The 120,750-nt window shown below is 41.8% G+C and overlaps 1 protein-coding gene across 2 annotated transcripts; it reads right to left on the bottom strand.

Moving 5' to 3' along the window:
• Positions 1-42,929: 42,929 nt before the first annotated feature.
• Positions 42,930-106,470, bottom strand: IFT81 (intraflagellar transport 81; the record flags this gene model as incomplete). Of its 2 annotated transcripts, XM_084253076.1 has the most annotated exons (19): positions 42,930-42,980; positions 43,387-43,530; positions 48,563-48,601; positions 51,987-52,076; positions 52,163-52,234; positions 53,164-53,250; positions 64,252-64,341; positions 64,775-64,903; positions 72,663-72,812; positions 88,344-88,490; positions 92,381-92,476; positions 94,051-94,214; positions 98,018-98,102; positions 99,070-99,180; positions 99,488-99,553; positions 102,064-102,153; positions 104,761-104,941; positions 105,716-105,819; positions 106,327-106,470. In XM_084253076.1, the coding sequence occupies 19 exons, from the start codon at positions 106,468-106,470 to the stop codon at positions 42,930-42,932; spliced, it is 2,040 nt and encodes a 679-aa protein (XP_084109202.1). The 2 variants fall into 2 exon arrangements, with proteins under 2 accessions (XP_084109202.1, XP_084109203.1); XM_084253077.1 differs by lacking the exons at positions 42,930-42,980; positions 94,051-94,214; positions 99,070-99,180; ... (3 more) ...; positions 105,716-105,819; positions 106,327-106,470 and having other exon boundaries at positions 43,348-43,530; positions 98,018-98,032.
• Between the last annotated feature and the right edge of the window lie 14,280 nt (positions 106,471-120,750).

Below are 120,750 nucleotides of genomic sequence, written 5' to 3'. Positions count from 1 at the left end.
ACTGCGAAGATTAGTCAGGTTTAAAACACACGAATCAATGCTAGGCTGCCTAAGAAGTTTCTCAGATCTGAGGAATGTGGAGGCTCACGTTGCTACCACATTGTCATCACCCTTCCTGACAGTTCTTTGCAAGTCTTCTATTTGTTGGAGGTTGGACTACTCCCTTAAACTGTAAGTGTGATTTTTAGCCTCAGTTGGCCCCTTCTATGTCACATACCAATTACGCCCTTGGTGCCTCAACCTGTTACTGTCTCTGAAACCTGTCGTTTATAGAATGCCAAAATTTAGTATCTTCCCAACCTCCCAAAAGCAGAAAGATCTAATTTCTCTCCTCCCTTAGAAGTAAACCATCCTCAATTTACTTCATGCATCGAACAATGCAAACTTTATAAGATTATAAAAAGTAAGAATGACCTTAGAACTACTCCTTCACCCAGGATTGCAGCTATATTCAACTGAGGACAGGGAGAGGAAAAAATGACAGCAACTGTGATTCAGAAAGTGGATGCTTCCATCAAAGAACGTCAAAGGAATTAACAAAGGAGGACATTAGTTAGTTGGTAACAGGCAGTCTAGTTTAAAAAAGCAAGGCAGAAAGAAAAGGCCCAGTAGAAAGGGGAGACCTGCATAAGAGGCCCCTGCCAGATTCCCAACCTTCTAAAGCCCTCCTGTAAAGCGCTCAGATTGTAAGCGGCCGCCTGCTCCATATTTGGACAGCTCTGATCACAAGCAGGCTCATTCTGGGCTGCATCCACCTCCCAGGAACTGACTTCTCCTATATATCGGCTTGTTTAGCCCTCTGGAACAACCCTGAATAAAAGCTTTAATCCCTCCTCTGTGTGAGATCCCTTTGAGTATTTCAAGATATCTATTGTGCTTTATAAAAGTCCCTTTTCTCAACTAAAAAGAACAGCTCTGTGCCCAATCTGTTTCTCCTAGCGCATGAGCCTGCAATCCCTCAGCATGCTTGCCCAGTGCTGGAGACACTCAATACGAACACAAAAGTCTGGGCACAGTCCTGGAATGGAGTGATCACCATCCACCTTTATTCTAGAAACTTCCCCAGCACACTGTCGGTTTGTGTTGTCAACTCAAAAACTGAGCCCTGTAAATGTAACCTTCAGTCATGTTAAATCTTCCCATTGCGTACTTACACTGTTGATTCTTTTTTTAACCCAGGCACTGAACTCTGACTATAATGGAATGTTCTCGTGTTCATTTTGGCCCATGTTTGCAGTCTGTTGAGGTCTTTGGGAGTCTTGACTTTCAAGCAGAGTTGTGGCTGCATGTCCTAGCTGGAGCTTCACATAAATTTGATAAGCATGAATTACAACTTCTATGTCTTTATCTCTTTATTCAATAGAACATTCATTCTGGATTAGAAAATTGCCAAACCACTGGATTTAACCACTTAACTGCTTTGTCGACTGGACTCCAGGTTCTGAAATTAGTAAAGTGAACATCTTACAGTGCACCCCCTGCCCCTTGTCTCCATAAAGCTTCCTATTCCAGCACTGAAACATCATCCTTTTAGTTTAATACCTGACATAGTCGGCATACGAGACTCAGAAACGGAAGTGAGATGTTTACCCAGAGCAGCAGTTACTCAATTTAGTCTCACCTGCCTTGCCTGACTGACACTGGGGCGCACACATGTTTGTTGAGTGGGATAATCAGTAGAACTTGCTGCATTATTTAAATTCCCTGTCTGTGCAAATCAGTCACTGAAGTGATGGTGGGATCTGCAATCCCACAAGTTCACCGCACTGTTAGCGAGCCCACAGCTCTCTACCTGTCCATAAGAATTTAAGTAGAGGGCCTCCCTGGTGGCGCAAGGGGTTGCGATGCAACCTATGAAGCTGTCCACAGCCTCTGCAGCATGAGTTCTATCCCCGGCTGGCCAGGGAGCTACCCACTTGGCACAGCAGACCTCTCCTGTCTCTCCCACTGCTCCCCTTGTTAGGGGGAAATGATGTCCTGAGATAATCCCATGCAGGCTTTGTGGACCCCACCCCCACTCCAGACTAAAGCCAGCAAAACATTGGGAAAGACAAATCCCATCACCACCAAGGGGAAGGTGGCTGGGACCTGAGGGTGGAGTTGGGCAGCCAGGTTGCATATAAAAACCAAACACGTGGCCCTTGGGGTCTCTCTGGCTTGCGATCGCTCGCCTCCTGGCTTCATCGCTCCTGGCTGGCAGCCAACTCTGAGAGTGCCATTTTGGGATTCCTGATCGGCGGATCGGGTAGGACTCATTTAAAACTTTGTCTCCCACTTTTCTCCCAGAGCTGTACATTTCCTCATTTCCCCTTCCCTTGTAAATAAACCTTTTATGAACCTTTCACGTGTGCCTGCAGTAGAGCATTGATAAGTCCTTTTAAGCGCGCGGGTGAGGACCCACAGTCAGGCACCCCGTTTTGTATCGGGGTTGCTCTACAATATCCTCAGCAGTGTATTTCAATAGATCTGCCTGTTCTGCTCCCTAATCCGTCTCTGGTGAATCCTCTCACCCCCGCCACCTCTGGCCTGTACCCCAGTTCTTCTATACTTTTTAAAAAAAAATAGATTTATTTATTCATGCATATAAGAACAGGGGTAGAGGCCAGAGGTGCAGGGGTGAGAGGATTCACCAGAGACAGAGTCGGGAGCAGAACAGGCAGACGGATTGAAATCCACTGCTGAGGGGAGCAGTGGGTGAAATAGGAGAGGTCTGCTGTGCCATGTGGGTCAGCTCCCTGGTTGGGGATCGAACTCATGTTTCAGTGGCTGAAGAAAAGCTTCAAAGTGTTGAGACTTAACCACTTGGGCCACCAGGGAGGCCCCTCATGTGCCCACCCTTAAAAGCAGGACCCCTGCTTCAGAATTTCAGGGAAGGAAAGTGGTTGGAGAGCGGTATCCTAAAGCTATGGGTTTCCAGTTTGAGCTTGCTGCCACATCACCTGGAGGCCCTCCCTTCAGAGTGCTCACCCAGTAGATCTGGGAGGAAGTCCAAGAATCTACATTTCTATTAAGTTCCCAGGTGATGTTGATCCTTTGAGTTCAGGACCCACACCCTGGAAAACAATACCCCTAGGGAAGGTCCCAGGAATGAGCCCTGGGCTGGCAAAACAAAAGACGACCTCTTCTCTGAGGAAACTCAAAGATCTAACTGGTTTGAGAAGGAAGCAGGAAATGCTGGGATGGAAACCTTGTTGGCTGAAGCCCTGGATTCTTCCACTGCAGTTTTCAGTTTCATCAGCCGCATATCCACCATGGCCTCCCCGCCACATCTCGGCTCCTGCCACTAGGAGCCATTCTCTATTCCTCTGCACCTTTGCTCAAGTTGTTCCTTCTACTTCCATGTGCTTGGTGAAACCTCTAATCATCCTTCAAGGGGAAGGTCTGAATCCCCGTGCATCCTGAAAGCCTTCCCTGAAGACAGTCCGTTCCATCAGGCCCATCCTCACCACCCCGGAAATGAGTTGTTCCTCTGTGTCCCACACAGACCTCATCACTCTGCTATAGTGCAGCAGCTCGGTTTTCCTCCTACTTCTCTGGCTGATCCTTTTCAGCCTTCTTTTCATACGCCTCCCACCTTCTGCTCAAATTGACATGTGGAGTGAGTGTCCTGGGGCTCAGGACTTGGCATTCTTCCCTCTACCATCTTTCTTAGGGAACCATGGCTTTAAATGCTACCTCTACATTGATAACACATTTGTATATCTAGACCCTGGTCCCAGCTGTCTCCCTGACCTTGACAGGGTCATGGACTCATATCTGTGATTGACAAGTGGGAAGGACAACCGTAGTAGGTAGTAGAATGGTAGAATGGCCGCCTCTCTCTGAGAATTGAGCCATGACTAATACACAGCCATTTGCATATTCAGGGCTGAGGGGAACAGCATTTGGACCAAAGGAACAGCAAACCAGTAAATACATTATGAAATGTACTCTTTATAGCACTTACCATGCTAAGTTGCTTGTTTGTTTTATCTAAGGGGGAACAGGGATTGTACGTACTTGGAAGGTGCACAATCAAGTATGAATGGAGAATAATTATGAGCTTTGAGAGCTCCGAGTGACCCTGGGGCCGGACATCCAGCACAGTGCCGGACATCCAGCAGGAGGTCAGTACCCACCTACCAAATTGACTAAGGGGGCTCTTCATGTCCTCTGCAATTATTACTCTGGAAAAAAAATATTGCCATAAAAAAAAAAACAAAACTCCTACAGCAGAGCCAACCAAAGTGTGTGGCAAGGTTTCCAAAGCCATAGCTCCCTGATGGGATAATGTCATTTAAATATAGCAGCTATTTTCCCTTCCAGTCATTTGTTCTTTGATTGTTGTGGAAAGATTTCAAAAGTTCTCCTCCACTACTCTCCTCCCTTATCCCCTCCACACACACACACACCATCTCCCCCCCCCACCCCCCCCACCCCGTCCCCCCAAGGAGCTCAGACCTTAAACAGTGAAATATTTAAAATGCAGAGATGACATGGCCTCCTGTGCCTGGTAGAAAAATGAGCAGTGATTAAATGTGGCTTTAGATTTAAATGAGGAGTTCCTCAGTCTTCTCCCCTGCTGGTGCCAGGGTGCTGCCCAGCAGTGAGTGCTAGCACTGCGGGCAGGGCAAGTCAGTTTCCCTGGGGCAGGGATCCAAGGACCATGAATACAGTGGACAGGTTTGCAGTGGACACATTCCTAGAATAGGATCTTTGTTCCCAAGCTGACCAGCTCACTCCCCTCATGTCCCACAACAGGAGAAGGGGGTGGGGGGTGCGTGGAGGCTGGTTGAGGTTCCCCACAGCCATCCTGCTGCGGAGGCTGGCTGCCCGCCCAAGTCACCTTGTGATGCTCTCTCGATTTGGGAGAGGAAGAAGGAGGGGGACACTGTGTATCCTAAGGGAAGTGCGTCTGACGAGCCTGATCTGCTCCATCTGGGAGGACGCATCATGAGCCCCATCTGGCTCCCCAAGTTTCCCCAGGCTGGGCTGAGCGATGGTCCTCACCCAGCACAGCCCCCACCTGCTCATGTCCCTCTTCAGCCTGCTCAGCCTTCATCTCTCCAGGAAAGACTCTCCAAGTCTTCAGTGGCAAGACTCCCCTCCTCCCCTGCCCTTGGATTCCTCACCCTTTGGGCCACCTCTGCTTCTCTGGCTCTCTCACCCTCAGCAGAAGTGAGGCTGCTGCAAATGCTCTCATTCCCCCGGCCCTTGGGACAGCCCTGCTCTCTCACTTGGTCTCTTAGAACCACCGGCTCATGCCCTGACTTGGAGGCAGATGCACTGTGAGGTCCTGTCCTGTGTCTCAAAAGAAACAACTGCTTCTGCTGTCCATCTCGAAGGTGGTAAAGCTCCCGGCCTTGCTTTGGCTGATTTCAGGTTTAACATTCGCCTTCTCAGGTGGGTCCGGCACAGATGGAGGATGGGCGGCACACCAGACTGCTGAGGCTTGGCTGGAGATGTTTGCAAACATTCGAAGTTTCTCTTCCATGACTCATCGGAGGAGAGCAGAGTCCTCCCTCTTCCTGGAATGCAGCAAACCCGAGGCCAACTCCTACCCCCACACCACCCCCAAAATAAAACAACCCACACATGGAGCTTTGTCCTCAAAAATCAGATCTCCCCTTAAGAGCTGACATGGCCACTTGGGGAGGGGAGCACTGTGAGGCCATGGAAGAATAGCTCCTAAGAGGATTCTCTGATCAGGAGAGAGGGGGCTGCAGGAAGGTGGGGTTATTGGAGAGCCACGCACATGTGTGATGAGGGTGGGCTTTTCAAGGTAAGCGCCTTCACCCCCTGCCTTCTCCTTTCTACTTAGCTTCCTAATGGAAACCTGGAGTAGAAGACCTTTGGATCATCACAGATAGGCTTAAATGAATGCACTGATACATAAGAGGGTTCTGGGGGGTGGGTGGGAAAGGCCAATGCAGATAAAAAGGAAGGAAAGGAGACAAAAAGGAAGACATCACTTATTAAGCACCGATTTACCAGGCATGCCATGTGCTAGGAACTTCTCACAGGCTATGGCTCCATCTTTGGGACAAGACTGTCTGGTAGGTAGCACTATCACCCCCATTTTTCCAGAGACTGATTCTCAGTGCGGGCGGTTAAGACATTGCTGGAGGCACCCTGTGAGAAATCACTGTTCATTAAATACTGCTCATAAAACACTTCCATGGAGAAGGATTACATTGGCTGCATTCTTCACACCATGAAATGCAATAAATTTCAGATGAGAGTTAAACATTAGGAAAAAATCTGTAAAACTGGGCCTCCCTGGTGGCGCAAGGGGTTAAGTCTCAGCACTACGAAGTTATGGGCAGCCACTACAGCACAAGTTCAATCCCTGGCCAGGGAGCTGATCCACTGGGCGCAGCAGACCTCTCCTGTCTCTCCGCTGCTCCCCTCTGCAGTGTATTTCAGTAGATCCACCTGTTCTGCTCCCTACTCTGTTTCTGGTGAATCCTCTCACCCCTGCACCTCTGGCCTCTAGCCTAGTTCTTACATGCATAAATAAATCTTTTTAAAAAATCTGTAAAACAAATAAAATAAGCAACAAAAACATAAATGTGTGGGAGCTAAATTTCTAAGGACTTCAGATAAAGAAACATTTTAAATTTGTATAACAAAATGTTACAAAACAAAGGAAGGGCATCTATATGCATAGAGTTGTGGGAAGGAACTGAGTGAGTGGTTCTTACAAAGCCTCTCAATGCTAAGGGTCAGCTATTCTAGGAGAGAGACAGATGCATCGCCCATGTCTCCTGTCTCCTGGTCCCAGATCACTCCTGCTTCCTCCCGTGGCAAGGGCAGGGGAGCCTTCGGAAGCCCCTTGAACTGCAGGCCCCCTGCGGTAGGGAGGGACAGCAGCTGAATTCACTGCCCTGAGAGCTGAGAAAGGAGACTTAAGCAGAAAGTCTGATCCATTGAAAACTGCAGCCAGCAGAATGCAGTGACCTGAGCTGGAATTCTGCCAGGACAGTGGGATTAACTTCCCCAGCGCTGGCCAAAATGGGCCCTGGGATTTTTTTTTTTTAAATTCATTTTCCATTACAAGTGCGCGGCAACGCAAACAAGCCCCAAAACAATGTGAGCCGCTGAGAGTCATTTTCCTTTACGGGGTGCCATCTCAGTACCACGCACCTCGATGACCTCATCTCATTGAAGTTTAAGATCGGTTTACAATCGAGGTGGATTATTCACTTCCCCTCCAACCACGATGGCAGCGAGGCCTTGTGATGGCTGAGTTAAAGCTGTATGCACAAAAAGGGAAATAAAACAAGATGTGCACGTAGAGTCAGTGGAACCAGGAGTGATAACTTGAGCAGCGGAAAGCTAAAAAGGAGAGGTCTCATTCTCCCAGCGCCCCGAGACCAGGACTGTAGGCACTGGGATTGAGAGAGGTGTGACCACAGGCCACTGAATGTCAATTAAAGAGAGCCTGGGGTGGGAGAGAGGAGCGGCTTAGCACTTTAGGGCCAGACTGCAGGCCAATGATACTCTCAGAGGGTAGTTTCTACAATGTAGACAACACCGGGAATCTGTTCTTTAGATGCTTCAGTGTGACACGCTTCAGTGTGATCACAGGTCTTCAAAATATCGCCTTTTGGAAATTGCAGGGAAACCAACTCAGAGAATTGCCCCCACCCGGTAAAGGCCCTGTTCTTGAGCAAACTCCTTAGTTTGCTTTCTTAGTTCTTAGTTCCTTTCTCTTTAATCAGAGGGGTGTGAAAGAGCCTTTCCTGAGGGGTAGATGAGAACTAGAAGGCACAGGAAGTGCCTGGGAGAGCATCAGGGAGATAAGCCTTTATCTTAGACTCATAATGAAGAGTAAAAGCCGGATGCAAAACATGCCCAAATTGGGGATGTTTAAATGCAATTGGAAAGTTGCAAAACAGTAGAGCTTGCAAAAAATGGTTTCTGAATCTATCTGTAGCAAAAGTATAAAAATATGCTTGAGAATGATAACCCCCAGCCCTCTTAAAACTCCTTAAAACTTGGTGGTTTATCTCCTAACAACAAGCACATTATTAACATTAAGGAGAATATAGAACTGGGGGGGGGGGGGCGGTCACGGTGCTTAGTGTTAGCTCCTGCACCTGCCATGCAGCCCAGCCCCGCAGATTTTCCATCTTGAGAAGCTAAGACTCAACACCCTCTGACAGCTCCCTTCTCCCCCGCCCCCCCCAGCCCAGGCAGCCAGCAGCCACCGTTCCACTTTCTGTTTCTAAAGGTTTGACTACTTTAGATCCCTCACAGAAGTGGGATCATGCAATATTTGTCTTTTCATGACTGGCTTATTTCTCTTCGCGGAATGTCCTCAGGTTCATCCACGTAGCAGTGGGACAGGATTTCCTTATTTTTTTAAGGCTAAATAATATCCCATTGTACGTATGGGCTGTATTTTCTTTATCCACCTTTCTGTTGATAGACATTTAGGTGGCTCCCACGTCTTGGCTCTAGTGAATGATGCAGCGTGAACATGGGGGTGCCGATATCTCTTGGAGATCCCCTTTTCAGTTCTTTTGCATGAACCCCCAGAAGTGGACTGCTGGATCCCATGTAGGTCTATTTTTAATCTTTTGAGGAACTGCCATGCTGTTCTCCATAGGGCTGCCTGCTCCCTCTAGCAGCAGTGCCCGCCTGGTTCTGATGCCTGCTACTTTGTCCTGCTCTGCTCCTGAGCCTGCCCCCGCCCCACCCCCATTGTGACGAGCCCACCTATTCCCATGCTCTCCATTCTGCTCTTCCTGCTCTGGCAGCTCTGCTCCGTTTAGCACCCTTGGGTGGGCATCCAGGAGGGACATGGGACAGAGCAGGCCTCAGGCCCTGGACCTGAGTCCATAGTGACCACACCATATCAGAGCCCACACAGATCTGGCTAGTTTTTACTTTCTAAGTCTGGGGTGTGTTGTTACTTGCTTCTTATTCTCTCTTCTAGGAAGGGAGATGCAATCGTCACAAGGAATTTGTTGGCCTCCTCCTGTCATTTCTCAATTCTTGAGGCCACTGAAGCGGATGACACAGGCTCGCCGATGCCCACATGCACAGAATTGAGACCTTTAGTAGAACTTTCCTCCTAGTTCTCTCACTCCTCAGGGTCGCCTGTTGCTCTAAGGGCTGCTGATATCACACTCTTAGAGGAAAAGGCCCAGAGTCAGCTTGATTCAATTCCCAAGTAATAGGAGGGTGGAATCCTCACTCCGATCTTCCCGTTAATCTCCATGTCAAACCAGAAAGCTACAATCTATTCCATTTCTGTGCAACCATCCCACCAGCAGGCAAGCTGACTCAGTGCTAGCCCTGGTCCGGGGAGTCCTGGCTCATCTTCTAACTGCGGTCAGTCTAGCAATGGCGATTTCCTACCTGGGCCTCATTTATTTGGCTTCAGCTGTAAATTTGACCTGATAGTGTTTCGAGGCCCACTTTATACTTGTGGGAAGGATGGCTGGTGTGGAAGGAGACACACGACCTTGAAACATTAGTCTTGCCTTCTGGCCTCTTATCTTCTGTGATGGATAGAGTTGGAGAAGAAAATCGCTCAAAATAGTCTTACTCCTCAGGCCTTGGACTGAATACTCACTGATGCCACATCTGCTGGAACAAGGGGTGAGTGGAAGGAGTGCCAATTCATTGGTCCAACTGACACAGCCTTGGGGAATTGAGGCTTCATCTCTAACAGGGGTTTATGATGAATCAGACTTCCTTTCTGCATCTAAAGGTCTACTAAAGAGATGTCCATTTGGAGAATTTGGAAGTAGGGAAAAATAATGGGAATCTGACTCCATGGGGTAACAGATTTAATAATAAATTTACTAATAATAGATGTAATAGGAAATTTACTCACCTACGTGAGTCTTATGCTTTGAAACCATGTTGACCCAGTTCCCCCTTTCCATTCTCATTTCTGATTGGTGCCTGTAGACTACAGCCCCCAGTCACTCAATCAAATATTAATATATTTGTTGTTGTGAAGGTATTTTGTAAATGTTGCTAGCATTCACAATCAGCTGACTTTACTGGAGGCATCACAAGTCCTGATTTTAGACTACATTACAAAGCTATCATAATCAAAAAAGTATAATTCTGGCATAAAAACAGACACATAGATCGATAGAACAGAATAGAGTCCAAAAATAAATTCATGCATACATGGTCAATTAATTTGTGACAAAGGAGCCAAAAATGTACAAGAGAGATAGGAAAGTATTTTCAGCAAATGATCCTGAGAAAACTAGGCAGCCACATGCAAAAGAACTGAAACTGGACCCCCATCTTATGCGATATGCAAAAATCAACTAAAATTATTTGGAAGACTTAAACTTAAGGCCTGAAACCATAAAACTACTAGAATAAAGCTCATTGACATTTGCTTAAAAATGACTTTTGGATCTGACACCAAAGCAAAGGCAGGCAACAAAACCAAAATTAAACCAATGAGGCTATAGCAATCTAAAAAATGTCTGGACAGTAAAGGAAACCATCACAAAATGAAAAGGCAACCTACAAAATGGGAGGAAATATTTGCTCATCATGATCTGATAATATCCAAAATACATAAATAATCCACATAACGCAATGTAAAAATGTGATTTTAAAAGAGGGATGAGGAACAAAATAAACATTTTTTCTAAAGAAGACATACAAATCGTCAACAGATACATAAAAAGTTGCTCAAGATTACTCATTATCAGGGAAATGCAAATAAAAACCACAAAGACATATAACCTCACACCGGTCAGAACAGCTGTCATCAAAAAGACAAGAAGGGTCTTTTTGACAAGCGCTGGTGAGGATGTAGAGAAAAAGGAACCCTTGTGTACTGCTGGTGAGAATGTAAATCGGTGCAGCCACTACGGAAAACAGTATGGAGGTACCTTAAAAAATTAAAAATACAGGGCCTCCCTGGTGGCGCAGGGGTTAAAGACAGCACTATGAAGATATCGCCAGTCACTGCAGCACGAGTTCGATTCCTCACTGGCCAAGAGCAACCCACATGGTGCAGCAGACCTCTCCTGGCTCACCTGCTGCTCCCCTCAACAGTGTATTTCAGTAGATCTGCCTGTTCTGCTCCCCACTCTGTCTCTGGTGAATCCTATCATCACCCGCACCTCTGGTCTGCACCCCAGTTCTTGTATGCATAAATAAGTGAATCTTTAAAAAAAATTTAAAATACAAATATCATATGCTCTAGCAATCCCACTTCTGGGTATAAATCCAAAGGAAATGAAAACAAATTATCAAAGAGATAGATGACTCCCATGTTCACAACAGCATTCTTCACAATAGCCAAGCCATGAAAACAACCTAAATGTCCATTGATGGATAAAGAAAATGTGTCCATGTACAGTGGAATAAAAACTCAGTCATGAGGAAGAAAGTAATCCTGCCATTTGAAACAACGCGGATGGATCTTGCGGTCATTATGGTAAGTGAAATAAGGCTTAGAGATACAAATACTGCATGATATCAGTTATATGTGGAATCTAAAAATAAAAAAAGTCAAACTCAAAGAAACAGAGTTAGAAACACAGTTGCCAGAGGCTGGGGAGATAGGAGAAATGGGGAGAGGTTGACAAAAGGATACAAACGTTCAGCTATAATATCTAAAGATCTATTGTAAAACATGGTGACTATAGTCACATCTTGTATAACTGAAATTTGCTAAGAGTTGAACTTAAATGTTTTCATTAAACCCCCCCCCAAAACCCAAATATATAGTGATGGATATATTAATTAACTAGATGTAAACAAATCAAGTCATCATGATACACACTTCAAATATTTTACAATTTTATTTGCCAATTATACCTCAATAAAATGGAAGTTGAGGAAAAAATCCAGTTGACTTTAAGTAAATGAATTTGCACTGGAAAATCTGGGTGGGCCTGGTCCAATCAGTTGAAAGACCTCAAGAACAGAGCAATTCTGCCTGTGAACAGCACCTTTAGTTCCTGCCTGCGACTTTCCTTCCAGTCTGCCCTTCCTCATGGCCAGCCTCTGGACTGTATTTTCCTAGCCAGCCCCCACAACCACAGAGGCCAATTCTTGGCAATAACTCTCCCCCGGCTCTGTTTCTCTGGGAGAGCCCTCATTGGTACAGTAACCACCAGTCGCACACTCCGCAGCAGCTAGAAAGCCAAGGTGCCCACGGCACTTCCACCCTGTGTTCCAGCTCGTCCCTTGCCCCCTGTGGAGTGTCCTCTCCCATGGGGCCGCTTTTCAAGTCCTACTCTGGCTTTGCAGGTCCAGCTGGGCAAGCTGTCTCAAAGACACCTCCCTGGCTCCCATCTCTGATTTCCGACTGCATCCTGGGAGACCACTGTGTGATCTGTGGGCCAACTTTTCCTTCTTGTGCCCCCTTCGAGGGTCAGGAGCTGGACTTCTCCATCTGGCTTCCCTTATCCTAGCATCATGTTGGAAACTGCTGTTGCATGGGCCACAGCTGCGTGCCAGCTCCAGCTTTCAGGTGCATTTCAGAATTCTCATCCTTCACAGGTGCCGACATTTCATGGTGTGGAGCATCCAGCCCAGCTTCTGGGACCGAGAAAGGCTAGAGTAACAGGAAGCAGTCTTCCAAAACAGGGCTCAAAATAGGGGACCAAGTCAAAGACATGATTTTGAAGTAAAAATACAGAAGGGTGATGTCAAAAGGCTAGGAAAAGGTCATGTCCTGTCTTTGGGCCAGATTTCCAGTTTCAACTTTCCAGGTCTGCAGGGGTTTGAAGTTCGATCTGGCCTCATTCAGGGAACTGAATGTCCAACAACTTGAGCCAAAGATCCTTGGTGGAGGTGTGGAGGGAGAACTGTGGCTTGGTGCTACAAGGGGGGATGCTCAGGTTTTCCAATGAGAGTGACAGGAAGCTGCAGGTGGTCCTGGAGAAGCAGGCAGGACAGGGCCTCAGTGCAGGAGGCCCACCCAAAGGAACACCCACCATTCTCATAGGCATTTCAGGCCAGAGCCTGATGAGGGACTGGAAGCAAGTCCCTCAGGACTGCGAGGCTGCAGGTGCCTGGCTGGCTGGTACCTGGCTCTCCTCACTGCAGGCTGCACCTTCCCTCTGTCTGAGGCTCCAGGCAGAAAGGGATTACACAACCTCCCGGAAATGACACTGCATTCCTGCCTGGCTCAAAGGGTTGCAGGGCTCCTCAGAGACTGGGAGGTCCCTTGCAAAAAGCACAACGTGGGCACTCAGGCAGTCTGGGGATGGGGCTCATGAAAGAGAGGTTCCTCTTCTGTCCCCCCCCCCCCCACACCAAACCCTTCTCACCTCCCCTTAAGGACAAAAGGAATTGAAGTTTTCTTGGGAAAAGAAAGCAGAGTGCACGGACTTTCTGGCTCTAGCTGTTACCTTCTTTTTGAAGGTAACAATTCTTTCTCCAGAATGACCTGAGACTGCAGTGGGAGCTTTGTTTTGACTGAAGGGAAATCTTGAACTTGGCCTTTCCTTGGGGGTGGGTCAATTCTGAGGGAGGTGAGATGAGAGGAGGCAGAGGAGGAGTCCCCTGGACATGAGGACTCATTGAGGTCAAAGTTCCATTGGCTATGTTGAATAGGAAACAGGGTTTCCTCTCTGATGCACTCCTAAGCTATCCGAGTCTAGCAGGAAACTCAAAATCACCAGAGAAAGTGAGAGAGATTGAGAAAAGCACCAGCAGGAAAGACTCACCCGTTCACAACTGACTAATAAATGCCTGGAGGAGAAGTTCAGCCTCATTGTAACCAAGGAAATGTCAATTAAACCAGAGACACAATCCCCACCTACCGAAGGGACCTGCTTTCAAAGAGGAGAGGGTCTTGGCTTCCACATGAGGCGGGGAGTGCTTCCTGGCTTTCTGGAAAGTCACTTGGTAATCAGTAACAAGACTTTCAAAGGATGACTCAACCTCACTTCTAGGAAAAGATTCTAAAGAAATAACCAGAACCACAGCACAGATGACTTTATGCTTCAGTACAATAGCAAAAAGGAAAAAAGGGAAAGTTTATTTTTTATTTATTTATTTATTATTTTTATTTATTATTAGTTATTTATTTATTATTTTTATTTATTTATTTATTTATTTTAAATATTTATTTATTTATTTATACAAGCACTGGGCACAGTCAGAAGCGCGGGAGGGTGAGAGAATTCACCAGAGCCAGAGCGGGGAACAGAACAGCCAGACTGATGAAATACACTGCTGAGGGGAGCAGCGGGCGCGGCAGGAGAGGTCTGTCGCGCCATGTGGGATCCTTGCCTGTGGCCCGGGATGTAACCGGCACTGCAGAGGCTGTGGGCAGCTTCGCAGTCCAGCGCTCAAACGCTGCGCCACCAGGGGAGGCCCTTTCTTTCTTTCTTTTTTTTTTTTTAAAGATTTATTTACGGGAAACAGTTTAAATGTTCAACAAAAGATGGTTAATCATGAAAAAACCATACTGGAGAACATTAGGTTTTCATTAAATGTGGTCATTGGTTTAGGTCATCATTTGCTTTAAAATGTGTGTGAAGCCCAGTGGAGGTTCTGTCTTTGTTAGCTAGGAGTCTTATGCCCCCCTAAGGTCTCACTTCATTATCTATAAAGCAAGTTTATCAGTAGCTACCTGGAGAGTTGCTGTGAGAATTTGATGTGATAATGTTATCTAAAGTGTGAACAGTGTTGCCGACTTTATTGTAAGACTCAAACTGTGTGGACAAAGATTATTTCATAATTGATAGGTATAATTTTTAAAAAAACACTCCTAATTCATGTTCTTTTGAAATAATATTTCAGAACAATTTAGATGACATGAAACACAAAAACAGCACAACAAATATAATAGCAAAATAAAATGTGTGTGTGTGTGTATATATATATATAAAAGAATACAAATGGTTTGTGCAGATCTGTGTCAATACACACACATGCACAAATGCACGCATTTCAAAGACATTTGAAGGAGCTACCTCAAAAGATTAGCGACAAAGCTGTGGATTAAGGGTGACTCTTTTTCCTTTTCTATGCATGTGTATTTTCAAAGGTTTCTACAATAAGCACTTGATAGCTTTTATTTGTATATTTATATTTCATTTTTAAAGATTTATTTATTTTTAAAGATTTATTTATTTATGCATACAAGAGCTGGAGTGCAGGCCAGAGATGCTGGGGTGGGGTGAGAGGATTCACCAGAGTGGGGAGTAGAACAGGCAGATCTGCTGAAGTATACACTGAGGGGAGCAGCGGGGAGACAGGAGAGGCCAGCTGCGCCCTGTGCGTCAGCTGGGGCGGCGAATCTGACAACTCGGGCTGTTGAGGCGGGTTGTCCTGTGGTAGTGCTGACTTAACTCGTAGGCCACAAGGGAGGCCCCTTGATAGTTTTTAAAAGGTAAAAAATTTCAAAAGATTCCAATCTGGTGTGGGGGGGAACCTACAGGGGAAAACTGTGACCTGCAGCTGCGAGCGGCCCCTCCGCTGCCATCACGCTCCACAGAAGGCCAAGTCACCTGGGGAGTGGGCAGGGTGTCCTGTGAAATATATAGACCAGGGTCAGGCCAGCTCGTGAGGCGTGATGGCCTCGGCAGACCTCTCCGGGGAGCAGGCACTCTGCCCCCGGCCGTATCGTGAGGAGATAACGTTTGTGAAAGCACTTCGCCAAAGAGAAAAGTCTATCCAGAGAGGTGATCCAGGGCCTTATTCTAGAGAAAGAGGCTCTTGGAGCATGTTCCATTAAGGAATTTCACACCCTGACTCCTCCTCCCAACTCTCCTCCTTTGCTCCCTCCCCTGCACAGATATATATTTAGTAACTCTATCTGAATCCTCTTCTTTCCCTTAATTTGATTAAGGAGCTAGGGATGAAGTGGGAGGTGACGAGAGGGGGAGACTGAGTTGCGGAGAAAGATTAGAGGAGCTGAGTGGCTATCTCAGGCCGGTGAGGCCTGAGTGTGGACAGGACAAGGGCCTGCAGGTACTTAGTACAGGAGCACGGAGCCCAGAGGGAGGGAACAGTCGACCACGGCGCTCGAGGGCCACATCTGCGCAGGTCCACCCTGAAGGAGGAACCAAAATGGCGTCCTTTCCTGGAGGCGGCGCTGGCATCTTTCTCTGTGGCTTCCTGGAGCTTTGGGGTCTGGCACGTGTGGAGCTCTTGTTCTGGGTTAGGTACTTTCACATACATCCACTGATGCACCCTAATTCAGTCTACCACCCACGAAGCCGATGCTCAGAGAGGTCAGTGTGCAGTCTAGCGGGTGTGGAAACAGGGAGAAAACAATAACAGCCACTACTCATTTAGCCCTACATGTGGAGCACTATTTAATGCTCACAGTGCTCCTACGGGGTAGACACTGCTAGTAATCCCATTTTACGGATGAGGAGCCTGAGGTTCAGAGCAGACGGGTAAGCAGAAGTTACGGAGCTGGCGAATGGTGAGGGGAAAGGGAAGGCATGCTGGACGGGGCCTCCGGGGAGAGGAGAGCCAGCTGTCCCTGTATCCACCAACAGACTGGCTGTTCAAGGACAGGGAATTACCTTGCTTAGCCTGTTTTCCCAGCCCCCAACACAATGGTGGAACAAAGGGAACATTTGCTCTAAGAACTAGTGGTACTTGATAAATCTGGCCAAGCGAGAGTCTGCTGGGGGCCGGCCTGGTGAGGATTAAGTGAGACATATTTGTCTAGGGATTTCCAAGTCCAAAATGTCACGGGTGCTGGGCTGCAGAAAGGCTTGTTGGCAATGGGATCCCTGCAGGAGTCTTTAAAGGTGGCCAGGCCTCGCCAACGGGCAGGGAGAGGGCCCCAGCTCCCCTGGCAGCTTGGATTCTGCCCCAAGTGACAAGGAGGTGGGGGGCGTCTGGCACTCTCTCTCCACTGGTTCCTTCTGCAGGGACATCTCAAGGACGTCTCCAGCTCAGGTGGCAGCACAGTCCGGGGAGGTGAGGGTGGGTGTGGGGGGAGGTGTGCCGCCTGGGCATCCCAGAAAGAGGGGAGAGGGAAGGAGGGGGATCAGCGCTTTAATTAACAGGAATGTGCAACATTTCTAGAAAAAGGTTTGAAAGAATAAAGGCCAGAAATGTGGTCTCTTGTAGAGCTCCATGAAAGGGAGCTCAGGCTTCGGCTTGTGTCTCTCATTGATGAAGAAATACCCAGGGCCTTCTGGTCTGCTGCAGATTAGGCTAAGCTCACTGGCCTGACTGCAATACACAGCGAAGAAGTCTACCCAAAGGCAGAGAGCAGAAACGGCCATCGAGTTCCTGGGCCAAGTCCAGGGCTTCCTGGCCTGTATTCAGAGTGCCTCGGTCTTTCTCCCCCTGTTGCAACAGTTCTGAGTGTCTTTATGTGAGCTGCTTATTAACCAGAGGCCTTCAGGACACCCGAGGGGAGAGCCAGTGCCAGCTGCCCACGAGTGTGACTGAGAACCGTGGCGTGGGGCAGAGCTCATGTGTGTGGTCTCTGGGGTAGAGGGAGCCGGCAGGCTGCAGCCAGCCTGGGTGCCACACGGGAGCATCAGATGGGAGGGTCCTGTGACCTACCGGGGCAGCCAGGAGAGCCAGGGGTTCAAGACCAACTTGGCCTGCCCTATGCCCCGAGGAAGGCATAGGGCTGGTGCTGTGGCAGCAAGGCGTTCCCAGTGGGAGGAGTCCTCGCAGGGGTGGAGCCAGACGTGGCAGGATGCTGGATGGAGAGAGTTCCTTTGACTCTGTGGCAACTTCCCTGAGTCCCCAAAGAGACCATTTTTCAAGAAGAGGGCCCTAAAACGAGATACTGAATCCTGTGCACCCTCTCCCCTCTCTTCCAGTGAGCCACTGCTGACGGTGCCTGTCCCCAGAAGGACTACAGCGGCTTCCTTAGCCAGCTGACCCCGGGGCGGTCAGACCCAGGAAGCTGAGCCCTGGTAGGCCCTGGGCTAGTTCTTAACACTAGACCACAGAATGGCTTCCTGCTGTGTGGAAAGCAGCAGCTTAGCCAGGCCACAGTGTCACAAGTCTTAGGTTTCAAGCTGGTACCAGCTGCACTGAGGGGAAACAGTTGGGGCAATTCTCCCATTTGGCTTCTCTCCATGTGGAGGGTGACTAGAGGAAGAGTGTGCTTAGAGCTGCTGGTCTGGTGCTGGTGCCTCAAAAATAATGATACAAACACAGTCCCAGAAGTCAGCCCGCGGAGTTCCTGACGGGGACCAGAAGAGAGATGTCCTGACTTTCCCTGCAACCGCGCGCTGCAAACAGAAGTGACCCAGCCCTCATCTATCACCTCGGAAGCTAAACAACTTCCTCAGATGGCCCCATGGAATATAAATCAAGAGGCCTGAGCGTCTCAGAAACCTGCACACAACCGCAGGCCTCAGCGCACTTGTCCTCGGTTCTTCCCCTCTCCGTCAGGAGAGGCAGCAAGACACAATTGCAGATGTAGGTTGCTCAATACCTCACTGTCGGTCCTGCCCTATAAACTAGGCGCATGCCTACCTCTTGCGTTTGAGGTGAAAATCATATGAGATAACTCGAGTAGAGTGCTTAGTATTGTACCTTGACGAATGTCAGCTGCTGTATTATCATCACTGCAGTGACCGAAGGTCGTTTCCAGGAACAAAGAAAGCAAGCAAGCACACGCACACCAGCACTTCTGGGTCTAATCCCAACCAAGCAGGCTGCGGGCCAGGGCCTCAGTGATTTCACAAGGTGTAGCGCTTCTTGCCCCTGCCCGCTCGCACACCGCGTCTGTGCCAGCCCTGGTTAGACCTGGCAACCTCCGTGGCCTCCGATTTTTTAAATTCTCACAGAGAATCTCAACAGATACCCAGAAATACTGGAGTAGAGACAAATTCAAACACACTCAGGGGCAGCCATGAAATGGAGACTCAGAAATCACCACAAAGAAGTTTGTTCAGATTCTGAGAGTGCCCAAGGAGCTGTGGTTTACAGAGCACCCCACTTTCTCAGCAAGCTTACACATTCTTTCCTCTCATACATACTTCCACGATAGCATCATAACATGAGTAACAAACTCACATTTGGCTCCCAACTGAACAGGTAAAGACACGACGGCATTTCTGTTTGAAAGCTATTGAATGCCAGAGCCTTTGCTTCGGCTCGGGTGTCTTAACCTCTCCTGCCCGGGAACTGGATCTGGGGCAGTGGATGACCCGGCAGGCCCAGAGCTGACAGGCTCCTGCATTATGTAGCAACGCAGCAACCTGGGGCATCTGGCCTGGCAGGCGGCGGGCTGGCCGGGAGAGGTGTTTGTAAGTACACCGACCTTTGTCCCTGTTTGCTCTTGGAGGACAGGCCCTGCCAGTGTGGCTCCCGTCTCTTCGCAGTGTCTGTCTGGGGCTCCTGCTGGCCTAGTGTTCTCAGGGACCTGAGGAGGCCCGACTCTGGAGGGTGGCCAACAGAGTCCTCTTTAGGCAGCGGAGGTGGTCTGAAACTCGTTAGGCTGAGGGATTATAGGCGGGTGGATGCCCCTATGCCCCCCCAAACGAACGAAATCTCTTCCCTTCTGCTCTTTTCCCAGCTAGAAGGCTGATCATTAACTAGCCATGTGCCCTCTAGAAGACTCTGATCTACTCGGGGCACTCCTTCCTTCAAACCACCAAGGGGTTCAAAGGCACATAGGAAAGGACAGTCCCCTTGGAGCGCCACAGGGCCGCCTCCCTCTCTGGGAGTGGTTGGCTGAGGAACCCCACCTTCTTTCCCCCTGCCACCCCGAGGTTTTCCTGTCCTTTTCCTGGTTGTACGCAAATAGGGTGAATGTCTGGGGGAGGTGGGGACTACTCTCTGGCTCTTTCATGGCAAATCCTCCTGCACTGCCCCGCCCCCCACCCCGCTTCCTTAATTTTTCTGAATGATGCTACTGTGGCTTGAGGAAGATTGAGCCAGAAAAGCAACTTTCCTTGAGTAAAGTCTGACCGCTTTCTCTGTTGGGTAGGAGTCAGACCCTGGTTCCCAATACCCTCCATTTATGCAGGGCGCTGTGCCTGCCAGACCCCTTCCAGCTGGCACGGGAGCCCTGGTCAGGGAGAAGCACCCTCCTCCCTCACAAATAGACAGAGCCAGTCTCTGCGCTGGAGGACTTAGGGTATATTAATAGTCAGATATTTTGTTTTCCTATTCTGGCGCTTACCCCCTTCTACTAGTATCAAAGATAAGAGAACACAAATGTTCTCCACCAACCACCCCCTCGCTCCCCCAGGGAGAAGCGAGCCAGGGGGCATGAGCCCTCCTTGATGTAGGAACCCTGAGAAAATAGACTTAAAAGTTTATATTAGGTCTCTCTTGGCTACAGTTGCTGCTCAGCAAAGAAACTCTATATTGTTTAAATCCTCCAGGCAAACGGGTTGCAAGGCAACCTTCAAACAATAGAAAATACCCCAAACTAAAAATAAAGGCATTAGAGGATGGAGCTCCTGCTGGTGCTTTGATGAAGTGATTCTAAAATCCAGGCAAGGAGAATGTCGCCAGCCAGGCTGTTCTCCCGGGCGTCAGCCCCTCGCCTGCCTTTACCTCGTTAGCCGAGTCTCTTATGCTCAGGGCATGATGGGTCCCTCCTGAATCCTGGACTTGGTTCTTTCCATGGTCCCCGACGCCTTTACTGGGGTGAGGGGACTCAAAAGGCCCGTGATGCCAGCTTGCCTCCTGTCCCAAGCCAAGTTCCAAAGATTCTAATCAATGTACTTTCCTCCTGGCTCCCAGCCCTGAAATGGTGGGAGTGCCTGTTCTGAGACAGCCTTAGAAATCCATGGAAGGAGAGGGCTGCGGCTCAACTTAATCACAACAGTCCTTGTATCAGGAAGGCAGGAAGGTCGCAGGAAGGTCAGCGTTAGAGGAACGTGACAACGCAAACTGAGGTCCCGTGAGGAGCTGGAAGTGAAAGGGTCATGAGCCACGGCAGGCAGGAGGTCTCTGGAGCTGGAAGGCAAGGAGAGGATTCCCTTCTAGCGCCTCTAGGAGGAACCCAGCCTTGCTGACACCTTGGCTTGAGTTTCACGAGACTTCTGACCTCCAGAGAGGTGAGGAAATACACTTGTGTTGTTTCAAGTGCAGGGAGTCTGTGACAGCAGCAACAGAAGCGCAACACGGCAAGGAGCATAGAGTCTGAGGAACAGAAGAGGGAACCCAGGTAGTTCCCGAGCACCTGAGGGCAGCTGCCGGGAGAGCCAGGCACGTTCTGCTGATGTACTTAACTATGGGCGTCCAGAGTGCTGGAGGACCCTGAGTCAGCTGGCCTGATTCACTGTTACAGATCTTGGCTTTAAACAAACCATCGATAAACACAAATCAATAAAGAGGTTTATCTTTTTTTTCCCCGACCGACAGGACAGGCTGATGAGTGTGTTGTCCGCCAGGCACCTGAGCAGCTGGCGATGTTTTCTCCCATGATTTGTGCCCCACCCCAATTGGTGTCACTCAAAGATCAGACCGGAAAGGGAAACTAAAGAAAGAAAAACAAGTCACTTCTCTCCCACTGCAGGTTGCTGCCAGGCACTATTGAAGAATCCCTTGCACTTCTATCTGGAAGGGGACATTTAGGAAAAACTTCAAGGTTTGCCTCTTTTGTAGCAGGCTTGTTTATTTCCAGACTATTCTCTGATTAAATGTCTTATAAGAGCTTGCCTAAAGGAGCTCAGGTAACCTTATCTCAACAAAAAAAAGGGACAAACCACAGAATTTCTCTAGTTCCTTGCCTCCTGGGAGCACAAGCATTTGAAAATCATGATTCATTCTGTTCTTCTGACATTTCTAGTGACAAGAACCATTAGCTCCATCCTATAACCTGTATCCCTGGATTACAGAGAGGACAAGCAGCACAGATGCAGTCACACAGCAAGTCAGAGAATTCTTCCCAATCGGAAGGCAGTTCTCTGCCTTCTAGGCCAACATGGCCTGTGTTCTCATGCTTAGCCTCAGGCCCTGGCTAAACATGTCACAGGGTGTGGCCTCTGGGTAGGTGGTCTCAGAGGAATGCAGAGATATAAAACCATCAGGCCTATCATCAACGAGGCCACTGGTGGCCCAGGGGAAAGACTTTCCAGACCAGAGGTTTGAATTGCTGTGTCTGGTGTGTGTGTCTGTTGTCTGTGTGTCCGGTGTGTGTGTCCTGTGTGTGTGTCTGGAGTGTGTGTGTGTGTATTTGGAAAGTAACCAGGGTTGAGAAACAACTTCCAGGACAAGGTATTTGCACTCTACCTTGCACAAGTACACCCATGAAGAGCTTTCATTTTTTTTCTAGCATTAATGCAAATCTTTTTTAGTTTCTCTCTCACCCATTCCTCCAATTCCCCCCACCCTCTCCCATTCTTCTCGGAGAGCCTGGGATCTAACTTAAGGAGCAAAGCTGACAGATTTCCCAAATTCACTGCAAGGGGACTGAGCTGCCTATTTAGTATACTAAATAGCTGCTGAGGCTTCAGGCCTGGAACTACCACCACACCCGGCGCTACATGAATTCAAGAACTCCGCACATCATCTACCATTTCTTTTCCATGTGCCTCCTTATCGTTTAAATCTTGGCTTACATGACACATTTTCAGAGAAACTCTCCTTGCACATCTCAGCTAAAGTGGACATGAGGCAGTTTATTATTATGCGATATGACTGTGATTTCTTGGGCTTATTTAATATTTTAGTGTTTTACCTCACTAGGAGCTGTAAGCCTCACTAGAGGAGAGGATGTTATTTTTTCAATAAGAAACCCCCAGGGGCCTCTCTGCTGGCACAAGGGTTAAAATCTCAGCGCTATCAAGCTCTTGCCAGCCACTGCTGCTGAGTTTGATCCTGGCAAGGGAGCTGACCAACATGGCACAGCAGACCTCTCCTGTCTACCCACTGCTCCCCTCAGCAGTATATTTCAGTCAGTCTGTCTGTTCTGTTCCCCACTCTGTCTCTGGTGGATCCTCTCACCCCCCGCACCTCTCTCCTATACCCCAGTTCTTACATAAATAAATAAAATCTTTTTTTTTTGAAAGAAACCCCCAGTGCTTAAAAAAGTGTCTGATGCAGAAGAGATATTCAACAAAAAGAGTTGAATGAAGAATCAAAAAATATAACCATTCCATGGAACAAATGTTGAAAAGGAACATAAGAAGGACCAAAAGTAAGCTGGGAAAACAGACAAAGACATCACGAGAAAAGAAAATTGCAGATCAATATCTCTTCTGAATACCAAAGCAGAAAATTTTCAACAAAAATACTAGCAAACTGAATCTAGCAATGTATAAATGATTAAACACCATAACCAAATAGGATTTAGCATAGAAACAAAAGATTGATTTAACATATGAAAACCAATTAATATAGACATCATAATAACAGAATGAAAGAGCAAACCCACATGATGTTCTCAGTAGATTCAGAAAATCAAAGGAAAGTCCAATATATGTTCATGATAAAAGGAATAGATGGGACCAGAAGAGAACTTCCTTAATCTGATAAATTAAATCTAACAAAGGGTATTTACTAAAACCCCACAATTAACATCACACATTATGGCGAAATACTGAAAGGTCTCTTCCTAAGATCAGGAACCTGGTATTTCTGGGCCTAAACATTTAACACTGTCCTAAAAATTCTATTCCAGGCAATTAGACAAAAAAAAAGAAAAAAAAAAAAGACATCCATACTGGAATTCATTCACAGATGACATGGTCTTGTAGATAGGAGACCCTAAGGAATCCATTAAAAAACTACTGGAGGGCCTCCCAGTGGCACAGCAGGTTGAGCACAGCTCTATGAAGCTGTCCGCAGCCTCTGCAGTGTGGGTTCGATTCCTGGCCAGCCAGGGAGATACCCACATGGCATGGCAGACCTCTCCTGTCTCGCCTGCTGCTCCCCTCAGCAGTGTTTTCTGCCTGTTCTGCTCCCCACTTTGTCTCTGGTGAATTCTCTCTCACTCCGGCGCCTCTGGCCTGTACCCCAGTTTTTTTTTTTTTTTTTAAAAGATTTATTTATTTATTTATATAAGCACTGGGTACAGTCAGAAGCACGGGAGGGTGAGAGAATTCACCAGAGCCAGAGTGGAGAACAGAACAAGCAGAATGACAAAATACACTGCTGAGGGGAGCAGTGGGCGGCAGGGGAGGTCTGCGCACCATGTGGGACCCTCGCCTGTGGCCGGGGATCGAACCGGCGCTGCAGAGGCTGCGGGCAGCTTCGCAGCCCAGCGCTCAACTGCTGCGCCACCAGGGGAGGCCCTGTACCCCAGTTCTTGTATAATAAATAAATCTTTTTTTTAAGATTTATTTCTTTAAAAGATTTATTTATTTATTTATATAAGAACTGGGGTACAGGCCAGATTCGCAGGAGGGTGAGAGGATTCACCAGAGACAGAATTGGGAACAGAACAGGCAGATCTACTGAAATACACTGCTGAGGGGAGCAGTGGGCGAGACAGGAGAGGTCTGCCACGCCATGTGGGACCCTCGCCAGCCCGCCGGGATCGAACCGGCGCTGCAGAGGCTGCGGACAGCTTCACAGCTCTGTGCTCAACCACCTGCGCCACCAGGGGAGGCCCAATAAATAAATCTTAAAAAAAAAAAAAAACAACCATTGGAACTAATAAGTGAATACATCGAGGTTGCAGGGAAAAAGATCAATACACAAACACCACTTTTTTTTCCTTGTTAGCAACAATGTAAAACAAAATTAAGAAAATGATTCAATTCGTAGTAGCTTCAGAAGGAAAAAAAATTGAAATAAATTTAATAAAAGCCTTATAAAACGTGAGCACTAAAAAACTACAAAAATTGTTGAAAACAATGAAAAAAGACCAATGTAAACAGAAAGACATCCCACAGAGATGGACAGGAAGATTCAATTTTGTTAAGATGGCAACATTCCCCATGCTGATCTACAAATTGAACACAGTCCCTGTCATTGTGCAGAAATCTGACAAGCTGATCTTAAATTACACATTAAAACACCTGGGACCCAGAATGGCCAAAGCAATCTTGAAAAGGTAGAATGAAGGAAGAAGACTCAAACTTCCTGGTTTCAAAACTTCCTCTCAAGCCACAGTAATCAAAAGAGTGTGATAGTGACATAAAGACATACACAGAAGATAGACAGATGGGATAGAGCTGAAAGTCCAGTAATAAACCATCACAATTACAGTCAATTCATTTTTGTACAAAGATACAAAGATAATTCAACAAATGGTGCTGGGAAAAATGGAAATCCACATGCAAAAGAATAAAGTTGGATCTCCTGCTTATACCATACACAAAAATGAACAAAGCATCACAGACTTAAACATGGGAGCTAAGACAACCAAAAGCTCTTAGAAGAAAACAGGAATAGATGTTTGTGCCCTTTGGTTAGGCAAAACCTTAAATACATCACCAAAAGCAGGAGTGATGAAAGGAAAAACAGGTAAATTGGACTTCATCAAAATTAAACACATTTGTGGGCCTCCCTGGTGGCGCAGCGGTTGAGCGCTGGGTTGAGAAGCTGCCTGCAGCCTCTGCTGCGCCGGTTCGATCCCGGCTGCTCCCCGGCCACCAGAGGAGGGTCCCGCATGGCGCGCAGACATCTCCTGCCGCCCGCTGCTCCCCTCAGCAGTGTCCTTCGGTCCTTCTGCCTGCTCTGCTCCCCGCTCTGGCTCTGGTGGATTCTCTCACCCTCCCGCGCTTCTGACTGTACCCAGTGCTTGCATAAATAAATAAATAAATCCTTAAAAAAAAAAAAAAAAAAAAAAGAATGGCGGTTGCCAGGGCTGGGAGAATGGAGAATTGTAAAATGGGAGTAGTTTCAGGTTTATGAGATGGAAAGAGCTTGAGAGATCGGTGGCATAATAATGTGAATGTACTTAACACTATTGAAACGTTCACTTAAAGTGTTTATGATGGTAAATTGTCCTATGTGCACTTTCCCACAATTAAAAAAAATGAGAATGAAGTAATGATACATGCTACAACATACATGACCTCGGAAACTTTATGATAAGTGGAAGAAGCCAGACACAAAAGACTATAAAATGCATAGTCCCATTTATATGAAATGTCAGAAAGGCAAATCTAGGAAGAGAGTAAGTAGCTTAGTGGTTAACTAAGCTGGAGGTTTGGGGGAAATGAGGAGTGACTGCTAATAGTTAGTGTTTCTTTTAGGGATTGTGAAATTTTCTCAAAATGAATGTAGGGATAGTTGCCCAATTCTGTAAATAAACTAAAAAAAGTTGAATTTTTAAATGGGTGGTATGTGAATTACATTTCAAAAAAGCTGTTACAAAATTAAGGTAAGACTGAAAATGAATGAGCTCTGCTTCTTTTTAAAAATTACTATTGTTAGGTTCTGTGACCTAACAATATCTACAGCAGGCAACTGCATTCTCTTAATGAACTGTGGAACTGGGGCTGTTGCTATGACAAAATAGGGGGGGAGTGCTATTCACAGACAGAAATAGAGTTAACGCCATGGGAAGAAGTTATAAAGTCTGCAGACGGGAAGGAATAATGAACCAGCAGCAGAGATATATTAGAAGGTACTTTAAAAGAAGTTGTAGTAAGTCAAATACATTTCTAGAAAAACACTAAACAACTAACACCCCCAAATACAAGGGGCTTGTGCAAAAGGCCTTTAAGGCCTGCTTGATAATTGAGCACATCAAATAGTTTTTCTTACACTGAGGAAGTCCTACATTGTTTAGTCACTTTGGTTTCTTGACAGATTTTGGAAGGTCAAGTGTGCATTTCAAAGTTGTTTTTCATCATTTTTGTATCTGATCACGCTCTAGGACATTAAAATAGATAATACCTGCAAAGATGTTTAAGAGTAGAATAGTCTGTACCATAGAATGACATTAACAAGGACAGAGTTGGCCGTAAGAAGGAAGGAAAACCTGTCACACGCTGCAGTGTGGACGACCTTGAGGACATTATGCTGAGGGAGATAATTCAGTTCCCAAAGACAAGTACTGGATGATTCCACATATCTGAGGCTCCTAGAGCAGCAAATTCATAGAGACAGAAGGTTGAGCAGTGGTGGCCAGGGGCTTTTGGCTTTTGGTGGGTAGAATGGGAGTTGTTTAATAGGAATAGAGGTTCAGTTTTTTTTTTTAAAGTTTTTTTTTTTTTAATAGAGGCATGTTTTATTTATTTATTTGTTTGTTTGTTTGTTTGTTTTGTTTATACAAGCACTGGGTACAGTCAGAAGCGCGGGAGGGTGAGAGAATTCACCAGAGCCAGAGCAGGGAGCAGAGCAGGCAGAAGGACCGAAGTACACTGCTGAGGGGAGCAGCGGGCGGCAGGAGAGGTCTGCGCGCCATGTGGGACCCTCCTCTGGTGGCCGGGGAGCAGCCGGGGATCGAACTGGCGCCGCAGAGGCCGCGGGCAGCTTCGCAACCCAGCGCTCAACCGCTGTGCCACCGGGGAGGCCCCTAGAGTTTCAGTTTTGCCAGATGAAAAAGTTCTGGAGATCTACTGCACAGCATTGTGAAAATACTTAACACTATTGAACTCTACCATTAGAAATGGGCAAGACAGAGGTCTCCTTGGTGGCACAAGGGGTTAAGCACAGCACTGTGAAGCTGTCCACAGCCTCTGTAGCACGAGTTCAATCCCTGGCCAGCAAGGAGCTACCCACATGGTGCAGCAGACCTCTCCTGTCTTGCCCGTAGCTTCCCTCAGCAGTGTATTTCAGTCAGTCCATCTGTTCTGTTCCTCACTCTGTCTCTAGTGAATCCTCTCACCCTCTCCCCTGCTCCATACCTCTGGCCTGTACCCCAGTTCTTGTTTGCATAAATAAATAAATCTTTGGGGAAAAAAAAAGAAATGAGCAAGACAGCAATTTTGTTAGGTATTTTTTTTCACAAGAAAAAGTTAAAAAAATTTAAAGGACACTGTTAAGAGCCTTAACAAACGCTTCATTTTTATTCTGCTAGTAAGGTATGAGTGACATGAAAAAAAATTTCCAAATTTGATAATGAAATTGCTGACTGTTTTTATCTTTTTATGCCTTCTGGGATAACAAAAACAGACTGCTTAGCTTAATTTTGTGATTATTTTTACTTCCTGGTTTCTGTCTGATTAGGCAATACTTTGGTTATGAATAGCAAAAAAGGAGCGTTTATGTACAAGTCTATTATTTTTATGGCATCACATTAAAGGGGACTGGACTGAGGAATGTTTTTACTTAAATCAAGTTTTTGCAAAAACTTAATTATAATTAAATTGGAATTCCAGGGCCTGGGCCACTAACTAGGTAAAGTACGTAGGTAACCAGGTAAAGTATCTTCCTGAACATCTTTGAGCTGAGGCTATTTTAAATTTCCAAATGCATTCTTATTTTAAGTGATTTTACAACACACCAGCTTCCTCTTTCAAAGAACTTAAAAAGTCATAAAACCTATCTTGAATGGTACACAATATCTTTCATAAATTTAAAAATTTCCATCACATTTACTTCAAAATGTAATCTTGTTGGCTGTCTCTGACAATTTTTTTTAAAGATTTATTTATTTATGCATACAAGAACTGGGGTGTAGGCCAGAGGTGCAGGGGGTGAAAGGACTCACCAGAGACAGCGTGGGGAGCAGAACAGGTGGATCTATCTACTGAAATACACTGCTGAGGAGAGCAGTGGGAGACAGGAGAGGTCTGCTCTGCCCTGTGGGTCAGGTTCCCTGGCCGGGGATTGAGCTGGTCATAGTGCTGAGACGTAACCTCTTGGCGCCACAAGGGGGGCCCCCCCGGCATCTGACAATTTGAAACAAGAGGAGCCAATGAGGATCATCATTGAGAAGAGCGACCAAGTGGCACCCACATGCCACAGGTTGTCCTGTCACCTCTGGGTTTAAACTAGAGTCCTACAGGTGCACTTCTGAGCATGTGAAAGGCAAGACGACCTATTTTCTATGATAATTAACTTGTTTCTAGGATAGAGTGGTAGCTGTTCTAGTGTTGGGCTTATATAACTCTTGAATCCTGAGAATGAGGCAGTGACTCCAGGCCATACTATGAATATCAACTTTTCTCATTGCAACCAGGAGGTCTTAAATCACTTTCTAGTAAATTCTGACCATATCTCTGGCTGCCTATGTCTGTATAAGAGGACAACCATGTGTTTCCAACAGGACATACTATATAAAGACTGGTGATTATTTCTAATTATAAGGCTGTATTATATTTCCTTTGTTTTCCATGTGGCTAACCAAGTAGGGCCTCCTTGATTAGGCTTCTGGACCTAGAGCTGTAAAAATAATGAGGAGATGATCTTCCGGGAGAGAGTTTCTAGTTTCACCACCATCTTCATACATTATCTCACTTAATCTTTTCAAAAATTCTTTTAACTTGTCAGAGAAACTAAGGTCCAAAGCCATAAAATGATTACTCAAGGTCACATTCTTTCTCTTTCATTCATTCATTATTCATTTAACTAGTACTTATGGATCAAAGTTACCTATGTGCCCAAGTAGGCACAACCATGAACAGAAACCAACCCTGCATTTCATGCTCTTATGAGTCCAAAAGGAGAATCAGATAAGGGAGCACAGGTCCTGTACCAGAGGGGCTGTCCTCTGTTAATCGCTTCACTGATCAGTGGTGTCTGTCACATTTTCTGCAGGTTCCTATCCCGATTCACTAATCATGTCTGTGCTGTGTGTGTTAATGATGATTATCTAGACACACACACATAAACATTATTACACACATTAAAAGAAATGTACAGTACAGGATTCTTCTCTCTTCTCTGGCATTACGGTATCATAGAGCTCTATCTCCTCCACAGAGTGACCTATCGGCTCCTAGGAAATCTCATCCAGCCTGAGCCCTGGTAGTGACAGAACAGTGTCAAGGAAAGAATGCTAATGATTTTTCCACTAGCTGATTCCAAATGCTTGGCAGAGGGGAGCTCAGTTCACTGCCATTTAAATAGCACCCTGATTAAAAGAGCTCAAAGCAATGGTCTAAGTAGCTGAATATAACCTCATTTTGTAAACTGCATATTTTAAACACAATAATAAGCTCCTTTACTAACTTTCATTATTTGCTTTTTTAAAATATTTATTTTATTTATTTATGCATACAAGAGCGGGGATATAGGCCAGAGGTGTGGGGTGGTGAGAGGATTTACCAGAGACAGAGTGAGCAGCAGAACAGGCAGATCTACTGAAATACACTGCTGAGGGGGAGCACTGGGGAGACAGGAGAGGTCGGCTGTTCCGTGTGGGTTAGCTCCCTGGCCTGGGATCAAACTCTCGCTGCAATGGCTGTGGATAGCTTCATAGTGCTGAGACAACCCCTTGGGCCACCAGGGAGGTCCCTAATTCTCACTATTTGTTAAAAATAATCACAAGATAAATTTCACACAAAGAAGACTAGAAGTAAAACTGTAAATGGTGATAACCTCTGGGTGTTGGGATTATAGGTGATTTTAATTATCTTCTTTATTCATTCAAAATTTCCACAATTAATATTACAGACTTTTTGATTAGAAAAAATATTACATAAGGTCTTTTAAAGTAGATCTAAAAAGCTCAACCTCACTCAAAATTTTAAAAATATGAAGTACAAATGAAAATAATTCTTTAGACCTATCACATTGTCAAAGTTGTTACAAATGTAGCTTGGTAAGAGGACAATACATTAGACTCTGCCATACACAACCAATGGGAATCATATATACGAATGGGATTACAAATCGCAGCTAGCTTTTGGGAGGGCACTTAGGCAATATCTATCAAGAGTTTAAATGTACACCCTTTTGAATCCAACAATCCTACTTCCAAGATTTTCTCTTACAGCTCTACTTACATAAGGTGCAAAGATAGGGAACTTGTTAATTAATTTGTACTAACTCTACATAGTGGAATACTTGCACTGAAGAAAACTATGTAATAAGAGTCTAATTTACTCTTTAGTTAAAAAGCAAGTTACAGGGGCCTCCCCAGTGGCGCAGCGGTTGAGCGCTGGGCTGCAAAGCTGCCTGCAGCCTCTGCAGTGCTGGTTCGATCCCCAGCCGCTGGCGTCAGTCTGCCTGCTCTGCTCCCTGCTCTGGCTCTGGTGAATCTTCTCACCCTCCCGGCATCTGGCCTGTACCCCGGTTCTTGTATAAATAAATAAATCTTTAAAAAAAAATAAAAGCAAGTTGGCCCAGGAGTTAAAGTCTCAGCACTATGAAGCTATTGGCAGCCACTGCAGCATGAGTTCAATTCCCAGCCAGGTTGCTGACCCACAGGGTAAAGAGACCTCTCCTGTCTTGCCTGCTGCTCCCCTCAGCAGTGTATTTCAGTAGATCTGCCTGTTCTGCTCCCCACTCTGTCTCTGGCAAATCCTCTCACCCCTCACCCCCCACACCTCTGGCCTGTATCCCAGTTCTTGTATGTATAAATAAATATTAAAAAAAAAATACTTTTGAAAGCTGCTCCAAAAGTGAACTTACTCTAAAGCAAGGTTATGTGTGTGTGGGGGGACATTATCAGAAAAGATTTGATTGTAAGGGAATGCACCTAAACAGGGAGGAAGAAATATATGAGAACAAAAAAATATGGAGCGGGTTGGAGACAGAAAACAAAGAAAGATGTTAAAATGAGCTTAATTAAGAACATTAGATCTGCCTTCATTAAATTAACACATCTGGATTTTGTATAAAAAGATCAAGGTGGGGCTTCCCCGGTGGCGCAGCGGTTGAGCGCTGGGTTGGGAAGCTGCCCGTGGCCTCTGCGGTGCCGGTTCGATCCCCGGCTGCTCCCCGGCCACCGGAGGAGGGTCCCGCATGGCGCGCAGACCTCTCCTGCCACCCGCTGCTCCCCTCAGCAGTGTACTTCGGTCCTTCTGCCTGCTCTGCTCCCCGCTCTGGCTCTGGTGAATTCTCTCACCCTCCCGCGCTTCTGACTGTACCCAGTGCATGTATAAACAAAACAAATAAATAAATAACCATGCCTCTAAAAAAAAATAAATAAAAAAATAAAAAGATCAAGGTAAGATATCTGGGCTTAAGATAAAGAAACTCTTGATTTGATGGCAAGTGTCTGGATAAGTCAGATTGTACATTAATGTACAGACAATTGGATATGAATTCCATCTATGGAAAACACAGAGAAAGAGAGTTTAGAGAAATATGTTTACTTTGTAGTTGCTAGAAATCACTCCTGTTTTAGGAAGGTTGACAGCGAGATACTAATAGTCCAGCAATGAGTACTCATTGAACATCAATAAAGATGTGATTTGGTTAAGAGTGTCTGAGACACGAGGGGAGGTGGACAGAGAGAAAAGGGCCCCGAAGCACTGCTGCAAATGTAATTGGCACACACCACCCAGGAATACTCTGCTCTACAGCTCAAAGCTTTGTATGTTTTTAGGACAATGAGAAAACACACATTTAAAAATGTTTTATAACAACATTCAGTGAAACTCACATGTGTTGTCTGTATTATTTAAAACTTACTTTTCTCTGAGATTTTCCCTCATTAAAATCACTATCAGATTTTAGACCTTAGGAACATTTTGCAGAATATCATCTTATTTTCCTTTCTCATGGCTTCAAAGAGGACAGTTCAAAGTGGTGCAGTTGGAGGAGTCCCTGGTACCAGGAAAAGCAAACTTTGTGGCTTATCCTATAAAATCAATTAGCTTGGGTACTAGGAGCTCTTATTTACTTAATTAGGGCAGTGTGGTGACTAGCAATTGCTCTAGTTCAACATCAATAAAATAATGGAAATGTACACAGGGTGGCTACGCCCAGGTAAAACCTGTTTTTATAAAGGAGTAAATGTCAGATTAAAAATAGTCACCAGTTTTTGAGCAAAGAAACTCTAAAGTAATGTTGCTGCAATAATTTATAACAACTAAAAATTTAAGATTAATCTGTTACTTGATGGGAGAGACTATCTTTAAAAGTATCTTCAATGGTAATAGTGTTAAAATCTGTCAGCTATTTTTCAAAGTCACTGGTCTGGGGCTAACAGTTGACAAAATATTTGATTCCAAATCAAGCAACGAGGAAGGCTGGTGAACAAGCTATCCTTTGAAGTATTATATGATGTGTTTTTCTATTTCTACATGTATGTGTGCACACACATGCAACAACATTTTATGGGAAATTAACAGATTGAACATACTGGAGATGGTTGCTAACCCTCTCCATCTTTAAATGCTCTGACTGACTCTAAGACCTTAGGGAACCACATTAAAATAGAAAATGTTATTACCCACAGTAGTGTGCCATGTATGATTGGTCTACAATTCTTAGTGACTTGTTTGCTTAAAATAAAATTGCTTTATCAGAAAGGTTCACCTACGTCTTGTCCTGGGGCTGTGATGACAAATTAAATATTGAACTGCTTAAACTTCCAAAATATGCAAAGTGATAACTGAAAAAATGTAACATTAATGACAGCTGAGGCCATCCGTTTCCATGGGCTAAATGTAGACACAGCTGGAAGCTAAGCTTGGGGTTCAGGCTCAAGGCTGGACTAGCAGGACTTGTACTGTCATCTGGACAGGTGGCAATAACCTTAGCTGGGGATGGCAGAGCCTCCGAAGTCTTCTTTAGATCTTGTATCAAACTACAATGAGCCCTGGCTTCAAAACAAACTTTGAATGCCAGAAACAAAGGTGGGGGGTTAATTGCTTATTATTTTTTTCTTAGATGCTAAAATATTTTAAAAAGCAGCTCAGTTTAGATTACAAAAAGGCACTGTGATGAAAAGCAAATGTGTTCCAAATGTATTTTGAAGTAGATGGTTAGAAAGCTAATATAGAGTTTGTGTTCTAAATATATCATTCCTTTAGAGGCAGAACATATTGCTGGGGGGTGGGGAGTAAAGGGGATCCTCCATAATAGGACTTATGGCATAGAGTAACCAAAATGTTTTTCCTTTCATTGAAGTTTCACTGTTGGGGAATATTATTCAGTAGACCCGGGGAGAAGTCCTAAATTGGAAAAGCAGCTGAGTCCAAGGTCATCTCTCTTGTTTCCAAATATATCTTGAAACAAATGCAAGAAGGGCACTTTGCTGAGTGTTATCTGGACATATATAGTTTCAATCAAATTCTTCAAGAAGTGTCAGAATAAAAGTTGAACACTTGTTTGACACTGCCAAGTCACTAGCAAGTGGGTTTATTCAAGGGCCAAGTCCCTCCTTAGTGAGTTAGCAATTATTATAACAAAAAGGAGTTCTTTCTCCTCTTCTGAGGGAAGAAGACATCAAGCACAGTTAAAAGCCAGCCCTGAATTTCACCTTGATCCACAGGAAATCATACAAACTTACTAAAACATCTCCTAACAAAAATATAACTTTGAAATGTTGGTTCTCAGCTAAATTCCTTGTAATTATCAGATCTTTTCACATATCTGAAAATGCTACATGTAACAAAAAAGTGGTGATATAGATGACAGAGTTGTAAACTGTATCAAAGAGTAAAATTCTTAATCTCTGAATGAGTGTAAAAAATGTCCCCAAGATACAACGAAACAGTCACTGGCTCGCTGCCTGCACTGATCTCCTTTGCCGTCCTAGTACATGACAGCAGTTTTCTTGGCCGCTTGTCATTCTCTACCACGTAGTGACTCTCATTTCATCCACGGCCCAAAAGGAAGCAGGTATGTTAAGAACAACTTCAGCTGCTATAGACCAAACAGACAATAAGTCACGGCCACACCAACTCAAAGCCTTCACAATTTGGTTTCCAACTCCCTCTCCAGCCTCAGTTCCCCTGTTCCCTCCACCTGTCTGGTGCGTGCCTCAGGGCAACCACTCCTCAGGGCTCCCCTTCCCACACATGCTCTTGTTTCCACTCAGAGCCAAATCCCACCCAGGCTTCCAGGGGTTTTTCACCTGCATCACCCCCTTATCCAGCCCAAAGTGGTCTTTTCCCTTTGAATTCCTTTAAGAATTAATCCCATTTCAAAGGCTGAATCAAAACTTTTAGAGACCCTAAACATTTAAAAGATTACAGGGGCCTCCCCGGTGGCATAGTCTCAACACTCTCGTGCTTATCATGCCATCACTGCTGCGGCCTGAGTTCCATCCCCGGCCAGGGAGCTACTCATAGGGAGCAGCAGACCTTCTCTTGTCTCGCCCGCTGCTCCCCCTAGCAGTAGATTTCAGTAAAACCACCTGTTCTGCTCCCCACTCTGTTTCTGCTGAATCCTCTCACCCCCCTCCACCTGTGGCCTGCACCCCAGTTGTTGCATGCATAAGTAAAAATAAATCTTCAAAAAAAATTACAGGGGGCCTACCCTGGTGGCGCAGCAGTTGGGCGCTGGGTTGCAGAGCTGCCCACAGCCTCTGCAGCACCGGTTTGATCCCCGGCCACCGGCGAGGGTCCCACATGGCGCGACAGACCTTTCCTGCCGCGCCTGCTGCTTGCCTCAGCAGTGTATTTTGTCAGTCTGCCTGCTCTGTTCCCCGCTCTGGCTCTGGTGAATTCTCTCACCCTCCCGTGCTTCTGACTGTACCCAGTGCTTGTATAAATAAATAAATAAATCTATTAAAAAAAAATTACAGGGGTCCTTTATTCTATATGTAATGAAAGAAAACAAAAAGTAAATCATAAAATAAGTGCAAGGAAGCCTAACAGAGTTTTGAGAAAACTGGTATCTGAAATATCAGATACTTTAAGCAAACTCAGGGTGTGTCCTTTTGCCTACTGGATGATCCAGCACTAATTCAATTATTGCTTCAGTGTCTCTTCTTTTTTTTTCTTTTAAATTTTTTTTTATAGAGGCATGTTTTATTTATTTATTTATTTGTTTGTTTTGTTTATACAAGCACTGGGTACAGTCAGAAGCGCGGGAGGGTGAGAGAATTCACCAGAGCCAGAGCAGGGAGCAGAGCAGGCAGAAGGACCGAAGTACACTGCTGAGGGGAGCAGCGGGCGGCAGGAGAGGTCTGCGCGCCATGTGGGACCCTCCTCCGGTGGCTGGGGAGCAGCTGGGGATCGAACTGGTGCCGCAGAGGCCGTGGGCAGCTTCGCAACCCAGCGCTCAAACGCTGCGCCACCAGGGAGGCCCCTCAGTGTCTCTTCTTGATAGCTTGACTAAGTTCACTGAAAGGAGGAGCAGGGCATTTTCTTGCTTGATATGCTAAATACACATAGAGGGTCCAGGACACAGAAGAGGGTCCAGGATACATGCAATTTTCATTCCTGCCATCCTCTCCCGCTCTCCCATCCATCTATCCAACTCTCATCCACCTTGCCAGGCCCAGATCAATTCCTCCCTTTTTGATGTAGTCTCCTGGATGCTCCTTTGACTCTTCCGTCTTCCCTAGATCTCCATTTTGATTGAACTTTGACAAAACCACAAAATTTAGCACTATTAGGTTTTGCTATGTTTGCTGTTGCTTAATGTATTATTTTTTTTTTTATTTTAAAGATTTGTTTTTATTTTTTTTTATTTATTTATACAAGCACTGGGTACAGTCAGAAGCGAGGGAGGGTGAGAGAATTCACCAGAGCCAGAGCAGGGAGCAGAGCAGGCAGAAGGACCGAAGTACACTGCTGAGGGGAGCAGCGGGCGGCAGGAGAGGTCTGTGCGCCATGTGGGACCCTCCTCCAGTGGCCGGGGAGCAGCCGGGAATCGAACTGGCGCTGCAGAGGCTGCAGGCAGCTTCGCAACCCAGCGCTCAACCACTGCGCCACACAGGGGAGGCCCTGCTTAATGTATTATTAATCCTGCTAACGACAGGAGCTGTGTATTATACTTCAACTCTACGTTTTCATGGAGGCAGAGTGCCCAGCACGTTAAATTACAGAGCACGAGAGCTGGCATGTAAGAGGAACTCCTTCCCTCCCATGCAGCTGTGTCACTGACTGAGTCACACTTGCTGCCTGTCATTTCTTGAACATGCCATATCCTTAAATGCCTCTGTGTCCCACCTTCCCCATGCCTATCCTGACTCAGCTTTACAGATCCAGCACGAGTCCTGCATCTTTGAATAAACTTTACTCAGTTGTCCATGTTAGAATTAATTGCTTTTTTCTCTGAGCTCCTTTTTGTACAAAGCATTTTTTAATTTTTGCTGCAAAATATTACAGTCCTCTATACTCTGAGTTCTTTGAAAGCAAAAATAGGGTCATGTTCATTCTACATCTTAGTACTTAGCGCAGTCAGGCCCACAGAAGATAATGAATATTTACATATGAAGAAATGAATGGGGGCCTCCCTGGTGGCGCAGCCGGTTGAGCACAGCCCTGTGAAGCTGTCCGCAGCCTCTGCAGTGCGGGTTCAATTCCTGGCCGGCCAGGGAGATTCCCACATGGCGCAGCAGACCTCTCCTGTCGCACCCACTACTCCCTTCAGCAGTGTATTTCGGTCCTTCTGCCTGTTATGCTCTCTGTTCTGTCTCTGGTGAATCCTCTCACCCTCCCATGCCTCTGGCCTGTACCCCAGCTCTTGTATAAAAATAAAGTGTCCAGATGAATACTATGTGTATAGAAATACTGGTCAAACTGAATTTGTACAAAGATCCAAGCATACTTGCTAATTCTCATTAAAATGTATTCTTGGGCCTCCGCGGTGGCACAGCGGGTTGAGCGCAGCGCTGTGAAGCTGTCCGCAGCCTCTGCAGCGCGGGTTCGATTCCCAGCCAGCCAGGAAGATTCCCACATGGCGCGGCAGACCTCTCCTGTCTCGCCGCTGCTCCCCTCAGTAGTGCCTTCAGTCTGCCTGTTCTGTTCCCTGCTCTATCTCTGGTGAATTCTCTCACCCTCTCACCCTCCTGTGCCTCTGTGCTCTTGTATAAATATAAATAAATCTTTAAAAACAAAAACCACAGGTAATCTCTCTGTACAGCCAAAGTGCCTTGTACACAAAGCACTAAAGCAGCATAGCATTGAAGATAAATAAGCCTTAAAAAAAAAAAAAAAGAAATGAATGGACTTACAATTTCACTCTCCAATCAATCGAGTAATATCTTTGGTTTAATTCTGCCATTTTTATGGAGGAAGGCAAGAAATGTTGACAAAATAATGCAGTGAATTATGGATTTGGCCAAATTAACTAAATTTGGTGTATCTGTTTACTACTTTATTGTATTCTCTGCTCCCCGCTCTGGCTCTGGTGAATTCTCTCACCCTCCTGCGCTTCTGACTGTACCCAGTGCTTGTATGAATAAATAAATAAATCTTTAAAAAAAATAAAGATTTATTTATTTATGCATACAAGAGCTGGGGTACAGGCCAGCAGTGCAGGGGGTGAGAGGATTCTCCAGAGACAAAGTGGGGAACAGAACAGGCAGACTGACTGAAGTACACTGCTGAGTGGAGCAGCGGGCGAGTCAGGAAAGGTCTGCTGCGCCATGTGGGTTGCTCCGTGGCCAGCCGGGGATGGAACTTGTGCTGCAGAGGCTGGGGACAGCTTCATAGGTGTGTCTTAATGCCCTGCGCCTCCAGGAAGGCCCTGTATTTCAATCTTTATTGAGGTTTTATTTTTTATTTTTATTTTATTTTATTTTTTTAGAGGCATGCTTTATTTATTTGTTTGCTGGTTTGTTTGTTTGTTTTGTTTATACATGCACTGGGTACAGTCAGAAGTGCGGGAGGGTGAGAGAATTCACCAGAGCCAGAGCGGGGAGCAGAGCAGGCAGAAGGACCGAAGTACACTGCTGAGGGGAGCAGCGGGCGGCAGGAGAGGTCTGCACGCCATGCGGGACCCTCCTCCGGTGGCCGGGGAGCAGCCGTGGATTGAACCGGCGCTGCAGAGGCCGCGCGCAGTTTCGCAACCCAGCGCTCAACCGCTGCGCCACCGGGGAGGCCCTTCTATTGAGGTTTTATAGTAGCATTGTTTACTAAATAAAAAACTGAAATGGATTTAAATGTCCAACAACAGGAGACATATGTGATTTTCACACTTTCACTGAGAAAGAGTAAAATTAAAACTCATTTATAATTATATATTCTGTTTGCTCTGTATCTAAAACTATCAGTCATATCTTTTATGCATTTATTTGACATCCACTTTTAGTATAAGTCCCTTATCTGGTTGGTAAAGCTTATTTTTAATCATTTAGCAAAGTTTTTTCTTAAGGCACAGTAAGTAAACACATTTTAGAAAAGAGTTATAAGAAACATCAAACATAGTTTCTGCATCTATGCAGTTTCAGCACAGCAGTCAAGAGCACAGGTCTTGAACTCTGGCTCTGCTACAGCAACTAGCTGCGTGACACTATGAGTCTCCATGCCTCAGTTTCCTCATCAATAAATGGGGAGAACAGCACCCACCTCATAGCGATATTGGGGGAGTTACATTAGAGCGTACACATACAGCACTGAGGACTACTGAGTATCCAGTGCAACAGTCAGCTGCCACTACCACCACCACCTGAAGTCATAACGACAGAGCTTCCAGGAATCAAGTCTGCTTAGTCTCCTTTCGCCTGACTGCTATTTTAAAAAATGTTCTCCCTCCGTAAGCTCACTTTGCTTTCAGAGCCAACACAGTGATCAGGCTGTGCCCTTTGCTGCACTGGACACGCTGGACAAGCTCCCTCGCAAGGCTTGGCCACAGTGGCTCTCCTACTTAGGCTGAGGGGGTTGTGGCCCCAGCACTAGTGCTACTCTGTGGGGAGTGAGGAACCCTCGGAGGTCCTGGTCTAATAAGTGATACAGGAATTGTTCTGAGATTCCTCTCAGGCTCATTCTGAGGTTCCCAGGCTCTATGATTATTTACCAGGTCATGGCGTGCAGCCTGCAGTAGCAGTCTTGCCAGGTACCTGCTGTTACACTCTGAACTGAGGTGGACACGAATACCTTCACTGAAGAGCAGAAGTCTTTCATTTCTTCCTGGGCTCTGAACAGTGAATTTCCATAGCAATAAAGCAAGTCTGGTGACTCAACTCTCTCAGCAATTCTAGAAAGGAAATTGTGAAATGATTGGGGTCTGCTGAGAAAAGTACATCCAGTTTGCCAAAAGGGGGAGCATGGGAGCAGAAAGCAGATGTTTGCCCACGTCTTTAAAAAAAAAAAAAAACCAAAAACCACCACCAACCTTGTTTGGATTCCCCAGTGTTTTAGTTTTTAATTTCTTTCGCAAGAACAAGGGGGACATAGTCAACTTTCTCTTTTTAAGACTGTCTTAAGACAGAAGGATTGAAGACTAATGATATACAGTGAACTTTGAACGATTCCTTTCTATCCTTCCCTAGTCTCCAGCCTGCCTGCCACACACAGAACAGCTCTCATTAAGTTGCTCTCATTAAAAGGAAAGGGGGAGGAGCCAAGCTAGTAGCTTCTCCAGAGGTGAGGATAATTACATACTTAAGAGTAGTACATCTTTATTTCTCTCCTGGCTGCCAAAGATTGTTTAAAAAAGAAGGATCCGAATATTTAATCTAGATCTCACCTTCACTAAAACAATGGAGAAGTTAGTGATATAACCAAGTTTATTGAAAGTTAATCATCTCCGTGCTAACTTCCCCAGTCCCTAGGGCTGAACACTCCTTCATGCCAAGCAAGAGGAATGATGTCAGTGCCTGGAGTCCTTTGTAGAAGCAAGTCTTAGAATCACACTCATTAGTCACGACCATGGGGAGCCTGGTAACACAAAAAGGTTTCCACAAGACACACATCAACAAGGAGAGAAGTTCTCCATGCAGCTCTGCTTCTGCTTCTGCTTCTGTAAAGGCAGCTTTGGCAAGTGCATATTTTCAAATACCCACGTGTGTATTTTCAAATTCAATTCAGAAGAATTCTGTAAATTTAAGTATTTTTCGTATGAGCAACACATTCAGTCTCTTATTTTACTCACATTATCCAAAAGTGCTCTGTATCATGTTAGCCTAAAAACTTAAGAAACCAAAATCCTTGGAAAATGCACAAGGCTTACAATTTCCCCATAAATCTATCTATATTATATAAACAAAGTAGGTAGAATATACATTTTGATTTGTTTGATAATTTAACGACCTCTATTGTTATTGTTGCCCCCTGAATTAAAGCAAAATGACTTGATTTAAAAAGTATTAATCTAAAGAAGAAAGTGAAATGTTCTGTAATTTCCTGAGATCTCGTTTGATTCTCACTTGCCTTTGAACAATGTTCTAAGACCCTTCTGGTATACTCTGGGAATACATGATCTGGGAATACATGATCTGGGATTCAGTTGTTAATAGATGTATAACAGAAAAGACATCATCCTATTGTAAGATTTCCTCTTAAAGAACAACCTTTAAAGTTGGATTATTTCCTGAACTAACACAGAACGCAAGATAAGCAGTGGCCTTTTGAAATTTACAGTTTACAAAGTCAGTCCCATGCAGCAGTTGGCAATACCCAGACCCAGGAGGAGGAAATCTGTGAACACAGAAACATATTTCACAGGCTACATTTTTCTCCTTTATTTGGGCCATCAATTGGACAACAGATTACTTTCTAAAATGATTACGTACTCTCATCAATTAGCTAGGTAGAGTATCAATCCCGAAGGAAAAATGTAATAAGCTCTTCTTTTGTAAGTGCCAGCTGTCAAAAACTGTCAGTTAGTCAAGCTTTTTAATGTTCCAATCAAATCACACGATGAGTGGAAAGTCACTGCTCAAAACCCATTAAGCTGCTTTGCTAAATGTCCAATGTTACATAAAAACTATAAATAACTTAGTACTTTCAGGTTTTTTTTTTTTCCCAATTTGCTTTTCTCAAAGTAATAATGATGTTCTGCTTCAGTTAATAAAGTCATTTTGGAACTGCCTTAGTGTTTAATCTACATTCTCTTTCTGTGGGGAACAAAGATGGCAAGCAGTAATCAAATCAGAATCAGAATATTCCTTAGAGTATCTGTCATTAACAATTTTTAAAATTAAGAGCACCAGAGATAGTAAAGACTAAAAATTTTGATCACAAAGCTTTTTAATAATCTTGCAAGTTGACTTTACTTTGGGGAATAAAATGCTGTTTCTAAATGGCATCTAGTCTTTTTCAAATATTTGCAAAGGAATTCATATGCTGATTAAAGGAACATCACTTACTTCTGGCTTAAAAATAACATGCCAAATAGCCAACACCAAATACATATTTTTATTGCAATGTTCAAAAACTGATTATTGAATTAAAGAGGTTTGTTTCTACACGCTGAAGAAGTAATTCTTGGTCAGTGTATGGTTGCTCTGAGGGTGACCTAAAGGCACAAATAAGGATGCTGGTAGCAGACTCTTGCTTAAGTGAGACGCCAAAGTCAGTTGAGACCAGGTTTAAACCACTTAATAACAATGGAATGCTCCTTTCTCTTAAAATTTGTTAAGAGCAGTTTTTCCTACACTTTCTGGTGAGTCCAGTTCCTCCTTGACCTGCGGACTCCATCTCTTCCCATGGCAGCTCCTGGATTAACAATGATCTGTAGCAACACTTTCAAACAAAATTTGAACACACTTGGGAACAAAGAAATATAAAGCTATAATAGAGTTTGCATATTTTGCATAGAGTAGGAGCAACTCTCTTCATTAAAAACGTATTGTTTTTTGTTTTCTTTTTTTCAGGATAGTTAAAAAAGAACACACCCAAGCTGGATATGCTGACAATTTGAAATTTGAGTTTTCAAAACCTATAGGCAAGATATTTTGAAAAATATATTGAAATTGAAATGAAATAAAGTATTACATATTAAATCAGTTATCTTTCTTTAAAGAAAAGTAAAAGAACTCTTCAAGTACCTCGTCCAGATGAAGCAGATGTTGGAAGCACTTTGAAATCTTGAATTTCACTTGAATTCTTGACTTTCGCTTGAAATCTTGAATTTCACCTGTAATACTTGTACACAGGATATCGCCTATACTCTATGACAATTTTTTATTTTTAAAATAAATACTCCCCAGACCTAAATATTATATTAGATTTTTGGTGAAAGTAAGTAAAAATCCTTATAACTGTAATACTATAACAGGAATATTTACTCAAAAAAGAACTTATCTTGACACAACTATATACTTCAAAAAGAAGTAGCCATTATATGCACATCATTTTATTTGCTTTTAAATTTACAAATAGAACAGATATGTTATTCAAGATATTAAAATTTCTTGAATTTTACAGAAGAAAAAGAAACTGAAGTGAAACTGTAGGAATTGCTGAGCTTCAGATAAATGTTTCTTCAAAACAAGAGATATTAGTTCCTAAAAGATTCCTCTAAAGTTAAAAAAAATTAAAAAAAACATTAAGCCATTGGGTTATTATTTTTTTTTAAACTACACATTTCTTAATGGACATATGTTTACATTCACAGATAGTAAACTTAGTCTTCTGTCTCATAAAACTCAGAACACACCACTGATGTCTAAATTAAACAAAACAATGAAAGCCTCGTTTTCATATTAAAAAAAAAACCCTTTAAAACCTAAATCTACCTTAACATTATTTTCCAAGAAAGCTTAATAAGGAATGTCTATTCTGCAAGTAAAATGTCATACAAGTCATTTTCAAGGAAAGAAATACATGGTGAGGTGATAACTTGTGCTAGCAGGACCGACTAAAGCCCGCGTCCTGACACCTGAATTCAAAGTATCAGCCGGTCCTCGCCTCCCTCCTGAATTACCTGACCAATGGATGTTTGGCTTTGTTGTTTCAGAAAGCACTGTTTCTTACATTCCATCAATTGTTCGAAATCACGCCACATTTTAACTTGTTTCATATTTGGACCATGACTTTCTCGAACAGCTTTTTGTTTCTCTTGGAGTTTCTATCACAAACAACAAGAATAATTAAATTTCAGTTATAGGGATTTACTGGTACTGCTATAATGGTATGCATTGTAAACTTGATGAATAATAGTCAACTAAACCAGGTTCTCCTATGATGCATGACAACTCAGATTAATAAAATGTTATTTAACTTTATGACAGAGGTAAGACAACCTGAAGTTAAAAAGAACAGAAAAATATAAAAGGAAGGGGAGGGGGACATAAAGAGAGCCAGGAAAGAGTAACAGTATAGTATCATAGTGTAAAAAAAGTGCAGATCTTGGAAGACTTGAATTTCAACCTTAGCTTTGTCACTATCTGTAAATAGGTCAATTTCTTTGGATCCCGGTTTTCTTGTCAATTAAGACAAATAATAGGGGAAAATTATAAAAGTATCTGCTTTATATTTTTTCATAGGACATAATATAGAAATACTGGTAAACTCATGTTAATATTGTATTCTTTTCTGAATCAGTGTATGCTCTATACATGCACAAATAAATCAAACTCTACTCATATATTCCTTAGGGAGAATGTCTAGTAATTTTTTTGAAGTACACTATTAAATAGAACTAAATCCTTATCAGAATTGTTTGTTATTAATAGCTTATAAACACAGTTCCACCTGCCAATACTGTTCTACTTATTGACAATGAAATTATAAACAGAAATAAGAAAAATTTCCAATAAATGGCTAAACAAAAGACTAATGTAATCTGAGAGCAGATTTAAAGCACTTACTAAAGATTGCCCTCCCCAGCTATGACTAATGAAAGCAAAGTTAACAGCAAATAGCAGAGGAAACAAAACAGAGTTAATACAATATAATTTAAATACAACCAGCATATTTTTGACAAACTACCTGGTATGCAATTTTTTTTTTTTTAAGATTTATTTTTTATTTACCTATACAAGCACTGGGTACAGTCAGAAGTGTGAGAGGGTGAGAGAATTCACCAGAGCCAGAGCGGGGAGCAGAGCAGGCAGAGTGACGAAGTACACTGCTGAGGGGAGCAGCGGGCGGCAGGAGAGGTCTGCGCGCCATGTGGGATCCTCCTCCGGTGGCCGGGGAGCAGCCGGGGATCGAGCCGGCGCTGCAGAGGCTGCGGGCAGCTTCGCAACCCAGCGCTCAACCGCTGCGCCACCGGGGAGGCCCCTGGTATGCAAATTTAAGTCTATGGTACAAATAAAGTATCTTACAACAAATATTTTTATCCTCATAATCTAAAACAAAGTAGTAAGAATTTTTAAGAGCTCTGAGCATGATTTTAAGGTTAAGGTACTACTGAAAACGGTAACATTTCTTATATTGAAATAATTTCTTTGTCAAAAATCCTAACAACCTTAAAAGTTATTTAAAGACCCAAAGACAGGATGTGGGAACTATCTGTGTTGGAAACACTACATTTAATTCGCTTTATAAGCATGTGTGTGTTTTTTTTTTTTTTAAAGATTTATTTATTTATTCATACAAGCACTGGGTACAGTCAGAAGCGCGGGAGGGTGAGAGAATGAGCCAGAGCCAGAGCGGGGAGCAGAGCAGGCAGAAGGACTGAAGTACACTGCTGAGGGGAGCAGCAGGCGACAGGAGAGGTCTGCGCCCCATGCGGGACCCTCCTCCGGTGGCCGGGGAGTAGCCAGGGATTGAACCGGCGCTGCAGAGGCTGCGGGCAGCTTCGCAACCCAGCGCTCAACCGCTGTGCCACCGGGGAGGCCCAAGCATGTGTGTTTGAAACCTTTAACTTTCTGAATATATTTTGAGTATATAATTTATTTTTAATGCTACTATCATTTAATACAGATTTAGTTTGTTGATAGTTGCACAAAAAAAACTGTTGCTGATTTCATTGTTTTTAAAAGGGTGAGGTGGTGTGTACTGTAGGGGGGAAGTAACAGGTGCAGGCCCGTTCTGGCTCGTGGTAATACCAAGTGCAGCACCAGAGGCTGGTCTAGCTTCAAAAACTCACATGACCCGAGGAGGGTGTGACATCAGTCTATGTTGGGTTGGAAGCCTTGGCTTTCCTTACTCTGAAAAGTGAGGCTTGTTCTGTTTGTCTTGGAAGTTTAGATCTACTCTAGAAGTGGTCTACAGGTCAAGGAGCCTTGTTTCTTAGTAATACTGCCTGACAGGTGGATGAGCTCCTTGATGGCTCGTTCTACTGAAATATACTCAGATTGCTACTGCTCTTCCCAAAGATCCTGCAGTAAAACACTGCACTGGGCAGGGTAACAATACATTTTATTTTATTGTTTTAAAGATTTATTTATTTTTTTTAGTACATTTTTAAAAAAAAAAATTTTTGTTTATTTATACAAGCACTGGGTACAGTCAGAAGCGCAGGAAGGTGAGAGAATTCACCAGAGCCAGAGCAAGGAACAGAACAGGCAGAGTGATGAAATACACTGTTGAGGGGAGCAGCGGGCACAGCAGGAGAGGTCTGTCATGCCATGTGGGACCCTTGCCGGCGGCCAGGGATTGAACCGGCGCTGCAGAGGCTGCGGGCAGCTTAGCAGCCCAGCGCTCAACCGCTGTGCCACCAGGGGAGGCCCAGATTTATTTATTTTTATACAAGAGCTGGGGTACAGGCCAGAGGCGTGGGAGGGTGAGAGGATTCACCAGAGACAGAGCAGAGAGCATAACAGGCAGAAGGACCGAAATACACTGCTGAAGGGAGTAGTGGGTGCGACAGGAGAGGTCTGCTGCGCCATGTGGGAATCTCCCTGGCCGCCCAGGAATTGAACCCGCACTGCAGAGGCTGCGGACAGCTTCACAGGGCTGTGCTCAACCGGCTGCGCCACCAGGGAGGCCCAAGAACACATTTTAATGAGATTTAGCAAGTATGCTCGCATCTTTGTACAAATTCAGTTTGACAAGTATTTCTATACACATAGTATCCATCCAGACACTTTCCAAAAGAATCTGAGGAATATTTTCATATGAAAAAAATTACATTACTTAACATATGAACTATTGGGATGAAAACCAATTATTGGCAATCATACTCTATCCTAGTTAAAATACTGTCAAAATGAACAGAGAGAACAGATGAACACGTTTTAGAGAAATGATTAATTCAGATTTGGGACAGGAAATGTACTGGATGAACCTCAAACATTTTGTCACATCAGAAAGTAAAGAAGCCATACAAGTGTAGCAGGGTTGTTTTAAAAGGATTTGGAGCTAACTTCAAAAGGTATCTGCTGGCCAAACATGGGAAAATTTGAGCACTGACAGGAATAGTAATTGCAATCGATCAAAACATATCAAATATATTAAATTAATTGTCCTATGAATTGTACCTTAGGGTGGGCAACCACATTGTTGGTAAGGAGAAAGTGTTCTTTATAAAATGATTCCAGTAAGTAAATGCAGAGGGAACAACAAAATTAGAATGTCACCACTTGGTAATCTGTAATGAATTACTGGATTTAGGGAGTAAGTAATAGTAGCTACCTCCTTACAAAAAAAGAGCCTCCTGACCATCTATGAAGTGTGCTGCCCATGTAACAAGTCAAATTTATTAGTCAAAGGTCTAGATATAACTACCAATGTGCAAAACCTACTCGGGCCAGAAGAACATGCTGAATGACACCACGGCATGCCATGGGCAAAGCTCAGGCTGTGGGACACCCATGAGGACAAATAACTCCTATTTTTTCTTTCTCCCAACACATAAATGTAAAGAAAATTTAATAATATAACAAATGTAAAGAAAAAAGATGAAGGAGAAATAAAGAGAAAAAGAGACTTAAGAGATACAGCAACTAATAAAATGCGTGGATTCATATTAGGATCCTTATTTGAATAAACCACTAAGAAGTTATGAGACATGGTGCCTCCCTGGTGGCACAAGGGGTTAAGTCTCAGCACTATCAAGCTATCGCCAGTCATTGCAGCATGAGTTCGATTCCTGGCTGGCCAGGGAGATTCCCACATGGCGCGGCAGACCTCTCCTGTCTCGCCCGCTGCTACCCTCAGCAGTGTATTTCAGTCAATCCACCTGTTCTGTTCCCCACTCTGTCTCTGGTGAATCCTCTCAGCCCCTCCTCCCCAGCACCTCTGGCTGTAACCCAGTTCTTGTATGCATAAATAAATAAATCTTAAAAAAAAAAAAAAGAAAGATGATCAGATAAAATAAAAGGACCTCTGAGATTTGCCCAAAAATTATTTGGGGTGGGAAGTGGGTGGGACTACAGAGAAAATAAGACTAGTCACAAGTTTAATGATGACAGTTGGGTGCTGGTTACATGTAAGCTCATCACATCATTTTCATTGTTTTATATAGGCTTGAAATTTTCCATAATAAAACATTTTTTAAGTGGAGAACATATCTACCTTCTTTAGTAATTTTCCATAGCTTTCTACACCATTTGTTTTTCTGAAGTTTCTATTTACAGGCTTTGGGGAGCTAATTCAGTTTTTATATAAAAGCATATAGACATTGCTTTTAATAATGATTCAAACCAGAAAATGTAATAAGGGTGAATAATTTTGTCATCTCCAATTTACTGAGTCAGACCAATAGTTAAGATGCACAGTGCATTAAGTCTGAAACAAGGCAATTTTTCATTTTCACTTTCAGAATGAACAACCTACAATATACGTATAATTATTTCCAGGATGCAGACTTAAGAATATTTGATCAGGGCCTCCCCGGTGGCGCAGTGGTTGAGCGCTGGGTTGCAAAGCTGCCCGCAGCCTCTGCAGCACCGGTTCGATCCCTGGCTGCTCCCCGACCACCGGAGGAGGGTACCACATGGTGCGCAGACCTCTCCTGACGCCACTGCTCCCCTCAGCAGTGTACTTCAGTCTGCCTGCTCGCTCCCTGCTCTGGCTCTGGCTCATTCTCTCACCCTCCCATGCTTCTGACTGTACCCAGTGCTTGTATAAATAAATAAAAATAAATCTTTAAAAAAAAAAAGAAAATTTGGTCAATAATATAAACCTTTAAAAAGAAAGACAATGACATAACCATGTATTGAAAATCTGAAATTAGACACATTTCAAAAAAATAAATAATACATTCTTACCTTTCCAAGGTTTTCCTGTTCAGCAATATTTTTGGTATACTGTTCCCTAGGGAGTGAATATAATGATTTAGTTTCAATTTACTTCAATTGATTTGATTAGAAACTAAATTATAAATTAGCATATCTATCTAAACATACCAGAAAATATAGTTCAGAATACTAGAATCAGAATAAAACATTATCAAATACTCTCTTTCCCCATCTTTAGTCAGTTCTTCTGGTAAATAGTAATTTAAGAGGGAAAAAGGCAAAACATCACTTAAGAAGTTAAGAAAATTCAAAATGTTAAGTACTATTTCTGGTTAATCTATCCCTAAAACAATGACAAAAAACAATGCCAACCCATTTGCTTAAATTATAGTTTGTTTTTGAAGAGGTTTGCAGAAAGGAGAAAAGATACACATCTTAAATAAACATTAAATAAATTCTAACCCTGCAATTCCATTTCTAGGAAGTCATCCCACACAAAACTCTCAAAACATAATGAAGGTAAAAGCATAGGCTATTCACTTCAACATTGCTTATAACAGTGAAAAATCTGTAAACAGATTAAATGTTAATAGATGGGGAAATGTTTAAGTAAGTTATGGTACATCCATTCAAAGGAATAAGATAGAGTGATACAAAAGAATGAGGTAGTAGGTCTATAAAGTGGAAAGAATTCTAGATAAACTATTAAGAGAAAAACTATATATGTAATTTAATCTTATTTTTATATACACACACATGAAATTTTCCCATGCATTTGCTAATACACATAAACACAAAGACATATTAGCAAATGTGTGGGGTAAGAGTATGGAATAATGCATACTAAAAAACTAACGGGAGACATTTGATGACTTGGCATAGTGGACAACATTTCATTTTTGGGTGTTGTACTTCCTAATGGTTACTTTTTGCTTTTAACAAAAATTTCTTTTATAAACTAAAAAAATCTGCAAATTTTAATGCAAAAAATATAAATAACATTACATTGCATTTTTAAGCAAAAGTCTATTTTACTATGTTTAATATATTTTAATAGTACATAAGTCAAAAAGTATGATTTATTGTGTTAAGGACAAAGATTGAAGGACAAGGACAAAGGAACCAACACAAAAGAAAGTAAGAGGGACTTTAGAACTAAAATTTGGATGGAAACAGTATGTTTCTGTGTAAAGCTACGAGATATTTAAGAAGAAACTGAGTAACACAAAATTAGGAATCTCAAGAAATCATAAGCCACAAAGAGAATACTATAGCATCCGAAGTGATGGAGGAATTGCATTTACACAAAAAGGATTAGATTAGTGAGGGTAGGAGTGATTAGAATAGACAGAATAACAATAAAAAATACCCAAAGTCCTTACAGAGCTAAATCAAAGGTAGAATTTGTGCACAGGAATGAGGGCAGAATGAAAGAAACACAATTCTTTCTTCTGCCCTTTAAATTTATGTCACTAAGTCAAACTGCTTGCCTTTCTAGCTCTCCAGTGAAAACAGTGAGGAGGATGTAAATGACATATTGTTCAAGAGGAATTTATGATTATAGTTCAGGTAGCTCTAAATAATTAATTTATTACCCATGCATGAGATATGTCCAAATTGTTTCAGAATTTTCATATTTATAGTTCCTCAAGAAATCAACAGTCTCATGTTCTTCTCTCCCATAACACAGTACATATTTTTTTAATTCAAAGAACTTATGCAAGAGGTAATAATGAAACACTTGTTATGTATCAAACACACTGTGGGATTCAGAAGACAGAGAGGGTCCTTGCCCTTCACGAACTCACACTATATAATTTCCAAAACACTGTTGCATACATTATATTAACTTGATTCTCTGTGGGATATGGTGTTCTCCTTATTTTATACGTGAGGGAATTATTTGCCCTAGGGCACAAAACTACAATCTGGAAAAAACAGGTTAGAAACAAAATTTGAGTCCATTTTAGTTCACTGAAATAAAACATACTGCCTCTGTAAATGAAGTTAAATTTGCTGAGAATATTTCAAAACCAAGCTAATTTCTTTTTTTTTTTTTTACTAAGCTAATTTCTTAAGATATTTGGCCTTAGCAGAAAGTGTCCTAAAGGTAGAAAATGGAGTAACAAAAATATGTCTGTAATAATAACATTTTAAACTTTTATCAATGAGTTGAGAGTAATATGGACTCCATTTTATTAATAATATTTTTCTCAAGTACCATTCCAGTCATGACACATTATTTTTCTATGGGGAAACTATGAAGTGGTAAAGGCTTAAGATGATTTTTTTAAATGATGAAGAATATCTGATTAGAAAACTGGTCAGGAAATTCATACTTGGAAGTAGTATTTCTTCTATTTATAATGATAACTTTGGAAGAAATGAAAATTTCTAAAGACTTCTTATTTTTCAAGACCAAAGTTAACTTTTCACATTTGTGAAATATTAACATTAACCATGTAGATTTATTGGAACACAGTTTACATTCAGTGAAAGAATCTCAGTAAATATATTTAATATGTTTAATATGTTAGAAAAGACATTGTTCTATTTATAGGTACTTCCAGTCTGACTTGCATTCCAGTGCATCCTATGAAAAAAAATTTAGATATTCTATTTCTTACATTCCTTTTAGTAACATGAATATATAGGCCACTAAAGATCTCAACGGCAACCTAGAATCAATGTGAATCCTACACTTGGAGTTTCTACTGAATGGTGAAAGCAAAACACTTGAATTATGATAAGGAGCAATTGTTCAATTATTACATTTTGTCATAGGCAGCAATTCAACTATAAGGGTATCTCTTAAGTAGCATTTGATTTATTATAGTATATTGCAAGCCAGGACTAGAACCTACCATGTAAGGGCTGGTGGCATCTACAAACCCTTTTTGGTTTTGAAGGTTGATACACAACAACCACAGCTTCTAGCTGAGCACAATGAGCCCCAGATGACTGGAGTCCAGGCCATGCAGGACTTTAAAAACAGACCAATTTTAGAGCTTATAAAACAGCAATGATGAAGTTCTGTGTAACCCTGAGTAGGGGGGTTGTATAGTAATTAATTGCTTAATGGTTACAAGTTTCTTTTTAGGGTGGGTAAAATGTTTTTAGTAATATGCAGCCAGGACAGCTGCACACCATGTTGTGAAATGTCACCAATGCAACTGAATCATACACCGAAAATGGTCAAAATGGCAGTCATATGTTATATATCTTTTGCTACAACAACAACAACAAAAAAAAAACACCAGGCAAGGAAGTTCTATCTATTCCTTTTACTTATTACAGCTGAACCTTCTGAAGATGTTTAACAGGATTTAGTCCTAATGGATACCTTAGTCGCTGCTTATTTGAGTATTCCAACCTTGTACAATTCTATCCTATTTCTAAAACGTCTACAGGTAAAAACATGACGTAACTCAATTTATAAAAACAACAAATTTACTTGCCTAATGGCCTTTCTTTTTTCTTGCTGATCAGAAGAGACATAAGCCTTCATCTCATCAGTAGCACGACGAAGCTGTACTTCCAGGTTCTGAAGTGGAAAGGACTGAGTTTCAAGTTAAGTTCTTGATACGGAAATATCTCAGAAAAGTTTTTGATTCACTTTCTTTGTCTTACCTTAATCATGCAATTTGTATAATGGTATCTACTTTCTTCTTGAAGACATTCTTCACGGAGTCCTCTGACTTCCTACAATATATAATTTTAAATGAGCAACACTGTAATCAGAGGCAGAGATGACTTTAGATGTGCAAGAAAAGAAATGTCCTCATAGTCAGTTCCTCTTCTGTGGCTATAACTTTATTTAGTGAAACAGGCTAAGTTGTGATCTCTCATAGAGACTACATCACTCTAAATCCCACAAGTTTAGTTAATGGCTTATTAACTACTTAGCATGTGCCCAGCACTGCTGGGGAACAAGCAGTGGCCAAAACAGACAGGTCCCTGCACTCATTCAAGTAGAAGAAACAGACACAAGGAGAAAGTACATGATGAACACAGACAGGGTTAAGAGCTACAGAGAAAGTCTGCAGTTGAATGTGACGGTGACGGAGCAGGCCACGTAAGGCAGCACCATCAGAGAAAACCTCTGTGAGGCAGTGATATTCGGGCTGAGACCAGAAAGAAAAGGAGAGCAAGGCAAAGAGTTGGGTGAAAAGTATCACAGAGAGAGAAGACAGAACACCTGTAAAGTCCTCAGGTGAAAACAAGCTTGGCCTGTTTGATGGTCACAAAGGCCAGTGTGGCTGGGCCCCTGTGGCTGAGGAGCAAAGCTCATGGTTTTAAAAAGCCATCAATTTTAAGTGCAACAGGAAGCCAATGGAGGGCAGCCTGAGTTGTATACAGGTTTCTTTGGCTGCACCTTAGGACAACAGGAGCAGGTCTCTGTGCGAGCACAGAAACGTCAGGAGGGGGCCTGGACCTGGGTGGTGGCAGTGCAGACGGAGACGTCAGAATGCACACATCAAATCTGAAGAACTGAAGGTCTCTGGCGCTGAGGAGAGAGGCTCAGGGCACGAGGGTAAAGATGTGGGAATCTGTTGACACTGGTGTAGTGAAAGTAGGCACGCACACAGGCAGTTCCTGCTAAATTGTTAAAATAAAAATGGCCTCCTTACCTGTTCTAATTTGGACCGATTGCTTTCGAGGCCTGCGGCACAGCTATCATACTGGGATTTCTTTTCATCACACTCCTGGGTTAGTTCCTAGTATGAAAGGGGTAAATGATTGAATAAGTGAAAAACAAAGACCTAAGATGTGGCTCTGAAACAATGCACGCCCTTGTAAGTCTTGTAACTTAACTCTAAGCTTCTTGGCATACTTGAGTTATTTACACAACAATCGGACATTTGAGAATTATGACAGATGAAGGAGCTGATAAAAATAATAGCTACCATGTATTTAACTGTGTGCCAACCTCTTTGTTAGGAGTTGGGGACAACAGTGAACAAAATACCAAAAAACCCTTCCCCTCAAGTACTGTTTTGGCAAGTAAACAGGCTGCTGAGCACCAAGATGAGCAAAGGCAAGACTTAAGAGCATGGGGGGCTCTCACTGGGCTCACCCAGTCTTGGGGAGCAGTGTGGACATCCTCCTGTAGAAACTGAGGTCTAAGCTGAGGTATGAAGGATTAGGTCAGTAGTTAGGGAGAAGGTAGACAAAGAGAGGAGAATGTTCAAAGAGAGAGACAAACACTCTGCATAAAGGCGTGGGAGCTAGAGGAAAAAACAAGAATTTAGAATGTGCAAGTTGTTTATTACCTGGAGTGTGTCTGGGAAGTATAAGAAGAGGCTGGAGACCTCAGCAGGGGCTGGTCAGAACTTTGCAAACTGTCAGGGGGGGCATGACAATAACGAATCTCAGAACAAGTCCTTGAGGTGGGTATTTCTGTCCCTACATCAAGTTTGAAGAACAATCAGGGAGTCCAGGTGCCTTGCCAAAGATTATGCTACTGAAAAGAGGTTTCAGAATTTGAACTCAAGCTGTTTGAATAGTTTCAAACTTTCCTCCAATGTCACATTTGATAAATTAGGTCACCTGAAAATCTGCTACAAAAACCTAGAAATGCTAAAAGTACCTGCAAATGTCTGATAAGGTAAAGTAAACATCCTTTCAGAACCAGAGCTGAACTGCACTCACAAGGAAGCAAGAGGACTCAGGGCCAAAAACAAGCATGGGGGCCCTGTGGCCGCCCCTGCAGAAGGGAGCAGGGCAGTCTGTGCTGCAGAATGAGAGCCCAGTGTCCAGCTGGAGCAGAAGACACCTGGGCAGAGTGGCATGTTAGAACCAAGACCCCCATAACTCCAGCTGTTTTTTTCAACCTGGGAACCTGTGAGGATAGGGTTAACACTAGGCTTGAACTCACACAGGCCAACCTCTGAATGACCTTGGTGCCACACAGTGTGTTTGCTTGGGAAATGGAGAGTTACCATAAATGGCCATTGGGGTGTGTGTGCCCTTTGTTGTGTGGGACTCCATCTGATTTAGGGTGATCAGGACAGCACCAAGAATTTGGTGAAGAAAGGATTTACATATCAAAGGGGTCAGAGGGACCTATAGCTCTCGTGGGTGAGAGCAGCAAGTAGGAGTAGCGGCAAGGCCGAGTCCTTAGATAGCTGCTGGTCTCTCAATGAAATGAAGATACTACTATAGACAAAAGTCTCTTTTTCGTCTGTGAGTCTGATGGGCCAACTGATAAGTAAATGCAGTTGTGATGCTGCAGAGGTGGATGAAAAAGGAGAGCCTGACCTCAGGCAGGATTGGGGTTTGCAAAAATTGACTCTACTGACATGGTCTAAGAACTTCCAAGCTGAGACATTAACTCAAAATGAGTTCCAAGCTGTGACAGTTCTAAAGCACCTGCCAGAACCACTGCAAAACCACTCTGTAGGGACACGCCCTCTATCCTAGCTGCCAGGATTCAAAAGACAAAACTCCAAACATAAGCTCACAATCCCAAAGCATAAACAAGGAGGAAACAATCAATCCATTGAGTGAGAATCAGGAGTATATTTAAAAAAAAAACAACAACCCAAAAACCAGCAACAAAAAACAAGCAGAACAATACATACTGATAGGAACTTCGGATAATAGAAATTATCCTATTAAATAAGTCTGGTTAAAAGAAAGGAGGAACTGAAAACAAGATTTAAAAATATGCAGTGAATGGGAAGGTAGAGACTGGCATGGCCCCCATGGAAAACAGTACAGAGATTTCTCAAAATATTAAAAATTGGTCACTATATGATTCACTTCTGGGCGCTGACCTGAAGAATACAAAGTACTAATTTGAAGGGATATAAATTCACTGCAGCAATATTTACAAGAGCCAAGTTAGGGAAACAACCTAAATGCCCAAAGACGGATGAGTGGATTAGGAAGAAACGGTGTATATACACCATGGAATACTGCTCAGCTCTAGAAAAAGATGCGCACTTGGCATTTACAACACCGTGGATGTAACTAGGGGGGATTATGCTAAGCGAAATAAGTCACAGGAGAAAGATGAATACCAGATGGTTTCATTTATATATGGAATACAGAGAAACAAAACAAAGGATCAGATTAACCCAAACCAATAACAGATAATCCTAGAAATCTGACAGCAGGACTGAGGCTGGGAGTTGGGGAGGAGGAAAAGGAATGCAGAGTGGGGAGGGGCATACAATGAGTGATGGTGGGAGACTATGGACACCCTGGGGTGGATGTGGTGTGGTAACACACATCTGAAGGGTGTCACCCTATACCTCTAAATCATAGACAGTGTGTATGTAAACCAATGATACCTCAATAAAGAAAATTTTAAAAATAAATATAAAGATAAGCATAAAATATAGGAGTCAGGCCTTATATCAATGTTGGTGAGAGGAGTCAAATGTAATATACAGTGTGCTTCCACAAGTGGGTGGGTGAGGACATCATTTTCAGAAATGTGGAAACCTAAGGGTGGGGTGGGGAAGGCAGAAAGAGGGAACTCAAGACCCTGACTTGACACATGGTGAGTTTCAGATACCAATGAGATACCCAAATTGAAATTTTCTAGCCATTTCATGAAACATTTTTTTTTAAAGATTTATTTATTTATTTATTTATTTATTTATACAAGCACTGGGTACAGTCAGAAGCATGGGAGGGTGAGAGAATTCACCAGGGCCAGAGCGGGGAGCAGAGCAGGCAGAAAGACCAAAGCACACTGCTGAGGGGAGCAGCGGGCGTCAGGAGAGGTCTGGGCGCCATGCGGGACCCTCCTCCGGTGGCCGGGGAACAGCTGGGGATTGAACCGGCACTGCAGAGGCTGCGGGCAGCTTCGCAACCCAGCGCTCAACCGCTGCGCCACCGGGGAGGCCCTCATGAAACATTTTTGGGCTTGACGATACAACTGAAAAACAAGCAAACACACACACACACACACACACACACACACGGTATACATCTATATACAAATACACACACATATATACAGTGAATAAAAATAGACAAAAATGAAAAAAGTCATTGATATAAAAAATTAAGTAGATGTCATATATGTAAGATTAGACACAGCTCAGGAGATAAAGAACTAGAAAACAGAGCCCAAAAATTATCCAAAATTCACCATAGAGAGACAGAAAGATGAAACTGTTACAGTGAGTTTAAGCAACAGGGAACAGAATAAGAGGAGTTTCTAGAGAACAGACTAAAAACAACAGGGGAGAGGACATTCGAAGATATTATGTAGAATTTTCCAAGAATTAATGGAAGACAAAAAGCACACAGTCCAGCAGAGCAAATAAAACTAAATCTATATTAGATTATATTATATTAGAACAACACCAAAGACAAAGACAAAAATATTAAAATCAATTACAGGGAAGACACTACCTAAAAATAAATTATAAATTAAATGGCAGACCCTTAAACACAACGAGAAACCGAAATGCAATGAAAATAATTTTTGACCAAGCAATTACTTAAGAAGAGGAAAAAAAGATGTTTTACTTAATGTGATGATTCTCTATTGAGAGAACAACTAAAAGAAAACAAAACAAATTTAATTTTAGGAAGCAGGAAACTAAATCCAGAAGCAAGGATTAAAACACAAGAAGCAATGGTGAGAATTGCTAGACATGTGGGTAAACCTAAACAGGAAATGACTGTAAGTAATAACTGAATTAGTAATGACCACCACAATGAGCACTTCTAGGGATGAAGAAATAGAATGGAAATAAAACGCCACCTGATCAGCAGGAGAGAGAAGGTATTAAACCACTCAAAGGACCCTGTATGGTTGGGAGAGGCTGATTAACTTTAGACTTTGTTAAGTCAGGAAAATATATGCTCAAAATTTAAAAGTAAATAATATCAGAATATAAGGACAGAAAAAATGACAATGGGTACTTTGGTGGTGGGCACACTATGGCAGTGCCCGGTGGGGGGATCTTCACTTCCATTATGGAAACAACAGCTCAAACCAACATTAATGCAAAGAAAAAGCACAGTAAATAGGATGAACAAAATAGAAATAAGTCCAAATGTATCACCAGTCAGAGTAAAGGCATAGGGGATGAAACTCAGTGGCTAAAAGCCAGATTCTCAAACTGGATGTAAGAAACTATACCCACAAAAAAACCAGCTGTATACTTTTTACGAGACATGTACAGAACAAACATAAGGATATTGAAAATTGAAGGTAAACAACACAAAAAGACAAGGAAAAAAACACTAGTAAGAAAGCTGGCATACTTACATTAATAACTGACAATGTAAAACTGCTAGACAAAAAACATTACCAGAAATAGAGTCCAAAAAAAATGATAAAACAAATAATTCAGCAGGATGTCTCTTTTTAAAATATGAATCTTTCCCTGGCAGGGGATCGAACTCATGCTGCAGAGGCTGCGAACAGCTTCATAGTGCTGCGTCTTAACCCCTGCGCCACCAGGGAGGCCCGGGAATCTTTTTCTAATTGTGGTAAAACAACATTCGCCATCTTAGCCATTTCTAAATGTACAGTTCAGGGGTGTTTCAGAACATTCACGTAATTGCATAGCCAACCTCTGGGACCCTTTTCAATTTGCAGAACTGAAACTCCACACCCATTCAACAACTCCCCATTCATACTAGGAAGTTTTAAACAACACATTTAAGAAGCGTGTTTTGATGAATACTGGAGAGCACAGTACTCAACAACTGGAAAATACACATTCTTGTCAAGATCAAGTAACTAAAAAATGTGGGTTGGCCTCAGATCTTTCTACAGCCACACTGAACCCTAGAAGAGTATGCAGTTATCCTTAAAAACCCTTAAGAAAGAAAGCATGATGTAAGGATTTTATTATGCAGAGTCAAGCTGCTACCAAAATACTTAAAGCAACAAACTCTAGGACATGCAAGAACTCATCAGAGAATATTGTTCTTATGAGGCTTTTTTTGAGGAGTCTACTCGAAGACAAATCGGAGACAATAAAAAGTAGGAAAAAGCTCACTGAAAGGACTGGTAATAAGCACTGAATCTAATAATTACAGGTCTAACACTAAAAGCCAAAATGGGAACAGTACAATAGACCCATATGTAAATGTTTCATGCCATGACCATGCAGCAATGATGTACAATAACACCTACAAGAGGCAGAAGGCAGAATAAGTGAACTGGTTTCTTCTTTCTTTAATTGCTGGGGATTGGAGGGGGAATGTCAAAGGATGTAAAGCTGACAAATCAAATAATAGTCCAAGCATATTCAAAGTAAGAAGCAAACAGGAGGGCCTCCCCAATGGCGCAGCGGTTGAGCCTGGGTTGCAAAGCTGCCCGCAGCCTCTGCGGCACCCGTTCCATCCCCCGGCTGCTCCCGGGCCACCGGAGGAGGGTCCCACATGGCACGCAGACCTCTCCTGCCGCCCGCTGCTCCCCTCAGCAGTGTACTTCGGTCCTTCTGCCTGCTCTGCTCCCCGCTCTGGCTCTGGTGAATTCTCTTACCCTCCCGCGCTTGAGACGGAAGGAAGGAAGGAAGGAAGGAAGGAAGGAAGGAAGGAAGGAAGGAAGGAAGGAAGGAAGGAAGGAAGGAAGGAAGGAAGGAAGGAAGGGAGGGAGGGAGGGAGGGAGGGAGGGAGGGAGGGGGGGGAGGGGGGGAGGGGGGGAGGGAGGGGGGGGAGGGAGGGAGGGAGGGAGGAGGAGAGGGAGGGAGGGAGGGAGGAGGGGAGGGAGGGAGGGAGGGGAGCAATGATGTACAATAACACCTACAAGAGGCAGAAGGCAGAATAAGTGAACTGGTTTCTTCTTTCTTTAATTGCTGGGGATTGGAGGGGGAATGTCAAAGGATGTAAAGCTGACAAATCAAATAATAGTCCAAGCATATTCAAAGTAAGAAGCAAACAGGAGGGCCTCCTGTTTGGAGGGAGGAGGGGAGGGAGGGAGGGAGGGAGGGAAGGAAGGAAGGAAGGAAGGAAGGAAGGAAGGAAGGAAGGAAGGAGAAAATTTCTTAAAAAAAAAAAAGAAGCAAACAGGAACAACAACTGACTAAAATCAGGGGCAAATGGAGAGGGAGGGAGGAAGACGAAGAGGAAAAATACTAATCTCATCACTGCTCACAGTGGGGATTATTAGATATTATCTAAAGAAATGGACCATAAATGGTGAAGTTACAAATATAGTCGCTAAAAAAAAAATCCACAAGTCAGAAAATAAACACACACACACCCCCCACAAGGATTTTTTTTGCAGCCTTTAAAATCAAAAGCAAAACATAAAATGTACTCAGATCAAATGTGTCTGCATGTCAGTAAGTATAAATAGGTTAAACTTATCTATTAAAACCAACCTTTCAGATTATATCACATAACAAAACCCAATTCAATCCCTATTCAGAAACACACCAAAAACAATGTAATTGTTAAAAAATTGAAAGCAAAACACAGGCAAAAGCACAGCAGACAAATACAAACAAAAGGGAGCAGACATTTTGGTCTTAGTATCAGTCAGAGTTGAATGCTGGCCAAAAAAAATGCCTTTGCTTTTTAGAGAGTAGAACAAAGGTGTAGAACACAATAAATAATTACCCATTCATTAATTGTCAAAGAATATTTGGAAAATAAATAAGAAAGAGTTATGACTTGTGGACACTTGGGAGTGCAGAGAAAGAAATAGTTTCTATTCTTCCTCTAAATTCTGTACAGTTTGAATTCTTGCTGAGAGCATGTCTTTACTTTTGGGAGGAAAAGTAATCAAGAAGAAATATTTTAGTGAAATCAATTATCAGATTGTATATTCTAAGATGAGCATTTTCCACGTTAGCCATTACATGTATTATATCATTTTATTACATAGACAGAACTGCTCCTAGACTTGAAGGAAGTCAGAAAAGCAGATACCAGATAATTTCATTCTGATGTGGAATACAAAGAAACAAAACAAAAAGGACAGACAAAACGAAATCAAAACAAATGCTAGAAATCTGGTTGCAGAATTGAGGCTACTAGTGGGGGAGTGAGAGGAGGAGATAAGAAGAAAGAGGAGAGGGCCCCATGGGAGAGGTATTGGGATCAGGGTGCCTCGGTGGTGGGTATGGTGTGGCGACACTCATCTGAAGAGGTGTGAACCTGTTCCCCTAAATCATATACACTGTTGTAGACTTATGTTACCTCAATAATAAAAAAAAAAGAAACATGAAGCTTTTCAAGATGCTATTTTAATTTGGATAATTATAAAAGATTTAGATAAGTATGTGGTGATGCTCTAAATTTTCAACAAGTTGTTAATATTCAAATTTAGGACAACACGCAAGTACAACAGAAAGGAATTGTACTAACAGTTCACTATGAAAATCCTAAGTACTTGAGAGGTCTCCACTGAAGCAAGACGTACTTCTAAGTACTATCCTTTTACAATATGATAGTGCATCTATATAGTTTTGAGTGTTAAATATACTAAAAGTGAGGACAATTAAGATTTTCAGTTAATACTTGGAAACAGCATACAGTCAGTAAATTGGCCAACTCTTTTCAGTAAACTTTTTAACACAAAAGGTTCCTGGGCAAAAGCAGAGCTATACTTGGATGAAGGAAACAGACACGTGGAGAAAAGTAAAATGAGATCAGGACATTGACCAAATGTCCTGAATTCAAACATCAAAAGAAGGCTGCAAGTTCTACACTCTCCTTTTATTGTGATGAAATATACATAAAATAAGTCACCCCTCTAACGGTGCTCAATGGCACGACACGGTGGCATTACGCTGTGAGCAACCATCACCTTGCTCTGTCTCCAGACTCTCCTCCCTCTCCCCTGGCCTCACTATCTACTTTTTGTCTCTCTGAATTTGACTATTCTCGGTAATTCACATAAATGGAATTACACAGTGTATCTACTTAATAGTTTACAAGAGACGAAATGTTTAGCTGGCTTAGGCATCTCTCCACGTGATGAATATGGCAAGAACTGAAGAGCTGTTTTATTTGGGAGCGGGGTGAGTCAGCTCCCTTTCTGTGTAATGGATGAGGCAGGCAGTGCTTCTTAGACAGAGAAATCTAGTTAGAACATATGAAAAGGTTTTGCTTATATTACCATAAGAAATAATTTTATAGAATTCAGTTCTGGTATATTTAGAAAACAATTTAGTTGAAAAGAAATAATATTCCTTCCCTTAAAACTAATTTTAATAATCATAATGTTAAATACCTTTTTAAAAAGTTCTTACGTATTAGTCACTGTTGCAAAGGTTTTCTGGGTATGATTTTATTTACAGCCACCCTATTAGGAAGGGACTAGTTTATAATGAGGACACTGGAGTCTGTAGAGATGAAGGCAGCTACCCATGGTTTTCTAGGGTCTGCCTGCCTCTGTAGGCTATGTTCTCAATCATTCTATCCAGATTATCTCCCTATAAGCTGGTGCAACTGGCGCCATTTGCCTTTTACCCACTGAAGAATTTCCCAGTTATAACATGCTGTAAAGTTTACTCTAACTCTATGCTTCACATGCCCCCATGGCCTTTATTGATAGATGGAACAATTTAATCACGTACAGTAGGAGGTCCTGAACTTGTAAGTCAGCAATGTATTTCAAAAGAGTTGTGTGTGGAGCAGAATGGCTGGTGTAAAGCAGGACTCTGCACTCAGCAGACTGCAGTGTGAGACCCTTTGCTTGTGTCATCTTATACAAGTTATTTGACTTTTCTAAGCCTGTTTCCTCATCTGTATAAAATCTGAAAACTATTTCATGGTTATTGTGAACATTAAATGCACAAATTAGAAAGCACTAACATTTCACAAGAGTTTGGTAAGCAATTATTTAATTCTATAGAGACCTTTAAATGTAGAGAGAATAAACTGAAGAGGAAAACGTGGCTAGTGGTAGGAACAGAGGGAGAAGCCAATACAAACAGATTCACTGAGGAGTATTACTGTTATCATATTAGTATAAAGATCTTGGCTCTGCTGTTTGCCAGCCATGTGACCTTGGACAAGTCCCTTACCTGTCTGTATCTTTATCTGTTTATTTGCATAAAGGGAGTCCCTATCTCATTGGGTGGCTGTGAGGCCTAAAGCACTTAGCAAATGTTATTACTACCATATTCACCATCATCATCCACAAGCTCCTACTACTATGGTTCCTGAATCTTCCCTAAAGCAAAATGCTCTCTGGTTACAGCACCTCTATCTGTTCCAGACAGACTGTAGTTCTGATCCTTGGATTTCCATGATAGCACATTTCCTTTAATGTCCTATATATTCTTTCAATAACAATCTTCATTTAAAATGTAAATCAATTTAATAATTTTCAAACAGATTTATTAGCCTACCAAAAGGGATAAATTTTATCACCACTAGAAATACATATAATCAGTCTTTTTTGTCTCTTAGTTCCTTACTAAGGAAAAGCATATTGATTTTCTTAATGCTTTTCCTTAGTAAGGAACTTAGAGACAAAAAGCACCACACTATGAAGCAATCCACAGCCTCTGCAGCATGAGTTCGAACCCCGGCTGGCCAGGGAGCAACTCACAAGGCGCCGAAGACCTCTCCTGTCTCCCCGCTGCTCCCCTCAGCAGTGTACTTCAGTCAGTCTGCCTGTTCTGTTCCCCACTCTGTCTCTGGTGAATCCTCTCACCCCCTCATCTCTGGCCTGTACCCCAGCTCTTGTATGCATGCATAAATAAATCTTTTTTAAAAAAAGAAAAGAAAACCAATATTAGAACATATCCAAGAAAACAGTTCTTGATGTCTCAATCAGAAGCATTTCCTTCTTGACAGCACACTTTTTGGTACCCCTTTCCTTATCTGTTTATATAATTCTGATTATACTTTTTCTTTATTGTTCTTAAGTTGGATTATCCTTTCCTTTTTCCTGAATTTCTTCAAGTGTTTATCCATCTCACACATCAGACAATACACTCCAGAAAACAGGGCCTTGCCTCTCCCACTTCCTTTGTGATGACGGTGTAATGAACAAGCAGATTTGAATAAATGACACAAGCGACAGTCAAGTTCCAGCTCCCTCACTTCCCACTTGTCTGTGTGGACAAGTCACTAAACCTGTCTCAGACTCTATGGCGTTTTCTATAAAAAGGCAATGATGCCTAACTGATTTCAAAGTCCATGGATTTTTTTACTTTGCTTCTCTGACTCTGATGGATGGCATTCACGAAGAGTTTCACAATTTCATTCTTAGGCATGCTCATTCAAACCTAAAATTACTACGTGAAAAGAGATTAAAAAAACAACCAATGTCAACCATAGAGGCCAACTGATCAAAATTGTGAAGGTTATTTACCTTCTAACAGTTTGCCTTTAAAGCAGTGGTTGAAATTAGCTTCCAAATAATGGTATTTCATCACATATCATAAGCTATCATAGCTGCCCTGACTCTGCTCCTTAAAGCAAGGTTATTAATCAAAAGTTAACCTGTCCTCACTTATTGGCAGACTCTGAGCTTCCACCTGTCCACAGAAGAATGTGACTTCATGTCCATATGAGTGTGAAACCTCATTTAGCTACATCTATCATTTCAGCTTAAACTCCTTCTTTCCTCCCAATAATTCATGACAAAATAAATAGTATACATTAAACAAAAGCCTTGGTAAGTCACACTATTTCTTTCTTTTGCAGAATTATATCAATATAATAATAATAATAATAATGACTTATTTTCTATAAATTATCCAAGTAAAATGTTCTAACTAATATGTCTGAACAAGATAGAGTACTGAAAGTACTGCAAAATCAAATTCACTCACTTGACATTTCTGACGCAGTTGTCGGAGTTCTTTTATAACTGGGGCTAGAGCTGACTTCTTTTCAGATACCAGTGAATTCAGTTTTTTCACCTGTCATTGAAAAAATAACACAGATGACATAAAACTCCAAATTACAAAAATACTACATGTATAAAGATATTTATTGAAATGTCATATATGTAAGAGCAAAAAAAAAAAAAAAACCTAATAAATTACTTCAATGCCAAATAATGGGCAAGTGATTAAGTAAATCCTGATTCCTCAGTAAGATGGAATACCATTTAACTATTCAAAATATCAATTATTAAGACTGCAAACCATTATGGGAAAATATTTAAATCTAAGGTTGAATAAACAAATTATAAAGTTGCCTGTATACAACTACAATCAAGTTTTAATAAGTAAAAAATACATAATTCTATCGGTCATATAAAGGATACATAAACATAAAAGAAGTGATATTCAAAATACTTAAAACATAAAACATTTGCCCTCTGTACAGCAAAAACCAAAAGGTGATCACCATTTCAGACATGTCATCCAGGGTTCGTCCTTTCATTTCATCAACTTCACTTTTCAGTGCAGACACTCTTTCTAGCTCTTCTTGAGTGTAACTGTATCCAGAAATACCCTTTTTCTCCTCAATAGTTTGCTTTAAAAGAATAAAAATAGGTGTCAAAAATGGGAGCCACAAAATAGGAGTGAAAACCTTGATGTTTCCCCAAGAAATATAAAATTTTAGGGCCTCCCCAGTGGCACAGTTGTTGAGCGCTGGGTTGCGAAGCTGCCCGCAGCCTCTGCGGTGCCGGTTCGATCCCTGGCTGCTCCCCAGCCACCGGAGGAGGGTCCCACATGACGCGCAGACCTCTCCTGCCACCCACTGCTCCCCTCAGCAGTGTGCTTTGGTCCTTCTGCCTGCTCTGCTCCCCGCTCTGGCTCTGGTGAATTCTCTCACCCTCCCACGCTTCTGACTGTACCCAGTGCTTGTATAAATAAATAGATGAATAAATAAATAAATAAATCTTTAAAAAAATATATAAAATTTTAACATACAAAAAAGTTTTAAACAAAGTAAATTAGTTTAGAATCCTAAAAGACAGACTGTATTAACCTCAAGAATAACTCTACGTCTTTATATGTTATAAACTTACACCAAATTTTACTATGGTATCTTCAGACTCACAGGAAATATTCGAATTTTAGGCCTAGAATAATGCTAGGTTCTTAGCACAGAATCAAAAACATAGGAAACTCTCGTGGTGAATGAATGTATTCTCAAGTGATCAATTTTACGTGTATTCACTCACTCACCTTGTATCTATTATACACCTACATGTGTTAAGCACAGTCCTAAGCACAGATATACAGTAGTGAAAAAACAAGGGGAAGGGCCCCTTCCCTCAGAGAGCTTACTTGTTGTGGGAGTAAATATAAGACATGTAGCAAGTAAAACACGTATAGTGAGGTGAGAATGGGATTGAACCTTAACAGGGACATTAAAGAGGGATTTCCTAAGATGATGATATCTGAGCAAAATACCCTGAAGGAGAGAATCCAGGAGGTCAGCAAGTGCAAGAGGCAGAAGGCAGAAAGTAGCACCCCTGACCTTGTAAGAAATGGCCTGGGGGTGAGTGAAGCTGAAAGCAAGTGCGAGCGTGGCCGGGAGGAGAAAGGAGTCATACAGGCCTCAGCTCGTTTGCTGCCACAGGTTCGGTTTATGTCTACTGTGCTTTGCATTCGCAAAATGTCCTAGTTTAAATGACAAATTGTATCATTACCTTATTTTTAGGCCAATGAAAGAGCTTGAACTATTTTAAATGAAATAGTGGGCTTAATGTAGAAGTGACAGGAGAATTTTCATTTTTATTTACTTATTTTTAAAGATTTTATTTATTTTGGGGTAGAAGAACTGGGGTGTAGACCAGACGTGCAGGAGGTGAGAGGATTCACAAGACACAGAGTAAGGAGCTGAACAGGCAGACTGACTGAAGTACATTACTAAGGGGAGCAGTGGGTGAGACAGGAGAGGTCTGCTGTGCCATATGTGGATTAGCTCCCTGGCTGGGGATTGAACTCAGGTCACAGTGGTGATAGTGCTGAGAGTTAACCCCTAGGCCACCAGGGAGGCCCATAGAGAGGGGGTAGAATTTTTAAATGGTCACTTTAACATCTGTGCTGAGATCAAACTAGAGAGGAATAATGTGGGACGGGAATGTTGGTTAGAAGACTGTTCTAATATTCCAGGCAAGAGATGACATAAGCACGAACCAGGCTGGTGGTAGGAGGGGTGATGAGAAGTTGTCCTACATATATTTTGAGGACAGATCCAACAGGGTATTATGGCCGACTAGATGTGAGTGGTGACAGAAATGATGAACAGGGCCTCCCTGGTGGCTCAGGCGGTTAAGCACAGCGCTTTGAAGCTGTCTGCAGCCTCTGCAGTGCGGGTTCGATCCCCAGCCGGCTAGAGAGCTACCCACATGGCACGGCAGACCGCTCCTGTCTCGCCCGCTGCTCCCCTCAGCAGTTTGTTTCAGTCAGTCTGCCTGTTCTATTCCCCACTCTGTCTCTGGTGAATCCTCTCACCCTCCCGCACATCTGGCCTGTTGAAGACAGGTAAAAATAACACTACAACAAGGAAAGTCACTATATTTTTTGAATTCTGATGAAGAATAGATCCTTCAAGTTTCCAATGAGATAAAATCAGGCATGTTCAAAAAAGAAAGAATCAAAATGGCATCAGGTCCAAAGGGCAACACCAAAGGAGAAGACATAATAGTGGGACCATGTAAATAATGAAGGGAAATTATTTCCACCTAAAGTTCTATTCCTAGCCAAGTGGCTATTCAAATAAGATATTTTCAGGTATGCAAAAGCTCATGAAGTCTAAGTACAATATATCGTTTTCTTTCTGGAAGCCACTAGAAAGTGTGCTCCATCAAAATAAGGGAGTGACCTAATGGGGGAAAAAAAAATCACACAAAGAATGCAGGAAAATAAGAGATTCCAGCCAAGATATTTTCCAGGGTGATGAAAAAAAAAAAAATAAATCAATCTTTAAAAAAAAAAAGAAAGAAAGAAATGATGGGCAAAGAATGAAGCCAAGGCTTCTGGCCTCAAGAACTGAGAGGGTAGAGATGCCATTTGTTGAGGTGAGGAAGACTAGGGTTTAGGTTTAAGGGTTTAGACCAGGTTTAAGGGAATAGTGAAGACCAAAGCTTAGTTCTGGACATATTAAGTAGAGGGATCAAAATGATAAATGTATAAGATAGGAATTTGAGGAGAAATCTAGCCTTCATGTGTAAATTTATGAGTGGTCTGCAAGTGGAGGGTCTTTAAAGCATGAGCCAGGACAGACTCACTAAGGGAGTAACGTTAAAGAGGGGACCCAAGGGCTACCCTTGGAATGCCAACATTTGGAGCTTGAAGAAATGACAATCAGCCATGGAATAGGGACAGGAGTCTGGCAAGGGAGAAGAAGCAGGGTGAAGTACTTGTATGAGGAGACAAGTAAATGAAAATTTTACAGCAAGAAAGGGTCCTCAACTATGTCAAATGTTGCTAATAGGTCAAGCAGGAAAAGGACTAAGAAATGACCACTGGACTTAGCAATATGAAGGCACTGGATGAGACCTTGATGAGAAATTCTGGTGGAGTGATAGGTATGAAAAACCAAGCAGAATGGAAGAACCTAAAGGAAAAACTCAAGATAAGTCGCGAGAGAATGGAAGAAGGGATGGAATTTGGGGCGATCAATAACACTGGAGCCTAAAGGAGCAGTGGAAATGACAGGGAATTAGCCCAAAGTTCTGAACCAACTTCCTCTTTGGCATTACCAATCCTAAGCATGCACAGGCAGAGTAAGACTCATAGAAACCACGTGGGGATGAGCAGATGGGTTGTTAAAGAGCTGAGCAGAGATTTCCGACTGCTCGTCGCGCTCTGGAGGGAGGAATTCAAGATCTGTTCAAGTGCAGGGGGCCTTAGTAAATGCCCCAGACCAGCAGTCAAAACCTCAGAGGAGCTACTCCTTTGGAGCAAGGACTGTAATCGAGGAGTCAGCTAGGGAATAGGAGCAAGAACTTCTTCCTGGGGGTGAAGTCTCCCTCCACATGTATAGGGCTACATCTTAGGAACAAGAGAAAACTGGAAAAGTACCAGCTCTAACTAAACTGGATCAAGGTGATCTGAAAGAAGAAAAAAAAGCTCTTTCAAGGAAGAAGTAATGAGGTCAAAGAACCTCCTTTGGAGCTTTAAAGAAATCCCTAGTTCCTATGGATAAAGGGCAGGGGAAGCTGAAAAACAGGCCTGGGACTTAAAAGACTGGCAAAACTTCAGAGAAGGCTTAATGCTTAATCTAGGCAAATATTCTATGCCAAAGTCAAGGCCCTGATAGGGAAGAGAGAGAGTCTGTGTTGGGGGTGGGGATAGCTGGGTAGATCCACGAGAGAGCCCTGAACCTGAGATTATCCCGTATCCTCTGGCAGTAGCAAATTGCTTCGCTTGTTGGTCAAGGGCCTGAAAGAAACAAGATAGCAAGACTGGAAGACTGGGGACAAGGAGGTCTGGCGACGAGGCATGTGGTGGGACCTGTGGGAGCAGACCTGGGTGAAGGTCTTCTTATCACGTTAATGGCCACCAGAGGATTTCTGCAGCAGAAGAGGCGCTAAAACAACGAGTGAGAGAAGAGTGGCAGATGTCAGCTAGCTTCTGCCACTGGTCACCCGGTGCTTGAACTATGGGCTCACAAACACGGTCACTATATTACCAGAGATTGAGACTAAGTACAGGCCAAATACCACAGTCGTCTGTCTCTGTCTCTCTCTCCACTCTCTCCCTCTCCTAACTGGTGCCACTGTGCTGTCTGACCTGGCAGCATTAGAGACCAATCCTAAGCTCTGGTTAGGGAATCATCATCCTTTGAGGAATCCAATCTTCCAGTTAGTGGCAAATTGTTAACATTAGATCCTTTCTGTCCTGCAAAGGGCAGCATTTCATCCTGAGATTGACCTATATTTCGGGCATGGGTTTGCTTTTCTGGCCCACAGTGCTTCAGCCAGCACTACTATCCAAGGACTCAGAGGGTCTGCTCTACGGATTTACAATCCATATTATATCACCTCAGACCAAAGGAGCTATGGTGGGGGACACATGATCACAGGAGTCGGTGGCTGGATCAAATACCACACCATCCAGAAAACTAACAGTCGGACAGAAAAGTGGAAGGGCCTCTTGAAGGTACAATTAAGGTGCCAGCTTGGAAACTGACGTGAAAGTATGAGTTCTATTCTTTAGGAGGAAGTGCGTACCTTAAACCCATGACATTATACAGCCCTATGTTCCAAAAAGATAGGCACATGGGTCCTGGAACCATGAATAAAAGTATGATTGTCACCAGATACCAGGACTCCCACTTATTTACTGAAGGAATGACGCCTCCCTTCTTGACAAGTTCAGGTTCCGTGTGCACAGATGTCTGGCGGCATGCTTCCACCACGAGACACAGTCAGAGGCCCTGTACACTTAATGCTCAGGCTACCATCTTGTCACTTGAGCTCCTCGTGCCAATAGGCCAGTAGGCAAAGCAAGCAGTTATTATATTGGCAGAACATCACAAGGCTATAAAAGATGCTGCCACAGACGGGGCAGGTAACAAAACATCTGGTTCTCAGGTGGTTCAGGGTAAATCTTGGTACTTTCATGTCCAGTTTTAATCAAAGTGGCTAAGAACAAGCACAATATGGGCTTGGTTACTGAAGTCTCACACTTCTTAAAGACCAGGGACTGGGTCATCCTACCAAGAAAGCCAGCCAGCTAAGCGGAAATGCTAGCCAAAGGTGAGGGAAATCTAGAGCGGGCAGTAGAAGAAGATGTGGAGAATCAAGTATGTCCTTGGGGGGGTGTCGCTGGTGGTGCAAGGGGTTAAGACGCAACCTCTGAAGCTATCCACAGCCTCTGCAGCAAGAGTTTGATCCCCAGACAGAGAGCTGCCAACAAGGTGCAGCAGACCTCTCCTGACTTGCCCGCTGCTCCCCTCAGCAGTGTATTGTAGTCAATCTGCCTGTTCTGCTCCTCACTCTGTCTCTGGTGAAGAGACAGAGTGAGGAGCAGAACAGGCAGATTGACTACAATACACCACCTCCTGCACCTCTGGCCTGTACCCCAGTTCTTGTATGCATAAATAAATAAAGCTTTAAAAAAAAAAAAGTATGTCCTTGGGGCCAAATGGAGCAATGAGAGTTTTAATTTGTTTTCATTTTAACTAGCCTCCTGTAAATTTTCCTAGCAATTCTCACCAACCAGAACCCTGTAGAGCCCCCACCCATACCTAGATGAAGTGAATTTAATGTACAAATGAGCTGGTCAGTAGTACAAGGGGTGGACGGTAGTTGGTGTCCCACTCAGACCTCGTATGCAAGCTGCCATGAATGCTGACTGCTGCTGATGCACAGGTACCCCTCCTTCAAGGAATGCCCTCAGGCCAAGGGGGGCTGCTCCTTATCTAGGGAGTTCCACCCTGCCATAGCAATGACAGACTGACAGGGGGGTAGAAGTCTCCCATTGGGACTATGTCCTGGGCTGGGCTGTCTTCTGCTGTCCCATCTTCTCTTTTCTCTGCCCCTCCTTCTGAGACACTCTCTCCCTCAACAAGCCACTTGCACCAAGTATTCCCTTCTTAGGTTCTGTTTTTAGGGAGCCCAACTTAAGAAAAAAAATGAAGTAAAAACTGATGAAACTAGAAGGAAAAACAGGGAAAGCAACAATCCTAGTTAGAGATTTTAACACATCTCTCTCAATCACTGATGAAACAAGCAGACCAAAACGTCAATAGGAAGATTTGAATATTATGCTTGACTGAATAGACAAATTTATTTTTTTTAAAGATTTATTTATTTATTTATACAAGCACTGGGTACAGTCAGAGGCACGGGAGGGTGAGAGAATTCACCAGAGCCAGAGCTGGGAACAGAACAGGCAGACTGATGAAATCCACTGCCGAGGGGAGCAGCAGGCACGGCAGGAGAGGTCTGCGTGCCATGTGGGACCCTCGCTGTCAACCGCTGCGCCACCAGAGGTGGCCCTGAATAGACAAATTTAGAATACCATCCCTAACAATTGCAGAATAGACAAGCTTTTCAACTGCACATGGAACAATGACCAAAATAAACCATATGCTGGGCTGTAACACAACACTCAACATGTTTCAAAGGGCTGAAACCACACATTATGTTCGCTGGTCACAGTGGAATCAGCTAGAAATAAATGACAGAAGGTAACTAGAAAATCCCTAACTGCATGGTCTTAAGCAATAACCAATAGGTCCAAGAAATCACAATGGAAATTAGAAGATATTTTGAAGTAAACTATAATGCAATTGCTACATATCAATGAAAAAATTTAGTGCCATTATAATCGATGTGTGATTCATGGTAAATTTTCCATCTTTAAAAAAAAAAATTTTTATAAATCTTCAATCTTCAGTTCCTACAAGTAAAAAATATTCAACAGGGCCTCCCTAGTGGTGCAGCGGTTAAGTGCTGGGTTGCGAAGCTGCCCGCAACCTCTGCAGTGCCGGGCGAGGGTCCCACATGGTGTGCAGACCTCTCCTGCCACTTGCTGCTCCCCTCAGCAGTGTATTTTGTCAGTCTGCCTGTTCTGTTCCCAGCTCTGGCTCTGGTGAATTCTCTCACCCTCCTGTGCTTCTGACTGTACCCAGTGCTTGGATAAATAAATAAATAAATCTTTAAAAAAAAAAAATTTCAACAGCATGAGACAGAAAAGTTCCTAATATCAGCTAAACACATGGGTTGAGACTTCATTTTTTTCTACCAGATTATTGCCAGCTGGTAAGCCAGTATCCCAATGAAATAATTTTCCCACAGGTGAAAGTAAAAAAAAGTGAAACCAAGAAAACTCAGAGGAACTGGCATCCACCATGAGAACAACCTCGTTGGGAGAAGGACTGCTCTGGGTTTAACTCTTTTCTGACAAACAAAGCACAAATACACAAGGCATAAACCCACAGGCAGATATCTGCAGAGCACCTTCCTGGGGTATTTCTTTTCAAAGCTTCATGGAAGTGGCTGCTTAGAAATTTTTGCCCAGCAGGCCATGATAAATAAATATTATAGCAACTCTCTTGGTAGTATAATTTTGCTTACATTAACTAGCTAAGCAAAAGAAAACCTATTTGGAATTCAAATTCTATTAATAATATGACCCCAAAGTCAGCACACATCAAAAAGTTAGTGTTTACTGTCACATTAAAATCAGCTTATATGACATCTCATAATTAATTAAAGAAAATGAATAATTTTATGATTTTCCAATTAAAATACTACCCTTGGTACAAAGCTATAACATATAAACATCCTGGCATTTGTATTTTTAACACCCAGAGATGTAAATACCAGGTGGTGTTGAATATTCTCATGACGTTGCTTAAGAAGTTCTTCTGTCCTCTGAAGGAGACCAAATTCAGCTTTGAATTCAGCTATTATCTGATGCTTCTTTTTGAACACTGTGCTCTTGCTTCGAAGTTTACTGACATATCGTTTGAACTGTAAAAGAAGACAGTACACAATTTAATGAGTAGAAAAGTCACTGCTAAAAGCAGATACAACCTAAATCTGTTAGAAGAAAAATTATCTTTTCTACTAACATCTATTGCAATTATGTAATAACAACTTAATTTTAGTAGAAAACTTGAAAAGATGAACTGCTCAATTAAAATACTTTTTTTGGAGCCATCATAATAATGTAAATCCTTATACAAACCTACTCATCTTGGGCTTTATAAATAAGAATTAGGAAAGCAGAAACCCAATCCTATAAAAATAAAATGTTTTTTGAAAAATAGAAGAAAAAATAGGAAAGCAATTCTGAGACATTGAGATGAAACTCATCCCAAATGTTAATATTACAAGTTTGGGAATTCACAGTTGCTTAATTCAGGTATTTACCTTCGAGTGATATTAGAGTTACAATTACTCTACTCTAATGGAAAGACCTCGTTATTGAGTAATACCAATTAGAGTTTAGAAAAGCAAATGAAATGAGTATTTAAATGTGTTCATTTGATAGGTACTATTTGTTGACTATTATGTATTAGGCACTGTGCTACACACTGCGAATACAACCCTATAAAGAGAAACTCACGGGACTTGCCCTCATCAAGTTTAAAGAACAGTGGAGAAGGCAAACACTGACCTGATATTTACAACCGTGGTGAGCATTATAGCGAAGTGAAGGGGCCCTGAGAATAAGTAACAGAGTGTTGGGATGAAGGCAGGAAAGGTGGGGTATGTGGGTTATGACAAACTTCTCCAAGTAATTATATTTTAGCCAAGACTGAAGAAGTAGGAGTGTGTTAGAGGAAGGAGGAAAAGGCAGGGAAGAACATTCAAGTAGAGACAGCAAGTGTAAAGGTCCTGAGGTGCCAGTTTATTAAAAGTACTAGTTGATTTGAGAAGAAAGTGCCAGAAGCAAATGTGAAAAATCTCTGATATTGCTGAAACAGAACATAATACTTAAAAACAACCACCACTAAGTTCCTCTTAAATACCACTAGTACTAAAAATTTTCAGCTCTTTTTACTACATAAAATACTATTTTTTTTTTTTTTTTGCTTTGACTATCTTTTTATTAGTTACATTAAAAAGAAAATTTCCAGCCCTCCCCGGTGGCGTAGCGGGTTGAGTGCAGCGCTGTGAAGCTGTCGCGCAGCCTCTGCAGCGCGGGTTTGATTCCAGGCTCGCCAGGGAGCAACCCACATGACGAGGCAGACCTCTCCTATCTCACCTGCTGCTCCCCTCAGCAGTGTTCTTCGGTCTACCTGACTGTTCTGTTCTCCACTCTGTCTCTGGTGAATCCTCTCACCCTCCTGCGCCTCTGGCCTGAACCCCAGCTATTGTATAAATAAAATAAATCTTTATTTATTTTTAAAATATTTTATTTTATACAAGAACTGGGGTACAGGCCAAAGGTGCAGGAGGGTGAGAGGATTCACCAGAGACAGAGTGGGGAACAGAACAGGCAGACTGACTGAAATACACTGCTGAGGGGAGTAGCAAGCAAGACAGGAGAGGTCTACATTAGCCATGCCAATGTACCTAGAGTCTAATAACTTGCAAAATTTCCTTTTAAAGAATAAATTGGGAAGCTGCAATAACCACAGACTCAAAATCTCTAGCCGGCCAGGAATTGAACCAGCTCTGCAGAGGCTGTGGACAGCTTCACAGCACTGTGCTCAACCTGTTGCACCACCAGGGAGGCCAAAATAAATCTTTAAAAAAAAAAGAAAATTTCAATTGTAAGACCTTGTCTTATTAAACTTAAACCCATTACTTTAAAACAAAACATCCATAGTACATAATATGACATAATTCTTTGAGAGTCTTAGCCTTTAAATGCCCAGTCCTTTTTAAAGCTAATTTTGGGGAGGGGAGGGTTATAAATAATTTATGAATAAAAATAATGATCATAGTACAGAAATTTTATAAAACAGAAAAAAGGAAAAATTCACTCAAGGCCACTATCCCAATGCAAGTATTATTACCATGTTGGTATCTCCCTCCTAATTTTTAAGGCTAAATCTAAGGTCAGCAATGCAATATTGTAAGGTAGTAAAATAGGAACTAAGACATTTTTAAGATCTTAAGTTTTTTGTTTTTTTTTTTTAAGACTTGACTGATTCCTGAATATACAAAGAAATTCCTTAAGTATAGTAAGGTAAACACTCTTCACATAAAAATAACCTTATTCCCAGTTTAGATATTTTTTTAAACTTGAGTTAAACTTTAACAGAAAAGAAGAACGTGTTTTTAGAGGAAGGAAATTCAAAATATTTTTTCTATTCATGATTAAGTTAATTTTAATATCAAGGAATCCAGCCCCAACACAGCAAATTCTCAATGGGTCGATTACAGAAACAGTTTTAAAAATTTAAGCCATGCCAATGTACCTAGAGTCTAATAACTTGCAAAATTTCCTTTTAAAGAATAAATTGGTAAGCTGACATAACCACAGACTCAAAATCCCTAGAGTAACTATATGTTCTATTAAAAGTGTCCTGGGCAAAGTGCCCAGAATGAAATCAACCCTGTTCATCTCCTGTCCTCTGTATCGTCTAGGCCAATTTTCCTTTTCTCTGTCTTGCTGTGTTCCAGAACTATTTTTAAAAGCTAAAAGCTATACATGTTTTTGGTAAAACAACAAACCCACTAATTACTCAATGTGCTCTATGCAGATTGGTTATTTATTATTCGACATTCATTGGATGAGCTTCCCAGGGAGGACAGTGGGGTTCCCCCAGCAAGGCTGCCCACACCTGAGGAGTCCGTGGCCAGCACTAGGCACTCAAGGGACGCGGACCCCTGAGGGGTTGGGGGGAAGAAAACACTGTCATTGCTTCTCTTTCATTGGGAGCTGCTTCTCTCACTTGCCATTTAGCATAGTTCTGAGCTTTCAAAATGCAATAAATAAATAAATAAATAATTTTTAAAATCCACCACAAACACACTGATTTGAACTCTTCAGACACATTTTCAATAATTTCTGTAAGACATGTTTCCGGGTATGATCCAAAGGAATATTGGGTTTTGATAAGTTCTGCCAAGGTGCAGAACAGGCTATTTATTTCTAGTATTTTTATAATTATTAATTTGATAAGCAAAATGGTCTTCTTTGCGTTTCATTATTACATTACAGAATTGGACCTTCTTTATGTTTATTGAATTTATACCTCAAATAGGTGAATTTTTAGGAACCATTAACATACTTTTTAAATTATTGAAGCTCTCAAAGGGACTTTATGTAGATTGTATTTATTGATATTTTATCATATAAAGAAATTAAAGTTGAGGAAATAGTAAAATACAAGGAAACAAAGTACACATTCCGTCAGTCACCAGAGGAGTGGTATTTCTGTCATTCACGAAGCTCTGATGGCCCCCACTGTACAGAATGAAACTAGGCTCCCTTTTTGGAGCAGGGAAGTCAGGATGGTGGCTGGAGAGGTGGGAAGTGAATTGGGAGCTGCACAGAGGCACAAGTAATTTTGGGGAGCTGCACAGAGGGAAGTGGGTCCATTGGCCGAGGGTGCAGGGAAATGAGGAGGGTGGGGGAGTGGAGCAGAGTATGGGTGACTGAGGACACAGAGTAGTAGAGGGTGATCACAGCGGTGGAGACCAGTCTGGGACTAAGAGGTACATAAAAAGTTAAACAAAACCAAAAATATGAGGTCAGTATCAGTTTTTCTTCTTTTTTAAATTATTTCTTTTTATCGAGGTCAGTCTCAATTTAAGGATTTGCAGTCATAGCATACTCTGTGGCTCAGCTGAAAACAATGTTTATGCACTCCTAACCCACATGCTAAATAATGGCTTATGAAACGTTGTGATTCTATTGTGAGGTTATAAAGAAGGGAAGGATTGCGCAGAGCTAAATCCTCATGTCTTATGGTAATGCACCCAAAACTAAAGTCAAGAAATTTCAGAATAAACATGTCAGTTAGAAATACAGACACTAGAGATACTGGAGGAAACATTAAGAGTGGTTGTTTCCAGAAAGCAAGTTGGAGAGGGGAAAGACATTTTTTTCATTATCAGCTTTTGTAGCACTGTATTAGTTTTTAAACTACATATAAATATGTTTATAATTCATTTATATAATTATAAATATTTTTATAATTAAACCAAATTATAATTATTCTAAAAGGATAACACTCCGAGACACAAAATGCCTATCACTAACAAAAATCTAACAGCTGATTGATTTTATTTTGGATAGACTTTGGATATTAAAAATTAAAAGTATGCATAATTCCAATTTATGAATAACTTACATGAGCAAAAATTCACAAATAATTTCACAGGAGCACTTCAGAGTATCCTTAAAATCACAGCTCTATGATCAGAGAAACTTAATTTCAATGGTTCTACCACTTACAGTGACCTTGGGCAAGTTTCCTTTTTCTCTTTACATAAAACTTCCTCAACTAAAAAAAATTGGAGATAACATTGATCTCAGAGTGACTGAAGATCACATGAAAATGCGAGTGAGACAATTAGCACAACCCCTCCTATACTGTCACTAAATAGAAGATATTGCTATAATTAATTATGCTGTAATGGCTCAATAACATAAAACAAGTTATTCACCTAGAGATTTGCAATTACTAACACCATAAAAATCGTCACAGTTTTGTAGTCTGTGCTTGAACATATAGTAGTCTATCCTTTATTATTGTGTAAAGGGATTTCATAATTTTTGAGGATCAAAACATATAATGTTAAACATTATAAAATAAATGATTGTCTAAAATAAAACAAAGTCATTTTTAAATAAGAACTATAAAATGTACTAAAAAATCTATGAAAACTGGATAGTGGATAATGATTAATAATGTCTGTCACTGTTTGAATACAGTTAAGAGAACTTAGAAAATAAGAGGTAATTACTGTTCTTCCTAAATACTAAAGACATTTTAAGTACTGTTCTTCCAACTAGTACAGACATTTTAAAGAAATGACCAGTAAGTGAACAGAAAAGTAAAGACCTAGGTGTGTGGATGTTCTCTAGAATTAAAATAGGATAATTACTACTGCAAGAAACTACAAATCTACATACTTGGAGTGGTGACCACGTTAACATTTTGTGTAAATGCCCATAAACGAAGATTGGGAGATAAATAAGGACTAAAAATAGCTGTTGTGTTAGGCAGACAGATTGAAATCTCATGAATTTATTTCTTAAATAATTAAAGTTTTTACCTTAACTTTAAAAATAATATTACAGGGCCTCCCTGGTGGCGCAGGCGGTTGAGTGCCACACCGTGAGGTGAGGCTGTCCACAGCCTCTGCAATGCGGGTTCGATCCCAGACGGCTGGCAAGAATCCCACACGGTGCAGCAGACCTCTCCTGTCTCGCCTGCTGCTCCCCTCAGCAGTGTACTTTGTCAGTCTGCCTGTTCTGTTCCCCACTCTGTCTCTGGTGAATCCTCTCACCCTCCCACGCATCTGGCCTGTACACTGGTTCTTGTATAAAAATAAATAAATCTTAAAAAAAAATTACAAAAATAATTTTTAAAGCACTCTGGTTTAGGACATAAGCAACAAATTCTTGGAACATTAAGGGAAGAGCTTTCCATGGTGCATTTAATCAGGTCAATCCTGCCACATGCAGGAAGGCCCATTACAGCTACTATTACCAAACACTCAGGCCAGCATACATTTGTAGTCTAAATTTGTCATTTGTGAAAGAGGGGCCATAATTTTAGAAGCTGAAATCAATAAGATTAATGCTTTATAGTGCTAGCTTTTGGCTTTGGGACCAATTTTACAGACTCAGCTCCTTTGTGATCAAAATGGAATTTGACAAATGCTCTTTCTCCTTTTATCCATTTAATATATTTTAGAATGTTTAATAGTAATGATCAAAATCCGGGCTATCTTCTTAAATGGACAAACAGCTTATTTCCCTAAGTAGGTAACCATTTAGAAATGCTTTTCAAGCTTATCTGGTTACTGGATTCCAGACATCATTCTGGATATTTATGTGGAAACAAGAATCTCTTCTCCTGCTGCAAATTTTCCACCTCGATATCTGACATGAAAACTATTTCCATGGTAATTAGCTGTGAGGGCTTTGCAAGACACTGTATAATTAAGTACTTTATATGTCAAGAACCACTAAGAGATATGTTTCTTTAATGCACTATTCCCTTTTACAAAGAAGACCTATAGAGAAATAAACACAACTCACCAAGTTAGAAAAACCAGAGTAGAATGAGAGCACTTTTGTCCTCAAATTCTGTTAGTCCAACATTTCCGCTATTTCCCACTTCTTAATTAAATCACACTATAGTCAGTTATTTCATCAAATGACTTTTTTTTTAGGCACAGAAAACTACAAAATAGGCCCAAGGACTTAGGTTTGAGATGACACCAACTGTTTAAGAGAAGCATGGATGCCCAACGACCACGATTTCCTTGTTCATTGTCTTATATCTATCTAAATTCAGAATCACAGGAAACCCTATCACTTCATGTCATACTTCAATAAGTCACTTGAACTCCCTGAAGCCTAGTCTTTGAGTTATTTTAAGGCAAGAAAAACTGTTTCAAAGCAACCTTTCTTTTCTGCTAGAATTACAGACTTGTCAAATCACCCATCATAACGAGCGCCAAATAAACACACATACGAATACTATTCTAACCTTTTCCAACCTGTTAGTATGGCATTTTTAACTTTAAATTAGAAAATCACACCAAGTCAAGCAAAAACAAAGTAATTACCTACATATGGTAGTGGATTGTTAACTGCTAATTTTTTTTGAGAGTCTATAATAAGCAATATGATATATGCTGGAGAAATCTGTCTTAAATGAAACTTGTGGCATAGAAACATTCATCTCTGAAACACAATTAGTCATATCATCCAAGGTCTCTGTGTTTCTATTATAAATCAAACCAACCACCATGCAGCTGTTACTATATTACTAATGAGTTTTTCAACTGCTGCCCAAGCAATTAACTCTCAAAAAAATTTTCCTATTAAGCTTTTTCAAATTTTGTCTTAAAATTGTGGCATTACCTAGACTGCATATATAATGCACCACTTTATTACAGTGAACAGAACAGATGTATTTGGTTCTATTTTGTTCCATCTCTTGGGAAATTCTAGGGGGCTTCAGGTCCTGTTATAAGCTCTCAAAGAGTATAATGTGATTTGAAAGATTCTAAAAATATCATAGGTTTGCCTGGGCTCACTTAGAAGGGTGGATGATTCAATTACAAGTGTCAAAATTTGATTCCTCATTTTTCAGGCCTTGACAGCTGCAGCTAATCTTGCCAGGATTCCCTTATCTTCATTGCCTTCTCTTTGAAGTATTTAAAGAAGATTTCATAATCTTTGCGATTCAGCTCTAGGATTTCTGTCAGTAGTTGCAAGACAAATTGGTTGGCTCTTTCCAAAGCTGCTTATAAATATTATTTGACACAGTTTTAAAGTAGCCATTAACTGCAAAACAGCTGTGCTTCCTGTAATGGTTAGGAAAGAAAACACAAAGGGCTCTACCCATACACCATAAACCAGGAGTGACTTTTTCAACCCACCAAGTGCCAATGGAATCTTAACCAGAGGTTCATTTTTTGTTCATTCAGATCCAGAAGGCAGGCATTCATTTGAATGACAGCTCTAGGGAGGGTACTAGCATTGCACATCACTGGGCTTATTTTTTGTTTGCTTTTCCCAATTAGTACAGCAGAGATTCAGAGATCTCAAAGTGACTGAGAGGGTAAAGACCATTAGCCATATGATGTAGGCTCTATTTTTCACTCTTCTACTAAGTGAGACAAAGCCATCAAGTGTAGACTGCTGCCTGTGAAATGTCCGATCTTATCAAAAGATCTGACAGGAGCCTACCAGGTTAAATGGCAAGTTAGGTTTGTGGCCAGGTATTTAAAAATGTGCTTATACACTGAAATAGATAACCTTGTTAGGGTAAAAAGTCTCACATGGAGCACTTTTCTTATCACTTTCTTTTACTAAGAAGGCTTCAGTTGACAATTTTTAAATGTCATCACTTTTCTGATAAAAAATATATATATCTAGATTATACATTTTCATTCAGATTTTCAACATATTTACCATCTGCCATGCCAGTTGTTAGGTAAATGGTGGTGAATAAGAGCTAAGCCCTGACGTCATAGAGCTTACTGGTTCCATAGGGGAAGTAGAAAAGTGAACAAGTAATTTTAAGTGTGCTGTATGGGACATCACACAAGAGCACTATGAGAGCATGGTTCAGGAGGACTAGGATGGTGGTGTGCGACCCATGGGGAACATAACAGGGTATGCTTTCTGGAAAAGATGCTTTTTAAGCTCTTTCTGTTATCTTGGAAAAAATCTGACCACAGCAAACTTTTCTTGACAATTTTCAGTCATAATTATGACCACTAACTATGAGATTATGCTGGGACACTGGGTTTTCTTTCTCCTCTAACACTGACTCCTGCATAAGGTAAGATATTTCTTTTTTTGTTGTTCTTTTGCACTTTATTATAGACTTTATCATCCATTATCATTATATGACTCTGTCTTACTTAGATCTTTGGGATCTGTAAAGTTGTCCTTATAGTCATGTACTTATCTACCTCCTTCTCCTTGAAGGGAAGGGCTACATCTTATCACTTGCGTGAAACCCTCCTTTTTTTATTTTTTTATTTAAATTTTATTTTTATATTCCCCATACAACTACAACCCCCTTATTTTGACCCCAATCCCTCCTTTCCCCACCCCCACCCCCATAGAATGTCTCTGGTTCATAGTTATTTGTTGATTTTGATATTTTCTTTCTTATAGTTATTCTTTTTCCTGGTCCCTTATTTAAGTTTTCCAGATTCCTGCTATGAGTGAGACCATCCGGTATTTTTCTTTTTCTTTCTGGCTTATTTTGCTGAGCATAATCCCTTCCAGCTCTATCCATGTTGCTGCAAATTGCATGTGTTTATCTCTTTTGATTGCTGAGTAATATTCCATGGTGTATATGTACCATATCTTCTTGATCCAGTCATCTATTTTTGGGCACTTGGGTTGTTTCCAAAGCTTAGCTATTGTAAATAGTGCTGCTATAAACATAGGGGTGCAGGTGTTCTTTGGAATTGATGTTTCTGTGTCCTTTGGGTAAATATCTAGGAGTGGAATTGCTGGATTGTATGGAAGCTCTATGTTTAATAGGTCAAGAAATCTTATGGAGACATTTTAAAAACAACCTTAGTTATGGAAAATTACAGTCATTTAATATTAGAGCCCTTTCCCAACTGAAGTTATAACTTAGAATAACATTAGCAATTCGTGCTTTAAATATATACAGATTATTGCGAGTCAATAAAGTTGAAAAAAGGGGGGACAATAAGATTCCATATGCAAAGTTGACAAATGACAGATTAGAAGAAAACATATTCAGTTATTTAATTGTCCAGATTAATATCCAGAATATATGCAAAAAATAAACTGATAATAAAAAATTCAATCCACTAGGGAAAAAAACGGAAAAAGAAAGTAAATAGGCAAACGACAGAAGAAATTTAAATGACTAACCATATATGTGGACAGATGCTCAATCTCACTAGTAATCAAGAAAAATTAAAAAATCAAATACTGTCAGAATGGCAAAAAAGTTGGACTGAGGATTAATTGTCAGCGAAGATTGTTATGTAACAGAGGAAACATACTCTTGTGCATTCTTGTTTGGAATAAACTTGGTACATCCATTCTATGGAACACAACGTGGCAGTTGAATGGAAATAGGTACCTGATAGATAGTGGTAATATTTATGAAGTGTTTCCTTTAAATCAGGTTCTACTGCATCCTGCTTACTTGCATCAAAACATCAGCCTCACAACCACCTTAGGAGGAGAGAACTGTTACCACCCCTGATGCAGGCAGCAGAGAGGAGTTAGGTAACCTGCTAGGGTTAAGCAGCTAATCGGAGGCAGAGCAGATACAGGTGTTCTGGCTCCGAAATGGATCACTGTAACCTTGACAGCATAGTCTATTTACTGACATGGAAAACTCCCCAAGACATGTGAATAAAATCAAGTTGCACAATATACCATTCATATTTTTAAAACCCACAAAATAATATTGTCTATATTATCTCCAAAGGAAGGACTGAAAGAATATACAGAACTGTAAGAGTGGTTTTTCTACAGAAAAGAGATTGAGGGATTGGAAGTGCAGGTATGAGGTAGTCCACAGAGACTTTAGGTTTATGGGCATTGCTTTATTTTCATACCATGAGAATGTATTCAGGTAGTATTTATATAATCTGATTTTTAAGCTTTAGAAACCCAAAACATTAATCCAGTTCAATTTTTTCCCTAGTTAATGCTCATATTGCTTCTAAAATATCCCTCATCCAGCTCCTGTTAGAATATTTTAAATGGTAAAATGTTCCACTTTACCCAAGCAGCCTGCTTTGTTACTGAAGAAAGCTTAAATGGTGGTAGAAATTTTTCCTATTGCTAAATACTTTTACTAACCATCATCCATTACTCCCAATTCTGCCTCCTGTCAAGCAAACAAGAACATCACCGTCTGCTGCACTGGAGGTCCCAAGAGCACGCCTAGGTTAGTAACTTGCTAGGAGGACTCCCGGGGCCCAGCACAGAGCCATGCTCCCGGCCATGCTTTCGACAGTGACGAGACAAACCAAACCACCAAGGGGAAGAGCCTACATGCCGGGTAGACCAGAGGAAACCAGGAACAAGTTTCCAAGAGTCCTTTCCCTTAATTCTTCCAGCTCTGAGCTGTAACAATGTTTAAGAAATGTTGCCACCCAGGGCAGTGCCTAGCAACACTGAGACTTGGTACCCAGGGTGTTTACCTGGGGCTAATCATGGAGTTTTCTCTAGTCCACCCCCTAATTCCTGACACCCAGAAGGAAAGCAGGTGTTCCCCATAAACCACACTCTTTATAAAAGCAGCTTCAGCACACAGTGAGCCGTCCTTATCAGGGAATGGGGGAGAGGGAAGTCCTAAAATCCAAGATGCCAGCATTCTGCAGGCATTTTCAGGCCTGCTATGTTAGAGCCTTTCTACACACCATCCTCTCTACACTCCTTTGATATGTAAAGGTGATTTTATCATGTCTTTCTTTAGTTTTTTGTTCTCAGTTAATCACAATCTCTATGAAAGTTTCCTGATTTTTCACCCACATTAGTAACCCTCCTGCAGACTCTGGCTTAACTATGTCCTTCTTAAGACATGAAAATGAAAATGTAAAATAATATCCCAGGCATGATTTTACTATAAGTGTGTATCATACTTCTATTAATGCATTATAGTATATTTTCCTTAGAGCTGCATTTTTAATGGGTGATGCTGAGACCTGGCAGACAAAACTCGAATTCTATGACACTATAACATCACTAGTGGCAGTCTATTTCAGCTTAATACTCCTTCCTACTGAGATGGTTTTGAGTAGCCACTCTATCAACTATCACAGGTGAACTATTTTTTCTAGATTTCTGTCATCTGAAAATATTGAGGGTTCTGGGCCTCCAATTCAAGTCATAGTCCAATTAGTAGTAGCAATGTGACCTGGGTAAGTAAGTGGAAATCTGTGTGCCTTAGTTCCTTTAACTGTAAAAACGAGGAAGAATAATAATTTCTATCTCAAGAGTTATTCAATGAAATAAATGAGATAATGTATGTAATAAGCCTAATACAGTGCCTGACACATTATGATTGCATAATAAATACTAATATTATTAATCTAAATTATTGATAAAAATAATAAACGAGTCAGGATCAGGTACAAAACACCATGGCCTTTTTTGGGTGACTTCTCTTAGAGATAACAGAAATCAAAATTATTTAAAAAAAAAAGATATATTTATTTATGCATAGAAGAACTGGGTAGTAGGCCAGAGGTGGAGAGTGGCGGGTGGGGAGAGGATACACCAGAGACAGAGTGAGGAGAAGAACAGGCAGATTTACTGAAATGCACTGCTAAAGGAAGCAGCAGGTGAGACAGGAGAGGTCTGCTGCACTATGTGGGTCAGCTCCCTGGCCAGGGATCAAACTCAGGCCATAGCAGTGATAGTCCTGAGACCTCCACCAGGGAGGCCAAGAAATGAAAAATTTTTTAAAACATTAATTCAATCAGATTTATATTTTGTTATTATATTTAAATTCAATGTTAAAAAGCCTTAAAATATAAAAGATTATTATCAATTTTTAGTTAATGTTAAGAGACTATATTCTTTAGATTTAATTTTATTATCTACCAACTACTAATGCAAGAAATCAAGATAGACTAGACTGGCAAGAAAATCTCTATCACTGAGAAGATAATTTCAACTGTTTGAGAGATTCTGATGTCAGAAGTCTGGCAGAATAAGGATAAAACATTCCTGTCCTTATTCCTGTGTATTACCTTTTTTAGACACTTCATCTTTTATTAAATAAGATTTTTACATATTCCATCTTTTATTATATCTACTAACTGCTTCCAATCTGGGCTATACTAATTTCAATTTTTAAGCAGTGAACTATACTCCTCCTCTCAAATTCTTCATTGAAATGAATGACAAAAAAACAAAAGTACTAAGCACTAATGCTGTGGACTCAGTATGTGCCTAGTGCTGTACTAAGCACTTTACAGGTATTAACTCGCTACCCTGCACAATACTAATTCTAGAAGGTATATATTAGTAACATTTCTTCTGAGTACAAAAAGGCTACGGAAGCGGCCCAAGGTCAACAAGGCAAGGATGGATACTCAAGCAGCCACGTTCCAGAATCTGCTCTTCACCATACCACTACAGTGCCCCTGGTGTATGGGATGACACACAGCCCACAAAAACTACTTTTGGAGGCTAGATGTCATGTGCTGACTGAGTCTTGAGTTTCTTGGAAGCTTTGACATTCATTATTTCATGGGTTCCACTTAACCACTGTGAGAGGCAAACACCCCCATTCCACACCTGAAACCTTAGTAAAGCTAAGTGATTTGTTCAGTGTCAACAGGACCACGTGAGAGAGACCTGGAACCAGCTTGGCCACATATTATCTGTGTGATCTATAATCTTCCTGAGCTTCACTTGTAAACAGGAATAACAGTGACACTTCTTACAAGAAGGAAAGAAGTCTATGCAGACACGAAGCATCTAGCACCCGGCTGTGGATAAAAAGTGCTGTTGTTAACCTTCCTTTCCTCATTCTCCTCTCTGCGGCTCCTGGCACTGCTTCTCCACCCCTCTCACCAACTGTGTTAGCAGATGGGTGGCAAAATACATGATTTTTTGGTGATTACCATGTGATACCAAATGAAATCTCTGTGAAGTCCAGTCAGATTATATAATTTTAAGTATAACAAACTTTTCTCCTTTTGTCCATATGGCCTATCACTTATCAAGTAGAATAAAATTAGTCTATCAAGATTTGTTCCTTATAAAATTATGCTTAATGTTCCCTAATACCTTCTGTTCCTTTAGGTAACTGCCAAATGATTTATTTGATTTGTTCTAGTTTCTGACCAGACATTGTTTAAAAATTAAGTTGCGCTGATCATTTCCAAAGTTATCTTTTCCCCTTTAAAAAAAGTATGCAAATTTCTGTCATTAATACTTCCACTCACCAAGATTTCTCAAAAATAAAAACCAATAACCTGGCACTAGGTTCTTTTTCCTCATATTTGTGTAGTGGAACTAATAGTGAATTACAAGCACCATTCATGCCACAGGCAGCCATAGCAATAAGTATTTCCTCTCATTTGGACAGCATTTTTTTGAAAAAAGGTTAAAATGCTAGGAGGTAGCTTAGTCTCTTAGAAAGTGAAATTGCTGCATAATTAATCTTTCTTTTTTTCTTGGATAGCAATGATGTCATGAGGCTCACACTGTTGGTTTCCAAGTATCATTTAAAATAAAATACTCCCTTGTCTAAGAGCAATCTGGAAACGGATGTTAAAAGTCAAAGAAATTTTTCTATCAAGTGTTACTCCCCCAGTAAGCTAAAAGGCATGTCGGGAGGCCACAGAGAAAAGTGGCAAGAGCAATCTGGAAACGGATGTTAAAAGTCAAAGAAATTTTTCAATCAAGTGTTGACTACTCCCCCAGTAAGCTAAAAGGCATGTCGGGAGGCCACAGAGAAAAGTGGCGCTGTGGGAACAGCTCATTTGTGTTTGGCAGAGGGAAGGTTCACTGCCAATTTGTACCAAAGTGAACTTGAGAATGTTTCAAAACCAAAAATGAGGTCTGGACATGAGCAGCTTTTCAAAGCAGCTGGTGCTGAGGCCTGGTAGCTATTACAAAATAAAAACGCTCTAAGAGATGGCAAAGTGCAGGCAATGCCTAGGAATAAAAATCCGACCTATGACCTACTTGATTTGCTCAAAGAAGCGCTAGGCTGAAGACAAGGTATTTTCTCCCTTCCCTTCCCTCCCCTCCCCTTCCTTCCCTTCTCTTCCCTACTTTTCCCTTCCTTTTCTGTCTTTCTTTCCTGAGCTAAGCTTATGAAAAGGAAACAGGGAATGATATTTTTGGCACTTCAGTTTAGTCATCTATAAAGGACAGCATTACTTGTCCTACTAATCGTGTGAGGCTGACAGAAGGATAAATGAAAGAAAGGTTGGTAAGGCACTGTTCAAAATTTGAAGCATATGGGAGTATAAGATGTAAATGTATTTTCAACATCTGTTAAGCATCTACAACAGGTTATTTATTTATTTATTGTTACAATGTTTTATTGTGGTGCTGTTGTTTTATGCCATTGTTAGTGATTTGGAAGCAGAGGACCCCCCACCGCAGGTGCAGCTACACAATGGATTATTTTAAAAGTGCCAGTCCCACTGGCCAAACAGATATCACCGACAAAGCTACTTAGTGACAATGTTTTTTCAGCCCTTTATAGACTGAATTTATCAACAAATATGAACTTTTGTCATCATGTCTGTTTTTTTTTTATTTTTTATTTTTTTTTATAGAGGCATGTTTTATTTATTTATTTGTTTGTTTCTTTGTTTGTTTATACATGCACTGGGTACAGTCAGAAGCACCGGAGGGTGAGAGAATTCACCAGAGCCAGAGCGGGGAGCAGAACAGGCAGAAGGACCGAAGTACACTGCTGAGGGGAGCAGCGGGCGGCAGGAGAGGTCTGCGCGCCATGTGGGACCCTCCTCTGGTGGCCGGGGAGCAGCCGGGGATCGAACCGGCGCCGCAGAGGCCCCAGGCAGCTTCACAACCCAGCGCTCAACCGCTGCGCCACCGGGGAGGCCCCTCATCATGTCTGTTAATTGTTCATTCTGGCTCACTTATATAACTTAATTTTTATAATAAATAAATCCAATATAAATCTACTTAATTAAAAAGTGGAAATTTGGAACATTATCTCATAAAAACACCAAATCTCTTATTTTACAGTAAAGGCAGCTCAATATTATTGCAGTTTTAATTTTTAAATACATAGGCTTTATAAAATAAGATTACTTTTTATTATTGACATTCAAACTAGAAAAGTTAAAAACATTAATGGCTTCAAACAGAAACAACTCACATCTCTGTCTCATGAGACCTTAACTTACCTCATCTCCCTTCAAAACTTCGGCGCCATCAAATTCACGTGTCTGATTTGTCTTCACTGACACCTCTCTTTCTAGGCTGGCTAACTTTTCCTTTGCTTCTTGCAGTTCTTCGGCTTTGGCTTCTTTTTTACGAGAAAGGATGGATGCCTAATTAAGCAATAAGTTTGAATGTAAAATAACACACACAATCAACTTCCTTGTTGATAAACTATGGTTTTGATTTTACTGAACTAAATTTTACTGAAATTTCAGTATCTGGTGGTTTCTCCTGAACAATATCCTATTACCTAGCGTCACAGTATATATTTAGTGTGAGCATACGACTTGTATTAAATACCAATCTAAAAATATTTTGGAAGACAAAAGCTCTGAAAATATAGGAGATGTCAGCAGAGATACAGAAGTGCAACAATAATAAGAATATTAGACTCCTGTCAATTATCATTCTAGTGTTGGTAAAAACACATTTTAGGTAAGTAAACAACTGAAAAATTACTGTTTTCCTGTATGCTGAGTTTCCTTTCATTGGAAGAAAACAAGAATGCTTTATTCTCAAAATTACAACACAGTTCCTCTTATCTAAATTCACTATCTATATTTCTAAAATGAAATGTGAAGACATTTATTATATGTGGGACTTTCTAATAAATAAAATGTAGTTTAAAACCAAACATCTGACTCACCAAACCTGTGCAAATGTTTACACAATCCAAATGGCTGCTCTTAGCCATGAACGCAGCATTTTATGTTAGTTAGCAACTCTTGGAAGATTTCCTTAAATGAACCATGGTTGTATTAGTTTAAGGAAAACATTAGCCAAACTGTATTCTTAAGTCAAATGCTACAAATATTTTACTTAAGCCAATTTAAAAGGAGAGAGGCATCTCTAGCATAAATTCTACTGTCCTTCCTGTTTAAAAATGAAAAGACAAGTAATAAAAATGTTTCTCTCCATAGAATTATTCCAGCCCCAAATTTTTTTAAAAGAAGAAAAAGAATGATAAAATATCAGTGTTATCTATACAGGAATTGATGGCATATTTCCTAAATATGATAAAATAAACCAGGCCACACCAGAATCTTACTTAATGAAAGAGGGCATCTCCCACTAAAGTCTGAAACAAGATGAAAATTCCCACCACCTCCACTATAATTTGACATCGTGTTGTAGGCATTTGCTCATACTGTTAGGCAAGAGAAGGCAATTTCAAAAGTAAGAATTTGAAAAAGAAAAATCATAATTTTCATAGTATGAGATTATGTACCTAAAAACCAAAAGAACCTATGAGAAAACTATGGTAAACAAACTAATAGCTTTTATAGTAAGTTAGTAAGGAGACGTAAGGAGAGACAAGCCCTCATTTAGAAAAGTAAAAAATGAAATAAAATATGGGATAAGTTCCAAGATAAGTTCCAAAACTTTATGAAGAAAACTATTAAATCCTCCCGAAAGATATGAAAATAAACTTGTATAAGCAGGGACACACAGCATGTCCTTACACAGTAGACTCAACATTGTAAAGGTGCAAATTCTGAGGTAATTGCTAAATATAAAGCAACCCCCAAATTTTTAAACTATGTTGTTTTCTAATGTAGGTCATTGATAATAAAGGTTTTTAAAAGCATATACAAAAAAAATTTTAAGGAAGATCCTGAAAATATTAAGTAATTGGAGGTAAAGGTGGTTACTTTTATTAAATATTAGAACTTGATTATAAAACTACTACAAATAAAAACAAGAGGAGTACATAAACAGGCCAATGAAATAATAGAAAAACTAGAAATAATCCCATAGCATTTTAAAATGTGGAACAAAATAAAGGTAGGCTTTCAAATCTAGAGGGGGGAAAATGGATTTTTTACTAACGGGTATTGGTGTAAATGGATAATTGGGTAGCCATACAACAAATATGATACACTTGATCTTAGCCAAAAGGCCGAGAAGCAATTATACAACAAATATGATAGACCAGAAAGAAAATTCTAAATAGATCAGAAATTTAAATATAAAAAATTAAACGCTAGATGTCCAAAGAGAAAACTTGAGTAATTTATAACTTGAAAAATGTTGTTAAATGTCTCAAAATCTGAAGAAATAAGAGATAGAATTGATAAATTTGATTTCATAAAAATGATAAACATTTCCAGGGCAAAGTAACATCATAAGCAAAGAAAAAACGCAAATACCAAGCTGGAGAAAAATGTTACACTGAGAGAAAGTATTCCTAATGGATAAAGAGTGTCTAAAACTAGAGAAAAGATCAAGAACCCTTTAGAAAAATTGGGTCAAGATATGAAAGGAAATGAGAATGACTATTACTCATATGAAAAAATGTTCAAGCTTGTGTATAATGAGATACATGAAAATAACAACCATCATAGCATGCCATTTCTCATTTACCAGGACGGAGAATGTCTAAAAGTTAAACAACATACTCTGTTGGGGAGGCTGTGAGGAAACAGGGCTCTCATTCACTGTAGGTAGCAATGTAAAATGCTGTAACCCCTAAGGAGAGGAATTTGACAGTATCTAGCAAACATATGCACTTACAATCTCATTTCTGAAACAACGTCCCAAAGATACACTGGTAAAGTATATGCAAAGACATTAACCAAAAGCTATTCATTGAAGCAGTTTTGTTATGGCAAAAGAATGGTAACATCCCAAATGTTCATCAATTGGAGATTGGTTTGAATGAACTGTGAGTACCCACTCAATAGGGAGCTATGAGACTGTGAACAGGATTAAGCTTACCCAATAGACGGCTATAACAAAAAAACAACAAGAAGTACTGGGAGAACATGAAGAAATCAGAAGCTCCACACACAGTTGGTAAGAATGTAAAACGGTAGTCACTTCGAAAAGCAGTTGGGCATTTCCTCAAAATGAGGAAAGATTTAGCAAGTAAACCAGTAATTCCACTCCTAAGAATATACTCAAGAGAAATAAAGACTTACGTCCACAAAAAACAATTCTGTAAGAATGGTCACAACAGCATTATTCATAATAGCCAAAAATCAGAAGCAGCCCAAATACTCATCAACTAATAAACAAAATAGGATATATATATATTCATAGAATGGAATATTACTCAGCAATAAAAAAGAATGAAGTGCTGATACATACTGCAACATGGGTAAACATTAAAAAAACATTATGCTAAATGAAAGAGAAGACAGTCACAAGGGGTTCTGGATTGTATAATTCCATTTCTATGAAATGTCCATGATAGGCAAATATACAGGTAGTTTGGTCTCTGGTAGTCAACTAAACTGAAGTACACTGCTGAGGGGAGCAGCAGGCAGCAGGAGAGATCTGCGCTTTTCCACAAATACTTTATTATAATCTGAAGATTAGCAGTGACAGAAGAACATTTATTCTTTAATTTCATCTCACTGTAAGTCTGTAGATAATACAGCCCATGGTGGATTGGAAGATGTTCACCAATATGTAGGTCAAAGATGGGACTTAGGGCCTCCCTGGTGGCACAAAGGATTAAGTGTCAGCACTGTGAAGCTATCCACAACTACGCCACACGAGTTCAGTCCCGGCCAGGAAGGTGACCCACATGGCGCAGCAGACCTTTCCTGTCTCCCTGCTGCTCCCCTCAGCAGTGTATTTCAGTCAGTCTGCCTGCTCTGCAACCCACTCTGTCTCTGGTGAATCCTCTCACCGCCCCCACACCTTTGGCCCACACTCCAGTTCTTGTACACATAAATAAAAATAAATATATAGGGCCTCCTTGGTGGCGCAACAGTTGAGCACTGGGTTGTGAAGCTGCCCGCAGCCTCTGCAGCGCAGGTTCGCTCCCTGGCTGCTGGGCGAGGGTCCCACATGGCGCACAGACCTCTCCTGCCGCCCGCTGCTCCCCTCCTCCCCTCAGCAGTGTACTTCATCATTCTGCCTGCTCTGCTCTTCACTCTGACTCTGGTGAATTCTCTCGCCCTCCCGCGCTTCTGCCTGTACCCAGAGCTTGTATAAATAAATAAATAAATCTTTAAAAATAAATAAATATATTAAAAAAGAGGGAACTTACCTGTTGCCTGTATAGTGAGAGTTTGCCTTCAATTGGCTCATTTCTCATCATTTTCTTTTCAATCAGCTGGTTGATCTGTGTGTTTATTTCATTTATCTAAAAACAGTATGAAAGTAAAAAAGATTAAAACTCTTCATATGATTACACAAATTAAGGGACATCTGGCCAAACTAAGCTTTGACTTTATAAATAGTTCTTATCATCCATGGTTTCATGGAATAGTTCATTACTGCTATGAGTGGTTGTTATGATTAATTTTTATAAATAATTTACATTTCATGGTTCATGATATATGTGTACATGATTTGTTAATTATACGGTTCTAACCATTCATGTCTAAATTATCCTTTAGTATTCTACTTGAAGTCTTTCATACAGTCTTACCAAAAAGATGATTTCTAAATGTCTCAAGGTGTCCTCTCACCTCGGCTGTGACTGCAAGTGATAAAGCAAATCGGGGCTAACATTCCCCAGGGATTTAGTGATAGAATTCACGAGCCAGGTGAGAGTTGACATGAATGACATCTAAAAACCCTTCCTGTTCTAATGATCTGTGATTTTCCTGTAGCTGTCACCTGATTCATTAATCTGAACTTCTCGAAAAAGCAATAAAGCCAATAGAAGCAAACAATCTCTCAAAACATTAAAAATTTATAAGGTTTTCAGTATATATATCCTTTTAAAAGACTATGGTTCTCTTAATTCTATGATATTAAATTTCAGCCAAATCTGACATGGACATCTGATTTCTATAGGTAAATTAATAAATAAAAAGGTCAGAATTACGTATTTCATTATAGTTGCCATTAGGCACATATTAAGTACAATAAATAACTAGCATGTAAAAACCCTTCAATTTTCATAAGATTTCTTCTTTTAAAAAATATACATCTTAATCAGTGTTTTATTTGTAGGAAAAAAAATGTTATATAATGACACCAGGTTTTCAATGAGCATCACAAGATTGTTTACTACTTCCAAAGCTGGCACGGAGGCTAAGAAAAAAAATAGTTTTGTTCTTTTTTAAAGATTTATTTATTTATTTATACAAGAGCTGGGGTACAGGCCAGATGTGAGGGAGGGTGAGAGGATTCACCAGAGACAGAGCAGGGAACGGAACAGGCAGACTGACGAAATACACTGCTGAGGGGAGCAGCGGGCGAGACAGGAGAGGTCTGCCCGCCATATGGGTTGCTCCGAGGCCAGTGGGGATAGAACCGGCACTGCAGAGGCTGTGGACAGCTTCTCAGCGCTGCGCTCAACCGCCTGCGCCACCAGGGGAGGCCCGGAAAAAAAATAGTTTTTAATGTAAAATTGTTATATTATTATTCTTAGGGAACAAAATTAGTGATACTTAAAATATTTTAAAATTTGCTATCTAAATAATGATATTGCAAACACATAAACCTATGAGTCAGTCACATGCATTAATTTATATGTCCAAGTGACTTAGTCTATAATCAGATGACTAGGTTTTATAATAAAACGTGGATAAAGCATTTCAGGCTATGAGTCCTCATAAAGGATAACTCATCATGAGAGCTGTCAGCTCTCAGTACAGGTTAATTCAAGAGTCAAGAGTAGAGGAGCGTAGGTAGTACAAATAATTTTCATAAGACAGGGGATGAGATAAAATGGGGAACGATAATGAGGAGGTTATTGCCACTTACTTTAGATTCAAGCTCAAGAAGATCAGAGTGGCCCATAGCAGGTTCTGAAACTACTTTTTGTAAAAAATGCAATTCTTTTTTCTTGTTCTCTAATTCTTTAGGAAATTTTTCAGTTACCATATATGAGTTAAATTTTATCTCCTCCTCTAGCCTCTTCATTAAGCCTTTAAAAATAAAATAAATGAATATTCAGTCCAAGAGAGAAAGTATAATTATATTCTGTACACTTTAAAATATAAGACTTGAACAACAGGACATATTTGTTGAAAGCACACTGTGTATTATCAAGCACAGTACCACGAAAGATCAACCACTGAAATCTTTTGATGTTAATTAGTGATAATGAAGGACAATTTACATGAAGACTATTTAAATAACTATAGCAGTAAGAGTACGACCTTCGAAATTACCACCATTTGTTTATATTCTATATTATGCAAAAATAACATTTGCAGTGCTTGATACAGTTTTGTGTCCTATTTTGCATTCTGAGTGCTTAGGAAATCCATGAACCAAATGGCAATATTAATGAACTCTAACCCAGGTCCTCTCTTCTGTAAGCAGTTACTTATTCCTTTTCTTTTGTAATACTTCTCATGCAATTTATACGTCTAATATTTCATATATGGAAATACATTATATTATGTCAGTTTTAAATAAATAAAGACAACATCACATCACTAATACTGAAAAAGAGAAATTATTTACATTCATAAACATTTTTGGTTTTCCACATTTGGTAGTTGTAATTTTATAAAGCAGTAGCTTACAGTTAAGTGGCAACTTAAATTATATTTTTAAGATTTAAGTCCTCTTATTTTATCAGAATGCACAAATACACACACATACAAATTTTCAGTGAATAATGGCTTTGTTATAAGTTCCCAGCCTAGATAGCTTTATAAAGTTTATTTCAGATCTTTCCATTACACATTTACAAATTCTGGCTTGACTTTTTAAAACACTGGATTTCCGGTTTAAGTAATCTACGTAGATTGCACAATAAATCTGGCTCAAAGCCCTAAAATTATTTTTAGTTCTGTTTTGCTAACCATATATTAACATGTAAAGATTTATTAATAGCAAATTCACAAGTTTTCCATTCATCCCTACAATTTTCCCCTTTTAGGAGTTGGGGAAAGGAAAGGAAGAAAAAGTGTTGAATGAATCACACTAGAATTAGGCCGTTGTTTCTGTGTGGTTTCTGATTAAATCTACATCCTGGCTTCTTTGGCTATTAAATGACTAGTTTTTCCGTTTCAAGTTCTTAAACATACTGCATCATCACAGGCAAGCAATCAAAGTCTAAATGTTTTGAGAGATTTCGAATTCTTAAATACCACGTTCTCTGTTTTAAAAATGGTCTCAAATCTAGAAAATAAAAACTAATCTACAGTGACAGCAGATCAATGGTTGCCTGGGGGTGGGAAGAAGACAGAGGAGGGCAGGAATGAGATATCACGAAGGGCACAAGGAAACTGGTATTTGCCACCTGGGTTAAGGGTGATGATTTTGCCAGTGTGTACATACACTGAAACATAGCAAGTGTACACCTTTAATATGTGCAATTCATTATGCATTAATTTTATCTCATAAAGTTGTTAAACAACACAAAAATAACTTTCATCACATTTTTAAATTCTCTTAAAAATTGAAACTCAGTCCTTGAAAATCAGTCATATTGTTTCTATGCATTTTTTTAAAGTTACTTTTCCAAATCTTGGTGAAAATAAATATAAGGTCACTAAGATTTCAGCAAACTTTTTTGATTAAAAATCCTCTGAAAATATCTCACTGATTCTAATTGAATGAGTAGCTTCTTTTGTGGAATAAATCTCACGAATGTGCAGGGTATAAAGATGAATTAATTAACTTCAATAAATGTTTTATAATATGGCTGCTACTCTGAAAAAATACAAATTATACTGTTACACTAAGAATACTATTCATGTTATTTAAGTAAATAGAAACTTTGTAAGCCCTATTTAGATAAACCTTAAAAAATAAAATACACTGGGATCAAATAAACACCTGTTTAGTCTATTCTTTTTCTGGACTACTGAAGACTGTTTCCCAGGAAGCCTTTAAGACTGTTTTCCGGAGCCTCCCTGGTGGCGTAGGCGGTTGATCAGTGCAGCGCTGTGAAGCTGTCCACAGCCTCTGCAGTGCTGGTTCTATCCCAGCTGGTCAGCTAGGGTCCCACATGGCGTGGCAGACCTCTCCTATCTCGCCCGCTGCCCCCTCAGCAGTGTATTTTGTCAGTCTGCCTGTTCTGTTCCCCGCTCTGCCTCTGGTGAATCCTCTCAGCCTCCCGTGCATCTGGCCTGTACCCTGGCTCTTGTATAAATAAAATAAATAAATAAATAAATAAATAAATAAATCTTTAAAAAGAAAAAAAGACTGTTTCCCAGGAAGATGTCAAGAAAGAGCAAGAACTCTAACTTCCTGCTTTCCTGCTCCCCTCTTCCTTCTACACAAAAAACACTGCACATATAACATCTTATTTTAACATTGTCAGTCATTTTTTTCTTATTTGATTTCCCTATTACCATTGAAAAGATCATTTTCTTCCAATCCAGGATTAGGGTCTCTATTCCCACTTCCCAACTACTTAAAGTTTTTATTGAATTCCTGCTCTGCTTCATGTAATCTAGCGTGCTGTGGCCTGGACACAGAAAGAACAGTGAAGACTTGGTGACTACCCTGGAGTTTGGTTGAGTCAGGGTCAGACATGTCAAGAATGAGTGCACCAACGTAACTGAGGTAGAACATTTCAGGCAATGCACACAGGGAAGGATGCTATTCTCACCTTACTGAATCTTCCACTCTCCACTTGTCTGACTGACTCCTTCCTCCAGCATATCAACACGCAAACACCACTATCTCCTCTCAATCGAGGCACAGAGCACTTTCTCCTTCATTCATACACTCCCATTTGTGCCTCCTTTACAAACTCGTAAGTCAGAAGAAGCTGACCTTCTATCTCTACTTCTTCATCTAGCATTTGCTCGGGCCACTCTATTTCTGCTCTTTTAGGTCACTGTGCCTCGCCATGGACTGTCTTCCATGTCTTCACCTCTCTCTTCACCTTAACTTAGCTGTTTGCCAACACATCCAGGGAGCTGTCTGAGTCCACATCAGGGTGGGTTTGGTTGTGCAATCTGGGATATTTGAGTAATTTCTATATAAAAGTTAATATGACAGGGCCTCCCTGGTGGCACAAGGTGTTAAGTCGCAGCATTATGAAGCTATTGGCAGCCACTGCGAACAAGTTCAATCCTTAGCCAGGGAGCTGACCCACATGGCGAAGCAGACCTCTCCTGACTCTCCTGCTGCTCCCCTCAGCAGTGTATTTCAGTCAGTCTGCCTGTTCTGCTCCCCACTCTGTCTCTGCTGAATCCTCTCACACTACCCCACCCCCACACCTCTGGCCTGTACCCCAGTTCTTGTATGGATAAATATTTAAAAATTAAAGTTAACATGACAAAAGAACCAGGGATACCCATGTCATTAGCACAACCTAAAATATGAAAAAAAAGAAAAAACAAAAACCCACTCAGTTTTAAAAGTCCAGCACTTTATTCTCTTCCTCTCTAGTCCTGGTTCTAAAATAATGGTTCACATTTTCTCCACACATCTTTTTTTTTCCCCCACACATCTTTTTCATAACATCCATCCTAAATACTTTATACACACACATCCAAAGTCTCCCGTCATGGTGGTTTTCATTACCTTTACCCTCTGACAAAACACTAAATGGGAATTTAAAAGCCCCAGGTGAAAATTTAAGGATGTCATCCTTTACTCATTAGTAGGAAAATGTATATAACTAAGAAATAATTAAGTCAATGTAATTAATAATTAATTCAACATAAATTAATTCCCATTGGTCAGTTATTTCAAGGAAGACAGCTGACTTGAACTTGTATTGCCTGATCACCGACATGATACTATAAGCTCCACTTACTTTCAGGCTTTGCATCTGCGGCTGCATGGCGCATGCTTTTCAGCTGATTTTGAACTCGCTGCAGTCTCTGCACTGCATGAAACAGCTTTAAAATACAATTAGACCCATTACTTGTTTTGTTTATTGAAACCCACCCCTAGATAAGCAATGAAAAATATAGGTCTGACATATTTTTGTGACATTAAAGGAACTAGAAGAACTGAGAAAACTACTGTGTCAAACCCAAAATTTAACTAGTTCTCTCAATACCTTTTCATGTCAATGACATGAAAATTTGAGAAAATTTCTCTTTAGTTATTTGTTGAATCTGGTGGCCAAGGAAAAATACTTGCTAAAGAAATATATGCCTCAGGTTTTCTTAATTCTAAAGAACACTAACATTCTAACAAACGATGTCCCTGAATCGGGAGCTGATATTAAGGAATCACTCCAGGCAGCTTCCTGCTGCAATCAAACTACGTGATGCAAGTCAAGCTCCAAGGAGCCAAACACCTCAACTGCCCATTTTAGCAGCAAATGGAGCAGATATGAAATATATTTTTACTGTAGACATCTACTCAGTTTGAAGATAGACTTTTAATAAAATAGAAGTAATTCCTTCTAGCTAGTTAAGTTATTTTTTCTTTAAGGCAAAGTCTAAAGATGTGGCCCATGGGTGATGCTGAGCCTTTTCATGTTTACTTGCCTCAGAGTAAAATGTACAGGATACTGTCATCAGGGGGCTAGAAAGGATATTCTCATAGCCCCGGAGTTTCAGGACACTGTTGGGAGATTCTAGTGTTTCATCAACAATCTTACAACTTAACATTATGATGAATGTTCTGTAATGCTGGAACAACATGAATTAAGCATGAGCCAAAAGACAGTGTGTTTACACATATGGAGTGCAGAACATAAAAGGTGGTAATGTTGCTGCTGACACCGCAAAATACTCAAGTATTCCATCGTGTCAACAAAGAGAAACATGAGCTTACACAATTCTACACTTCTTTCCTCACACTGGAATTTTCAGAAGGAACTATTCATGAGAAAATAAACTTTCATGTGGATACCTGATTCTTTTGTTCCTGTTTCTGTTGTGCAAGAAATTCTTCTCTCTCCTTTTCAACGCGAAGTTGCCTTGCTATTTTAAGCATCCGTTGATGATTCTGAACTGTCTCCACCTACAGTAAGAGGATAAGTAGTACATGTTACTGTCAGACTTAAGAAAGACATTAGCCATGTCATGTGACGCAGACATCCACTTATCATTTCCTTTTGGTAAACAGTACTCCCTGGAGATGACAGTAGGCTCTAGACTCCAGTAAAGTTTTGGGCCACTGCCTAGGGAGATTTCCTTTCTGTGGACGTTATTTGAGCCTGTCCTCAGATATACACCCATGCTTTCCTTAATCTTTATTTGCATTCCTAAATCTTTGCAAGTCCTCGGGACTTGGAGCCAAAGTCTTACAGCGCTATTTCTTGCCTTACCCTTTTCTTCAAACGTTCTACTCTCTTAATGAGTTGATCCTTTTCTTCCTCCATTGCACCGATATCCTAAAAAAGTAGTCCAGAAGATATTATAAGAACAAGCATTTTTCCATAGAATACAGACACAGTTTTTATGTGATTCTGCATCTACCATTTTCATCTCTTGCAACAAAGATCTCTCGGGATGAAGGGCATTTCTATTTGCTCCCCACCCGCAACTGGGGTTTTTTTACATGGGGTAATTATTTGGCAGCTTGGTGTTCATCTAGAAAAGCAGGCTATAAAACTGGTTATAACCTAGCAAGGTAAAACTGCTAACCAGCACATTTGTGTTTTGATTCCAAATATGGGTATGTGATTTTTCAAAAATCTTCTATAATGGAAAGTGTGTCTAAAAACACAAACGGAACTGCTGACATCCTATCTGCTGTGGTAAATGCCAAATTATATATTCTGCCAATTTTCCATCATAATCATTTTTAAGGCTATGCTGTTTTCAATCATAAATTTGTTCCTGGTTTGGTCAATTAGCCAATTCCTTTCCCCAAAACAAAGACTTCAACTTCAAAGTGACCTTTCTTTTAATTAGTTCCATAATTTTTTTTAAAGATTTATTTATTTATTTATACAAGCAGTGGGTACAGTCAGAGCGTGGGAGGGCGAGAGAATTCACCAGAGCCAGAGCTGAGGACAGAACAGGCAGACTGACGAAGTACACTGCTGAGGGGAGCAGCGGGCGGAAGGAGAGGTCTGCGCGCCATGTGGAACCCTCGCCCGTTGTCTGGGGATCAAACCGGTGCTGCAGAGGCTGCGGGCAGCTTCACAACCCAGCGCTCAACCGCTGCGCCACTGGGGAGGCCCTCCATAATATTTTCTTTTTTTTTTTTTTTTTAAAGATTTATTTATTTATTTATTTATTTATACAAGCACTGGGTACAGCTGGAAGCACGGGAGGGTGAGAGAATTCACCAGAGCCAGAGCAGGGAGCAGAGCAGGCAGAAGGACCGAAGTACACTGCTGAGGGGAGCAGCGGGCAGCAGGAGAGGTCTGCGCGCCATGTGGGACCCTCCTCCGGTGGCCGGGGAGCAGCCGGGGATCGAACTGGCGCTGTAGAGGCTGCAGGCAGCTTCACAACCCAGCGCTCAAACGCTGCGCCACCAGGGAGGCCCCCATAATATTTTCTAAGGAAAAAAGCGAACAAACAAAAATCCTTCCGAAACCTAAAAAACTAATAGCCTGATGATCACAGCGATACTAACAGGATACTCAGTAGTGAACAATATTTGGGAAGACAGGCACTCGCACTCATTACTGATGGCATTGTACTGAAGAACAATACCAAGTCTCAAAATTAGTGTGTATGCCTTCTGGCCCAATCATTCTGTAATGCCTTCTCTGGGAATTTGTCCTAAAAAAATATTCATGAAAGGTCACATACCTCTCCACAAGAATTCTCACAGATGCTAACTCTATCTAAAATTTGGAAATTACCCAATGTCTAGAATTATTAAATAAACGACAACACAATACAACAAGTCATTACAAATGTTTAACGACATGAGAAAAAAATCATGATATGACATTACTTGAAAGAAGCAGATTACAACATTTATTTATAGTACAATACCAAGAAAGAGATTTAAATATATTCACTAAAATGTCAACAGTAGGTATTTCGAGTACATGGGATTGAGTGAATTATTTTCTATGTCTTGCTTAATAATACTTTGAAGACTATGTTAAAAAATACTTTGGTAATAATTAATGAAATTAAAATTATAGACACTAGATAACTTTATCATTTTTCTCCCACTAGATATGAGTTCATCTTTCATTCTTAATGCCTTCAACAAACTCTTGGTGAAAACTTACCATGTTCAGAGCACTATGCTATAGTATAGAGTGAACAAGATATATAGATATAATCCTTGACCTCATATGAATTAAACTTGGGAAGACAGCTATTAGAATATTGTATGTATAGTAAGTGTTATGAAACAAAAAGAACTGCGGGAACTAATCTATCTAGGGAATCAGGGAAGACTTCTCTAAGGAAGCAACTTCCAACGTTCCCCGACTGAATGAGAAGATAAAACTGGCAATGATAATTCAGGAATGCTAAAAATTCAAAATCCATGAAATTGAGAACTAGTAAGAGTTTGTAGAAAGAACCTAAATGCCTGGTGTGAATGTAAAAATGCTTTTTTTTGGAGAATATTAAGTAGGATGCATCAAATTCCTAAAAATTTCCAAATGCTTTAATAAGCAATTCCATTTTTAGAAATTTATTTTAAGAAAACAATCACAGGTGTAAAAAAAACTTATGTAGAAGATAATCATTGCATTATCTATAACCAAAAAAAAAAAAAAATGAGAACAAAACAACTTCCACACTATTGAATATTATTTAGTTATTAAAATAACTAAATAATAAAATTATTTAGTTATTAAATATTTTTAATAAATAGAAAGATAAAAAAGAGTATATGTAGTCTTGACTCATAATGAATTAAAAACAAAAATGCTAGCTCTACCATTAAAATCCAAAAAATATGATTATAGTTTCTTTTCTTTACCCTTCTTATTTCTGCTGTAGAAAATCCAGATGTCTTGAGCTGCTCACATTCTTTATGCAAAGTTTTAAAGGCTTCCATCAACTCTTCATACTAAAAGGACAAGTTAGAAAGTTACAAACTAATGACCAAATCTAGTAGGCTTTTCTGAATTAAGTTATCTGTTAACTTACAGCAACTACTTACATCATTGCAGAACAGCACAAAAATACATCCTGAAACATTTATGTGAGACACAAAAACACTGGTGTTTATAATCTGGTCACTGACTACTTCTCTAGCTTCCTCACTGATTACTTTCCTACCTCACACTGTATACCTTGGCTATGTTGAATCTTCTTTCAGGCCTAGGAAGACACCAAGCTTTTGCCTTTAGTTTATACACCTCCATCCCGCCGATAACACTCTATGACCTTCTCTACCTTAACTTGGGTAATGCTCATTCATCCTTCAGGTCTCAGCATAGATACCATTTATATTCAGAGAAGCCCACTCCAGTCCTGTATCTATCCTATTATCAGAGTATCATGATATCAGGGTATGTATCATGTAAAATTACAATTGCCTAGTTACTGGTCTGTCTCTAGCATAGTAAGAGCCATAAGGACAAAAATCATATTGCTGGGCCTCCCCGGTGGCGCAGCGGTTGAGCGCTGGGTTGCGAAGCTGCCCGCAGCCTCTGAGGCACCAGTTCGATCCCCGGCTGCTCCCTGGCCACTGGAGGAGGGTCCCGTATGGCGCGCAGACCTCTCCTGCTGCCCGCTGCTCCCCTCAGCAGTGTACTTCTGTTCTTCTGCCTCCTCTGCTCCCTGCTCTGGCTCTGGTGAATTCTCTCACCCTCCCGCGCTTCTGACTGTACCCAGTGCTTGTATAAATAAATAAATAAATCTTAAAAAAAAAAAAATCATATTGCTTGTATACACTTGACTATCTCTGGAGCCTAGCAGTGTACATAGCCAATTTGGGTGTTGAATAAAAAATAGTTCAGTGAATGAAAAAAAAAAATCCAACTATTACCTAAAAATTTTAAAAAGTAGTTTTTCATGGGCAATGGCAGGAAATTACTATTTTCTTGCCTGATCATATCTAAAAATCTGTAAATTAATCATTCTAAAACTCTTCATTCAAAAAGACAATGTGTATATTTTACTGGGGTTTCTGCTAATGACTGGCTAAATGTGTAAATCATTTTATATGTACATCTCAAACATGTTTCAAGAACAAACATACCTCTATTATTGTCACTAATTCTTCCACTAATTAGTAGAGTATGTTTAGTAAAAACTATGCATAAACTTCCTGCAGAGGAATTAGTTTTTATCAAATTTATTGGTGGGGCAGAGTAGGAGAGACTATTTCACATTTACACTCTATTTCCTACATTATATGAAACCCTCAAGGGCAAGGAGAGGTGGTCTCATTCCACTGTTCTTCTCCCATAACATTTGACATTATTTGCGCAAAACTTTCAATCCTAGAAACATCTTAAGAGATCAATATTCACTCTATTTTCAGTGACGACCATGGTTACCACAAATAACAGTACTTTGGATGAAATTTTTTTTTAAAGATTATTTATTTATACAAGCACTGGGTATAGTCAGAAGCGTGGGAGGGTGAGAGAATTCACCAGAGACAGAGCGGGGAACAGAACAGGCAGACCGACAAAATACACTGCTGAGGGGAGCAGCGGGCGAGATAGGAGAGGTCTGCTGTGCCATATGGGACCCTCACCAGAGGCTGGGGATCGAACTGGTACTGCAAAGGCTGCGGGCAGCTTCACAGCCCAGTGCTCAACCGCTGCGCCACCAGGGGAGGCCCAATATGAAAATATTTGGATAAAAAAAATTTGGAGCCCACGCCAAACCCTGGAGGAAAGCATAGATAGCCAAGATGTGAAACCTGTCTCCACAGATCTCACAATCTATTAGGAGTGACAAGTCGACAAACTACTCACAAGTAGCACAAATCAGTCTGTGTACACACTCTGGAGTAAAAGAACAAAGTGCTAAACAGAGGCACTTTTCTTAAAATCAAAGTCCTTTGAAATTTTAAACCTGAATCCTTTCTTTCCATAGTCTTTGATCAGCAATGTGCTTTGAAATCCCAGGACCAGGAGCCAACTAGTCAGAATCCTCAGTAGTTAATGCCAGAACCCATTATCACGACACTCTGGTAGGGAATGTGCACTGAAATTTTAAATTCCAGGCTCCTTTTCTGTCTTCTCTCTGACTGGGAAAGCCTTTGAGATCTCAACACCAGCTTCTCTGCCCACACACAACCCACGTGGGAGGATCCCATTTCCAATTTGCCAGGACTAGTGTTAATTTATCCCTTTTGTCCTGGTGTAATTATTATGATAGCTCCTTTCTCTCAGATTTGGATGACAAACTGTATAGTCACCTAACTGATGAGCAATTCCGAACCCAGGATCCTACTTACCCACAATTCTTAAGGAATACATTATTCTAAAATCCTAATTTCAGGAATTTTCTATTCATTTACCCTATCAGTAATGATATTTATGTGCAAAAATCACTATTTTAATACATGATTATGCTTGAACATTAGCTGATGACAGTTAGCTTTTGGTGCCATCTGAAACTACAGAAACAGCAAATAAAGGAAAAAAGAGATTAACATGTATTTGAACATGTGCACCTTGAAATCCATTACAGATACCATTTATGTGTTGGATACCTGTTTGTTGGTATCAGCCACGATTTCATCCTGAAGAAACTCACTTGGTACCTCAAGTTTTATTAAAAAACGAGCTAAGTATGCTCTTTTCTTCAGTTCATTAGTCCTCTGAAGAAGCCAGTGGAGAACTGGGTAAATTACAGGTTTACTTCCAATCACCAGGCCCTGACGAAAGGTACTCCTATAAAAGAAAATAAACACATACACACATACAGAAGCTTGTAAGTTAACTTAGAAAAGCAATAGCATTTGCTCAAAATATGATTTATCATTTCCTGCCTGCTTTCCATTACAATTTTAAAAAGATAAAAGCAAAGCTATTCTAAAGTCCATATATACATTAAGCATAAAATTATGCTGTGGGCTTCCCTGGTGGTGCAGAGGGTTAAGACGCAACCTTATGAAGCTATCCACAGGCACTGCAGCACAAGTTTGATCCCCAGCCAGGGAGCATCCCACATGGCGCAGCAGACCTCTCCTGACTCTCCCGCTGCTCTCCTCAGCAGTGTATTTCAGTCAATCTGCCTGTTTTTGTTCCCCACTCTGTCTCTGGTGAATCTTAGCCCCACACCTCTGGCCTCTACCCCAGTTCTTGTATGCATAAACATTAAAAAAAATTAAAATCATGCTGTTAACATGTCACTCGGGTAAGTGGGGAGGTTGTGCTGAACCTTTAACCAGTATAGTCAGCCTTAACACTTCATTGTTTTTTATCAAGGATAGCAGATAAATGAGAAAGTGAACTGGGTTTATCTGTCTTTTTTTGATTAGGAGGAAGAATTGACTTGCTTCAGAAATTAAAAGTTGTGCATGAAATTAAAAGTTCAAGATTATCTTGAGATTCAGTGTCTGAGGACTAGAGAGACTAAGTCTGGCCTAGGAAGACTAATGGTGCCATCAAGGTTTGGCTATTAAAGCACAGTTTTAAGAAAGCAACAAGCGGTAAGATTCTTACATGTCTGTGGCATTTCCTGGTGGTTTGTATTTAAGGATACCAAGAAGGCTCAACATCCGTTTGGCTGTCTGCTCTGGCATCTCCTCTCTGATATCAACAACTTGCTAACAAAGGAATTGAAAAATATGTTATTGTTGTATATTTAACAATGAACAATATTTAAACTCACTGACAAAATTGTACTAACAGAGCATAAAAGGTCTCTTCATAAGACAGATTAAGTATAGAGGCCCCAGATTCCATGTGAGGGTACGTACAAGTCAGGTCAGGATTCATATCGAAAATGTCAAGCTTAAAAAAATCTCCAATGGAAAAGACCAGTGTATATGAGGCGTGAGCTGACTTGCAGTACAATAAAGCCTTTTGTAAAAGCATTTTCATTCCAGCACCAAATCTATTTATGTCTGAAAGTAGAGAAACCGTTTCCAAATAAGGTACAAGTAGATAATTTAATTTCGAGCTGGTAAAGAACGCTTAAAGATAATTTACTATTTCTATATAGACACCAAAAATAAGGCCTGGAGAGGTTCATAATTTCCCTGAGACTCAGACCACAAACTGACTTTGCTGCCACCCTTTTCATCATAGAGGAAGAAAGAAGAAACTCTTACCTTTGGGTCAATCTCAGCAAGAACATCATTGAGAACTTGTAAGAGTTGCATTGGCTCCAGGGAATCAAAGGTGATTAAGTTATAGTTCTTCCTAAAAGGCTCCTTATTGAGACTGTCCACAATGAATTTGATCTGATCGCTCATAATTAGGTCTTACAACTTAAATGAGAATAAAAATAGAGAAAAAAGGCCTCAGTATTGACAAGTTTTGGGGGGAAATCAGCATCAAGTTCATAGGAAATAGGCGTGAAAAGTATAATTCTACATGACATAGAAAGTGCCATGAAAGAGTTATTTTATTGAAAGAAATCGGACTGTGAAGACTATATGATGAAAGCTGCAGTATGTTGTATTAACATTTGATGCTGAATGTTTTCGCACAGCATCTGGTGTGGTAACAATCATCTGAAATAACACTGAGTTACCACAGACAAATGCATAATAAACCCAACCTATTATAATAAATAATAAATCCTAACATCTCTCCCATTCAGCTTTAAATTCTACTCAGGGCTAAAAACTTGTTAGACTGCAGAGAGGCTTCTAATTTCTGCTTGCTTTTTTTTGTTTCATTGCTATTCATTTATTCAAGTTTTTTTATTTCTATTTCTGTTTTTGGAGGTTTTCATTGTAGAATAAACCTTGGCTTTCACTGATCCTTTTATCTTTTTGTTTTCTATTTCTGCTCTTCCTTTACTATTAATATTATCTTGCTGTGAGTTCACCGTTAGTCTGATCCTTTCCTACCTTCTTGATATAAAATATTTATTCACTTATTCATTTATTCATAAATATTAAAATATTTATTCACTTTATTCATTTATTCACTTATTCACTTTCAAATATTTTTTAAGTTTAAATTTATTTATTTATTTATTTATTTAAAAGATTTACTTATTTATACAAGAACTGGGGTACGGGCCAGATGTGCGGGAGGGTGAGAGGATTCACCAGAGACAGAGCGGGGAACAGAGCAAGCAGACTGACTGAAATACACTGCTGAAGGGAGCAGCAGGCGAGACAGGAGAGGTCTGCTGCACCATGCGGGTAACTCTGTGGCCAGCAGGGATAAACCCGCGCTGCAGAGGCTGACCAACAGCTTCACAGTGCAGTTCTCAACCGCCTGCGCCACGAGAGAGGCCTGTTTTTTTTTTATTTTAACTTTGGGGGTTACACTTTTGCACTTCCATAGATGCACATTCTACTCACCCTCGACCAATTCTTTTCTTCTTTTTTTAATAGCAGCCCGTGCAATTCCAGATTTCTGATTTCTCTTGAAACTCAGATCTGGTAAGTCTGGGCCCATGATTACGCAGGGCCACCAACCAAAGCTGTATAGAGGCTGTACTCTTTAACTGGGGCACAAGCTCTTTGGTTCTGTTTGGTTTTCCTCCACCAAGCATTTCTCACCCATTTGTGTTATCAACTTGGTCTTGTAGGCAGAGGCTTCTCCAGCCCCTGAGAAACTCAGGCCTTTATTTCCTTTGCATTCAATATGATAAGAGCCTCATGTTTTCAGTCCCACCTCTCCCATTCCAAATCATCTGTAGCCTTCTCTTAGCCTATAAAATAAAGCCCAGACTTCTTGGGTTTCTAGACTCTCTAGGTCTAGCTCCATTCAGCCTTGCACTCTTTCCACCTTCAGCCAACAGAAATAGTCACTGCTCCCCAAAGAGTTTTGACACCTCTGACTTCCCTCTGACATCTGTTAATACTGTTTTTTCCTCCTAGAAGGACTATTCTCCATTCCCCCCTTTCCAAAAGTGCAAATCCTAAGCGTCATTATTTAATTTTTTTATAGAGGTAACATGTGTTTAGAATACTGTATGCTATTTGTTACCACACCACAGCAACCACCAGAGCACTCCATCATAGGTCAAAGCTAAAACAGCTTTATCCAAGTTCTTTCTCATTGTTTCCTGCATTCATTTATCACTTGTTTAGGGGAATAAATGATAGAAATTTTGCGGGCAGACCATTTTTCAAATTAGTAGATATTTAAATGAATTTTTAAAATTCCAAATGCAATGCTAAAAAATTAAAGAAAAAATTACTTCAGTGTTCCCTAATTGCTTTTAGCCATGAAAGGGGTAGATGCCATTTTATCTAAGATATTAGTGGGGGCCGCTCTGAAATAATAGGTCTCTCAGGTTGAGTGGGTGGTGCTGGATATTAAGTCTAACATCAAAATGTAAAGATAAAATTTTTCCACAATTATGATAAAATTACTAGTAGTTGCATATTTTGGCTTAAAAAAAAAAAAAAAAGCCCCGAGTAACCAATGGAATTTATAAATCTGAGGTTCCCTTTAAGCTATAAAAGAAAAACCTCAATCAAAAATCCACATCACAGAGGCAAGTTTTCCCTTGTTAAAAGTAGTTTACGTAAAAGTCCACGTCATGACCTTCACGCGCATATATATTTAATGATTTAGAAATCATTAGAATCACATTCCTTCTCCTTCAAGAACAAAATTGAGTAACTGTACAAACGTGGCAAATGTCACCAGGAGGGGAAAAGAAACAAGGTGGGTCTCCCCCTAGCCGCCCACCGGCTTTCAGGGGTCACCCGCTAAGGACAGCGAGGTGCAGAACAGGTGGGTGTCTGTGCCCGGCGGGCTCTGCGCTCTAAAATTAGCAAAAGCAATTACTCAGGCCTCGGGGGGCCGGTCGCCGGCTGGGCCACCCGCTCCCCCACTTCGGGACCGAGGCCCCGGCGGGCGGCGTTAAACCAGGACGGGCGCGTCCGGGGCTCGACTCGGCGCAGGAACCCGCCGCCCGCCCGGGCCGGCCCCCGCGGGCCCTCCGCCTCCGACGGCCCCCCACAGCAGGGCGCCCGCCGCCGGGGCTGGGGGGGCCGCGACAGGGGACCCCAAATTCGACGGGTTCCTCGACCCCAAATTCGAGGAGCCGTGCGGCCCCTCCCGCTGGGAAGCAGCCTGGAGGGCAGCGAGGCCGCCCCGGGGCCCGATCCCCGACGTGGGGCTTCCCTGCGGGGACCCCGCGACTCGCTGCACTGTAAAGAGGAGGGGGCGGGAGTTCTATCTCGGGGTTCGGGGGCATTTCCGACCGCGGGTTGGCGAGGTTACCTCCAATTGTCCTCACGAAACCACTTTTCTTTCCCCACCCCCCCAAAAAGCTTTGGGGCGCCAGTGGGTTGCTAGAGATGAGCTCCTTGGTAACGGTTGCTAGGCCGTGGCGTACGTCATTTCCGGCAGGCCGGGCCGGCGCGCTTTCCGGCGGGGCGGGGCGAGGGGCGGGGCGAGGGGCGGGGCGGGCGCCCCGGGCTCGTGGGGAGCGGCTGCCGCGGGCTGGCGCGGGCTGGGGGCGCGTGGGCCTCGGGAAGGGGAGACGGGGGTGGGCCCGGGTGCCGCGGGCTCGAGGGCTGGACGCCTCGGCCGACAGCCTGGAGACCTGCGGAGCTGTCGCGTCTGCAAAGTTGCCGAACGTCCTGCAGTCTGCATTTCACAGACTCTCGCTGGCTCGCCTGTGCAGACCGCGTGCTCGCCCGCCCATCCATTCATCACCCAAAGGCCGACGACGCCCCTGAGGAGGGAGCCTTTGGTTTGGGCTTCACGTTTAGGATTTTGACCCAAGTGTCTGCAAATGCGGTTACGCGTAGGAACGATTGCAGAGGATGGAAAAAAGGAGACATTGCACAGAGAGAGCAGCTTCTGTGTCACATCGTCTGTACTGGGAATTAAACTGTTTTTAATCCAGTAATTAAAAAAAAAGTTGAGAACCTAAAAAAAAAAATCAATGGCCTGAAGACTCCATGAGCGCCTCTTTTAGGCACCTGCGGACATGAATGAAGCCCTCGTGGCTTCGTGAAGGTCACTGTGGGGCAGGCAGAAGTAAGGTCTTCATACCCATCACGGGAGACTCAAACTAGGATTGACAAGGAACCCCAGGACAAAGTCCCAGCCGCCTGGGGGAGACCTGAGGTAGTGACTAGTGTTTTGAAAGCACCCCTATTAGAATGGAGATGATGTCAGCTGGCAATGAAAAAAAGGGAAAACAAGTGAAATTCCTTACACTCTGAAAATTGACTTGCCTGCTTAGACATCTTAGAAGAAACCAACTACAGATTGAGCATCGACTTAGAACAACAAATTCCTCATGAGGCTCTCCCCACATGCCCACACTGGCGCTAGGAAGGCACTGCAGAGCAGGACTTACCCACCTGGTCACGACCTGGTCACAGAGCTGACAGTCTGGTGCAGGAGGGGAGACATCTGACTGAGTAACACCAATACAACAATGCTAAATGCTATATTAAAAGAGCAGCCAGTGATGCAGCACCCAGCTGAAAGTTCCCAATTTTGTGGCTCAAGGGGGCCATACTCTCCAGACAGTTCCATCAGACAAAGTGATATTTAAGGATTAGTGAAATAGGAAAGTGTGGGGGAGGTTTTCAGGCAGAGGGAACAGAACATTCCAGGTCGGGTTCTTGGCTGCCTGCCTTCTGATGATTGAACTATCAAGACAAGGTGCCCCTGCAAGGTACTTGGAGAGCAGACAGACCCATCCCGGCTCACAGACACTCAAGAGCAACTGTAGGAGGCAGCGCTTGGAATCTTGAACAAATAACTGGGAGAAACAACCAAAGATTTACACAAGGGACTGATTCGTGGCGTCTCTGGGCTGGGTGGGCAGCTGCTCTTGGATGCCTGGGCTTGAATTCTGGGTCTACCTTGTATGGCCTCCTCTCTCTGGGCTTCTGTTTCCTCTTTTTAAAAATGTGGCTAGGGCCTCCCTGGTGGCACAGCGGGTTGAGCGCAGCGCTATGAAGCTGTCGGCAGCCTCTGCAGTGCCGGTTTGATTCCCGGCCTGCCAGGGAGCTACCCACATGGTGCGGCAGACCTCTCCTGTTTCACCCGCTGCTCCCCTCAGCAGTGTCTTTGGTCTGTCTGCCTGTTTTGCTCCATGCTCTGTCTCTGGTGAATTTTTTCACCCTCCCATGCCTTTGGCTTTACCCCAGTGCTTGTATAAAAATAAATAAATCTTAAAAAATAAAAATAAAAATGTGGCTAGAAAAATACTTTCCCCAAAGGGCAGATGAGAGAATGAAGTGAGTTAATACAGGTAAAGTGATTAGAATAGTAGCTGACATTGGAAGACCTAAGGACATTTTACCGTTTTTTCTTCTTTTTTAAAAAGTGCAATGATTAGATGACTCCTTCTATAGGATCTACAGATGTAGGCTATAGAAAGATAACACCGTCATACCTAGTAGTTTTTAGTTCCTCCTCTGCCTGTCGATGCTGTCATAGAAACACTATATTTTCAGTTACGAAGATGCAATCCTGTGTATATTCCAGTAAGCAACGGAATCCACTCGCACTCAAACTTGAATGGATTTTATCCTTAATGTGGTTGCTCTGGAACAGAGAAGAATTGGAGGCCAGTTAACATGCTTCCTGGGTTCCATATACTGAGAAGTTAGCAAAAAGAAAGAGACGTGGAAGGGACTGTCCATATTGAGTCCCTGCCTATCTGAGGCCAAAGGAAGTCTTGCTGCCCTGCTCTGATTCACTTAAGTTGAAACCTTGGAGGTTCATGGGGTTCCAGGAGAAACTTCTCAGCAACAACTGTGAAGACACTGCTGGGAAGACATTTCTAATCACAAATCAAACCATGCATGTAAAGATGCCTTTCCCTAAGAATCTTCCTTGTAAACTCTCTTGGCTGCATGCCATTTGCCATTTTTAATGGCTGACAGGAAGTCCTGGTGATGGGAGACAGCTCTCCTGAAAGATTCCCATTCCTACTCTGATGCATTTGTTTTCTAAATAGCTTTACTAAGATATAATTTACCAGCAGACATCATGCTCTTTTAAAGTGAACAGTTTAGGCGCTCTTAGCACTCACCAAATTGTGCAACCATCAGCACTCTCTCATTTCAGGACATTTCCATTGTCCCTAAAAGAAATTCCCTTCCCTTTAGCCATCATCTCCCAGTTTGCTGTGGAAAAAACCCCAGCACTTCCCAGGGCCTGGCCACCAGTAATCTGCTTTCCTTGTCTATGGATTTGCTTTTTTCTGTACGTTTCATATAAACCATAATATATGAGGCTCTTTGTGTCTGGCTTCTTTTACTTAGCATGTTTTCAAAATTCACACATGTTGGAGCATCACTCGGTACTTCACTCCATTTTATGGCAGAATAATCAACCTTTATTGAATTTTTTCTACCTTTTGGTGCTAAGAACCTTCGTGTACATCGCTCCTTTATGGGTAAAGCACTTCCATTGGCTGAGATGAATAGGGTCAGCGATGTGGGTCAGTGGGGCAGGGGCATTCATTCTTGGATTAGTGTTTTCCTTTCAATGTCTGTTAACTTGGCCTCTTGGGTGCCTATGATAATAGACTGCAGGACCCAAGGTTGTGGATTCTCTAGAGCTTTAAGGTTGTGACTACAGACTATAGCTGAAATTGACTTGTCCCTTGATAATAAAACACTAAAATTCCCAATATGTTTCTCACCTGAAGTCCCCTGATAAGAAGATGCTGTTCCGTGGAAATGTGCTGTTAAATGCTCACTGGTCTCCAGTGGAGAAGAGGGTGGGGAAGAGGCGCAGGGGAGGTGAGGAAGGAACCAGAAACTGCCCCCTGCAACTCCTTTATTTCACAATGTAGTTACTGCAAGAACCATCCACAGTCGTGACCTTCTTTCTCGTTATTCAAAGGGGGAGAAATCACCCGGTCTAGTGTATTTTTAAAGACTCCTTTTAGTATAAGATAAAATTAAGAAGAGCCATTACTTCATGTAATTGTGAAGTCTAAGGTTATCCCTACCTTCAGGTATGGCTTGATCTAGGAACTCAATGATGGTCTCTTGACACTCTCCTTCTCTCTGTCTCTTATTGCACTTTCTTCTGAATGGGCTGTTAGTAGCAACAGACTTTCATTCTTCCAACCTAGCAACCTCAGTAAAAAAAAGAATCTTTTCTTCGAATACTTCTAGCAAATTCTCAGGGCCATCTCTCATTGGTCTGAAGTGTGTCAGTCCATTCTTGAATCAGTTGCTATGACTCTTATGGACATAATAATAGACGGGATGAGGGTGACTCCCCAAAAGGAAGGGCTGAATTCTATTACCAAAGGTAAGAAATGCTGTGTAAACATGAACAACTGATGTCCCAAACCGAATGTCAGAAAAGGTAGTGTGTCCTTCAGGCCTGGTAAGCAAAACGAGAAGAGGAAAAAATGAACCTGTACCTATTGTGTGGAGTTTCTCTCCTGGCAAACCTTCTCCCTGCTTCCCATCCAACATGTGATCTTTCCTTGGTGCAGGCTTCCACAGTGGGCCAAATTAGGTCTTCAGCTCACAGCAGACCCGTGAGGTCTACAAATACCTGACGATGCCATGGACATAATATCCCCAGTCCCTTCTCATGTCAGAAGTTCCAAACAAGAACTTTCCTGTGCAAAGTACAGGGAAGCCAAGCCAATTTTCTGGTTTTGGTATTAAATTTAGACCTTTCATTCTGACCAGGAGATATTTCTGGATGCTGCACGAGTATTCAGCAAATGCCAGTTGTCAAGATGCGATCCCATCTGCGGCTACTCTGCATGCTGCCCACTTATCTCATTCTTTTAAAGTTGGGGAAAATGACCCAGGTTCAGGAAGACATTCAGAAGTGGGTTATTCTGATACCCATTCATCGTCATATAATGCCTTTGCCATCTAGGTTACCTGGAGAGAAAAGAAATTAAATTTAAACAGAAACCTGAAATGAATGGTGCAGATATCCTAAATTGTCTGCTCTGACAGTTTACTCTTGTGGGTATGTTCAGGGGCAGAATGTGCTTTTCTAAAAGGTAACCAAACAGATTATATGTGAAACATTCAACTGAATGGATGAGATGCCGGAGGTCTTATTAAATGTATGCCTGGTACTACATTTTTGTCAAATAGTTTTTTTAATGGGTTTTGTGAAATTAATGGGCAATGCAGAGCTGTCAAAATAGTATGTAATTCATAGTAACTCCCTGGTTATCAGGCAGGATTGAAATATAGGAAGCTCCCAGCGTTCTTCCTGGGCTAAGAACAAAAAACCAGGTCACCGCTTACTGAGTACTTACTGTATGTCAGGAACCCTGTTAAATATGTCACATATGTTTCAGAATTTATTAAAATATTCATTTATGTGTGTGCTCCTTCTGTTTCCCCTCCTCTGGAAACAATGTGCCCTGCCTTGAGTTTCGCAAGTTGAAATCAAAAGCTGTCCTCTTCTTTTTTGTAAAGTTCTGAAGTCTTTGAGGGAGATGGTACTGCTGGTCCTCCAGGGGGGTTGGTGGAGAAGGGAAGTTCCTTCTAGAATAAGGAGAGAAGAAAGAGGCTAAGAAGACTGGGAAAGACCAGGGGGTGGTAAGTCTAGGCAGCTTCTAAGAGAGCAGAAATGCCCGGGGAGGCCACAGTGAGAGCCCAGTGGCTTGAAGTATGCCCAGAACTCTTCTCACAAGACTGACATTGAAGCCTTGATGCCACCGGGCCAAAAAGGCCAGGCAACCTGGGGCAGGGGGTGACCCCTGTGGCAGGGGGAGAGGGTAGGCCACTGACAGAGCTCTGCAGGGAAAGGACTCAGGGACCCAGGATATGTGTACAGCAGGGGCAGAGTGCCAGCTGGGAGTTGGATTTCAGTGGATTATTAAATAATACACTTCTTCTTGCAGATCCAGTCATGGGCTAAGTGGGTAAGCTCTGTAGCAGTCAGCTTCCCGGCCCCATAAAGATGGCGCACTCTGGGCAAAGGAGACAGCTGAATAAAGGACTATTTATATAGATGTGGGCGGGGCTTAGAAAACCCACAAAGGCAGCCACTCCTATTCTAGGCTGGAATCAGCAGCAAGAAAGGGTATGGGCACCAGAGGTTCACAGAAGAGCGCAGGGAGAAGGCTGCCTCCCAGGAGCCTTTAGAGGCAGCCAGTCTTCACCCCACTCTCCACCTACCCTATGATCCCTACCTGGCCTCCCATTACTGGGGTGCCAAAGGGACCACCAGGCCCCTGAAAGTCATCCAAGCTGACTGGGCTCCCAGCAGGGAAGTAAATGGAGGAGTGGAGAGCTGGAGGGGGCAGACTGAATGAGTTAGAAATTGAATTATGTGTTGCATGATACCATGAACGACAGGCAGAATGGCCTTATGGAGTTCACCAAGCCTGTGCCCATGTTTTTCCAAGCCATCTTGGCTCCCTCCCAGAAGTTCCAAGTGTGGCCTGGAGTTGGGGCTATTTTCATCCTAGCACACTGCCTCCATCGCATCCTCTCATTGAATCTTCATGACAAATCTGTCAGAACAATATTATTTTTTCTGCTTTTTTTTTTTTTAAGGAAACTGAGGCATGGTGGGTCTGGGTCCCAAAGCCATTTTTATCAACCTACTAAACTGGTTTAAAACCGGCTCTGTAAAGTCTGCAAGAAGGACCATCTATCTGGCTGCTGACGTGGGAGGAAAGGGATTTTCTGTGTGGGAAGGCTGCGTTCACACGCCATCTGGCTTTCTCTGCCTACAAGGGCTCTGCTGAGGAGCCTCTTCCTTCCCAGGTAGGGAGAAGGGCTGGAGATCCAAGCATTTATCTCAGAATCCAAGAGAGGGAGATGGAGAGAAAACACTTGGCTGATGATGGGAAAAAATGTATTTTCATTTCAGATGCCTTTCAAGTTCTTTTTTTCCCAGCTGAGTGTTGGTGTATTTATAGAATTCAGGGGGGAGTATTTAAGGGTAACCAGCAGTAGAGCTGCATTTGGGGCCATCAGGAAGCTTAGAAGCAGCAGGGAAAGGTTGATGGGAGGGGACAAGGAAAGGCCAGGAGCAGCAGGGCACAAATTGGCTTTCTCCTTCATGCTGCCAAAACCTGTTCCCCCTCCTGCGCCAATGACGTCAAATCAAGGTCTATAAGAAGGTTAGAGGTAGGATTATGGAATCAGGATGATGGGCGAATGGAGAGATGCCTGAACAAATGTGGTATGAACAGACAGTCGACAGTTCTTCAGCCAGAGGAAGAAATAAGGTGCTGACACATGTGACAACAGGGAGGGCTGTGAAAGCATGATGCTGACGGATGAAGAAGACACAGACCCTGTGTGTGATCCATGCAGATGAAATCATCTAGATAAAGCAAACCCATAGAGCCAGGATTGGGGGTGCCAGGGGACGGGGGAGAGGAGAATGCACAGCAACTGTTTCATGGATAAGAAAATTCAGAATTTCCTTTTGGGGTGATGGAGTCTTCAGCAGCTAGATGATGGCTGCATAATACTGTGAATGTGATAAATGCCAAGGAATTGTTCCCTTTAAAATGGTGAAGAGCCTCCCTGGTGGTGCAAGGGGTTAAGTCTTAGCACTATGAAGCTATTGCCAGCCACTACAGCACAAGCTGGATCCCTGGCCAGGGAGCTGACCCCCAGTGCACAGCAGACCTCTCCTGTCTCCCCGCTGCTCCCCTCAGCAGTGTATTTCAGTAGATCCACCTGTTCTGCTCTCCATTCTCTCTCTGGTGAATCCTCTCACCCCCTGCACCTCTGGCCTATACCCCAGCTCTTGTATGCATAAATAAAAAATAATTTTTTAAATGGTGAATTTTATGTTTCATGAATCTCACCCCAATTTTTAAAAAATGATGAGTTATCAGGTCTTGAGAGGTCAACCACACACCCTAGGCCTTTGCTCCCTCCAGCTGAAGCCCCCGGCATCTCAAGGCATAAGACCTAATGCATTCAGGGCTCTCTTCTCTCTCTATTCCCAACCACAGGCTTCCCTTACGTTGCTCAGACACACCACACACACCCCAGCCTCGAGACCTCTGCACAGGCCTTTTGTCTGTCTGGCTGTTCTTGCTAGATCTTCCCTGATCTGGCTCCTGCTCCTCATTCAAGATCTCAGCTCAACTATCCCTTCATCAGCGACGCCTTTTCTGACCTCCTTCCTCAAAGTGAATCATTGACCAGTCATTCTCTATCACTGCCTATTAGCAGGTATTAAAATCAATTTAGCAGGTCTTGATTACATTTTTTAAACAAAATCAAATAGAATATATCCCAAAGAATAAGAGTAAATATTTCCACGCTTACTAAACCATTTCAAATGTATTGGCTTAAAAGAATCCCTTTCCTCCCACAAGTCTGCGGGCTAGCAGGGCTTGGCTGGGCAGCTCCGCTCCACGTGGTATTGGTTGGGGTAACCCTGTGTCTGAATTTAGTAGGGGCCTGTCTGAGGCTAGAATACCCAAGATGGCTTCCCTCCTTCCGGGCATCAGGGTGGGCTGCCACTTCTTCACATGGTCTCTTGTCCCTCAGGGGTCTGACCTGAGCTTCCTTATGTGACAGATGGGTACCAAGGGCACAAAAGCGAAAGCCCTCAGGCCTCTGGAAGGTGAGACCCAGCACAAGCACAGTGCCCAGAGGTTTTCCTGGTAAAGTAAGTTCTCAGACCTGCCCAGATTCCAAGAAAGGAAAATGGACTCTGCTTGCTGCTCGAGGGATGGCTGTACAGGCCAAGAATGGTGTTTGCTGAATTGTTGGCAGACATCTTTGCAGATAATTGACCACAACTGATTTGTGAAAGTTTGATTTCCATTTACTAAACATTCATGTGGGTTCACTGGGTCACACCATAAACACATTTTCGGCTGAGTCATAATGAAAGGTTTGAATAACACTTCTCACTCACCTCCTTCTAACTTTCTTCCATAGCACTTAGTAATCTCTAAGCTCAATTTACTCTATTAGAGATCTCCCCCAACAGAATATAAGCCCCCTGAGGGTAGGGACCTTGTCTTTCTTGTTCACCAACGTAGCCCCAGCACCTAACGGGGCTGGCATAGAATAGGTGCTTGATAAACCTCTGATGTTATTGAATAAGTAGTAACAGCTATCAATTAAAGGCATTACCTCACTTCATTTGTTCAATACCTATTTGAGCACCTAATATGTGCCAGAAAGTATTCCAGGTACTGGTGAAACAGTGAACAAAATAGACAATAATCCCTGCCCTCACCAAGTTTACATTTCACTACCGCACTAGAAGGATTTCCAGTAATTTGCTGAAACTATTTTGACAGATAAGGAAAGTCAGAGAGGTCAGGCCCAAGCTCACACAGCAAATGACCTCACCTTGACACCCAACTCTGCTCTGCTCTGCTGCGGATGTTGGGTGTTACCTAGAGTGGGGTCTAAGTGGCTACAAATCTCTATTTCTGCAATAGCTTCTCTGACGGAGCAAACGCATCTGGGAGTCAGACAAGGGCAGTGGGAAGAGCCAAGTTCCATGACCTCAGAGTCTCTGCCAACCCCACCTCCTAGCGCCCCCACCCCGTGACGAAGGCTCACACCTAGGGTGTTGCAGATTCAAGCCACAGTTCTCAGTCACCCCCACTGTCTTATCGGCATGTGACATCCCCAAGTGGCCGGGGCCTGCAGCCCTGGCAAGAATGTAGCCCAGACAAAAATAAACCTGCCACATTCCTTGGCAGCCCCCTGCCCCTCTGTGCTCTCCATCCATCCAGCCTCACTGCAGAGTCTGCCAGAAAGGCTAAGAGAGGGAGAGCAGGGTGGAGGAAGCAAGGGCTGCTGCTGCTGTCCAACCCCCAGAAAGAGGGGAAGAGAGAGAGAGAGAGGAGAGGGGGCGAGAGAGAGATCACCTTATATGGGAACACGCGCAGACAATGTGTGGCAATGGCTTAGAGGGCAGCAGAGGTCAGATACCAGACAGATGGAAGAAATTAAACATGGGACAGAGCGTGTTCCTGGGCCCTGAAAACAGCTCTTGTTTCGCAGGGAGTTCGCACAAAGCCTGACCCGTTTTCCTTTTTTGCAGAAGCTGAGCGAGATGTGTGCCCTAAACTCCCCATGACTTTGGGTCAGGCCCCCAAGTCTGGCCCCACAGAGCTCTCAATCCTTCAAAGCCATTTTTCTTCAATGAACAACTCCTCTTTACAAACAAATAGGAGAAGGTTGGGCCTATTTCCTAAGTTTCCCATGTCTCTCCAAAACACATAAAGGAATAAACACTCCTTTATTTCTGGTTCATTAATTTCATTCATTCAACAGATTCTGAAAACCAGTTATGCCCCAGACACCAAGCCAGTGGTGGGGAAGACTGGATGCTGATGGCAAAGACGACAGTTCTAGGGCATTGATTTGTGCCCATCTGATTAATACTCCTATTCATGATTTACTCAGCACCTTCCGTGCCACAGTAAGTGCGGCTACAGACACCGATCATGCCCTGTGGGGTTGACAAGGTATGTAGGGGAGAAATGACAGGTAGAAGTGACAGGCATTGGACAAACGATCCCCCTGGATCCTCTCAACAGCTTTCTGAATCGGCTACCATTACCATCTCTGTCGAACACAGAGGTTTTCAACATCAGCACTGCTTTGGGCTGGCTCCCTCATTGGTGAGGGGGTAGGGGTGGGTGTGGGGTGGGGTGGGTCGCTCTGTACATTGTAGGAATTTAGCAATATTTCCTAGACTCTACCCACTAGGTATCAGTAGCAATAACCTGCTCTCTCTGCAGTTCCTCCAAACCAAAATCTGCCTCCAGACATTGTTGAACACCCCAGGGGGGTCAAGAATCACTCCTGACTGAGAATCACTGACTCATGACAGATGAGGAACAGAGGCTCCAGGTGAGTTAAGAAACGAACCCACTGTCATAACACTGACAAGTACGGGGTCACACCCTGGTCACTCCAATCCCAGTGCCCGTGGACTTGGCCATTATAATATGAAACCCTGTTTCCCTGACAACAGGTAATTGTGGGTTTGGATGGTTGTACTTTGTTAGCACGTTCCACAAAATGGAAGTCATCTGTGTTAGTTCAGATTCTGAGAAGGAGGTGCCAAGAAGGGCTAAGATGTGCAAGAGATTTACTGGGGGCTGTATTTATTCATGCCTGTGGAGGATCAAAGGAAGGGGGCGAGAGCAGCAGGAGCTTTTATTGAGTTGGTGCCTTCAAGTTCAGTTTTGGAGCATTCCTTATTGTCTGAGCCTGGACAAGACAACTATGGTGAAATAATAAGAGCCAGGTGCTTTCAGGCGTGATGCTGGCCGGATACTTCTTAGAGAAGAAGGGGATGGAAGGATTGGGTAAGAACAGTTTCAGACAGAGCCTCCCTGGTGGCACAAGGGGTTAAGACGCATCCTATGAAGTTCTCCACAGCCAATGCAGCACCAAGTTCGATCCCCAGCCAGGGAGCTACCCACATGGCGCAGCAGACCTCTCCTGACCCCCCACTGCTCCCCTCAGCAGTGTACTGCAGTCAATCTGCCTGTTCTGTTCCCCAATCTGTCTCTGGTGAATCCTCTCACCCCCTACACCTCTGGGCCTGTACCCTAGCTCCTGTATGCATGCATAAATAAATCTTTTTTTTTAAAAATAACAGTCTCAGACAGCAGTGTAGTTTTAAGAAAGTTG

The sequence above is a fragment of the Talpa europaea genome, assembly GCF_964194135.1.
Source record: "Talpa europaea genome assembly, chromosome: 14".
Taxonomy (NCBI): domain Eukaryota; kingdom Metazoa; phylum Chordata; class Mammalia; order Eulipotyphla; family Talpidae; genus Talpa; species Talpa europaea.
This window is presented reverse-complemented; position numbering and strand designations above follow the sequence as displayed.